Genomic DNA, 144,179 nt, shown 5'->3' with positions numbered 1-144,179 from the left:
CTTGGATGCCCAGAGGTGCTGCAGTGTTCAGCTACTGTGGCGTGCTTTAATTCAACTCTATCTCAACATGGTTCAGCTTAGTCACAAATAGTTAGAAATAAATGCATAACATACCTGAAGTGGAGTTTAATGATAGCACACAATCTTCTATTGTCATAAATTATAATGACGGCTGAAGCTTGAACAAATGTAATGACAACGACAACTTGCACTCTTTTGACATGTCCCAGTTTGGATCACAAAGGCTTAAGGAGAAAATGCTGTGAGTTAGGGATCAAATTCCAGAGAACGAAACCCAAGCAGCTGAAGCTATGGCCATCAATGGTGGATAAAGCAGTTGGTTGCACAAGAGGCCAGGGTCAGAAGAGCAGAAAGTTTGGGAAGCAAGGTGTATGGAGACGGCAAGGTCGTGGAGAAATTTAAACTTATGGATAAGAATTTAAAGTTTGAGACTGGTCAGCATTATGACCACAGCAGATGTTAATTGCTGAGCAACAAAATCCCAGAGGGAAACTTGGTTTTTTGGTATTCTGAAAATGAGAAGAAAACATACTGATCTCAGAAGCAAGAAGTCCAGTAACACTTTTGGGATTTTAAAAATTAAAAGTAAAAGTTTTATTAACAAAGAAAACTTAGGCACACAAGATTACAGATACACAGTTAGAATTAGCCTTACACAACATCCTCCCAAAAGACACCAACTTGGTAAGACTCACAAGTAAACACCTTCCAGGCAACACTCCCTTATAGATGTTTAACTATAAAAATCCAGTAATATTAACCAGGACAAACTGCTGTAGCTTTACTAAAGGCATAGCTCATGACCTCTTAAAGTCTCTTCCACTCTGTTGTGGAAATCCAAGACTTCAGAACAAGACTACTTTTCCAGCCCAAGACTTTTCTGGCTCAACTGCATGGCTGATTCAAACTGCATTTTCTCCCAGCCTAGAGCTGTTTCCATGAGATCTTCCTCACACAGACAACAGCCAACCCCTATGCTCTCCATAGTAACTCTAAAATACCTTCCCCCCCACCCCGCCGCCTTTCATCTCAGGTTCCATTGTTCTCACACCTCATTGAAACTCAAATCCTTCCAAATATAAAATCTTTCACATTTCTATTTTGTCTCTGCTTTTGGGTCAATAAAATGCAATTTACTCTCTTTTATTTACCCATGAAACTCTTGTAAGATGCAAAAATGCTTCTTGTCACCTCTAACTTCCATTTGATATTCAAACAAACTCCCAACTGATCTAAAAAAAAATGAAAATGTTACATCCAACCTCTTTACTTGTACCGCAACCCCTCTCCCCATAATATCTCATAACAAATGCACACCTAACACTTCTATCCTTTCATGTCTTAAACCTCCCAGGCAACCTGTCTCTATCCCCAGCTTAATCAAATTATTTACACACACACACACACACACACACACACCCTTCTTCACAGATTTTATGGACCCACCCACTGCTGCAATCTTCCGGTCCCGCCGCAAGTCAATGGACTTTTGGCTGGGGCACCACCTCACCCGCAATGTGTCCCACCCGTGACAGGGCCGGAAAATCCAGGCCCATGTTTCCCAAAAATATTTTGTTAAAATCCATTCTCATCGTCAGTGAGGCCAGAGATAACAGTTTGAGCAAGATGGGATATGGGGCAGAGTTCTGGATGAACTGAAATTTACAGAGGGTGGAGAATGGGAAGAAAGAATTAGAATAGTTGAATCTGGAGGTGACAAAGCTATAGGTGAGGGTTTCAGTAGTAGATGGAATAAAGTAAATGTAGAGGCAAGCAACGTTGCAAGGGTGGAAGTCAGCGATCTTTCTGATGGAGAAGATATGCGGTCAAAAGCTTAACCCACAAGTTGAATAAGATGAATTGTGAGCGGTCTGCTATAAACTGAGACAGTAGATAAGTAAGGGAATAGAGTCAGTGGTAACTGTATAGACTGTGACAAGACCAAAAGCAATAGATTTGGCCTTCCCAATGTTTAGTTGAAGGAAATAGCAGCTCTTCCATGATGAATGTCAGACAAGTAGCCTGACAACACTCAGACAATAAAAGTGTGAGTTTGAATCTGAGATAAAGAGAGGTAAAGGTATAGTGGGGACAAAGAAGAACAGAAAATCACAGAATCACAGAATGCAGAAGAGGCCCTTTGGCCCATCAAGTCTGCACTGACACGCGAGAAACACCTGACCTACCTACCAATCCTATTTACCAGCACTTGGCCCATAACCTTGAATGTTATGATGTGCCAAGTGCTCATCCAGGTACTTTTTAAAGGATGTGAGGCAACCCGCCTCCACCACCCTCCCAGGGAGCGCATTCCAGACCGTCACCACCTTCTGGGTAAAAAACGTTTTTCCTCACATCCCCCCTGAACCTCCTGCCCCTCACCTTGAACTTATGTCCCCTCGTGACTGACCCTTCAACTAAGGGGAACAGCTGCTCTCTATCCACCCTGTCCATGCCCCTCATAATCTTGTACACCTTGATTAGGTCGCCCCTCAGTCTTCTCTGCTCCAACGAAAACAACCCAAGTCTATCCAACCTCTCTTCATAACTTAAATGTTTCATCCCAGGCAACATCCTGGTGAATCTCCTCTGCACCCCCTCCAGTGCAATCACATCCTTCCTATAATGTGGCAACCAGAACTGCACACAGTACTCCAGCTGTAGCCTCACCAAGGTTCTATACAACTCCAACATGACCTCCCTACTTTTGTAATCTATGCCTTGATTGATAAAGGCAAGTGTCCCATATGCCTTTTTCACCACCCCACTAACATGCCCCTCCGCCTTCAGAGATCTATGGACACACACACCAAGGTCCCTTTGTTCCGCAGAACTTCCTAGTGTCATGCCATTCATTGAATACTTCCTTGTCAAATTACTCCTTCCAAAGTGTATCACCTCACACTTTTCAGGGTTAAATTCCATCTGCCACTTATCAGCCCATTTGACCATCCCGTCTATATCTTCCTGTAGCCCAAGACACTCAACCTCACTGTTAACCACCCGGCCAATCTTTATGTCATCCGCAAACTTATTAATCCTGCCCCCCACATAATCATCTATGTCGTTAATATACCAAGATATTCTATAAGTATATCAATGGGAAGAGGATAACCAGGGAAAGAGTAGGGCACATAAGGGACCAAGGGAGCAATCTATGGGTGGAGCCAGAGGACATCACTAGAGGGTTGAATGAATACTTCACATCATTCTTCACCCAAGGGAATGAGGCTGAAGGTATCGTACTCGGGGGGAAAGACTGCGAGGTTCTTGAGCAAATTGATATAGGGAGTGACAAGGTACTGGAGGTGTTGGCAGGCTTAAAAGTGGACAAATCTCCAGGTCCAGATGATTTGTGTCCCAGACTGCTGAGGGAGGCAAGGGAGGAGATCGCAGGGGCTCTGACCAAATCTTTAATTCCTCTCTGGCCACAGGGGAGGTGCCAGAGGACCGGAGAACAGCTAATGTGGTTCCGCTATTTAAGAAGGGTTGTAGAGATAAACCAGGGAACTATAGGCCAGTGAGTCTCACGTCAGTGGTAGGGAAACTATTGGAGAAAATTCTGAAGGAGAGAATCTATCCCCACTTGGAGAGGCAAGGTTTGATCAGGGATAGTCAGCATGGCTTTGTCAGAGGGAGTTCATGCCTAACAAATTTGATTGAATTTTTTGAGGAGGAGACCAGGTTTGTAGATGAGGGTAGTGCAGTTGATGTAGTTTATATGGATTTCAGCAAAGCCTTTGACAAGGTCCCACATGGGAGACTTATAAAGAAGGCAAAAGCACATGGGATACAGGGTAATTTGACAAAATGTACAGTAAATGGATAGAAAGAGAAAGAAGAGGTCTAAAAGTTAGAGAAATGGGAAGAAGGAAACAGAGAAAGGAGGAGAAAGAAGAAAAACCGGAGTGAGAGAACAAGGGCTTACTAATTGTAATGAATAAACTTCTGTTCATTTTGTCAATGTTCTGGTAAGTTATCAGCGCATTTTAAAGTTACTAGCTACAAAAAAAAACATAAGCCATTACTCCTCTTGAGATCTGAATTGTAAAATTCTATATGCTTCTTTCCACTTCAGCAGTGCTGCACTCTACTCAGAATAAGGCGCACTGAATGTTATACTTGTTCGAGACCCCACTAGAGACCAATCATTAGAATTTTAGGAACAAATGTATAACAACTAATGCCTTACCTGATGATATGTTTCTTGGGCGAATACTACTTTGACACCATACTTGCAATGATTAGAAGGTCTCGGTAGACCATAAACAATTATCCCTACACGAATGTTCCCCGTTTACCAGCACCTCAAGTTTCAGTTACACTTGTCCTATCATTGGCATTAGTAATTTGCCAGCTGCTACTTTATGTCTACATGTTAAGAAATTTCTGAGGCTTTTCCCCTTATTCCAAGCAGGACATGTACATTGCATAAGAGTCGACAATCATGGTACCATTAATCAATTTCCAACACTAAATATCACCAGAATATCTTAATGTTCCAGATAAACAAAAATTCAGTCCACTTGACATATCAATGGGCCAGATCTTCCGGGGAGTGGCAACCACAGTCGGATTGCCACTCCCCTCCTTTTTACTTACATTGGAATGGAACGTCACATTTCGCACCCTGCCTACCAATTCAGGACTAGTGAGAAATGTGCGATGCAGCGGGTTTCCAACAGTTTCCGATTAGATATAAATCATAGAAGCCAGCTCTGCTACTACCTTGGATTTCAACAAGACAGATCAACTATATACTCAGGTGCCTTGAGGTTAATCGGGGGTCGGGACGGTAGTCGGGGGATTGGGCGGGGTAGTCGGGAGGTCAGTACAGGGGGTTTTAGAAGGGGTTTTAATTCTTCTAGCTTTTTCTGAGTAACTATTCTGGTAAGACAGTCGGCACCATCCAAAGTCTCCAATTTATATCGGCGTGTCGGATGGTTCCCAGTGCAGAATAATTGTCCATCAGAAGTTTGAACTTTCCAGGCAGCTTCCATGTAGTCCTTGCACGGGGACCTCCAGGCTTGGTGATGGTGGGGGGTGGGGAGGCGGTTCAATCAGCGCATCTTCTCAGGTACCTCCGGGGTATAGGAAGTTCTGGGCCCATATGTTTCAACTGAAGGCAGATCAAATATAAAATCATGGGAGGCAGCTCTGCTACTACCTTGGATTTCAACAATACAAATCTAATGAATTTCTTCATATGCGATTTCTTTTTATAAATATTTCATGTGAATAATGATAGGACAGGGCCTCAAGCTTAATTCATCCTCAAATGAATTTTTATTGCAATCTTATGAAATTTTCTTCTCCTTTGCAAAAACAAAGGCTTGTTTTGTTATGTGAAGGTAAAGAGATTTCTTGCTTGTTCGATCGATCAAGTGGAGGTAATAATTCCTTTCAGTTGTTTATGGCCTATGAGAGTAAATCTGGCTTGCACTTTAAAATAGTGATTGGTGCCTTAATTAGTTATCTGAATTCTCCAATGCTGCTAATTCTTCCCCCAGAAGATTCAAGGTAATTAACTTTAGTGATTAGCTCTTCGGCTTTTATCAACTATTATTGCCTATTATTGCTATTATTTGCTAAGAAAGACATAGGGCAGAACTTTACGCCTCGTGGGTAGGCGTGTGCCTGACCCGATCGGGTGTAAAATAGCATGAGAAGACGTCAGACGAGCACTCAAGTCGGCAGGCCCGCACGGGTGTCAGAGCCACACCCTCCAAAGGCCCCTTAAGTCCATTAAAAACCCAATTGATCCCGATTATACATTGCCCGTGTGATTTCGCACTTGTCGCATGGGAAAAACAGGCAGGCGGGCAGGCACATTTTGCAAAACCTCATTCAAGGGTGAGGTAAAAAGTGTCAGCAGCATTGCCAGTGTGAGTGATGAGGAGTTTAGGAGATAGTTTGCTGCTGATTGCTTATTTGAACTTAACTGCTTCATCTCTGTTCTCAGCTTTGTTTTAGCATTTCCAGGCTTTGTTTCAGGACTCCTTGGTGTCTCCAAGGTCCGGGGAGGATTTTGACCATGTGGACCCTTCCAGGTATCAGACAGCCTACTATGACCCTGGTAATGGCAATTGTGCTCTCTGCTGGTGGCACCTCCTCTGAGGATGAAGAAAGCAGCAGAAGGGAGAGGAGGCCAGGTGTCCCAATGCAGTGATGGCAATTGTGGTCTCCGCTGGTGGCACCTCCTCCTCTGAGGAAGAGAGGGGCAGAAGGGAGAGGAGGCCAGGTGTCCCAATGCAGCTTCAGGGGAGCGACCTGCGGGAGGAGAGGCGCAAGCATAAGGGGCGCAAGGCCAGCAGGTAGTCCAAGGCGGAAAGGTCCACAGAAGACACCACTATCCTGCTGCCAGGGTGATGCAGCTACCTCAATATGTCCGAAATGCAATGCCGAAGGAGGCTCCGCCTCTCCAGCAAGACTGTGACCTCCATTTGTCAGATGATTGGGCCTGGGATCAGCTCCAACTGTGTGGGTGGACACCCCATTCCAGTGGCTCTGAAGGTCACGGTGGCCCTCAACTTCTATTCCTCCAGCTACTTCCAGGGGTCAGTGAGGAATCTTTGTGGAGTGTCCGAATTAGCTGTCCACGTTTGTGTCAAGCTGGTGACAGAAGCTCTGTTCAGGCGGGTAATGATATTTATTCATTTCTCTATGGACGAGGCCAGCCAGGCTGAGTGAACCATAGGGTTTGCAGCGACTGTTGTTCTCCCCCACATCCAGGGCGCTATAGACTGCACACATGTGGCCATCAAGCTGCCAGCTGGTCAGCCGGGTGCCTTTGTCAACAGGAAGGGCTTCCACTCAATGAATGTACAGATAATGTGTGATCACAGGACACATATTCTGCAAGCCTGTGCAAGTTACCCTGGCACCTCCCATGATGCTTATATCCTGAGACACTCCTGGGTGCTCCATCTGGGAGCACTATTCAATGCTCCAGCCTGACTGGATGGATGGCTGCTGGGTGACAAGGGCTATCCAATGAAAAGGTGGCTTATGACACCTCTCTACCACCCAAGAACAGAGGCAGAGCAGCGTTATAATAGGAGCCATGCCTCCACAAGGGCGGTGATAGAGAGGACCATAGGTCTTCCCAAGATGTGCTTCTGATGCCTGGATTGTTCAGGGGGAGCACTACAATACTCCAAAACGGGTGTCACTGATAGTGGTTGCATGCTGCATGCTCCACAATCTGGCACTGGCAAGGGTGAACCCATTGGAGAAAGAGAATCTTGACGCAGCTCCACAGGCCACAGAGGATGAATCCAGTGGTGAAGAGGAACCCGGTGAGGACAATGTTGAGGGCATAGGAGCAGACCTCTGTATCCTTCAGGGAGGCAGGAACACCAGGGACGCCTTGATCCAACGGTCCTTCAGCTAGGCTGCCAAAGATCTGCTTCCACCTCATGCCAGGGCTGCCGCCTCCATCCAGGATATCTGAAGTGACCCTTTCATTTAAACCCAAAGTCCACTCAGTGCCTGTACAATAAAGCTTAGAGCCACTCATGTCCAGCATCACATATTGGCATACCCCGCACCAAAAAATTAAAAAGGTGAAGCACATTCAGACCATTACAACAAAAAAAAATTTATGACATTTCAACAATCCAAATAAATTAACATAGCCTTCACTGGCGTTCAATTCCACACCAGTAAACAAAAACAAAACATTACAGAGCAGAAGATCACCCGTGACCAGTCCCTCATGCTCATGGTGCCTTAAACTTACGTTTACAAGTGCTACGTCTTGTTGGTGCTCCCACCCCTCACTGGCACAGGCATTGGAGACAGCCTGCTGACTCTGGTGTCTTGTTGGCCTTGATGACGTTGGTGATCATCCTCTGGCCAGTGGAGCCTGTGCTGGCCCCGCCTGGGAGGGAATGGCCGGTGCCACGACTGGCATCTCGCCAGTCATTGCAGCCTCATCAGATGCCACAGTCACTGGCAGAAGGATGGAGGAGCTGCTGCCGTCATCCAGAGCGCCCCGAGAGGAGCCTGCAGAGATGACAAGCTGCTCATGTGCCAATGTGAGGTCAATCTGGACCTCCCTGCTCGCCATTGATTGGCAGGCACCTAGCTGGGATACTGGGCGCCTCGTCCATCTCTCAAGCTGGCACTGATCAACTGAGGTCGATGCCTGTGTGAGGGCTTGCAGGTCCGAATGCAACCCCAGGAACCCCTAATTCTGTTCCTGGAGCTGCCTCTCCATGAGCGTCGCCACTCTCTCAATGGAGGAGGCAGTGCCCTTGGCCATGAGGGTCAACACAGTGCTGATACTCTGCATGGACTCCTCCATCACGGAGACCATGGTACGCATACCCTCATGGATCTCGCCAGATCCTCCTGCACATCTCGCTGGGCATCCAGCATCTGCCATGTAACGGACGACTTCAGAGGCTCATTATCTGCCTTCAACTCAGCATCGTCCTGGTCTCCAGCAATCCTCCAACTGCTAGCACCCTGGGCACACTCTGTCTCCGCCTGCTCCTCAAGTGAGTGTGAAGTGCCCTCACCGCTGTGCTCCGACATTCTAGCCGAACATCTAACACCCACCGAGGTGCTGGCATCTGCCCTGGTGCCTGGTTCAGAGACCAGATGTGACGCAGGTGCAGCTGAAGCCCGGTGGTCCTTTGGCATCAGTGGTGGCTCTTCAGGGTCCTGTGAATGAGTGCCTGCTGGCAAATCTAAGGGAGAGCAATGACACGTCATTAGTTTAAGTCATCACACTGTCACTGTGCATGCCAGGCACCCTGATAAGACAATGGAGATCTACATCATGGTGCCACCGTCTTTCAATGATCAATGGGGACTCCAGTTCTGAGGCTCCCATCAATGATGAGACTACACAAAAATGTTTGCACCATCCAAAACTCTCACCTCTGTGCCCTGTACTCTTACCTTCATCTGACACCCCAGCCTCTCTGCAGCCGGTTGACCGAGGTGCATGGCGCCTCTCCAGCTCCAAGGCCTCTCCAGTTGAGACCATAGCTTCAGTCTTCAGCATGCAGAAGATATGTTATTCCCTGCCAGCCTTCAAGCAGCTGCCTGTGCCATTTTTAAACTGCCCGCTGGGTTGCCATTGGACCTGGCGTCCAACAGGCCCCCACCCCCATCCGGCCCTTCCCGACCACTAGGACGTCGCGGTTCACACTGGGCGGACCTAATTGGCCAGCCAGCATGAAATCGTGGTCGGGGGCCGATCGTGGGTGGGGGTCCGTATCCCGACTGGTCCCAGGCCCGGCGATCGTGCATCCCTGCCAAGGGTAAAATTCAGGCCATAATGTTGCAGGTGTTTTCACACAGTTAGCTTGGACTTCGATCCAAAATGCCCTACTTCCAAATCAAGCAGTGCCAGTATATAGCGGATAATGGATGAAGAAGAAAAAGTACATTTTTCAAATTGATCTTTGAATGAAGGTATGCTCAACTTGCCGTTGTTACAATTCTAATCCCTTCCAGGCCATTTGGTTCTTCAGTTAATTACTGAAGTGTTTTGAATGTGATTCATTTGCCATTTTTATGGCTTCAGGAAGGGACACATCATAAAAGAATGTCTTTTTTTTTTACATAAGCAAAATACCGCAGATGCTAGAAATCTGAAATAAAACAAAAAGAAGTTCTGGAAACACTCAGCCGGTCAGGCAGCTGTGGAGATGTTTCGGGTGGGCATTGCATTATTTAGGGTATATCAACTGAGAGTCATTTATCCAGCATTGATAGAGAAATGGAATCTTATGGTTCTATCCCTGAATCTACTTTTAGATACCTTGTACAGCCAGAAGATAACTGACCGTGGTTAAATGTACTTCAGAAGTAAGAAAAGGTGGGTTGATTTTTTTAAATAAATAAACAGCTCAATGTTTTTCCTCACTTGGGGTCTGGAATATATCTTAAAGCAAGGTATGAGGATCCCCAAGTGATGCGTTAACCTTTTATTACACATACAAAAAATGATGTTGTTTTGCAGCTTTAATATTATTCAAAACCTAAAAACATTGCTGCATAGCATTAGTTTGAGCCTTTTGATTCCATCTCTGAATCTTCTGCTAGATGCTGTGTGCTGAAATTGTATTAGTAACAATGAAAACTCTTCACTGCCCACTTTAAAAAGTTTGTAAACGCTAGCAATGTTACAACGGTAATTTAATATAATGCAAAGATTATGGCCCAGAATTAGAGTTGACAATAATGATGAGGCTAACAATGCTCATTGTTATTACTGAGTACATTGGACAACAACTTCCGGTGTCTCCACATGCACATTTAAATACAAAATCAGAAATTGTTGTCAGAGAAATCTTGCTACTCCACAGGCTCTTCTGTAGCCATCCTTGCCAATAGATTGTGCACTGAAATCAAGTTAGCCACTAATAGTGCTAGTAAAAGTTAGGGATAGTATATTCAGGAGTAAGTAAACTGTAACAACATGATAATTATTGCCAAACAGCCTCGCTGGTCCTGAAAATAAATGTTTATATGTGTAGGGTCTCAATCCTTCAGAAGTTAATTGGTGTTGGAAAGTATTTTAAATTATTTATTTTACTTTTACTGCCTGCTTCTTTTATCTCTCCCTGTTACCCCATCTATATTTTCCAATCTTTATTTTTTTTTTCTGACTAACATGAATTACATTCAATTTTACTTCCTGGTATATACTTGAGAAGAGACAGCATCCTCCCCCAACAATATGCCATCAATGTGATCTGCATTCAAGAAGCACATCTCCAATTAGATGAAGCCAGGAGGTACCAGATAGATGATTTTGGCCTGATATGTCATATTGCACACCCTAAGCAGGGCCATGCCACATTTGTCAAAGATGGTGCCTTCCAGATAGCAAATGTCTACAAGCCACCTCGTACTAGCTGGCACCAACTGATCCTCCCAATCCTACCACACCCAGCTGTCTATGTTGGAGGCTTTAAAAGCCACCATATAGACACGGGCTACCAAGAAGTGAATGCAGATGGTGAAAAACTTGCAAACTGGACCTCACAGCATGACCTTGCTCTCAAGCATGATCCCAAACAGCCTAGAACTTTTCACTTTGCTAGATGGAAGTGTGACTACTCTCCCAATTTGTACTGGATCAGCTCAGAACACAGTAATCCACTTCCTGCACCATGCCAAATCCTGCCCAACTATGCACACAGCCAGCACCGACCATCTCTAATTCACATTGGACTTCAACTGCCAATCATCACCAGCTCAAAGAAGAAGTGGTGGAACTTATGAAAAGCCAACTGGGAGGAATACAGCAAGACATTGGACAAAGCGTTATAACAAGACCGTCCACAAATATTCCCACAGAGCCGGTATATAGCTGCTTCTGCATAGCCGTCTATAAAGCAGCCACCAGAACCATTCCAAGGGGATACCACCCTGTGTATATACATTGCCTGGAAGAGGAGTCTGCTTCCCTACTCCAACAATATGAGTTCTCCGGTGACCTAGATATTGCAGGCCACCTGACTGAATCACTGGATTGTGGTCTCTGGGCCATATGGAAAGAAGCAACAAAGAACTTGGACTTCACCCGCTCAAGTTTAAAATGTTAGAGAATCCTACGCCACCTTGGAGCAGCCCAGTGACCATTAACTCCAAGCCGCCCATCTGTAAATGCCAATCAGGTATCGAGCCATCTCCTTCACATGGGAAAGGCACCGTTTCAGGACAAGGCCTCTGTGCAGCCACCCAACATCTGTGGGGTTTCCAAGACCATCCAGGCTATAGCTGTGGTGCAATCCAAACAATGACCCACATTGTTGGAGAGTGTCCACTGACTAAACATGATGGTGGGCTTAAAGAACTCCATCTAACCACTGACAAGGCTTTGCTTGGCTCTGTGTCTATGCACACACTAAATAAATAAATACTTGTTGGTTTAGATTTTGTTTGTCTCAGTGAGGATTCTTTAAACTGATGGTTGAAGAGCCTTGCTGTTTGTTTCCCTGTTTACAGGTGCCACAGATCCACCATAGGGAGCTCTGTGCCGGATCAGGTACCAGGTGAGTGAAAGTCTCCACTCAAAAGCCCAGAAACTCTGTGGACTTTGTTCCTTTGCCGCTGACTTGGATTGTGCGTTCAATCAATTTTTAAAAAAATACTATTTTGTCACATGCTAGTTCATGTCCCTTTGAAATAAAGTATCCAGTCTGATCCGCATTCCTAATTTATACTGTAAGATTTAAGTATGTGATTTGAAGCATAGAGTGGTCAGGGTACAATCCTGGAAAACATTACATGAAAGAGCATGCGAAGGAGAACTGAATTGTAATTTTTTTTTTGAGAAACTCTTTTGCCAACACTGATTTTTGGCAATATTTCTTTGTCTTGGATTCTAAATGAGTTTGTCACTGTGTTGGCTATGAGCTCAGGAATGCCAGCTGTGAGATTGGATTTAGACTCTATCTTTGTTTTCCTAGGGTGAAAAATAGCAGTTCCTCAGGAAATGTACTGACTGAGCTTAACATCTCTAGACTTTGAATTCAACACTATGCCTTTGAGGTATCTGAGGACCATGGTCAATAGTTGAAACAAAAACAATGTTCTCCTACTGATGTCAACTTGAATTAACTGTGGTTGTCTCAGTAGCTTCGTTGATTCATGTTACATGAAGTGAAGGTAATCTAAAATTACGTAAACATTCTGACTTAAATCCAGTTAGAATACTTTGATTGGAAAAATCAATTAAAATTTTAATTGGAAAACACTCAGATATGTGACTGAAATATATCTGGACTCCATACATAAATTAGGTTCTTCTGGTCAATTTACCATTTGGGTGGTGAGCAGAATTGCTGTTGGGCTGTAATGCTTGGGTTCCTGCTTCACTTTAAATGTTTTATTTTTGTTTTTTGCCTGCATTAGCCATTAAAATTTAATATCCATCACCCCTCTAATTTCTGCAGAAAGACCCTAGGATCAATCCTGATTCTCTGATGAGTTAGCTCACCTCGATATTGGGAGTGTTACAAGTAATCTTAATGCTATCAGACAGGGAAAGGAAAATCAGTCAGGGCCCCCACTGATAATCTCTCTCTCCTGTGTTATGACCACAGCCGATGTTAATTGCTGTGCAAACCAAACCCCAGAAGGAAACTTGGTTTATGGGCCATACCCTTTTTTTGTATTCTGAAAATGAGAAGACGATGTCAGCAGTAGGAGTCCAGTAACACTTCTGAGATTTTAAAAATTAAAAGTTTTATTAATAAAAATAAAAGAAAACTTAAGCACACAAGATTACAGTTACACAATTAAGGTTAGTCTTATAAAACATTCTCCCAAAAACTATCTGCTTGGTCAAACACACAAGTAAACACCTTCCAGGCAATATTCCCTTAATGATGTTTACCATGAAATCCAGTAATATTACACAATGTAAACTGCTGTAGCTTCAATAAAGTTTTACCACATGACCTTTACCCTCTTCCACTCTGCGGTGGAATCCACTTCAGAATAAAACTGCTTGTTGCAGCCCAAGACTTTTCTGGCTTAATTGGATGAGTGATTCAAACTGCATCCTCTTCTAGCCCAAAGCTCCAACTATAGCTCAACAGCTCAAACAGCTCCAGCTATCTCCACCTATCTCCATAGCTCCAGCTCAACAGCCAATCTAAAATACCTTTTTTCGCCTTTCATCTCGGTTCCATTGTTCTCACACGTCTTTGAAACTCAAACCCTTCTAAATATAAGAGCTTTCATGTTTCCATCTTATCCTTACTTTCGGATCAATAAAATATAACATCCCCACTACTACTTACCCATGGAACTCCTACAAGATGCAGACTTGATTCTTTGCACCTCTGATTTTCCTTTGATATTTTAAAAAAACTCTCAACTTGTCTAAAAATGCAAATGTTAGATCTAACCTATTTTCTTGTACCTCAAACTTAACAGCTCTATATCCTTTATATGTTTCAAACACCACCAGACAATTTGACTCCTATCAATCTCTTGTTCAGCTTAATTAAATCACACACACACCCCCAGCCTTCTTTATAGAATAACATAATATTCCCCAAAAATATTTTAAATGTAACATCAATTCTCACACATGTTAGAATATGCATGCTTGTGTATATCAAATAAAGACACAATTGGGATCAAATGTTATAATTCCCACAGTTGACTGGACATGAATTTTCTAAGCTTTTTGTCTTTATAGACCACACAGTATGTATTGCTAAACCTTGGGAGGGGTGCCACATATAAATTTTAAATTCATGGTTTCATTAGGCTGGCTTTTCATCTGGGTCTAGAGGTACATTTTAGTGCGTGATTGGCCACACTTGGTATTTTTGCAAAGGAAATCCGATTTCCCTCCTCATTTCCAACCCAGCGTCATTTTCCACTGTCCTTTTTGTGCTCGAGAATGCCTTCTGTGCAAAGCACAAAACCACTCTGCTGAGGTCCGGTTCCCCATTTAAAATGGGGGGTGAAAATCAGATTTCCTGTGATGCGCCATTTTTGTCTGGTGGTGCGGAGTTTTGGAAACCCATTGAAAGCATGCCAGGTTTGACAGTTTGTGAAGAAAACGAACAGCCTGCTGAGGAGTCTGGAACATTCCGAAAGGTGAATGTAAAGTGTTTTCACACCTTCATTTTCACCAATGGGTACTGAATTGGAATGTAAATGTGTTTTTAATCCATTGATTCATGGTAGGGATCTGTCCCTTAAAGGCAAGTTGCCCCTTACATTCACTAACCTTGCGTATTTGTTCACATGCATTATAGTGATTGTCCAATGGAGAAAGTGGTATAATGCAGCAAAAATTGTTACAAAATGTCTTGTCAGTCCCTGCTGTCATCTTTTCTAATGTGATTTTTATGGCTCTGGCTACTTAAAAGAAATACCAGTTTTGACACTTAGAAACAAATCTAATCACCTGCTCCCTTACATTGATTGATAGGCACTCTGCTTTGAAATAGCAATGAGCATATTCTGTTTTTGCCTGCCTAGAGATTAGATTATTGTTTGCAGTATTTTGCTTTAACCACATACAGCCTTTTGGTAAACAACGCTAAAAAAACTGAACTGTTCTAAACATCACTGGTTCACTAATGTCCTTTAGGGAAGGAAATCTGTCGTCCTTGCCTGGTCTGGCCTACATGTGACTCCAGACCCACAACAATGTAGTTGACTCTTAAATGCCCTCTAAAATGGCCTAGCAAGCCACTCAGTAGTAACAAACCGCTACAAAGACACAAAAAAGGAATGAAACTGGACGGACCACCCGGCATCGAACCAGGCACCGGAAACGACAATGGCAATCGCAACCCTGTCGACCCTGCAAAGTCTTCCTTACTAACATCTGGGAGCTAGTGCCGAAATTGGGAGAGCTGTCTCACAAATTAGTCAAGCAACAGCCTGCTTAAGTCATTCTCATGGAATCATACCTTACAGATAATGTCCCAGACTCCACCATCGCCATCCCTGGGTATGTCCTGTCCCACCGGCAGGACAGGACCACAGAGGTGGCGGCACCGTGGTATACAGACGGGTATACAGGGAGTTGCCCTGGGAGTCTTCTGGACCCCATGAAGTCTCATGGCATCAGGTCAAACATGGGCAAGAAAACCTCCTGCTGATTACCACGTATCGCCCTCCCTCAGCTGATGAATCAGTGCACCTCAATGTTGAACACAACATGGAAGAAGCACTGAGGGTGGCAAGGGCACAGAATGTTCCCTGGGTGGGGGACTTCAATGTCCATCACCAAGAGTAGCTCAGTTGCACTACTACTGACCGAACTGACCCAGTCCTAAATGACACTGCTGTTAGACTGGCTCTGCAGCAAGTGGTGAGGGAACCAACAAGAGGGGAAAACATACTTGACCTCAGTCTCACCAATCTGACTGCCGCAGATGCATCTCTCCATGACAGTATCGGTAGGAATGACTATCACACAGTCATTGTGGAGACGAAGCCCCGCCTTCACATTGACGATACCATCCATCGTGTTGTGTGGCACTATCACTATGCTAAATGAGATAGATTTTGAACAGATCTAGCAACTCAAGACTGGGAACCCATGAGGCGCTGTGGGCCATCAGCAGCAGCAGAATTGCACTCGAACACAATCTGTAACCTCATGGCCCAGCATATCCCCCACTCCACCATTACCATCAAACCCTGCTTCAATGAAGAGTGCAGGAGGGCATGCCAGGAGCAGCACCAGGCATACCTAAAAATGAGGTGTCAACCTGGTAAAGCTATAAAACAGGACTACTTGCGTGCCAAACAGCATAAGCAGCAAGTGATAGACAGAGCTAAGCAATCCCACAACCAACAGATCAGATCGAAGTTCTGCAGTCCTGCCACATCCGGTCATGAATGGTGATGGACAATTAAACAACTCACTGGAGGATGCGGCTCCATAAATATCCCCATCCTCAATGATGGAGGAGCCCAGCACAGCATTATAAAAGATAAGGCTGAAGCATTCGCAACAATCTTCAGCCAGAAGTGCCAAGTGGATGATCCATCTCGGCTTCCTCCAGAGGCCCCCAGCATCACAGATGCCTGTCTTTAGCCAATTCGATTCACTCCACGTGATATCAAGAAATGGCTGAAGGCACTGGATACTGCAAAGGCTATGGGCCCTGACAACATTCCGGTAATAATACTGAAGACTTGTGTTCCAGAACTTGCTGCGCCCCTAGCCAAGCTGTTCCAGTACAGCTACAACACTGGCATCTACCCAGCTATGTAGAAAATTGCCCAGGTATGTCCTGTACACAAAAAGTAGGACAAATCCAAACCGGCCATTACCGCCCCATCAGTCTACTCTCCATCATCACTAAAGTAATGGAAGGGGGCATGAAAAGTGCTATCAAGCAGCACTTGCTTCGCAATAATCTGCTCACTGATGCCCAGTTTGGGTTCCGCCAGGGCCACTCAGCTCCTGACCTCATTACAGCCTTGATTCAAACATGGACAAAAGAGTTGAACTCCTGAGGTGTAGCAGGAGTGACTGCCCTTGACATCAAGGCAGAAGTTGACCAAGTGTGGCATCAAGGAGCCCTAGCAAAACTGGAGTCAATGGGAATCAATGGAAAAACTCTGCTGGTTGGAGTCACACCTAGCACAAAGGAAGATGGTTGTGGTTGTTGGAGGTTAGTCATCTCAGCTCCACGACATCACTGCAGGAGTTCCTTATGGTAGTGTCCAAGGCCCAACCATCTTCAGCTGCTTCATCAATGACCTTCCTTCCATCATAAGGCCAGAAGTAGGGATGTTCGCTGATGATTGTACAATGTTCAGCACCATTCACAACTCCTCAGATACTGAAGAAGTCCATGTCCAAATTCAGCAAGACCTGGACAATATCCAGGCTTGGGTTGACATGTGGCAAGTAACATTCGCGCCACACAAATGTCAGGCAATGACCATCTCCAACAAGAGAGAATCCAACCATCGACCCTTGATGTTCAATGGCATTACCATCGCTGAATCCCCTACTATCAACATCCTGGGGGTTACCATTGACCAGAAACTGAACTGGACTAGCCATATAAATAATGTGGCTACAAGAGCAGGTCAGAGGCTAGGAATCGTACATTAAATAACTCACCTCCTGACTCCCCAAAGCCTGTCCACCATCTACAAGGCACAAGTCAGGAGTGTGATGGAATACTCCCCACTTTTCTGGATGAGTGCAACTCCTACAACACTGAAGAAGCTGGACACCATCCAGGACAAAGCAGCCACTTGATTGGCACCACTTTCACAAACGTTCTCTTCCTCCATCACCGACGCACAGTAGCAGCAGTGTGTACTATCTACAAGATGCACTGCAGGAACCACACCAAGGCTCCTTAGACAGCACCTTCCAAACCCACAATCACTACCATCTAGGAGAATAAGGGCAGCAGAAAGATGGGAACACCACCACCTGGAAGTTCCCCTCCAAGTCACTCACCATCCTGACTTGGAAATATATCGCCGTTCCTTCACTGACACTGGGTCAAAATCCTGGAACTCCCTTCCTAACAGCACTGTGGGTGTACCTACACCCCATGGACTGCAGCGGTTCAAGAAGGCAGCTCAACACCACCTTCTCATGGGCACATAGGGGTGGGCAATAAATGCTGGCCAGCCAGCGAAGCCCACATCCCGTGAATATTAATACAAAACTCTAAGATTAGACGATGGAATTGAAAGTTTCTTTGAAAATCCTCAGATCTAAAATCAATTCTTTCGGTAGTCTTTGTAGAAGGTGTAAGCATTCTTTGTTTAGTTAATGTGAAATAACGTCTCCGTAAAATCAAAAGTGCCAATTCAAACAGAGCACATGAAAGGCTACGTAAGTTAAGATAGTCTGGCTATACTAGCCAGATACAGCAGATGTAAGTATGTCATTTAGATGTTCAAGTTTCTTTGAGATCAAGGGAGCTGAGATTTAAATTATCCGGTCCAGATTCTGCTATCAATATGGAAGTTAAATTGACCCAGGAGTAATGAATAGGACCTCTACGGAAGGAGGTTCATCAATCTGATATCTTAGAAGAATAACAGCACCGTCACAGTGAAAGATGAATCAATCAGTTCATTCCCACTTATTTATAAGGATGATGATTGTTGACAGCATACAACATTACTAACTACAAACACATAGCCAATCTTTTGAAGACATTAAAAGCTATCAAATGCTGTTGATTTGCAAACTATCTAACAAATCTAATCATCAAAAATTTACCAATTTATCTCATTCTCACACACTGATCTCAACTTGAATTATAATCAGCAATCAGTTACAGCTGAATTACTGTGCTATAACAGAACTGCCTTTATATCCTTCATTATTTATTTTGTCAATTAGGCCTAATTATTACCTGCTATCTTTATTTTTTTCCCAATCAATGTTCGAATGCTGTTAACTGTTATTAAGGTTAGTAAATAATTATTTCATGAATTTGTTGTCTGACTTCTTATAAGATAATAAAAATCAGGAGCAGGAGTAGGCCATTTGGCCCATCGAGCCTGCTCCACCATTCAAGAAGATCATGGCTGATCTGATTGTAGCCTGAACTCCTTTCCTGCCAAACCCCCTATAACCCTTGGCTCTCTTGTAGATCAAAAATCTATCTAACTCAGCTTTGAATTTAGTCAATGACCCAAAATCCACCCTCTCTGTGGAAGCGAATTCAAAACACTAAATACCCTCTAAGAGAAGAAATTCCTCCTCATCTCAGTCTTAAATCCCTTATTTTTAATCTGTGTCCCCTAGTTCTAGGTTCCCCCATGAGGGGAAACATCCTCTCAGCATGTACCCTCTCTAGCCTCCTTCAGGATTTTATACGCTTCAATAAGATCATCTCTCATTCTTCTAAACTTCAATGTGCAAAGTCCCAACCTACTCAACCTTCCTCATGAGACAATCTCTTCATACCAGGAATAAGCCTAGTGAACTTTCTTTGAACTGCTTCCAATGCAACTATATTCCTGCTTAGGTAAGGAAACCAAAACTGTACACAGTACTCTAAGTGTGAACTCACCAATACCATGTACACTTGTCACAGGACTTCCCTACTTATATACTCCGTTCCCCTTGCAATAGAGATCAACATTGCATTTGCCTTCCTAATGACTTGTACCTGCACACTAACCTTTTATGTTTCAAGTAAAAGGACACCCAGATCCCTTTGTACCACACCATTCTGCAGTTGCTCTCCATTTAAATAATTTTCTGCTTTTCTAATCTGCCCGCAAAAGTGAACAAGTTCACATTTTCCCACATTATATTCTGTCTGCCAAATATTTGTATACTCACTCAACCTATCTAAATCCTTTAGCAGACTCTTTATGTCCTCCTCACAACTTGCTTTCCTACCTATATATGTATCATCAGCAAATGTGGTTACAATACAATTGTTCCCTTCATCCAAGTCTTGAATATAGATCATAAATATAGTTGAGGCCTCAGCACTGATCCCTGTGGCACAGCACTCGTTACAGTTTGCCAATCTGAAAATGATCCATTTCCAGGCCATCAGGTCCAGTTCACTTGTCCAACTTTAGTTACAGTAGTTTTCCCATTACTTATTCTCTAGTGATAGTTTTAAGTTTCTCCCTCCCCTTTGCTCCTTGATTTCCTACTATTCTTAGAATACTTTCTGTGATTTCTGTTGTTAGGCCAGATCCAAAAGTCTCCAAAGTCTCTGCCATTTCCTTTGTTTTCATTATTAATTTCCCTGGTCTCACCCTCTAAAAGACCAACACTCACTCTAGCTACTCTTTCCATTTTATATACTTGTAGAAGCTTTTACATTTCTTGCTAGTTTTCTCTCATACTTAAATTTCTTCCTCAATTTTTTTTTATACTCTTTGCTGGTTTCCAAAACTTTCCCAAACTTCTGGCCTAGCATCTTCACACAGCATTGTACATCTTTCCTTTCAATGTGATACTATCCTTAACTTCCTTAGTTAGCAACAGACAGTCCGTCCTTCCTGTAGAGTCTTTCTTTCTCAATGGAAGACATATTTATTGAAATATCTCCTTAAATGTCTGCCACTGCTTATCTCCCATCTTACCTTTAACCCAATTTTGCATTCAACTTCAGCCAACTCCATACCCTTGTAATTGCCTTTCTTTAACTTTAAGACTCTAGACTCTTCTTTGATAACTGATTAAAATAAAGAATTATTTCATGTACTCAGTAGCTCGAGCATATCCAAGTGGGAAATCGGTAGTTGAAATGCTAATATAAACCAAACTGGCTGATGTAAGACATTCCAGTGTCATGATAATGAATGAAAAACATCAAATTACATCCGGAAATATTGCACTTTAAAAATAAGACCTGAGCTTTTAAAAATGCACACAAGCCACTGGCTGGAATGCTGCAGGGTGACTCCCTAAGAGGTAATGGAACCTCACGCTGTTGCCAGACAAGGTACTTCTAAAGACATCCAGGAACTAATTGCTCTCTCCAATAGAGATAATGGGACATAATGGGAGATGAATATCATCCAATCAAGAAATCCTGTAAGCAATGGCCAGACAGATTTGTGAACTCACTTCCCACTTGGAATATACAAAGAAGGGGTTAAAAGTGAGCTGAAAAGCTACCCCAGTGTCTGTCTGTTGGTGGGTGTTCTGAGAGAGCAAGCTGGAAGCTTGACTCAGAAGTAACAACCACGCACAGTACTCCTGCAAATTGCCATTTTGCAGGTATCCCAATCTCGCCCTCTCTACCAAATTCAACACTACCGGAACCTCAAAACCTACCAAGTGATAGGACCCATGGGAGAGAGGGAAATTCTGGGGGTCCTCCTCAGGACAGAAAGGGTGGTGCTGAAATGAAAAGTGAGGCCAAGAAACCTGTGTGTTTCAACTGCCGGAAGGTGGGGCACGCCCGGACCAACTGCTGGAGGCTACGGGAAAAACCAGTAGGTTTATCGGGGCACATACATCATACACCTCATGCAGAGAATGGGAGTCACTCAGAGATCATAGCTGACCAGGCTATGGCTCTAACTGTGGCTGCGAATCCCTGTAGGGGCACTCCTGAGGGTGCGGATGAGGTTAAACGAATCACTGAGGGTTACCGGGATTTTGTATCAAAAGGAGGGTGGCCACATTTCCCCCGGGTGAGACGAGTAAGCCTGTAGTAATACTGGTGTATACAGGGGCCAGCCAGACTCTGCTGCTGGGAAAAGGCATGACCTTCCCACCAGAGAATGTCGCAAGTGCCAAGGTACTAGTAAAGGGGGTTATACCAGGTGCATCTGGAGTGTGGCCTTGTATCAGGGCCAGTGACCGTGGGAGTCGACCCCAGTTTGCCTGTGGTCGGGATCAAGCTCCTCCTAGGCAATGACCTGGCGGGATCAAAGGTAATAGCATCTTCAGTGGTCTCAGAGAAACACATTGAGGTCAAGGAGACCAAACAACTGCAGGGGAATGTGCCTGGCATTTTCCCTGACTATGCGGTAATGCAGTCTATGGCCTGACAAGCTCCGTCAGTGGAGGCTGAAGTGGCAATGTAGACAGAAGACCCTCCAGTCTGGTTATCTGAAACCTTTTTCAGGTGTCTGGAAGACTCTAAGGAGGTGATAAATAAATCTTCCTTGGTAGCAGCCCAGCAAGCTCACCCACAGTTAAAAACATTAGCTCAGACTGTTCATAACGCAGCCGAGGCAGAAGCAATCCCTGAATGCTACTACATTAAAAATGAGGTGCTGATGGGGAAATGGAGACCTCCTCACAGACCTGCAAATGAGGAGTGGACAGGGAGCCACCAGGTGGTGGTGCTGCCGAGGTACCATGGGGAAATCTTGTGGCTAGCTCATGAAAATCCAATGGCTGGGCATGTCGGCATATGCAAAAACCAAGCCCGCATCAGCCAGCATTTCAACCGGCCGCATCTCCACAGGGAGGTAGTAAGGTTTTGCAGAACCTGCCACATGTGCCAGGTTGTGGGAAAGCCCCGACCTGCAACATGATGCGCACCTATGATTCCCATGCTGGCTTTTGGGGAGCCATTCAGCAAGGAGGAGGTGATGGTGTAGTGGTATTGTCGCTGGACCAGTAAACCAGAGACTCAGGGTAATGCTCTGGGGACCTAGGTTTGAATCCCACCATGGTAGATTAAAAATTCAATCAATAGCCAATTAAAAATCTAGACTAAAAAGTCTGATTGTTGATCTGGTTCATGAACGCCCTTTAAAAATCTGGCCTACATGTGGCTCCAGGCACACAGTCACAGCAATGACTCTTAAATGTCACTCAGTTGTTAACAAAACACCACAAAGTCACACACAAAAAAAAACGGGTGAAGTGACAATGGCAATTGCAGCCATAGCCCTGTTGACCCTGCAAAGTCCTCCTTACTAACATTTGGGGGCTAGTTGGGAGAGCTATCTCACAGACTAGTCAAGCAACATAGTTGGAATAAAACGTACAGATAATTACCCAGGCTCCACCATCCACCGGGTCTGCCCCCTGAGTGGGGGTAACGGCACAGTTGGTGTACAGTCGGCAGGCAGGGAGTTGCCCTGGGAGTCCTCAACACTGACTCTGGCCAAACATGGGCAAGGAAACCTCCTGCTGATTACCATGTACTGCCCTCCCTCAGCTGATGAATCAGTGCTCCTCTGTGTTGAACACCACTTGGAGGAAGCACTGAGGATGGCAAGGGTGCAGAATGTACCCTGTGGGGGACTTCAATGTCCATCACCAAGAGTGGCTTGGTAGCACCACTACTGGCCAAGTCCTAAATGGCACAACTGCTAGACTGGCTCTGTGGCAGGTGGTGAGGGAATCTACAAGAGAGAAAAACACACTCACCAACCTGCCTGCTGCAGATGCATCTGTCCATGACAGTATCAGTAGGAGTAACCATAACACGGTCATTGTGAAGATGAAATCCCAACTTCACATTGAGGATACCTTCCATTGTGTTGTGTGGCACTGCCACTATGCTAAATGGGATAGATTTTGAACAGATCTAGCAACTCAAGACTGGGCATCCATGAGACACCATGGGCTATCAGCAACAGCAGAATTGTACTGGAACACAGTCTGCAACCTCATGGCCGATCATATCCCCACTCTACTATTATCATCAAGCCAGGGGATCAACCTTAGTTCAATCAGGAAGGCATGCCAGGAGCAGAACCAGGCATACTTAAAAATGAGGTGTCAACCTGGTGAAGCTACAACACAGGACTACTTGTGTGCCAAACAGCAAGTGATAGACAGAGCTAAGCTCTGCAGTCCTGCCACATCCAGTCATGAATGCTGGTGGACAATTTAACAACTCACTGGAGGAAGAGGCTCCACAAATGTCCCTATCCTCAATGATGGAGGAGCCCAACACAGCAGTGCAAAAGATAAGGCTGAAGCATTCGCAACAATCTTCAGCCAGAAGTGCCGAATAGATGATCCATCTCGGCCTCCTCCGGAGGTCGCCAGCATCACAGATGCCAGTCTTCCGCCAATTCGATTCATTCCACGTAATATCAAGAAAGGGCTGAAGGCACTGGATACTGCAAAGGCTATGACCCTGACAATATTCCGACAATAGTAATGAAGACTTGTGCTCCAGAACTTGCCATGCCCCTAGCCAAGCTGTTTCAGTGCAACTACAACACTGGCATCTACACGGCTATGTGGAAAATTGCCTAGGTATGTCCTGAACACAAAAAGCAGGACAAATCCAACCCAGCCAATTACTGCCCCATCTGTTTACTCTCCATCATCATTAAAGTAATGGAAGGGGTCATCAACAGTGCTATCAAGCGTCACTTGCTTAGCAATAACCTGCTCACTGATGCCCAGTTTGGGTTCCGCCAGGGCCACTCAGCTCCTGAACTCATTGCAGCCTTGGTTCAAGCATGGACAAAAGAGCTGAACTCCTGAGGGTGAGGTGTGGGTGACTGCCCTTGACATCAAGGCAGCATTTGACCAAGTGTGGCATCAAGGAGCCCTAGCAAAACTGGAATCAGGGGAAAAACTCTCCACTGGTGGAGACATACATAGCACAAAGGTTGTGGTTGTTGGAGGTCAGTCATCTCAGCTCCAGGACATCACTGCAGGAGTTCCTTAGGGTAGTGTCCTCGGCTCAACCATCTTCAGCTGTTTCATCAATGACCTTCCTTCCATCATAAGGTCAGAAGTGGGGATGTTCGCTGATGATTGCACAATGTTCAGCACCATTCGCGACTCCTCAGATACTGAAGAAGTCCATGTCCATGTGCAGCAAGGCCTGGACAATATCCAGGCTTGGGCTGACAAGTGGCAAGTAATATTCGCGCCACATAAGTGTCGGGCAATGACCAACTTCAACAAGAAAGAATCCAACCATCGCCCCTTGATGTTCAATGGCATTACCATCACTGAATCCCCCGCTATCAACATCCTGGGGGTTACCATTGACCAGAATCTGAACTGGACTAGACATATAAATACTGTAGCTACAAGAGCAGGTCAGAGGCTAGGAATTGTGTGATGAGTAATTCACCTCCTGACTCCCCAAAGCCTGTCCACCATCTACAAGGCACAAGTCAGGAGTGTGATGGAAAACCCCCCACTTGTCTGGGTGAGTGCAGCTCCCACAACAGTGAAGAAGCTGGACACCGTCCATGACAAAGCAGTCCACTTGATTGGCACCACATCCACAAAGATTCACTCCCTCTTCCACCGATGCACAGTGGCAGCAATGTGTGCCATCTACAAGATGCACTGCAAGAATTCACCAAGGCTCCTTAGACGGCACCTTCCAAACCCACAACCACTACCATCTAGAAGGACAAGGGCAGCAGATAGATGGGAACACCACCACCTGGAGCTTCCCCTCCAAGTGACTCACCATCCTGACTTGGAAATATATCGCCATTCCTTCACTGTCGCTCGGTCAAAATCCTGGAACTCCCTTCCGAACAGCACAGTGGGTGTACCTATACCACAGACTATAGCAGTTCAAGAATGCAGCTCAACACCACCTTCTCAAGGGCAACTAAGGATGAGCAATTAATGCTGGCCTAGCTAGCGAAGTCCACATCCCGTGAATGGATTTAGGCTGTGTGGGGCCCCTACCAAAGCAAAAGTGGGCCACAGGTACATCCATACCATCATGGATATGGCTACCCGTTTCCCAGAGACAGTTCCCCTGAGAACCATACCTGCCAAAACAGTGGTGAGGGAATTGACCCAATTCTGTACCAGGTATGGTCTGCCGCCGAGATCCAGTCGGATCAGAGCCCAAATTTAATTACCAGATATTTCAGTCGTGCATGACCTGGGCGTGACCGAACTGAAGACTTCAGCGTATCACCCGCCAGAACGGTACCACCAAGCCCTAAAAACAATAATCAGGGCATGCTGCCACGAGTGCCCCCATGACTGGGATAAGAGACTAGGTTTCCTGCTGCTCGCTGCCAGGAACTCACCCACTGAGTCCACTGGGTTTACTCCGGTCGAATTAGTTTACGGATACCAAGTGCAAGGGCCTCTGAAACTAATCAAGAAGAGGTTTTTAGAGCAGAAGAAAGAGCTCTCCATGTTGGATTATGTAGCCGTATTCCAGGGGTGGCTCAGGAGAGCCTTCAAGGTGGCCTGAGAACACTTGAAAATCTCCCAAACAGGCCAACAGACATGCCAAGACCTGAACCTTTCAGCCAGGCGGCTACGTGTTGGTGCTCCTACCAATACGAGGTGAGCCCTTACAGACCCGGTTCAGTGGCCCTTACAGAGTAGCAAAGAAGCTCGGGAAGTGAACTATCTAATTGAGGCACCAGATTGGGGGGAAAAAAGCAAAGGCTGTGATATGTCAACAGATAAAGTGATGTCACAGTCAAGAAGGGGCCAAGCAAGTAACGGTCTGTCCCATTACCACCGATCTGGAGGAGGAGGGTAGCAGTGGGGATGAATTGGAGGGAGATGTGAGTGAGGCCCACATTGAACCCCCTACTACCCAGCTAACCAACACAGAAATACTAGCCAACTTAGATTCATAGTGCTTACATCTAGGTGCAGAACAGCGAGCAGACCTGACAAGGCTGCTCACTGCATTTAAAGGCTTGTGCAGAGACAATCCAGGCTGGACCACCCTGGCCCTACATGATGATGATGTGGGAGAGGCCCCTCCCATAAGGCAACATCCCTACCATCCAGGCCCAGAGAAGCTGGCCCCGGTCCGGGAGGAGATTGACTGCATGCTGGAGCACCAACTAATAGAGCCTAGCAACAGTAGCTGGTGCTCCCCAGTTGTGCTCGTCCCCAAGCCGGACGGCTCCACAAGATTCTGCATTGACTAACAAAAAGTTAATGCAGTGACCCGAGCTGACTCCTACCCGATACCCTTGCTGGATGATTGCATAGATAGGGTAGGTAAAGTAGCCGATCACGAAGATTGATTTACTCAAGGGATACTGGCAGGTTCCCTCTATGGCCTGCGAGAAGGAAGTCTTCGCCTTCGTAACTCCAGATGGTTATACCAGTGTTGGGTTACGTCCTTCGGACTCTGAAATGCCCCGGCTACCTTCCAAAGGTTGATGAACAGATAGTGGCGAGCTCGTCCAATCACAATGTATAGCTGGGCAACCTCCTAGTGTACAGTGACACCTGGGAACACCACGTGGAGCAACTGGAAGCCCTCTTCCAGAGAATACAGCCAGCTGACCTAGTGGTCAATCTCACCAAGAGCGAATTCGCTAAGGCTGCGACCTATCAGGACACGTAGTAGGTGAAGGACAGATACTGCCCAGGGCTGCCAAGTTACAAGTTGTAGCCCAGTTCCCCATTCCCGCCACAAAACAGGAAATCGTGAGGTTCTTGGGAATGTGTGGGTTCTACCGTAAGTTCATCCCAAACTTTAGCACAGTAGCCTCCCCACTGACAGACTTACTACAGAAAAAAGGGTAGTATGGACCGAGAAATGCCAGACAGCTTTTGAAAAGCTGAAGGCTATTTTTACAGGCAAGCCTGTGCTTGCTGCCCCAGACTTTAAATCGGGCATTTAAACTAGCCATTGATGCGAGTGACATTGGGGTAGGGGGATGAATCCGGAATAAAGAGACCAATTGGGTACTTCTCTAAAAAGCCCAACAAGCATCAGAAATGGTACTCCACAGTAGAGACGGAGACCCTCGGTTTATTACTGGCCCTCAGACACTTTGAGATATATGTCCAAAATAGGTACAGAGAGACCACAGTCTATACCGACCACAATCTGGTAACTTTTGTGGGAAAGTTTAAGGCCAAGAATCCCAGGTTATTCCACTGGATAAAAGCAAAATACTGCAGATGCTGGAAATCTGAAACAAAAACATAAATCGCTGGAAAAATTCAGCAGGTCTGACAGCATCTGTGGAGAGGAAGACAGAGTCAACGTTTCGAGTCCATATGACTCTTCATCAGAACTAAAGAGAAATAGAAATGTGGTGAAATATAAGCTGCTTAAGTGGGGTTTGACAGGTGAAGCAGGAAGCTGGAGGTGTCTCTTTTATCCTGTTCACCTTCATTGCTTTCCATTTCTCTCCTGGCATTTGACAAGGTGTTTACTAAAACTCGCTTTCACAGCCATATTTCCTTCCTCAGTGGCTGTCTCCGTCTCCAACTTACCCCACGTGGATTCCAACTCCAGCTTCACCTGTCCAACCCCCTTTAAACAGCTTATATTTCACCACATTTCTTTTTCTCTTTAGTTCTGATGAAGAGTCACGAAATGTTGACTCTGTCTTCCTCTCCAGAGATGCTGTCAGACCTGCAGAGTTTTTCCAGCGATTTTTGTTTTTGTTTCATTCCATTGGAGTTTGTTCCTCTAGCTGTGCCATTTAACAATCACCCACATGCTGGGAAATCAAATGTGATTACGGACACCCTGTCCAGACTGTAAAGGAGCCCAGTTAGAACCAGAAAAGAAAAATTGACCATTGCTAAAAAATGAATCTGTGTATAAAAGTGTTTTGTTTTTTTTAATATAAGTTTTTCCCTTTTTTGTAATGAAATGAGGATGAAGCTCATTTCTTTCCAGGGAGGAGGGGAAGTGTTTATAATAATGAAGGAAAAACACCGAATTTCATCCGGAAATCTTGCAATTCAAAAATAAGACCTGAGTTTTTAAAGATGCACACAAGCCACTAGCTGGAATGCTGCTGGGTGATTCCCTAAAAGGTAAAGGAACCCCACCCAGTTGCCAGACAAGGTACTTCTAAAGATATCCAGAAACTAATTGCTCCCTCCAGTAGAGAGGGTCATAATGGGAAACGAATATCATCCAATCAAGAAATCATATGAGCAATGGCCAGACAGATTTGTGAACTCACTTCCACTTGGAATATACAAAGGAGGGGTTAAAGGTGAGCTGAAGAGCTGCCCTGGGGTTTGGCTGTTGGTGGGTGTTCTGAGAGAGCAAGTGCTGGAAGCTTGACTCAGAAGTAACAACCACACACAGTATCCCTGCAAATTGCCATTTTGTAGGTGTCTCAATTGCTCCCTCTCTACCGAATTCAACACTATTGGAACCTCAAAACTGACTAATCATATACTGGAGTCAATTCTATTGGAATCTCAAATCGCAATGACCGCAATGGTCAATCACCTACTCCCTGTGGGTCTATATATATAAATTTGGAAGTGCCCCAGCCAGATGGTGACAAATTGAGGGATCTCGCCTGGATCAACAACTTTGGTGAACCTCACTCTGGGTGTGGGTCGTAACACTAGCGATCCAAATTTAGACAGCATTCATTCTTAGGCCACCTAGGTGGCAAACCACATATGGGTTTCTTGAATAGGAGTTCATGCAAAGGAGTTAAATATTCATCTAGTGCCCATGATGAATATTCCTGTCAGAGTATTGAAAATAGAAATTTGTATTAGATTTCTTCACCGAGAAATCAAGCTACGTTTAATAAGTCAACACGATTTTTTTTCATTTTCCTATAAACTTTTATCTGAATTTCTGGTTGATATAAAACAAGAATATTATATCTTAATTTAGAATCAGTGAATGTCAGAAGGATAGAAACAGAAAGTTCATTAACAATTTGAATTGAGCTAACACTAATTTGTACCATGGTTCTTAGCTAAAACAGGGTGTTCATTGCTAATCGTTTATTTTAAATAATCTTTACCCAGATAGCTTGCTATCTTTGAACTCAGAATGATTAATAAGATCACTACTAATTAGAACAAAGGCCTAGAAAAAGGACGGTGCCTGAATTAGTGCACAATCGCAGTACAGTGCATGCTGCACACATCTAATTAGGTCAGTGATAGGTCCACAGCAAATTGGTCCACTGGCCTCATTAGAAGAGAACCAGTGAGCTGCAGTCCTATTTGCAGAGGTAGCTCACAGAACTACCTCTGCCTTGGACCCTACCAAGGGCCTCAGAAGTATCTGGAGGAGAGGCAATTGAGAGGTGGGGGTGAGCAGCAGCTGTCAGTGACTGACAATTTTAATGTGGAGCTGGGAGGAGCACTCCTGCCCCTCATAAGGCAAGTAATAATCTTTTAACTACTTTTTGAGTAGCAGCCTACAGTGGTTCCTTTAACGACTGTTAGTTTGGCTGCAGAACAACAGAAGGAACTAGCCTGACATGCATAGTAGATGCTGTGGTCATTTGCAGTCCAATTTTCCACTCGGGCCTGAAAAGGACATGAGGCTCTCAATTTCTATATGCAATTGGCCTAATGTCAGTTTCAGGGATAGTCCTGGACCACTATGGATTGCCCTAATCAGTCGAGCACAGTTTCAGCATGGAATAAATGCATGCATTCCTTTGGCTATATTGGATTCATTTGAGCCTATTTAATGCTTGTAAAACAGTCATGGTGTGGCTCAATTTCCAGATCCAAGATCACAAACGTAGGGCTGAATCTTCTCTTGCTGGTGGTGAGCTTGGTAGCAGGAAGGGCATGTAATTAGGCAGGACGGTGGCGTACCTGAACCCAGCTGCCTTTCCACCTCCACCATAGTTAGGTTCTGGGCAGGAAAGCCCATGGCCGATCTTCCTGTCCCGCCACCAACTGGGGCCCTTAAATGGCCAATTAATGACCATGTAAGAATTTCATCCCGCCACCGCTGGTGTTAACCCAGCTGTAAGCGGGCCTGTCGCCATGTAGCATGCATGACAAGTGAAACTGTGCAAGCCACCTGTCACCTCAGCAGTGGAAGGGGTGGTGGCAGGGTGTGGGTCCCTCAATCAAAGGCACTCAATGGCTGACCGAAGGACTGAATATCGGAAGGTTAGGGGAGGCAAGTGCTGAGAGCTGCCCCTCTAGCCCACTCTCCCCGTGATCCCCATCCCACAAACACCCGCCTCCCCACCCCGCACACACATTACTTACCTGCAGCCTGGGTCCTCCGTGATCTTAGGACTCTGGGGTGTGGGGCGTGCTTCCAGCAGCAGCCATGGTGTCCTCAGTGGCGCTGCTGAGCAAAACAGGTACCGGCCTCTAGCTCTCTCTAGGCTGGTCTTCCGCCCCTGGGGCCTTCATTCCAAGGGAAGGCCTTGTGGTGGCCTTGGCACTGCCTGATTGGCTTGTGATTCAGTGGGCCTTCCCAGAAAGAAGCACTGCAGGTCTCTCGCTGGTGTTCCAGCTAGTAGGCAAGACCCTGATGCCTCAACAAGATTTCTCCCAATATTCTTTCTCTTATCTGTTAGAAAGAAAGAGTTTGCATTTATATAGAACCTTTCGTATCCTCGGGATGTCTCAAAGCACTTTACAACTGTAACTACACTGTAATGTCGAGAAACACAGCAGCCAATTTGCACACAGCAAGGTTGCACAAAGAGCAATGAGATAAATGACAAAACAATCTGTTTGGTTTTAGTGGTATTGTTTAATGAATAAATATTTGCCAGGTCACTGGGAAAACCCCTTTGCTCTTATAGAATCATAGAATGGTTACATCATAGAAGGAGGCCAAGGAGAACAGCCCCAGCTTCTCCAATCCATCCATGTAACTGAAGTCCCTCATCCCTGCGTCATCCTTGTAAATTGTTTGTGCATGCTTTCTAAAGCCTTCTTCAAATAATAATGTGCAATCTTTTCAGCTTGCCTGAGAGGGTAGAACATGCATCAGTTTAATGTTTGTTTCAAAAGACCCTGGTAATTTTGACCTGAGATCCATGACCAGCTTTGTGGGTAGGACTGATCCAGTGAATTAAACCTTAAACCAGTGTAAAAGATCATGGGAAACACAAATGTAAATGGTTTTAGGCGCAACTCACTTGAGTTTAAAATTTCCTGATCTTCTGCCTCGGTTCGGCCAATTCCATTGGGATTAGGTTGATATTTCTATTGAGATCTAGTGGAAATGTCATGTTAAATTCATATTGCCTGCTCTTTCAAGTGTTTGCCGTGTGAAGCCAACACTACACCCCCCAACCCCAACCCTGTCCTCTTCATTGGCTGCACACATCAGAAGGAGTCCTGCTATCGCAAGTACTTAAAGGCAGCCAGCACATCTTAAAGGGGAAGCACACTGTGACTGAAAGAAGTGGTAAGAGTTTTTCCAAAAGTCAGTCTGAATTGTGATACTTTGAGCAAAGGCTGAACATGTGAGAGAGCAAGCTTCAAAATTTTCAGACAATATGCTGGAAGTCTTGGTAGAAGACAAGGCAGGGCATCCTGGACCCAGAAAGGGCAAACATGTAATGGCGGAGATAATACCTGGAGTGTTGCTCCGTGAACATGCAGTGCAGGAAAAGGTTTATTGTTCTGATATGAGTTGTCTAAAGTAAGCAGGTTCATCTTCAAATGGCACATCCTACCAAATGCACATGTAGCCTCACTGCACCATCAACCACCTACCAACAATCTTGATTAATCAATACTCAAGCTTAAAATTCACATGTTTTACATCACCTTCATATGCTTAGCACTGTAGCAAGGTTTACACTCATAATTCACAGCTCGCACATACTGGCAGCTATCCAAACATGGCAAGCAAATCAACCAAACATATTGCAGGACAATCACTAACACACTTCATTTTTTCTTGCAGGAGAAAGTGGCACATAACAGTGAGCAGCAAAGAACTGAAGAGGACAGTGCACCTGCATCTTTTAATCACCATGGAGGAGACAGCGCTGGCGATTGTGGGAAGGGTCATCACTGAATCTATGGACAATAGATGGTACTGTAGGGATTGATAATAAGGGTCTCTGTATACTAATCCTCCTCCTCTCATTCCATCTCTCCCTCATCTTACAATCCTTTCAGACTCACAAGCTCTGAATGGTGTAAGCACACACTTCTTACTGTCTCCTCTCCCCTCACAACATCCCAACTCTTGTCCCTTTCATTTCCGATGCCCAAAATAATCTTCCCAGTCAGTGAAAGAAGACAGTGAAGATGAAGAGACACGATTACTTGATCTTACTCACACAGCTTGCAGATCAAAGACTAACATTGCCTGTGCTTTAGAGGCTAGGATAGAGAAGGGATCTTGGAATCATAGAATGGTTCAGCACAAAAGGAGGCCATTCAGTCCAGTTGTGTCTGTACTGGTCCTCTAAAGGAGCAATTCACCTATGCCACTCCCCTGCATTTTCCCCCATAGCTCTCAATTTTTTTCATTTTCAGATAATGATCCAATTCCCTTTTGAAAGTCTCAATTGACCCTGCCTTCACCACACTCCTAGACGGTGCATTCCAGATCCTAACCACTTGCTGTGTGAAAAGGTTATTCCTTATGTCGCCATTGCTTCTTTTGCCAATTACCTGAAATCTGTGCCCTCTGGTTCTCAATCCTTCCACCAATGGGAAGAGTTCTCCCTTTCTGCTCTGTCCAGACTCATTATAATTTTGAATACCTCTATCAAATCTCCTCTCAACCTTCTCTTCTCTAATCTAATTAACTGAAGTTTCTCACCCCTGGAACCATTCTTGTGAATCTTTTCTGAACTCTCTCTGATGCCTTCACATCCTTCGTAAAGTGTGGTGCCCAGAACTGGAGGAAATACTCCAGTTAACGGTGAACCAGTGTTTTATGCAAATTTATCATAACCTCCTTGCTCTTGTACTCCATGCCCCATTGATAAAACCCAGAATGTCGTATGTTTTATTAACTGCTCTCTCAACCCATCCTGGCATGTTTAATGATTTACGCACCTATATATCCAGGCCCTTCTGCTCCTACACCCCTTTAGTATTATACCCTTTATTTTATATTGTCATCTGTGTTCTTCCTACTAAAATGAATCACTTCACACTTTTCTGCATTGAATTTTATCTGCCATTTGTCTGCCCATTCCACCAGCTTGTCTAAGTCCATTTGAAGTCCTACACTATCCTTCTCACAGTTCACAATGCTTCTAAGTTTCATACGTTCCACAAATTTTGAAATTGCACCCTGTACACCAAGGTTTACGTCATTAATATGTATCAGAAAAAGCAAAGGTCCCAACACCAGCCCCCTATGAACTCTACTACAAACCTTCCTCTAATCCAAATAACTTCCATTAACCACTACTTTGTGTCCTGTCACTCAGCCAATTTTGTATCCATGTTACTACTTTTCCTTTCATTCCATGAGCCACACGCTTGCTCATAAGTCCATTGCGTGGCACTGTATCAAATGCCTTTTGGAAGTCCATGTACACCACATCAACAACTTTACCCTCATCAACCCTCTCTGTTCCCTCTTCAAAAAACTTAAGTTAGTTAAACATGATTTTCCCTTAATAAAGGCTGGCTGACCTTAGTTAACCTGCATTTTGCCAAGTGACTATTAATTTTGTTCCAAATTATTGTTTCCTTGATAAAGACAGACACAAAGTATTCAGTTAATACTTCAGCTATGCCCCCTGGCTCCATGCATAAATGCCTTTTTAGGTCCCTAATCAGCCCGGCTCCTCTTTTTACCACTCTTTTACTATTTATATGCCTATAGAAGACTTTGGGATTCCTTTTTATTTTAGCTGCTAGTCTCTTTTCATGCTCTCTCTTAGCTTCTCTTATTTACTTTTATACTTCCCCTCTGGACATTTTATATTCAGCCTCATTCTCATTTGTATTATCCACTGCACATCTGTCATAAACACACATTTTCTTCTTCATCTTAAACCCCATCTCTGTCATTATCCAGGGAGCTCCGGATTTGTTTTCCTACCTTTCCCCTCCATAGGGATATACCTTCACTATGCCCGAACTCTCTCTTCTTTGACAGCAGCCCATTGTTCAGTTACCATTTTTCCTGCCAACCTCTGATTCCAATTTATCTGGCCAAGATCCATTCTTACCCCATTTAAGTTAGCTTTCCTCCAGTTAATTATTCTTATTCTGGATTGTTCTTTGCCTTTTTCTGTAGCCAACCTAAGCCTCATACTACACTGATCACTGTCCCCTAATGTTCTCCTCCTGATATTTGATCCACTTGGCCCACCTCATTTCCAAGAATAAGGTCTAGCAGTGCCTCCTTTCACATTGGACTGGAAACATAATGCTGTAGAAAGATTCCCTTAACACACTCTAGGAACTCTTGCCCCTCTCACTCCCTTTACTCTACCACTATCCCAGTCTATATTCAGATAATATAATTATCGCTATTTAACTCCCAATTACTTTATAATTCTTCCAACTCTGTAATTTCCTTTCAAATCTGTACTTCATCTAGTTAAGCTATAAATGCAATAAGTACATCTCCGAAATACCAGTTTATACTTCTGTCGGCATTTAGAGGGATAAAATCTTAAAACTCAGCAAACATACACTTACCTGTTTACCTAATTAAAACCTTGAACATTCACCAGCTTCCGGAGGCTGAAACATAAGATATAAAAAACAGCACCTCCTTCCTCCTCTGCACTGAATTCCCAACTGCATCAAATTCCCAAGTTACTCCTTGTACCTCATGGCACCCAGGCCTATGCTCCCACACTCTGTGCGATAGCAAAATCTGACTGCTTTTATAGAGAGCTGGTGACTCACACCCACTTGTAACTGCTAAGTAAGCTTCCTGCTACAGTGATTAACCCCTATTCACTGCAACATATTGCTGAATATATGCTTAGAAATGGCAAATATCTGCATTTAATTTTGCACAACATGGGTCTTGCTTCTGTGTCAGTCACAAGGGGGCATAAGTTCAAGCTGAGGGGGCAGGAGGTTTAGGGGGGGAGGTGAGGAAAAACTTTTTTACCCAGAGGGTGGTGACGGTCTGGAATGCACTGCCTGGGAGGGTGGTGGAGGCGGGTTGCCTCACATCCTTTAAAAAGTACCTGGATGAGCACTTGGCACATCATAACATTCAAGGCTATGGGCCAAGTGCTGGTAAAAGGGGTTAGGTAGGTAGGTCAGGTGTTTCTCACGTGTCGGTGCAGACCCGAAGGGCCGAAGGGCTTCTTCTGCACCGTGATTCTGTGATTTGTAAAATGTGCCCGCATTTGCTAGTCACTTGATCATTGAACTGGCTCAATTCCAATACCACTACCACCACCTTCAGTTTCGGTATTTCTTCTTCAAAGCCATGCCGCTTTGTAATAGCGCCTCCTAATGGGATCGAGAAGACTCCGGCTTCAGTATTGAGAGGCTGGGGGAGGGGTAAATTATAAACCTATTTTACTCACCATGGGTATGGGGTTTAAAAATGATTGTGTATAATGCCTCGATGCGTTGATCGTATTGTATAATCAGATTACAGCAACTATCGCTGCCTTAACATGGCAATTGAAAAATTCCCAGCGTATGACTGAGTGGGTTTGAAAAGCTAGACGGGTAACAAGAATAGTACTTCAATGCCTTTTGGAAAAGATCAGAAAGCTTTTATGGAATGACTACAAGAGCATAAATCAATTTGGGGGCATCCTCTGCAATCGCTGCATTTGTATTCACACCACGTTTGGAATCCATTTACACAATGAATGGATGGCCAGACTAAATTCGATTTTTACCTGATGATAAAGTCTTCGGGATTTCAATTTCATTTTTCTCCTGTAAGCACTTTAGACACGTGCGCCTGGTAAGGATGACAAAATGCAGTCTTACCACGACTTTACAAAATATTCTTCGTTTTATTACAAGCCTTGCGTCGAGTCAGCGTGAAAAAGACGATGACTTGCTTGTTTATTTTCTAACAAGGAAACTCAACAGCGTGGCTATGCCTGCCGGCGACATCCGAGAAACGATTGAGCATTACACTCTTATTACTCAGGAGGCGAAACTTTGATCTTTGGTTTATTTCAGAAAATAGAAAAATCAAAAAATGAGCATTTCGCGACAATTTGGGCAACAAAATTTTAGCGCAGTTTTCATTTCAGATCGAATGTCAGGGAAGCATTTAGCTAAATATTTAAAAATTGAGTTGGTCATGATTCAAACATCCTGGGGTTATGACTGAATAGGTTGAACTTTTTTGGCAGTGTATGCAAATTTAGTCTGAAGCAGTCACAATCCACTTACCAAAGAAAAACTTGCATTGAAATAGTGCCTTTCAGGATCACCCGAGTGCTTTCAAACCAATCGAATAGTTTTGAAGTGCAATAATTTTTGTAATTTAAGAAACAATGCAGCCAATTTGTGCACAGCAAACTCCCACAAACAGCAATTGATAATGATCATGTAATCTGTTGTTATATTGATTGATGGATCAGTATTGACCTGGACACCAAAGATATCTTCCCTAACTTTCTCTGAAATAGTGCTGCAGGATCCTATACATCCACCTGAGGGGGCAGACAGGGCCTCAGTTTAAGATTGCATCTGAAAGATGGTAACTCCAACAGTGCAACACCCTCTCAGTACTGCACTGGAGTATCAACCATGACTTTTTTTGTGGTCATGCTTTGGAATGAAAAACCATCTGACTTAGGGGCAAGAGTGCTACCTACCAAATGAGCTGCAGCTGACCCTGTCACTGTGTGGTCACAGCACACAATGGTCCACAACGTGTGACAAATTGAAACTTAATTGTCAGACTTACGCAGAAGGATCACCACTGTCATCAGTATGAGAAGCTGTGAAAGTTACAGTTAAACAAAGGTTACATAGAATTACATAGAAATTGCAGCACAGGAACAGGTGCATCAGTCCAATTGGTCCATGCCAGTGGCTGAAATTTTCCCTGCCCACCAGCGTCAGGCATGTTCGGTGGCGTGAGCGGACAATATGATGCGAGTGGTTTCATGATGGCGTGAAACCAATTTGCAATCACCCGCTCATCCCAACAATGGTAGGTTCTCTGCCATCGGACATGTGGAACCTCATTGTAATACATCAGCATATTATTATTAGACCTGCCCACTGGAATCGCCCCCCGCCCGCCCGCCCGCCCCCCCCTCCCCCACCGCTGCATCGCCCGCCCATTACGGCGGGAAAGCACGCCGGTGTAGAACACATCTTGACAAGTGTGACGTGCAGAAGGGACTTACCGCCAGGACCTTGCTCACATTGTGGATAACCGAGGAGCAGAAGATGCTGGAGCCCAACAGCAACAGCACACTGGAGGAATGTCCACGGCATGCTGGGTGGATTCTCATGGACATGACTCTGCTGAGAAGCAACTCACGGAAGTTGGAAAGTCACCGTTGATGTACACAATGGATGATGGTCAAGGGACTGGGAAAGGAAGGGCTAGGATTGGCTGGGAGAGGAAGAGGTTTCAGAAGGGGTGAGGTTGGGAAGGGGGGAATGAAGGTGTCTGAATGGGGTAAAGTTGGGATGGGGGAATGAAGGTGAAAGGGTGGAGTGAGGTTGAGAGGAGGGAATGGAGGTGTCAGGATGGGGTTAGGTTGGAAGGGGAGAATAAAGGTGTTGGGGGGTGAGGGAGAAAATGGTGAGGAGGGGGTAATGGGAGAAGATGGCAACTGGGAAGGTAGGTGGGAGGTTCAAGGGAAGGAGTGTGGAGAGGGGGCGGTGTCCAGAGGGGGAGGTAAATGTGCGGAAAGGGAGAGTGTCCGGGGAGGAAAGGGTTTGGAGTTACATCTGAAAAGTAACAGGACCAACATCCTCGCAGGGAGGTTTGCCAATGCTGTTGGGGTGGATTTAAACTAAATTAGCAAGGGGATGGGATCCTGAAAAGTAGTTCAGAGGGGAGAGAAGCTGAGATGGAATTAGAAGTTAAAACGCTAGAAAGTGAGCCTGCAAGGCAGAAGAAATATAGGCTAGATAAGAAAGAAGTGAGTTTAGTAAGGCTAAATCGAATATATTTTAATACAAGGAGCCTGAGGAATAAGACAGATGAGCTGATGGCACAGATAGGCACACAGAGTATGATATCATAGCTATGACCAAAACTTGGCTAAAAGGTCAGGATTGGCAGCTCAATATTCCTGGTTATAGCGTATTCAGATGAGATAGAGAAGGGGATAGATGAGGAGGGGGGGTTGCAATATTGATCAAGAAATCAATTATAGCAGTGAGGTGGGATGATATCTTGGAAGGATCATCAAATGAAGCCATATGGGTAGGTAAAAAACACAAAGGGGACAAACACGTTGTTGAGTGTGTACTAGAGGCCCCCGAACAGTCATGGAGAGATAGAGGATCAAATATGTAATCAACTTTCAGAGAAGTGTAAGAATAATAAGGCAGTAATAGTAAGGGGTTTTAACTACCCAAATATCAACTGGGATAAATTTGGTGTGCAAGGTAGGGAGGGATCAAAATTCTTAAGTTGCATCAGGAGAACTTTTTGAGCCAGTATGTAGAAAGCCCAACGAGGGAGGGGGCAGTTCTGAACCTAATATTCAGAAATGAGCCTGGGCAGGTGGAAGGCATATCAGCTAGGGAGCATTTTGGAGACAGTGACCATAACTCAGTTAGATTTAGGATAGTTATGGAAAGGGATAAGGTTGGGCCAGGAATAAAAGTTCTAAACTGGGGAAAGGCTAATTTTACAAAATGATATGCGATTTAGCCCAAGTGGACTGAGAGCAGTTACTTGCAGATAAAACTGTGTCAGAGCAGTGGGAGGCATTTGAGGAGGAAATAGTGAAAGTACAGGGCAAATATGTTCCCGTAAAGACAAAGGGAATCTTTGCTGATTAGAAGTTCTACCCTTAAAAATTGATGTTTCTATTATGACTCACAGGTCTCTGAATATCACTCTGGAATATGGAGAATAACACATATAATAGAACACATGGGGGATAGTATGATATACATAGGATAACATGTAGACTGGATTATATTATCAACAGAATAATATATAGCTTGAAAAGCATTATGTGACGAATAGCACAAATGCTGGAGAGTATGGTGCCTTCTACATAAGGTCACATAATCTGGAATACAATAGGAATATATGTCGGATAACAGATAATTTGAAAAATGTTAACAAGGCAGTAGTAGAAAGGGTATAGTGGATGTTTACCAGGATGTTACTGGGAATGAGGGGCTTCAATTATGAGAAGAGGTTGGAAAGGTTAGGGCTGTTCTCCTTTGAACATAAAAGGCTAAGAGGTGACCTAATAGAAGTTTTCAAGATGATGAGAGATTTTGCTAAGAGTAGATAGAGAAAAACTATTCCCTCTGTTTGAATGGGTCAATAACCAGAGGTCATAGATTTACAATCATCGGGAAAACATCTAGAGGGGAGATTAGAAGAATCTTTTTCATTCAGTGAGTTAGAAACATGTGGAACATTCCACCTGATATAGTAGTGGAAGCTGCTTCCATTAATAACCTTGAAAGCGATTCAAATAGGTACTTCAGGATGAGGAACTTGCAGGGTTATGAGCAAAAGGCAGGAGCTGTTGGGCTAAGCACAACTGCTCTTTCAAACAGCCATCACAGACACAACATGCTGAATGGTTTAAGTTTCTGTAATATGATTTATGGTTGATGAGTTCCAAGAAGGTCATATATTATATTTATGTCAAAATACTTTGTTAAATATATCATGTTGAACTGTGTGATGAACAATTTAATTCTATTTTTCTCATGTCATTTTAGCCTCACAATGTGTTATAACCACAGAATGCACTTGTACTTGTTATGTAATATATACAAGTGCAGTTCACAGGGATATTAAATTTTTACAAAAGAAAAAAATAGCAGCTTGCAAGAAGTGATGGCAATAACAATTTAGCTTTTTATAATGCTCCTCACATTAAATACATTTCACATTGATTTACAGAGCAGGACACAAAACTGAACACCGAACAGGAAAGAGAGTGATGATTGGTTAAAATAAAGGTTTTCAGGATGCTTTCAAAAACAGAGGGATTGGTGAGGTGGAGATGCATGTAAAATAACTGCAGAGGGCAGGGGCATAATAACTGAAACAGAGACTGGTACTGTAGAGGGACAGCAAGGATTAAGCTGCCATGAGTGGGTGCATGCAAGGCTGTATGGCTAGAGGAGATCAATAGGTAGGGTGTGGAGGAATTTCAGGATAAGGATGAGAGTCTTTAATTAATATACAAGGGAATAGGGACCCAATAGGATTTGCAATGTGTAAGTATAATAGGAGGTGGAGGTTGGTGGGGGGAGACTTGGTGACAAGTAGGTGCTAATAAATGAAACAATTGGTAATGTAAATAATGTTCAGTCATTACTGCTGGTGGTGCTGAGAGGAGTCAGTTATGTGTTAACAGTGATACCAACTGAAAATAAGCAACCAATTTTTATGCGGGGAAGGGGAAAGTTTTACAGTGATGAATTTTATATTAAAGCGTTGGCACAAACTTATTTTTGAAAATTTCCATAATCATTACATGCATAGATACAGTACATAAATAGCTTACATTTTGCAACACCATCTTTGACTTCAGTAAGGTCTCCACATTTAGCATTCATAGTAGCATCATGGACACTCTGTTACTATAGTAACCGTTGAGGCTGTTCACGGCTATTCAATTATTGGAATCTGTAACCTCTATGAACCTATTCCTCTGCTCATGTCCTCAAGTCAGTGAACAAACAAAACATCCAATCTCTTTCTTTTTTAACAGCTGCATTGTTGGGATACTCCTTGAAAGAGCAGTCTTTATGAATAAGTGACAGACTCTTTTCATTTAATAATAAAGACAGACACAATTAAGTAAATCAGACTGAGGTGTATTGTTTCGTTACTCATCCATGACCTCATCACAAAAAAATAACTGCAGCTCTTTTCTCTCACCAATTAAAAGACAGGTTTTCCAAATAATCCTCATGACGATGATTATGCCTATCTAGTAATATCATAAAACGTTATTGACCACATGGCCCAGTATGCTATTTCACTGTTCCTCTATTCCTCTTCAGTTCTGATGAAGAATCATATGGACTCAAAACGTTAACTCTGTATTCCTTTCCACAGATGCTGTCAGACCTGCTGAGTTTTCCCAGCAATTTTTGTTTTTGTTTGTGCTATTTCACTGTAACGTGTTATGATCCCCGTAGAAACCGATAACTCTTAAAAAGAAAGGGGTCTCCGTGACGCCAACAGAAAGAAAACTGCTGGACAAGTGCTCACTTTTGAAAAAAAATTACTGCAAAAAGGACAACTAAACTCAACATAATTCAAACATTCATTAACAGGTGAAGGATGTTTCAAGAAAAGCAGTAAATTCCATTTCACAGTATCTTTACAGTGCAGAAGGAAGCCATTCAGCCTATCGAGTCTGCACTGGCTCTCTGAAAGAGTATGCCACCTAGTCCCACTCCCTTGCCTTACCCCCGTAATGTTGCATATTCTCTCTTTTGGTACCAATCCAATTCCCTTTTGAATACCTCAATCACACCTGCCTCCACCACCCTTTCAGGACGTTTGTTCCAGAATCCAACCACCTTCTGGATGAAAACATTTTTCCTCACATCACATTTACCCCTTTTGCCCATTATTTGGAATCTGTGCCCTCTAGGTCTTGATGTTCTCTTGAGTGGAAACAGTTTCTCACTATTTACCCTGTCCATACCCTTTAGGATCTTGAATACCTCTATCAAGTCTCCTCTCAGCCTTCTTTCCTCCAAGGAAAAGTGTCCCAACGTCTCAAATCTATCCTTAAAATTACAGTTATTTATCCCTGGAATCATTCCTGTGAATCTCCTCTGTACTTTCTCCAAAGCCTTCACATCCTTCCTCAAGCATGGCACCCAGAACTGGACTTTAACTGATCAATAGAACAAAGGTACTCCTCATGTAGTTACGAGCACTTACCTAACATGCCGCATACATATGGCACCATGTGAAATCTCACAGCCTTTTCAACTCAGCCTCCGCTCTGTAGGATCTCTTACTTCTCAACCAATTGTTTTGGCCATTGAGTCACATTCACCAGCAGTCATATTCCAGCTGAAATTCCTGGGTATGGTAACCATCAACAAAGCAAATGTCGACAAATCCTCTCTCACTTGGGTCTGAATCCTCAGAGACTCCCTCCTCCAAGCCCTTAAAAAGTCTGATAGACTCTGGCAACACTGGAACAGTAACAATGGATCTTATCAAATCCACAATCCATCTTCCTGTCTTCAGTTATCTGTTCTTTTCAACTATATGACACACATAGTACGCTGTCTCTGTTGTCTTCCCAGAGAACTGTTTCAACAACAGGATCTATTCAAAGACTGCCAAACAGAAAACTGTTGCACTCGAAGAGAACCTTGCTTGTTTTCTCTTTGCACAAATTCTCAGTGTGATCTGAATTGCCAAACAGAAAAACAGGCTGACCCAATCCCACTGCAATTAGTTTTCTATTTGCCCTTTGCCTTTTAGCTGCTCATCCCCATGGCAACCTGAGGTCACAGTGGCACTTCGTGGCACCTAGTGATGTTATAATCAGGAAACCAATTAACTGTCTTTCAGAATGCTCCCCAGTTCAACCTGGTCTTAAAGGGCACATCACACAAAAATAAACTACATGCTTTTCCCAAAGCACAGGTGGGATAGTGTGGTAATCTGGTGTGTAATATACCTTTCAGAAGAATGTTATAATGGAAGATCAAATGATCTTAGTATCCAATAGCAGAGTAGTTTGGGCTACCTCTGTAGTTTATAGTCAGTAGTTAGTAGTTGCAGGAGTGGAGAGATAGAGTTTGAAGTGTTAGCACATGTTTAGTTGCTGCTGAGTATCTTTGTAAATAAACAGAGTTTCTACCTATTAAATGTGTGCTACTCAACTCTATCATTAGTACCAAATCGGCCACAACAAGCGTGCATACAGGATCCAACAAACTGGTGATGAGGATTAAACAAATTAAATAGAAGCAAGCAAGAGAAATGAAATCACCACAATATCTCACACAGCAATTGTAAGTAGAAGCTCCGTTCAAATCGTCGAAGTAACTTCCTCACGGTATGCTGTAATTTGGAAAAATGGATCCTTTTGATCCAGCAACAGACGATTGGTACCACTACATTGAGCATCTCTCATTCTTTTTCCAAGCAAATGAGATTATGGGTGAAGAGAAAAGGTGGGTGATCCTCTAAAGTACATGTGGGAATAAGGATTATGGCTTGATTTGAAGTTTGACATCACCCAGTGCCCCAGACTCGAGGTGTTTTGATGAATTAGTGGACCTGGTAAAGAGCCATTACCAGCCAAGCCCTCAGTAACAATGCAAAGGTTCAAGTTTAATTCAAGAATTAGAGCCACAGGGGAGACAGTTGCAAGGCATGTGGCGAGCTTGAAGTAATTAATTGAGCATTGTGAGTTTGGTACATCCTTAAACGTATGCTTACAGATTGTTTGGTGTGCGGTGTGAATTAGGACATGATTCAGAAGTGATTGTTATCCGAAACAAATTTGGATTTTAAGAAGGCGCTAGAGGTAGCACTGGCCATGGAAAGTGCAGTTAGAGATTCAAAAGCCATACAGGGTGCACAAAATTCTCCATATTGGATGGGAAAATGCAAGACTCTACTGAGAGCCCCCACGTGCAGGAACATGAACAAAAAACGGCTTAACGGCAAAAACAAGAAGTAATATCAATAGCGGTGGAAACAAACAATATTTTAACGATTGGCACTTTAAAAAAAAGAATGTTTTTATTGTCATAAAAATGGACACATAATGAGACAGTGTAAGGAAAGAGTCAAGCAGACTTTTAAACAAAAAAAGTGAGATCTACAATGTAGAAGAGCTTGAAGCATCAGATTCATATATTTATTCATTGTATAACTTGAAGATTGGAAGAACAGAGCCAATCTATGTAACAGTGAAAGTGAATGGTAGACTTGTTCAAATGGAAGTGGACACAGGAGCTCCCACTACAGTAATTGGGGAGCATACCTTCAACAATGTGAGTAATGGCGAACATCAATTAAATTTGGAAGAAACAACTGCCCAATTAAAAACATACATGGCTGAAAACATCCAAGTCAAAGGCATAAGTAAAGTAACTGTTCATTAAAGGAGCCAATCAGTAAAGCTACCAGTGTTCATACTGAGAGGCAGAGGATCAAGCCTCCTAGGGCGTAACTGGCCAAGGGAAATCAAACTTATGGGGCCACTGAGATTCCAGAAGGAAGTTGGATGTGTTTCTGCTTTGAAAAAGGAGTATGTAACGACTCAACAACCTGAAGAACTGCTGGCTGTCTTGAGCCAAAACATGGAAAAACAGCAGAAGGAACTCGAAGAGACCACGCCCAAGGACAGAGTTCAAGATGAGATGAGCAACCTCCAAAAGGAAAAAGAAAACCTGCTGAAAGACCTTCACACACCACATGATTCCCTCAGGTCAAAGTTTGTACCACTGGAAAGGTACGAAGAGAAATGGAAAGAACCCAGCACCTCTCTGCCCAAAATGAAGGATGAGTTGGCAGAGAAGACACGGCAATGCTTAATTTTCCAGGAGACGGCAAACAAATACAAAAAAGAGATGGAAGAGTTGAAGAATCAGCTATGTGAAGCCAAAGAGGTTTTGGCGGCAAAATTTACAGAATTTCCTAAGAAGCAGACAGATGATGAAATTCTGAGAGTCTCAACCACTGAGTTCACTCAAGTCAAGCTTACATCTGAGACTAGTTTGGCCAATATTGAAACCGAAAAGAAGGACGAGATTAGAGTCAGTGCTAGAAACAAGAAGACACATAGAAAGAAGACACAGAAACACAAATAAGGCTTTAATCCTTGCAGCATACGAGTATATTTTCGTACATAGGCCTGGCAGTCAAATAGCAAATGCCGATGCACTTAGTCATTTGACTTTACAAGCAGAAGGTGTGGAAGTCCCAGTCCCACAAGAACTTATTTTGTTGTTACATTTCTTAGATTCATCACTGGTATGCGCTTGGCAGATCAGAGACTGGACAAGTAGGGACCCAGTTCTATCACAAGTACAAGAACAAGAGCCTGTATCTGACAAAATGAAACCATGCTTCAACAGAAGGCATAAAATGACCAGTCAGGATGGTATCATATGGTGGGAAGCACGAGTGATAGTACTTCCAAAGGGAAGAGAGCTATTGCTAATTGAATTACACAGTGTACATCCAGGAATATCCTGAATGAAGACCATAGCATGCAGCTACCTATGGTGGCCTGAGATGGATGGTAAAATAGAGAGTTTAATGAAGAATTGTGTGCAATGTCAACAACTGCAAAAGTTACCTTCAACAGCTCCATTACACCCTTGGTAATTGCCAGGAAGACCATGGATGCGGTTACACATTGACTATGTTGGACCTTTCATGGGAACAATGTTTCTGCTCATTGTAGGTGCCCACTCAAAATAGATGGACACATATGAGATGAAATCACTAATGTCTTCTGCTGCAATTGAGAAGTTACATCAAAGTTTTGCCATTAAAGGACTACCAGAAGTAGCCCTTTCTGATAACAGCGCGGCATTTACAAGTGCTAAGTTTCAGTGGTTTATCAGCCTCAACGGTATCACTCGTAAAAACGTCACCTTACCACCCTGCCTCAAATGGACTGACTGAAAGGGCAGCTCAAACATCCAAGGCTGGCATGAAGAAATTAACTGGAGATTCCTTAACAACTAAGCTAGCACGCTTTCTTTTCCATTATAGGATGACTCCTCACACAACAACAGATGTCACACTTGCAGAATTATTGTTGAAACGCTGTCTGAGGACGAGAATGAGATTAATAATGCTGAATTTAGGGGGGAAGGTGGAAAGGAGTCAGGGAAGTCAGAAAACTAGACACAACTGGCATAGTTGCGAGAGGAAATTTACGGTGGGAGAAACGGCATACGTGAAGAACTTTGGAGAAGGACCAAAGTGGTTACTGGGTAAAATAAGTGCAGTGACAGGACCTCCATCTCACCACGTGGAGGTGGAAGGCCACTCATAAGGAGACATGTGGATCATCTAAGGAAGAGAGAAATTATGCATCAAGAAATGATTCCATCTGCGTTCGCGACTGGGTCAACATTTCCTGTTGAGAACTCAACCCAGTACAGGCACATCTGTTGTTTCTTCAAGAGTGGTGGATACAGATCTGCAGGTGCCCACTGAAGCACCTGATGTTCAGGCAACTCTGGAAAAGGAGGTTCCTGACAAGGCATCTGAAATTGTAGAGCCGAGACGCTCTACATGCATAAGGAAACCCCCAGAAAGACTAAATTTGTAAATTACTTAATAGTGTAAATATTCTCCTATTTTGAGAAATATAAAATGTATTTCTGAGTAATGGGGAGGGATGTGGTAATCAGATGTGTAATATACCTTTAAGAAGAATGTGATAATGGAAGATCACATTATCTCAGTATCCAATAGCAGAGTAGCACAGGCTACCTCTGTAGTTAGTAGTCTGTAATCAGTAGTTAGAAGTTGCAGGGGTGTAGAGATAGAGTTTGAAGTGTAAGCCCATGTTTAGTTGCTGCTAAGTACCTTTGTAAATGAACACAGAGTTTCTACTTATGAAGTGTCTGCTACTCCACTCTATCATTTGTACCAAATCAGCCACCACTTACAACAAGAGTGCGAACAGGATCCAACAAACTGGTGACTGGAATCCAACAGATAGCAATAGTATACCCTCAGCCAACGCTTAAGAGCCTTTTACAAAGTTCTTTCCTTTTACATGCTACTCTGAAATGCTAATCTTTATTTTCTGTTCTACCAAAGAAAATCATGGGCGGAATTTAATGCCTCCCTGAAGATGGGTTTGCAGGTGGGAGCAGTGAATTGGGTGGGAGAGTGCCAGGTGGTGACCCTGCCACCTTCCCGCCACCCTGTCATGTTTGCCTGTGGGCTCCTGGTGGTGCGAGGGGGATCCCACATTGTCAGGCATTGTCAAGGGACCCGGCATTGGAAGGGGAGGCTGAAAACCACACCCCTGTCCTTGCTGCCAGCCCTCTTCTCCCCCTTTCCTGCAACTCCCAATCCACAACCCCCATCCTGCTCTTACTTACATTTGGCCTTGGGTCCTTCATTAATCCTGGACCTCTGGTGTGTGCATTGCCAGTAGCTGCCACTGCCACTTCCATTGCCGATGCCTTGAATGCTCACCAACAGCTTCCAAGTGGCTAGCAGGAGACAGCACTTCCACCCCAGTGCCTGATTGGCATTTAGCATGGCTGGCCTTCCTAAAGGAGGTGGCGCAGGGCTCTTGCCGATTCTCCAGCTGGCAGGTGAGGCCCCCGTTGCCTGCATTGAATACGGCACCACTTGCACTTTATAAAGTATATCCCCAGCTTTAAAAAATCCTATTAGGTCCTATTTTATCACACAGAGAACACCTTACCCTTCTGTACCAAGTGGTTAAAATTATATGTTTTGGCATATGGTTTGCCTTTCATAATTGTTTTTTTTTAATTTATCAGTTGCTTTGTTATCTTTGTAATATTATCTTCCTGTGTTAACTTCTGGGCCCCACAAAGACACTTTAGGCTTCCATTGTCCTGGGCTAACCTCCCCTCCCCACCCACAATACTGTCCCACCACCCACACCCCCCACAACCCCTGCCACCACTTACCTAACTGCCAGGGACCATTCTTGTGGGTCTCAGCATCAGATTTCAGCCACCCTGACTTAGGCACCTGCCTTCTGGCCAGTCAATACTTTCTGCTGGTTTTGGATGAGAGCTGACACTCATTACTGTGAAAATTCAGGCCTATAGTTTCTTATTAATAACAGATTTTAATGAAGGTTTCAATGGTAGCATAAAATGAAAAAAGTTAGAGCTCAAACATTCGTTACTTGGAGCTGGAAGGTGTGGTACAGCCTTGAAACAAAGCCAGACCCCTTTGCTCCATATAGGCTGCCTGTGAGCAGATACTCAGACAGTGGATCCTCTAAAATGCCACTCGACATCTTAGTTGATCCATAATTCCCCACCTTTCAATCCATCTGCTATGGACCATCGAAGTGTCCTCTTGGACAAAATCTTGAAATAAAAGCCACCACTATAAAGCATTCCATTGAAACCTTATCCAACAACCCTTCCAATAATACACACAAAACTAAACTATTCTGCCTGTCTTGTGGGTGTCTTTGCTCCCACTGCTGCAAGATTCCATCCTGCGAGTCACAGATTACCTAGAAAAGGGTGTTGACTTATAGGTTATTTTAAAGTAGCCTGTTAAGAAGCAAAATAAATTTGATGTATAAGCTAAATAGACAGGAAAAACATAGGATGCAAACAGACGGATGACGCGGAGTGAGTATTGACCTCAGCAGCTGGTGGCTGCAGCCTTCTGCTCTCTAACTGAAATGTTGGGAAGCTCTCCCTCAGTTCTCCTCTGCCTGAAGAACGATAAACAGCGCCTGTTTATATGCCTTATTTCTAGAAGCTGGTGGTTTACCCATATCAATAACTTGTTCAATAATATTTCACCAATTACCAAGGGACAGGTACCCAAAGTAAAAACATTCCCCTGTACATCAGTTTGCCTCGAGGTCATTCTTCAGCTTATCTCATGCTGGGTGCCATTTGTTAACTCCTCCCAGATACCTGTGTGGATAAAAGCATACAACTTATCAACTCAGAAGTGTCTACATGGAGGTCAGTGCCAGGAGACCTCGACATGAGACCCCTGAGAGCATCATTCTTCTTGGCTATTACCTTTGTTTAACTTTATCCCTGGGGCAAAGAGAAACAATTTTCTGCTTGTGATTCACAATTCTATACCTGCTGATTGTAGGACTCTTAAAACTACCATTTCTTACAAGCCCAGTAGCTGCAGATGGCTGGGAGAAGGCTGCTAACTTTCAGTGGTGGAGACTGCAGATGGCCTTGCAGGACACCTTTGAGCATCTCTGAGCTTCAAGCGCCAGGCTTTGGAAGGTACCATCTAGGAATGGGCAGCAGACATCTGAGCTGGCAGGCTGAGCGACGACAGCAAGAACACTCACAGAGCAGTAGTGGTAGTTAGAGTACAGCAGGTTTGTCCTCCAGGGAGCCACTGGCACTCCACTGGGGCAGCATGCTGTCAATCTCAGTGATTTGCTGAAGGGAAGACTACTGGATTGCTGTCAGAACCCTTTGAGCACTGAAATCCACAGCCATGATTACAGCATTCTGAGCCTGCATTCACATCAAGCTAGTCTTGTACAGCACTAAATGTGGATTTCATGGTCTCTAACTGAGCTTCAACTACAGCACTGAGACATTGGATGGCTTCCACCTGTGCTGCAATGAAGTCTGTTACATAAACCAGCAGAGGATGCAACATGGGTGGGTCTGCAAGAGCTGCCATGGGGTTGACCACCATTTCCATGATGGATTGTTTGAGCTCCATTCTCTGGGTGAAGCCCTGTGCCAAGTTGGAGCCATGCTTCTTGATGTGACACAAGTTCCTATGGAGGCTAGGCCAGCCAACGCACCAAGCACCCCTGTGTGCATGCCCATAAGCACTCTCCTGCATGCTGCCCCATTAAATCCCTCATCCGAGTCCCCTGCAGCAGAACTTGTCTATGACTTCACCCTCCAGGGAGCTGGCTCATGAACTTTACTTTCCCTGGGCTGGCAGCAGCCCACTTGTGCCAGGTGACCCAACTTATGCTTATTCCACCTCTTAAGGTACATGTAGTACCAGTATCTGAGCTGGTGGCTGTGATTGTCAGATCAAGTGAGAGTGCTTCTTCAGTTGAGGTCTGGTGTAGCTGCTGCCCTTCATCATTGAGCTGCAGTGACTGGGCAGGTGGCAGCTCTCAAGTATATGAAAGAAAAAATGCAGAAGGGTCAGGTTGGGGTGAGGGAAGCAGGATGGGGTGGAAAGTAAGAGATCCATAGTCACATCACCTGGAACTTGCAATTCATGTCAAAGAATAAAATGAGGGTGAGGTGGGACTTGAGGAGGTGCATAAGGCAGGAACAAACCATCATCCTGAATGTTCTTGCTGATGCTGGATGCAATGGCCCCAGTCACTGCCAGCCCTATTATATGAGGCAACATCTCCTCTGTAGGATTCAGGTGCTGCGGGTGTCCTTATCCCCTGATGGTTCTGCTCATTTCTATTGTGTGCCACCTTGACCTGCAGGAGAGAGAGAAGAGTGTCAATAAATGTGTTGCAATCTTTTTGGGCGATGTGTCTGCCTTAGCTGAATAGCTGAGGTATGTGTAAGCAGCAAGAGATAGGTTTGAGGCTGGCAACATTGACAAGTGTGTGAGAGTGAGGTGCAGTATCTGAATGTTAGGCATGAGTCCTGCTGGAGCCGTAGACAGGTGATATGTGAAGGTGCATTCATTGACCTTGGCCACCCGTTTGAGGTCATTGAGCTTCTTTCAGCACTGCAGCCAGGTAGTTGGGGCCTGACTCCAGAAAATGACCTCCCTGATCACCTCCTCCCATTTTCTCCATAGGGCATCCTCAAGGCACACTCTAATTCCCTGTGAAGACATGGCGCATCTCCTACTTTCCACCTCTGGACTAAGGCTTCCTGCAATGCATCAGGAAATCGGGGGCCCTCTGTCTTGCCTTTTGCTCTATTAACTGTGCTTTTCCTTCCACCTGAGTCTCTCACAGTCATTCTTCAGCAGCTTCAGTTTAATAAGTGTGCTTCTCCTTTGATGGATACAGGCTCATGCTACCCACGCACATAGAACTTCCTGGTAAGCATGCAGCCAGTTCACAGTGTGTTCTATGCTGGACTGCAAACTGAAATCATTTAGATGCGTGGACAGCATAAAGCTTTTGTGCTGCCTGCCTCGACACCATCAGATGTGGGATGATCACCAGTCGCGATCTCCATTCTTGAAAATGGACCTTAACGAATTTTTCCCCTCAAATCTAGGAACTTCACGTTCTGTATAGTTTGGAATGGTTAAGCCATCAGGGCACTTTTTCTAACATTAGCCCAAATATTTGCTTGTGTGGAAGTGAAGCAATGCGGTTTCAAGTCTGCATTATCTTCACCCCATACAGATAAGATGTACAAAAGTTAGGAATCCAACTGATGCTTTACTCCTGCATCGGTTTATCTAATTGTGGCTTAACTTCTCTGGAACTCTAATTTTTTCCATCTACTAATTTCTTTGGAGAAAACACAAAATCCTGGTGCAATCAAAACAATTAAAAATCATTCGTTATATTTTATTCTACAGCTGTCAAAACATTTATACAGGTTTATGTTTTCTCATTTGCTCGTGAAATAGTCCCACACTGGCAAAAGTTGTCAGACTGCAGTCCATTTGCTGCATGCTTGACAATGGATTTCAACAATCTACTTGCAGGCAATGATACTTAAAATGATCCTTTCTAGTATAAGCTGATTAAGAACCTCTTCCTGTTATGAAGACTGTATTCCTGCTCTGAGTATGTCTTACTGTGTGCTTTATAAAATAAAATAATTCAATGTTATTAGAGAGTGTGAGCTGTTCACTGGGGATATGGAGGTATCTCTTTGCACAACATGTTCTAAACACTACTTCGAATTCAGTGCTACTAATTTGACCCCCTGGAAGAATTTTGTTACTCATATTTTACATTTCTAATTCAGTATTTCAGTGTTACCATTCAATGCAAGGGAATTAATGCAAGCAACAAAATAAAGTGACAAAATGCCAGTTTGAATTCGAATGTGGTGATGTTGCAAATGTCAGCATTGCCACTGTGAAGAAGCAGCGAGGGATTAAATGCTTTATGGAGAAGAATCAGCACATATACCAGTTGTATGTTAATATGCATTAATACTGTACATTAATGTTAATGGAGGAGTTGCTAACTTTTGCCCTTGGTCCTAAATTTATTCCTGGGAGTAAAGGTCTCGTGCAAATCATTGCACAGAACTAGCTGTGGCCAAAAAAGAAGTGTATTTGTGTAAGAGTGGCATGATATTGACTTCTTTAATTAATAATCAATTTTATTTATAGGAGTCACAGCTGAGCTTAATTTGATACAATTGCTAGAGAATTTAGTCCTTTTGGCTTAGAAATTGGTGCATGTCGTGACCAATTCAGCAGTGGGATGACCTGTTAAATTATTCAGGGAAATTCTTTAGGCTTTCTGGGCAGTTGCCTTAAACAAGCATCAGCTCCCTTGCTTGTGGGCAACTCCTGTTACCCATATCTTAGCTCACATCAATTCCTGTTCAACCAACACCATGGGAAGAATAATCCATGCCCGCTAGCGTCGGGCATGCTCGGCGGCGTGAGAGGACAATATGGTGAGAAGGCCAAAAATCAGTTTCACAACATGATGAAACCAGTTTGTGATCGTCTGCTCAGCCCGTCAATAGAGGGCTGTGTTTCCTGCCATTGGATGTCGGGAATCTCATTGTAATACATCTGCATATCATTATAAGGCCAGCCCGCTGGAATTATCTTCCCCCTCTGTCCGCCCCCGCTGGATCACCTGCCAAGGCTGACGTGTTTCACAACAGCATCTATAAGGCGTGCATTTGGCAGACTGCACTTTGAGGGCAGCTCAGAGGTGAGTACACAGTAACATTGTGCACCCAGATTGCCTGTTGGGCTTCAAGGTTGAGGCACGTTGGAGGCATGGGGGCAAGGGCTGCCCTGCAGTTAAGGTGACTTGGGGGTGAGGGCAAGTGCTGCACTGTGGTTGAAGGTAATGCACAAGCATGTGCAGGGTAGGGGGAAGGAAATATCCAAGCATTAGGGAACCCTTGATTAAATTGACAATTCCTTTGCAGCTGAGACAGTTCAGGTACAGCCACATTGACATACTTGGAGTCAGGTCTCTAGCTTATCTGCCCACTCAAGCATTACAGAGGCATGAAATTGCCACCAAGTGCTCCAGAGCTTTTCACCCCTTGGGCAAACAAATGAGCATTTCAGTGGGCTGCAGATCAGTTGGACAACTGGCCACCTTGTACAATCTCTTTGCTAAAGCTGGCAGTGGAGCAATCACTGGTGGAGGCGCTCACAGCCCCCTGCAATTGTTATGGCATGGCAGATGATGTGTGCGAGGTGGACCAAATCCACGAGGAAAAGTTGGTCACGCTATCACAATGGTTTTGCAATTTGTATTTATTATGAGATGTGTGCACTGAATTCAGAAGTAATAAGTGCACCAAAATCTCAAGGTTTTTCAAAATTAAATTAAAATATTAATTAACAAAATAAAAGATGTCAAGCACACACATAAAACTACAATTACTAATATATTAACTCCTAAAACTCCTAATTAACCTGGTTCCCAGTTACACTCCCTTTAACGCAATGGTCCAAAATAGATTTTAGGTTTAAAACAGACTCAGCAAGTTAACACAATTCCCTGGACAGTGGAATTCCAAATGGCTTTTCTCCAGCTTCAGTTCTGTTAGACAAGTCATATGCGCAAATGTTCGAGGCTTTATTAAGGCTTTTCACAAACTCTTGTTAGATCTTACATGGCCTTCTCTTTTCCCATAGCCCTTCAGCCTCTTTTATATATGTTTCTCTCTTTTTAATATATAAATTCTATTGCTCCATATGCCTTTGAAACTATCTTCCTCATAACATAAAAACTTTAATGTTGCCAATATTGCTAGTAACCTTTGGGAAAAATAAAATGTTGCTTATCTGGCCAGTTGTAAACAGACTAAAATCCCTTTGAAATCCAAATATCTCTTCATCTATCTAAAAATTCAAATTCCCTTCACACCTTACATGCTAAGCCAGCACCCAAGTTTACTCATTAGCATGTCAAGCACCCAGCTTCTTTTGATGAGTTAAAGCTTGCAGTCTGCTTGACTCCAAATGTAATTAAATCACCCACAGAGAGACCCAACTATACTTACCCCCATAAAGCTACTTTACAATAAACCAGAAAAATGTTATGAAAATTATTATACTTTCATGACACCATGTCATCATCCCAGTTTGGACCAGTCTCCCCTGTGGTTGAAGCTAACAGTGCAGCTTTACAGTGTGGGTTATGAGAATGCCCGTGCCTGAGCTGAGAGTACAACATGCAGTTCAATGGACAAGGCTGCTGCCAATTGGTCAGGTGGAGTGGGGCAGAGGTGGTTGGGTTTTGGGCATCCATGCAGCGCACTAAACTCTAGCCATCCAAGTGGTGGCCAGCACTCTCCAGGATGCATTAAGGGGCCTTTAGACTTAATCAAGAAAGGTTCTTAGTACACCCAAGTTAATCCATGCGTCTCACTCTTTCATCCTCCAGGAGGAGTACACCAGGAACATGTGCCTGGTGAACGAGCTGTATGCTTCGTGGCGTACAGAGAGGGGAGACGATGGAGAAGAGAGCAATGGGGGCACCTGGCTGCACAGAGGGAGGAGCAGCATCGTCAGGAAGAAGGGGCGGTTGGGGCACCCGCACACGCTGCTGAAGAGCCACAGTGAGCCATCATTGGTCAGCACAAAGCTAGACCCAGGGTCTATAGACACCACCTTTCATTCCTGCAGATGACCAGGAGCCAGTGTCACCGAAGGCTGTGCATGTCTAGGAAACTGGTCAGTCACATCTGCCAGCTGCTGCAGGATTTGGCGCCACGGGTACATGGAGGGCATCCACTGCCAGTGGCTGTGAAAGTGACTGTGGTGCTCAATTTTTACGCCAGTGTTTCCTTTCACTGCTCCACAGGTGACCTCTGTGGGATATCACAAGTCTCCACCCAGAAATGCATATATGAGGTCATGGGTGCCATCTTCGCCTGGGACCAAGATGCAAGAGCGGTCTTGGGTTTCCCACAGGTGCAGTGTGTCACCGACTGCACTCACCTGGCGCTCAGATCTCCATCACAACAAGCAGTCAACTATGTCAACCGCAAGGGCTTCCATACGCTGAATGTTCAGCTGGTGTGCAACCACCACAAATGCATCCTGCAGGTCTGCACACGGTTTCCAGGGAGTGTGCACGACTCCTATATTCTCAGTCGGTCACCTGACATTTTGAGGGTCCACAGAGGCTGCATGGTTGGCTCCTCGTGGACAAGGGCTACCCACAGAGGACATCATTTATGCGGCGGCCTTAGACTGTAGCAGAGTGAAGGTATAATGAAGCTCATGCTGCAACTCACAACTTGGTGGAGCAAACCATCGGGATGCTGAAAATGAGGTTCTGGTGCCTAGACTGGTCTGGCGGAGCCCTGCAATACAGTCCACAGAGGGTGTCACGCATCATCGTGACCTGCTGCCCTTTTACAACCTGGCACTGCCACGTCAGGTTGTAAAGGGCGCTGCAATGGGGGAAGTAGCTGGCTGAGGAGGAGATGCAGGAGCTGCATGTCTCCTCCGATGAGGCAGATGTCTGTAGTGATGAGGGCAAGGAGGTCCTCGAAGGTGATGATGATGGCGATGAGGCCCTCACACTGGCCAGATGAGGCAGGTGCGCTCGGAAGTCCCTCATAACTGCTAGATTAGTGGAGGATGATGATGACATGCATTGAGGAGACACCATAGATCCTCACATAGCCTCTGAGAATCTCTGGCTCCTGTCTGGGCAAGAGTAGCTTGCTTGCGCACTGTGATCAGGGTCATATCATGGAAACGCAGCCATGAAACTTTAAAAGCATCTGGTCCTTTGTCCCCCTTCAGCACCTCAGCCCTTCAGGAGCATAGCATCAATGATCACAGAGGCTGAAGAAATGGGGGTCAGCCCCGCCTTAAAGGTGCTGAGAGCATACCGAGAGAATGAGAGAACTCTGTGGCGCCTGCGCACTACATTCTGGCAGCAATGACCTGCACCGTCAAGGTTCAGACATCATTAATAGGTCCAGGGAGTGTGAGGCTTTTGTCTGAAGGCTGCACAAAGCACAGGGAAGAGGCCCTGGGCTGAGACACCTGCCTTTATCTTGTGCAGAAAGGTTTCACATCTGAGTGACACGAACACTTCTCATCAGAATAAGGGGCCTTAGGCAGGGAGACCCTCTTGGGAGTTTATTTACAAAAGTGAACATTATTTTCAAGTGATTAACACCCAGGCCCAGGTTGTGCAACTAATTCTCTTCAACTGTCCTAGCCCTGGCGCTACGTCTTGGTGCTCCCCGGACATCCACAGCGGAGGTGGAGGCAGCCTGTTGACTGCTACACCCTGTCTATGATGACCTTGGCAGGCGTCCTCTGGAGGGCTGAGACCTGCAGGGCCCCAGCCTGCTGTCAGGGCCCTGTTGTATGGCCTTGGTCCTCCTTGAACCGTGGAGCTGGAGCTGCTGTGATCGCAGGAAGAGGGGATTAGGATGGGCTGCACCCCCCTGGAGGATGACCTTGGACTGTGCACCTGCTGATCCTCCTCCCTTTGGGTGCCCCAGGGCCCCTGCTGACTCCTTGAGGAGAAGGGGTAGCTGGAGTGAGATTGAGCTGCCCCGCACTCCTCTCGCGTACATACTATTGGAGGCCAAATATGCCATCAGCAATGGAGTTCAGCTCGCATAGCAGTGCAAGAGCAATGACCTGGACCAAGGTCTCCATGGCAACCAACATCCCACCAGTGTTGACCTCGGTGTGTTGGCATGCCGGCGCTATCACCTCAGCCTGAATGTGGACGAACTTCTCTATCGTGCCTTGCAATCTGAGGAGTGCAGCGGACATCCCTTCCTGATGTTCCCGAGCTTGCCTTTGCAGCTCCAGCAACTGTGACATGACCGAGTCCTGAGGCTCGTCATCTAACTCGGACTCAGCAAATTTCTGGCCTCCAGCAGTCCTCCGATTGCTTGACATCTGGGTAGTCCCTACCACCACATGCTGTGGATTGGGAAGTGCGATGTGCGCACCAGATTATGATCCCAAGGCCGCTCTAAAGCTGGATCCCACCGAAGTGTGTGTCTCTGTGGTGGTGAAGGGTGTGGGTGAGCGCTCTGATTGGACTTCAGGGAGGGTTTCAGTGGATTCATCTTCTGAGCTTCCCTCGGGGCTTGTTTGGAAGCCCGAGTCGTGGACTCACGGCAGTTTCCCAGGAATGACCGCGAGAGCAAGGAGAGGTAATTAGTGCTTGGCAGTGGCCTGTGAAACAGAACACATCACTTACAGCATGGTTGTCTGATGGATGTTGCACTGCTGGATCCTCACTTGATAGAGCACCGCCGACCTCACCGTCAGGAAGACCGGTCCAGATCCTCGCTGGTCAGCTGGTTGGCTCTATTTTCTAAGTTCGTGAGGACCTTGATTTCAGGCATTCCTACACCAGTCTGCAACCTCTCCTTCATATTGTGTGCCAGCTTGTCCTGCATGAATATAGATGGAGAGGGTGTCAGCAGGATGCCAACCAGGCCAGATGATAAGTATGCCTGGCATGTGTGGGTGGTGAGTGGTCCCATGGACAGGATGAAGACAACAAAGCTGTGTGTGTGAGAGAGTGAATGGTCATATCCCTTGAACTGGCAGTGAGTGAGGGCCCTGTGGACGTGTGATGAGCTTGTGAGTGTGTGAGTCGAGAGTGATGAGAAGAGTTACTTACCCTGACAGAATGGAGGAATTCATTTATCCTCTTGTGGCACTGGGTGGCTGTCCTGTTTTGCAGGGCATTGGCGCTGACCACTGCTGCTACCACCTCCCAAGCTGGATTAGTGATGTTGTTGCCCATCCTGCAGCCAGAGCTGGGTAGAGGACATCAAGGCGAGCCTCCACTGCATCGAACAGGCGCTCGAGGGATGCTTCATTGAACCTGGGGGCTGCAGTCATTTTCGGGGCCATGTCTTCTGTGCAGCATTCATGGACTTGAAGCACTGAGAAGTGTGCACATGGCTGCACTTTAAATATGGCGCCCAGCGTGATGAAAAGGCGGGGTGATGGTGTGACAGGCAAATGAGAGCCACCCACCATGGAAATGGCGTATTCCCCGGGAATACATAATTAATGCGGTGGGTTTGGGACGATACGGCATGAAAAGCCATCATTGCAGCCGGATGGTAAAATGTCGTTACTGCACTTAATGCAAATGTAGGACCATTCCACCCCACAGTGCTTGCAGACCTACACTGGCTCCCAGTCTGACAACAGCTCAATGTTAAATCCTCATCTTTGTTTTCAATTCCTTCATGGCCTCACCTTCACATCTCTGTCACCTACAAGCCTTTGAGATTTCTGTGCTCCTCCAATTCTGGCATCATGTGCACCCCTGATTTTAAGCTTTCCATGATTGGCTGCCATGCTTACAGATGCCTTGGCCCTAAGTTCTGGAATTCCCACCCTAAACCTCTCTGCCTCTCTAACTCTGTCTCCTCCTTTAAGATGGCCCTTAAAACCCACCTCCTTGATCAAGCTTTTGGCCATCTGTTCTGATATTGCATTCTGTGGCTTATGTATCAGTATTTTAATTTGCTCCTGTTAAGTACCTTATGGTGTTTTGCTATGCTAAGGACACTATAAAAATGCAAGTCATAGTTGTAGGAGTAGCGCCAGGCAGTTCCATTCAGATTTTCTGGGGACTTCTGTGGCCTAGCCAGCAGGAACAAAATAAATTTTTTTTCTCTTTTAACATGGAGCTGGAAGAGTAGGAGTGAATTGCATAACTAGGAAGCCTCTGAATCTCTACCTCATAATTGTAGTTGTTATAGTTTCAAGTTCTTAAAAATGGGCATCTTTGGGCATATCCTATCCTACTGACGGAAATAGGCTCACCAGTGATACACAGTCCAGTGGTTGTGACCCTAGGACATGAGATGATGAGATATACTCACCCTGCTGCTTGTGCATGATAATCGAAGCCCTTCCAACAAGGAAGTCAGCACCACAGGTTGATGCTACTGAAAATGACGCTCTCAGCTAACTCAGTTCAGGCATGACAGATAGTCAGCCCGGGGGTGCACCTGCTGGTGCTGAGGAGTAGCACCCTGACATCATTCTCCAGGGAGACATCTGGGGGCAGCTGTGCAAACCTTTTCAGAGATTCCCCTCCTTACAGCAGTGTAACATCGAAATGTGAAAACAGCTAATGCAATCTTCCTTTAAAGGGTGTATTTCTGCTTTGCATGGGCTTCAGAATGCCTGCTGGATATTGTGCAGAGAAAATGGTTGTGCCACTTGTTTCTAGACGTAATAGGGTGAAGAGTCCATTAGTCATATTAAAATGAGGCCAAGGAGTTAAGGTCACCCAAGTCTCTTGCTCGAAATAGCATGAGGACATCTCACTGATACCAGACACCCATCCCTCTGCCAGATTTCCCCTCCTGAGTTAACATCAGGACTTGTTACCTATCACTCCATGACACAGTGTTCTAGTTTTCTGCTTTCATGTCACAGTGCTTGTGTATCAACAAATCTCAAAGGATGGGTTAATTCTTGAATTTCTTAACATCTAAAGCATACATGAAGCCATTATGATCCAAATAATGTTGTCTGCTGAAAGCAAATCTGCGAGTTAGTTTAGCAACAAATTTCCATGAATCTTCAACACCAAAGATGCCAATTTTATGAATAAATATTATGAGTCAATTTTTAGAGCTTTGGGTAAATGTCAGTATATTCCTCTACCCAACCTGTACCATGCACTAAGTAGCAAATAGTTCAACCTAGACATGAACATTATTTTAACCAGTTAGCTGGCTGTTAAAATGTCTTACTAGCACAAATTATCACAGAATGAAGACTTTGTGGGTTTTCTGGTTCTGCTTTGAGTGTTCAAATGAGTGGGGCAAGGATGAGGGTCGGGGACTGTAGACTGATGAGTGCATATTAAGAAACCCCACCTCTTTGTGCAAGAGAAATAACACTATGGAGTCAATTGTAATTCCCACGAATTAGCAGGCGAGCAGTATGATGAGTCCATTTCTGTATTGAAATGTATTTACAGGCCCAGGTTTCAAGTCTGAATATTTTACCTTCTTTAACATGGCAAAGCCCTTGAGATCATTATCTGAATCCTCAACAGTGGGGCCTCTATTCAGTTACATCATGCTTTGCCTCCTGAACTTCATTTTCTGGCCAATCATTCTGCATCAATTGCTCACCTAGGTTATCCGTATAACCTCAAGGTAGTATTTCTGGGATGTTGAGCAAAAATGATCAGGCTCTTGACAGAATGGGCCACTTTTCCTGCAGGCAGTAACAGGCATTGAAAGTTCTGACATTGGTTCCCTCACTCGCCCTGCGAATTTTTTCCAACTTCTGAGAAAAGGAGACATATAATAAGCTCTGTGCAGTTTATTGTTTTCTTTCCTGTTTGGTCATATTAGGGTCTCCTCAAAAATTAGGAAATGTTTCTGATCTTTGACAATTAGCACGTTGTAAGCCATCAGTGAGTGCAGGCCCTCCCGTGTATCCATCCCTTACAGAATCAACTGGGTTAATTCCTAGGTTTTGTTTTGCTTTCTCTCCTGCAAACATATAACCAAATTGTCATACGGATTGACATTGGCCAACATCTTTGTAACTGAAGAAATGATAAGTGCTCTTCTTTTTCCAATGATTTCAACTCAAAACTTGGGCTTTCCATCCTAGAGGAGAGCCATCAAACAAGTGATCTTATACAGGTGTAAAATATGGTTAAGGGAATGAAAAAGATAAACCCAGATATTGTTTACTTTAAAGAGCAGGAGTAGAACATAGATATAGGCTTATAAAAGGTTAATTTAGGACTGAAGATGAGTAATTTTTCTTTGCAAGTAGAGTGATCAAGAAGAGTATTGGAGGTGATCACCCTGAAATCTTTTAAAAGGAAATGGATATTGAAATGGTGGGGGAGGTGGAATTTAGGATCAGTTTAGGTAGATGAACTGAGATGGGTTTAATGTTATGCATGTCTTTGAAAAACTGTGTACATTGTATACAATTGTGTCTCCCGGAATGAACTGATACACTTAGCTGGATCATCAGAACCATTAATGTTTCTTTGACTTTGCCTCATTTCACCCCCATCTCCAAATCTTTTTGTATCTGACAGTGATACAATTTATATACAAAAATGATGTGCAAGAAAAGACCAGCTGGTGTATCAATCCTTGGAAATAGGAACATAGGAACCAGGAGTAGGCTAATCAGCCTCCTCGAGCTTGTTTCAACATTCAATGAGATCTTGGCTGATCTGCAATATACTCCATATACCTCCCCTTGCCCCATATACCATAATATCTTTGGCTCACAAAAGTCTAGCAATCTTGGGTTTAAAATTAACAATTGCCATTTGCAGAAGAGAGTTCCAAACTTCTACCATCCTTTGCATAAAGAAATGTTCCATAATTTCATTCCTGAAAGGTTCGGCTCTAAGTGTTTGACTCTGCCCCTTAGACTTAAACCACCTCACTCCCACACCCCTCCCCCCACCAATGGAAACGGTCTCTACCTATGCTATCTGCTCCTTTTAATATCTTGAAAACTTCGAACAAGTCACCCCATAACTTTTTAAATTGCGAGTAATACATCCCTAGTTTGTGTAAACTCTCCTCCTAATTTAACCTATGGAGTCCAGATCATTGTGGTAAATCTACACTGCACTCCGTCCAAGGCCAACATATCCTTCCTAAAATGTGGTGTCCAGAACTGCTGACTGTACTCCAGGTGTGATCTATCCACGGCTTTGTATAGCTGAGCATGACTTCTACTCTTTTGTGTTCCAGTCCCCTAGATATAAAGGCCAGCATTTCATTAGCCTTCATGATTATTTAAATAATCCATGTACCTGGACTCCGAAGTCTCTTTGGATCACCACTGTTTTTAGCTTTTCAGCATTTAAAAATTACCCTCTTCTCTCAACTTTATGTCAAAAGTGAATGGCCTCACATTAGGGGAGGTGATAGCTTAGTAGTATTGTCACTGGACTAAAAATCCAGAGACCCAGGGTAATGCTCTGGGGACCTGGGTTTGAAACCTGCCATGGCAGATGGCGGAATTTGAATTCAATAACATGGTGAACATGAAACCATGTTGATCATAGGTTCATCTGGTTCACTAATAACCTTTAGGGAAGGAAATCTGCCTGGCCTACATGACTGCAGACCCATAGCAATGTGATGGCCTCTGAAATGGCCTAGCAAGCCACTCAGTTTTATCAAACTGCTACCAGGTCACAAAAACAGAGTGAAACTGGATGGACCACCCAGCATCAACCTAGGCACCAGAAACAACAATGACAAACTCAATCCTCAAAGTCCTCCTTCCTGGTGCCAAAATTGGGAGAGCTGTCTGACAAACCAGTCATCCTATCTTACAGAATCATATCTTACAGATAATATCCCAGATGTCACCATCCCTGGGTCTGTCCTGTCAGTGGGCCAGAGGTGGCGGCACAGCGGTATGCAGTCGGGAGGGAGTTGTCCTGGGAGTCCTCAATTCAACTCTGGACCCCATGAAGTCTCATAGCATCTGGTCAAACATGGGCAAGAAAACCTCCTGCTGATTAACACATATCATCCTCCCTCAGCTGATGAATCAGTTCTTCTCTATGTTGAACACCACTTGGAGGAAGCACTGAGGGTGGCAAGGGTGCATGTACTTTGGGTGGGGGATTTCAATGTCCATCACCAAGAGTGGCTCGGTAGCACCACCACTGACCGAGTCCTAAGTGACATAGCTGAGCTGGCTGAGTCCTAAATGACATAGCTGCTAGACTGGGTCAGCAGCAGGTGGTGAGGGAACCAACAAGAGGGAAAAACATACTTGACCTCATCCTCACCAACCTGCCTGCCGCAGATGCATCTGTCCATGACAGTATCAGAAGGAGTGACCACCACACAGTCATTGTGGAGACAAAGTCCCACCCTCACATTGATGATGCCCTCCATCGTGTTGTGTGGCACTACCATCATACTAAATTGGATAGATTTCAAACAGATTTAGCAACGCAAAGCTGGGCAAACATGAGGTGCTGTGGGTCATGAGAATTATAGTGGGGCAGCAGAATTGTACTTGAACACAATCTGTAACCTCATGGCCCGGTATATCCTCCACTCTATCATTACCATCAAGCCAGGGGATCAACCCTGGTTCTATGAATAGTGCAGGAGGGCATGCCAGGAGCAACACCAGGCATACCTAAAAATGAGGTGTCAACCTGTTGAAGCGATAACATAGAAACACTTAAACAGCATAAGCAGCATGGTAAGTGATCCCATAACCAATGGATCAGGTATAAGCTCTGCAGTTCTGCCACATCCAGTCGTAAATGGTGGTGGACAATTAAACAACTCATTGTTGGAGGTGGAGGCTCCACAAATATCCCCATCCTCAATGATGGAGGAGCCCAGCACATCAGTGCAAAAGATAAGGCTGAAGCATTTGCTACAACCTTCAGCCAGAAGTGCCAAGTGCATGATCCATCTCAGCCTCCTCCAGAGGTCCCCAGCAACACAGATGCCAGTCTTCAGTTAATTTGATTCACTGCATGTGATATCAAGAAACAGCTGAAGGCACTGGATACTGCAAAGGCTATGGGCCCTGACAATATTCTGGCAATAGTACTGAAGACTTATGCTCCAGAACTTGCTGCACCCCTAGCCAAGCTGATCCAGTACAGCCACAACACTAGCATCTACCCGGCTATGTGGAAAATTGCTCAGGTATGTCCTGTACGCAAAAAGCAGGACAAATCCAACCCAGCCAATTACCGCCCCATTAGTCTATGCTCGATCATCAGTGAAGTAATAGAAGAGGTTGTCAACAGTGCTATCAATCAAGCGACACTTGCTTAACAATAACCTGCTCACTTATGCCCAGTTTGGGTTCCACTAGGGCCACAGCTCCTGACCTCATTACAGCCTTGGTTCAAACATGGACAAAACAGCTGAACTCCCGAGGTGAGGTGAGAGTGACGGCCCTTGACATCAAGACTGCATTTGACCGTGTGGCATCAAGAAGCCTTAGCAACACTGGAGTCAATGGGAATCAGGCGGAAAACACACCACTGGTTGCAGTCATACCTTGTACAAAGGAAGATGGTTGTGGGCGTTGGAGGTCAGTTTTCTCAGCTCCAGGACATCACTGCAGGAGCTCCTCAGGGTAGTATCCTAGGCCTAACCATCTTCAGCTGCTTCATCAATGACCTTCCTTCCATCATAAGGTCAGAAGTGGGGATATTTGCTGATGATGATCTACAAGGCACAAGCCAGGAGTGTGATGGAATATTCCCCACTTGCCTTGATGAGTGCAGCTCCCACAACACTCAAGAAGCTTGACAGCGCCCAGGACAAAGCAGCCCACTTGATTGGCACCATATCCACCAACATTCACTCCCTCCATCATCACTGCACAGTAGCAGCAGTGTGTACCATCTACAAGATGCACTGCAGGAATTCACCAAGGGTTCTTTGACAGCACCGTCCAAACCCACAACCATTACCATCTAAACGGACTAGGGCAGCAGAAAGATGGGAACACCACCACCTGGAGGTTCCGCTCCAAGTCACCTACCATCCTGACTTGGAAATATATCGCTGTTCCTTCATTGTTGCTGGGTCAACACCCTGCATCTCCCTTCCTAACAGCACTGTGGGTGTACCTACACCACATGGACTGCAGCGGTTCAAGAAGGCAGCTCACCACCATCTTCTCAAGGGTAACTAGGGATGGGCAATAAAAGCTTATCCAGCCAGTGAAGCGCACATCCCATAAATGAATTTTTTAAAAGTTCCTACACTCCTATCCTACACTTTTGATGCCTGAAGCAACGTGGCTATCGATTTTCTACCCTCACCACCACCCCCACAGATATGTAATTTACTCAGTGAGGCAAAAGAACCCAGTATTTCTGATTCCCTCTACAACAGGTGAACTTACAATCAGAGGCATTCTTTATACCCGGGGGATGATGAAAATATTAAAATACTGGTGTTTATGAATATGGCACTAACCATACATGCATCACCCTCCTTCTGCTTAACACCACACTTGATCAGAAACCTTTAGGAGACTCACATCAATCTGGGGAGTAAAGCAGCTTATAATGTAAATATATATTGCCACTAACTTAAATGTCTTGCTGCTTGTGCTGTTTCCATAAATATCATAAGGTATCAGCACGTTGTGTTGAAGTGGTACTGATGTTTGGTCACAGTCGCCAATGCAAGACAAATCTCTTGGTTCAGCAGTTAAAGACAAGGAAACATCAAATATCGTTGTTTGTTTCATGATTCCAAAAGTCTCTCTTTCTCAGTGGGAGCAGCTGGGGGCGTGGGTTGGGGTGTGTGGTGGGGTGCAGATGCTTTTTGCTTTTGCTGTGCTGCTTGTTCCTCATCATCAATGGCAATATCGTGCAGGATGCAACATATTTTGGCCACTTTTCAGAGGTAAACCTGGGGTAGCTATCAGAGCGGTCCAGTCACCTGAACCAATATTTGAACATATTAAAGGCCTGCTTGATCAGCATTATAGTCTGTGCATAACACCTATTATGCCATGGCTTGATGCAAAGATTTGCAGAGCTGCCATAAGTCATGGAACACGTAAGTGACATCTCACAGCAGATTGAACATTCTGCTCTTTTGGGAAACCTTCATAACTTTGAGTTAATACAGATTGGATGAAACATGAGTACAATGAAAGCAGATATTAATGTGAATAATTTTAAATTTAGGAACACGTCCCATCAGTTTGTTAAAGTATTGAAAGCATTTTGCTTTGAAATTGCTGAACAATATTCCAATAGCAAGATAGGAACTGTTGATTATTCTATGAATCCTAGGGAAGCACACACATTAGTGGAAATCCTGCGGCCTTTGAAAGTGATGGAGCTGCTCTGTGCCAAAGTTGATATGTTGTTAGGGACAGTTCAATAGTACATCAGTCACCTGGTTAATGGCTCAGTGGACCAGATAGCAGCTAACTTGTGCTATCCCCTAATGGTGCTTGGAAGCTACCAGTGACATGGAAATTGAAAGCTATTGTTGAAGGGGGCAGTGCTAATTGAAGATTGTCCCTGCAGCTCATGGTTTAGAAGGTGACATAAGTCAGCAACCATTTCTATGGACAGCCACAGTTTTTGCACACGAGGTTGGTCTTTTAGACATAGATGGCCCTGGTGAATGTTGCCATGGATGGCAATGAATACTCTTTCAAAATTATTGCATCTGCTCTGCCCTCTGTCTCCTGTGAAAGACCAGCTCAGGCCAGGAAAATTGGAAAATAGTAAAGAACTTATTATGCTAATGTTGATAGTCATTAGAAAGCTTTAATTGACACTACTAAGCAGTTACTGTTAAAATAAGAATGATGGTGCTATTATGATCCTTTGCACATGGTGAAAAACTCATTATAGAACTACAACCACCAGCTGATATGGCTGGTATTGTTCTCTTGGTTCTCTGCTCATTCATATCAATCTCCATGGGTAAAAGGAGTGAAAACATTTCCATTTTTGTTTTTGTAATCTTAAACTCACTCTCGTTTTTCCATTGATGGAATTTGCCTCTCAAAGGGAAAAGGCGAATTGGTAATCTATGTATTCTATGTATTGATGAGGTTACATTTCTAAGGACTAACCGTCAAGAATATAAGAGATGGTTTTCTTGGCTCTCTGTCCAGGTCCTCTGGATGGCCAAGATACACCAAGTTTCACAAAACAGCAGGTTGCCCAAAGTGCATCCCTGTAAAGAAGTTTGTCCAACTCTCTAACATTCCTGGGGAAAATACAGGTAAATCTCCCCTATTAACTTGACTCACTATCCTAGTGAGTCTCTGTCAGTCCATTCACGATGTCCTATTCCGGATGTTTTAAAGTTTTATAAACAGAAAGGGAGAGAAAAGGCCTGTGGTCCTTCCTGACCACACCTTCCACAGACCATTTAGAGTCTACTCTGTCATAGACTATACTCCATTGATACTTGCTGGATTTTTTTTTTATTCCTTCAAAGAATGTAGGCGTTGCTGGCTAGGCTAGCATTTTTTTGCCCATTCCTAATTTGCCCTTGAGAAGGTGGTGGTGAGCTGCCTTCTTGAACCGTTGCAGTCCATCTGGTATCATGCTGTTAGGAAGGGAGTTGCAGGGTTTTGGCCCAGTGGCAGTGAAGGAATGGCAAAATAGTTCCAAGTCAGGATGGTGTGTAGCTTGGAGGGAAAGTTGCAGGTGGTGTTATTCCCACATATCTGCTACCTTGTCCTTCTAGGTGGTAGAGGTCATGGATTTCGAATGTGTTGTCGAAGGAGCCTTGGCGAGTTCCCATAGTGCATCTTGTAGATGCTACACACTGCTGCCACTGTGCATTGGTGGTGAAGGGAGTGAATGTTTGTGGATGGGGTGCCAATCAAGCAGGCTGCTTTGTCCTGGATGGTGTCGAGCTTCTTGAGTGTTGTTGGGGCTGCATTCATCCAGGCAAATGGAGAGTCTTCCATCACATTCCTGACTTGTGCCTTATAGATGGTCGGCAAGCTTTTGGAAGTCAGGTGATGAGTTACTCGCCACAGGATTCCTAAACTCTAACCTGCTCTTGTAGCCACACTACTTATATGGCTGGTCCAGTTCAGCTTCTGGTCAATGGTAAGCTCAGGATGTAGATAGTGGGGGATTCAGCGATGGTAATGCCACTGAATGTCAAGAGGAGATGGAATCCAACCATCTTGGCTTGATTCTCCCTTGTTGGAAATAGTCATTGCCTGCAACATGTGTGTCACGAGTGTTATTTGCTACTCATCAGCCCAAGCCTGAGTGTTGTCCAGGTCTTGCTGCGTGTGGGCATGGACTGCTTCAGTACTTGAGGGGGCACGATCAGTGAACATCCCCACTTCTGACCTTATAATGGAAGAAAGGTCATTGATGAAGCAGATGAAGATGGTTATGTCTTGGACACTACCCTGAGGAACTCCTGTAGTGATGTTCTGGAACTGAAATGATTAACCTCCAACAAATACTACCTTCTTCCTTTGTGCTAGGTATGACTCCAACCAGCAGAGAGTATTCCCTCTGACTCCCATTGGCTCCAGTTTTGCTCGGGCTCCATGGTGCCACACTTGGTCAAATGCTGCCTTGATGTCAGGGGCAGTCACTCTCACCTCACCTCGGGAGTTCAGCTCTTTTGTGCATGTTTGAACCAAGGCTGTAATGGTGTCAGGAGCTGAATGGCCCCGGTGGAACCCAAACTGAATGTCACTGAGCAGGTTATTGCTGAGTTAGTGCTGCTTGATTGTCAATGACCCCTTCTATCACTTTGCTGATGACGAGAGTAGACGGATGGGGTGGTAATTGGTTGGGTTGGATTTGTCTTGCTTTTTGTGGATACGACATACCTGGGAATTTTTCAATTTCCAGGTAGATACCAGGGTTATAGCTGTACTGGAACAGCTTGGCTCATGGCGCAGGTAGTTCTGGAGCACAACGTAAGTCTTTGTTTTAACTTGTGGTTACGTTCCTGAAAATTGTGACTTTAAGTGAAACAATTTTATGTGAATCATGGGGCAGAATTTTATGTTTGTCAGGCGGGCGGGCATGGCCCAAGCGGCAGCGGGCACGTAGCCAATCTCCGCCAGCTAAACAAGCCACGCCGCCATTTTGCGTGGTCGGGCTAATTAGGGCCCGCCCAGCGCATTTCAGACTCCTGTGTACAGCGGGAATTTCAAATGTGCAGCGGACGTGTTCAGACTGCCGGTTCCAATGCGGAACAGGCAGTCTGTATAAAGAAATTCCAGACAGCCTCCTTTAGGCTGTTCACCATGGCCAGCGACTGGGCTCCAGAGGACAGCAGGGCAGAGGAGGAGGGGGGCAGGCTGCAGAATAGGCCAGCGGGGGGCCAATGTGCTCCTCGGTTCTCCGATGCCTGCCTTGCTGTCCTCCTCGAAGAGGTGTCACATCGTCGGGAGGTGTTGTTTCCCGAGGATGGAAGGAGGTGGGCACCCCACATCACCAGGCAGGCGTGGCAGGAGGTGGTGGAGGTTGTAAGCTCTCAAGATGCTGTGCGGCGCACAGGAACCCAGTGCTGCAAGCGCTCCAATGATTTGTTGCGCTCTGGAAGGTTGAGTACCATGTCAGCCTTGGCCATTTGACCCAGCAGGTAGCCTTAGCCTTTGAGCCCACCCCCCCACATCTTAGTGTCATTACTGCATTGAGCATTTGGCGCATGCTGGGCGGGCAAACAGATAGTGACCATGCTTACATCAGCCTTAGTGGTTGAGGAGAAGATGGGTTCTCCGCGCAGCATGTGTTGGTTTTTGTCGCGTTTGAGTAGTCTGGGGGCAACCTGCAGGGGAGGCAGCTAGACAAATACTCAGAACTCCAGCACATGTCTTATTGATGGTGATGAGATGGTGGAAGGGGAGCCTCAAGGTGTCGTGGCCAAGAGCCATCTGCTGGCCTGGGCGCCGCACCTAGTTGCGCCTCCTTGCCATGGGCGCTAATACCCGTGTGTTATTCAAAGTGATGGACGCCGAATGTGTCCAAGGTGGCCGTTGGGGGAGGGGGTTGGGAACAGCCGTACTATCTTCTGGTGACTGATCACCAGTAGTGTGGACAGGAGCCGCTGGAAGCCTCAGATGGGCCACTGTGGTTGGGGTGCGGCGTGCGCGTGCAGAATACATGAGCGATCAGCCCCAATAAATGCTCTTCTCTGTTCTGCAGGCAAAAACTGAGAACAATAGCCGGGAGCGTTTGCGGACTGGTGGTGGGCACGCCGTGCTGCAGCATCTAACCACATTTGAGGAGCAGGCCATGAAGCTGGGGAGGAGGCAGGCGGCCAGGTCGGCAGGTGTTGGTGAGGCTGGGGTGCAGCGGCCAGGTATTTGAGGTCCACAGTCCCATCTACTCTGTCTCCCCCATCCAAAGCACTGATGATTGCTGCAATCGTTAATGCAGCAACACTGCTCATTCACAGACTGATACTGTCAGACATGTGGGTCATACACAAAGGTCCCTTGGCCCATTGAGGATGCGCGTCTCTAGCACCTTCCAAAGTCGCCTTATCCCATTTATGACCACTGTCCCCATGACCTAACATGCCATGGCATCGCTGCTGCACATCCAAAGACGTATTGCATCTTTGGAGGGTTTGTACCTCCATCACCCTTTCAGCCAGTGCGTCCCACATTACTCTGTCCAAAAGGTCCTCAGCACCTCATCTGTCAACCTCATGGCACTCAACTTAAATAAATGCCACCATGTTAGTCATCCCTGTGCCAAGGGGAAATGTTGCCTTCTGCCCACCCCATCTATGCCCCTCATAACGGTGTGAAGGCCAATAATGTGACCTGTCAATCTCCTGTGCTCCACGGCAAATGTCGCAAGTGTTTGCAATGTTTCCTCATAACTCCAACTCTCCAGGCCAGCATGCATCCAGGTCAGGAACCTCTGCACTCTCCCCACTCCAATGCTATCCCTCCCATGAAGCACAGGTCACAACTGAATGCAGAAGTGTAGATGTGGCCTCGACAGCATTTTCTGCACTTGCAACATGACCTCCCTTTTCCTACATTCTATTCCTCAGCTAATAAAGGCAAGTCTGGCTTTGAACTTGTTAAACGCTTTATATACCTGTTCTGATACCTTAACAGTTCTGCTTAGCAAGGTCCCTGTAATTGTCATGACTTCCCACAGTCCTACCATTACCCATGTATTCCCATACCTTGTTTGTCTTGCCCAAGTGCTTAACTGCACACTTATCCACATAACATTCCATGTGGCATTCCTTAGGCCATCTGACCAGCCTGTCTGTATGCGCGTGTAATGTTTGGGCCTCCTCTTGACTATTTACTACTCCACCAATGTTCGTCTCCTTAGGTTCTTGAAGGGTAAGCGACTTATGAGGTTTGGGGGGAAAGGGATGAAAGCTGTTGCTGACTGAACGCTAACTGATGCACAGTCCTTGTTGTTAATTTCAGCATCACCACCACATGGCCGCCACCAACACGTCCAGAGCCCCCTCTCCACATCTGAGGGCCAAGACTTGCAACTTGTGTCACATCATTTCAGCAAGCCAGGCACCAGCGCAGTGACTACACATCGATGGGGATTATAACGTTGGCTAGTGTCCCGGGGCACTGTGGAGAGGGCACTTCACAATTGCTGGAGGAGATGGCACGGACAGAGAGTGCTGATGGCGCCAGCAGCCGGAGGTCTGCAGGGGACCAGGCACATGCTGAGACTGGCACTGATGATGTGCCTCTGGAGATGTCCGCCATGCAGCAGCTGCAGGACAGTCGGCCAGGTGCACAGGAATATCTGGCAGGGTTGCATGAGGGTGTGCTTCACTTGGTCTCTGTGGTGGAGGAATCCAGGCATAATGTCAGTGATGGCACGAACCTCAGGGCAGAGCTTCAGGCTTCCTCCATTGAGAGATTGGCGAGTCTCATGGAGAGGGGCTTCCATCAGATTGTGAATCATCTGATTGGGTTACGCTCTGACCTGCAAGTCCTCACAGCGCTAATAGCCACAGGTGGTTATTGGCAATGTGGGAGATGTTCTGGGCACCAAGTGTCGCAGCTCGGTACCCATCCATCTGCGGTGAGCAGGGAAGTCCAATGTGACATCACGTCGGCGCAGCAGCTGCCTGTCGTCGCTGTGAGCTCCTCTCAGGGCGCTCTGGATGAGGGCAGCAGCTCCTCCACCCCTCTGTCAGTGACTGTTGCATCCACTGAGGCTGCGACAGCTGGGGAGGTGCCAGTGCTGGAACTGGCCACTCCCTCCCAGGCGGGGCCATCACAGGCTCCACGGGCCAGAGGACGGCCATCAAGGTCATCGAGACCAACAGGACAGCAGAGTCAGCAGGCTGTCTCACAAGCCACTCCAAGCGATGGGGCAGCACCCAGACATATCACCCATAAAAGAAAGCATAAGGCACGTTCAGCACTCCATGGGTTTGTCACTGGTGAATTTGTGTTGGCCCTAGATTAGGGAATGTTTCATTATCAGCGTCAGGACGATGTTTGTATTTTATTTTGGTGGCAATAAAGTCCACTTTTCTGACCATGGCTGAGGGTGTTTCCTTTGTGCTGCATTTGTATGTTTCACAGACATATCATGAGTGTTTGAGTGGACATTGATGTTTCTGTACTAAGCCCTTAGTTGCAGCTGGTAAGGTGGAAGATGTAGCACCTAAGTGCCACGTGTGGAAGCGCCAGGCAATGCTGGTCCTGCTGATCCATGTGTGTGGAGCGAGCTGAACGTTCGTTGGATTAAAGTGTCCCGGATGTCCCTGCCTCCTTGGTGTAATAGCGGGTCGCCGTGCTACCCCTCATCATCGCCCTGTGCTTCCTCATCCTCTGAGTCACTGCTGGATTCATCATGTGCAGCCTCATCCACAGCATCAAAGTCTTCATCGTCAACTGCATCCCCCCTTTCCAGCGCAAGATTATGCAGAGCGCAGCAAACTACCACTATCGCAGAGACGCGATCTGGGGGGTACTGGAGTGCGCCCCTTGAGTGCTCCAGGCAATGGAAGCACATCTTGAGAAGACCGATGGCCCTCTCCACCACAGCCCTTGTGGTGCCCTGGCTCCTATTGTACCGCTGCTCAGCTTCTGTCCTTGGATTGGGGAGAGGTGTCATGAGCCACCTTCTGAGGGGATAGCCCTTGTCACCCAGCAGCCAACCATCCAGCCGAGCCGGAGCACTGAAGAGCCCCGGCACCTGGGAGTGTCTGAGGATGTAGGCGTCGTGGGAGCTGCCTGGGTATCTTGCACAGACTTGCAGAATCAGCATCCTGTGATCACACACTATCTGCACGTTCATGGAGTGGAAGCCCTTCCTGTTGATGAAGGCATCGGGCTCACCTGCTGGCACCTTGATGGCTACATGTGTGCAGTCTATTGCACCCTGGACGCGGGGGAAGCCAACAATGGCCGCGAAGCCTCTGGCTCGGTGTGTCTGACTTGCCTGGTCGCAGCGGAAGTGGATGAAGGTCAATGCACATCTGAACAGAGCAACTGTAACCTGTTTGACACAAGTCTGGACAGCTGATTGGTAGACACCGCAAAGATCACCCACGAAGCCCTGGAAAGAGCCAGATGTATAGAAGTGGAAGGAAACTGTGACCTTCAGAGCCGCTGGCATGGGGTGTCCACCCACACAGTTAGGGGAGATCTCAGGGCCAATCATCTGACAAATATAGTTCACTGTCCCCCTTGACAGTCGGAGCCTCCTTCGGCACTGCACCTCAGTCATATTGAGGTAGCTGCTTCACCGCCTGTAAACCCTGGCAGCAGGATAGTGGCGTCTTCTGCGGCCCCTTCCACCTTGGACAACCTCTTGACCCTGCGCCCCTTGTGCCTGCGCCTGGCCTCCCAAAGGTGGCTCCCCTGGAGGCTGATTGTCCACTCCTGGCCTCCTCCTTATTCTAGCTCTCCCTTCCTCCTCACAGGAACTGCCTCCAGTGGAGATGTCAGAACCCATACCCCCAGGCTAAATGGAGGCCTCCGGAAAGCTGCAGGCCTGATAAAGATTACTGTCTGCAGAGTGCTGAGCTGAAGCTTCAAAGTACAGAGAAAGCTATTGGAAATCGATCTGAACTGGTAACAATCACACAGGCAAGTTTAAAACATTTTCTGCAATAAACACTTCGGATAAAATATGAACAACCCCTCTGAGCCCACATATCCCGCCCGTGGATGAGGTTTGTTAAAAAGTCACTTACCCGCCTGCCCGTTGTGCCCGTGCGCCAAGCCGCAGATCACACGGGCGCCTCAAAATCGGTGTCGATTGCTGAGTTAAGGGCCTTAACAAGGCCTTTAATTAATGGCGGGCGCACGTCGCGCTTCATCGCGCGCCCGCCCAGCTAAACATTGCGATGGCGCGCGCTGATGTCGGGACGCTCGCCCGATGTCAGCGCTCGACATTTTAAGCGCTGGCGTGCGGGCTCCACCACCCCCACGTCATACATCAAATTCTGCCCATGGGTTCCAATAGGAATCTAGGTTAAAGCTGGAGTTTGGTTCCGTTGGATATTTTTTCTCCCAGAAAAGAATATGTACAATTTGAAACATTGTACTGTACGTGTGCAGCAATGTGCATTCTTCAATGAAATAACTTGCAAAATAAGAAAAATCACTAAATATAAATTCAAATTAGAAAACACTCACCAGCCTCAAGATGTTTAACAAAAAATAAATCACTGCTAGGCTGATGGCATTTCTTGCTTCCTTTGCAAGAGCAGGCACATCACCAGCACATACTGGGCATTTTTGCTCATGTTTAAAAGTAATTTAAAAGTCTCACTCACAGCAGACACTCCTGAAACTCCAAAATTAACATCAAATTTAAATACAACTTTTTGCTTGAAAAAAACAACTCTGGCTTTGGATGTCTCTGGGTTTTCTTTAAAAAAATCAATGTTGCCTCGAATACAGTACAAACAGTGGCCTGAATTATATGTGCCCCCGGTGGGCATGTTTCCTGTGGGACTGGGGGTGCACACAAAATGGCTTTGATGCCCAGATGCCTATCTCACCACCTTCCTGCCCACCCCCGATCTCTTTCCCAAAATATGGAGGGGGGCGCCAAAATCAGCAGCCCGCCTGCCATATTAAAATGACCAATATGACCAATTCATAGTCAATTAGGCTTGTTATCATCTAAGTAACTCTGACAACACGTTGCCCATGCCATAACATGAGCGGCAAGTCCAATTTTTAACCTGAAATGGTTAAAGGGCAGGAAGGAAGGGAGGGGTCACCCTTTGCTGATCGCAGGACAGGCCCTGTTAGACTGAACACCCCCTCCCCTTTCTTCCTACCTACTCCCTCTCTTAAACCCACTGTCTACCCCCACTGCCCCTGTCCATAACCTCCCAAACCCTCCCAGCCTAACCTGGACTTAACTTCTCTGAGGATCCGAGGCCTTGGGCCCCTTACTTCAGCTGCTGCCCCGGCAGCTGCCACTGATGCCTTCCTGGAGCTGCCAGGACAAGTGGAGCTGCCAGTGAAACTGGTTTGCCTGCAGCTCCAGAGAGCGGGACTTCCATCCCAAAGAGGGGCGGAGCTTCCACTAATCCCTGGTTAATGAGCCCCGCAGCAATTTATGGCATCTGCCCACTCTCTTATTATTTAGCCCAGTGTCCTTAACTAATCAGCACACAGGAGCCGAAGTTACATGAAGGGAAATTGATGCGCGTTGTGCGTGACAACGAGCAGTGATGACGCATATGCCAATGAAGACGGACTGCAATGATGAGAGGCAGCAATAACGCTAGCATGGCATAAAACAACTCTAATGTGGAAGTCACAACTTAAATTGGGGAAACCGGACCTTAAACAAAAATTACTTTTAAACAAAACAACTTAAAGCAGGACAACTTAAAAAGAGGACTTACTGTACTATTGCTAGAATGTTGTCAGGGCCCATAGCCTTTGCATTATCCAGTGCCTTCAGCTGTTTCATGATATCACCTGGATAAGACTGACATCTTTGATCTCAAAAGGAGGCCGAGACGAATCATCTACTCACTATTTCTGCCTGAAGATTTTTGCAACTGCTTCAATCTTTTGCACTGATGTGCTGTGCTCCCCCAAATTTGAGGGTGGACATATCTGTGGAGCCTTCTCCTACAGTTACTTGTTTAACTGTCCACCACCATTAATGTCTTGATGTGGCAGGACTGCAGAGCTTAGATCTGATCCATTGGATGTGGGGTTACTCAGCTCTGTCTATTGCATGCTGCTTTCGCTGTTTGGCATGTAAGTAGCCCTGTGTTGCAGCTTCAACAGGGGACACCTCTTTTTTTTTAAGTTGAGCCTGTGTTGCTCTTGGCATGTCCTCCTGCACTCTTTATTGAATCAGGGTTGATCCCCCACTTTGATGGTCATGGTAGAGTGGGGGATACAATGGGCCATGAGATTACAGATTATGGTTGAATACAATTCTAATGCTACTGATGGCCCACAGCACCTCATGGTTGCTCAGTTTTGAATTGCTAAATCTGTTTGAAATGTATTCCATTTAGCATGGTGGTAATGCCATGCAACACGATGGTGAGTATCATCAATGTGAAGATGGGACTTCATCTCCACAATGACTTTGCAGTGGTCACTCCTATCAATACTGTCATGGAAGGATGCATCTGTGGTGAGGACAAGGTCAAGTAAATTTTGTTGATTGCCTCACCACCTGCCACGAATCCAGTCTAGCAGCTATGTCCTTTAGGACTCGGCCAGTTCTGTCAGTAATGGTGCTATTGAGCCACTCTTGATGATAGACATTGAAGTCCCCCACCCAGAATACATTCTGGGCCCTTACCACCCTCAATGCTTCCTCTAACTGGTGTTCAATGGGACTGATTCATGATTCAACTGATTCATCAGCTAAGGGGTAGGGATGGTGGTGGGTGGGTGTATTGGGGTAGGTGGTAAACTGCAGGAGGTTTCCTTGCCCATGTTTGACCTGATGCCATGAGACTTCAGGAGGTCCAGCGTCAATGTTAAGAACACTCAGGGCAACTCCCTTTCAACTGTATACCAGTGTGCCGCTACCTCTGGTAATTCTGTCCTGTCGGTGGGGCAGGATATGACCAGGCATGGTGATGGTGGTGTCTGGGACATTGTCTATAAGGTATGATTCCATGAGTATCACTATGTAAGGCTGTTGCTTGACCAGCCTGTGGGATAGCTCTCCCAATTTTAGTACAAGCCCCCAGATATTAGTAAGGAGGGCTTTGCAGGGTCGACAGGGCTCGGTTTGCCGTTTTTGCTTCCAGTGCTTAACTTGATGCTGGCTGTTCCATCCATTTCATTCCTTTTTGTGGACTTTGTAGTTTGTAGCGGTTTGATACAAATGAGTGGCTTGCTAGGCCATTTCAGAGGGCATTTAGTCAACTACATTGAATGTGGGTCTGCAGTCACATGTAGGCCAGATCAGGTTAGGACGGCAGATTTCCTTTCCTAAAGGAGATTAGTGAACCAGGTGGGTTTTTACAACATTTGACAGTGGTTTCATGGGCACTATTACCGAGACTAGCTTTTTAATTCCAGATTTATTTGGTGTATTTACTGTATTTAAATTCCACCAGCTGCCACTGTGGGATTCTAACCCATGTCTCCAGAGCAATAGCCTGGGCCTTTAGATTACTAGTCTGGTGACATTACCACTACGCCATCACCTCCCAACAAAATAATATATCAATCCTCATATATTCATTATTTTACCATTACTAACAGACTACATCATCCAACCCCAGTCATGCCCATGCCATGTGTCCCCTTAGCCTTATATGGTCCAGTGAAGCTAAGCTCAGCTACGCAGGTTTTTCCTTATAATTTAAAGTGCAGACTTGGAATTATCTTTGATGCTCTTAAACCTTTTTGGGTACAATATCTCAATTTATATTCCAAGCTCCCAATGTGCCCTTATCATTGATCTATAGAAGGTTAAAAATATAACTTACAATTTTTACCAAATGTCCTCATAACATGTGGAAGTGTAATACTGCAGAGGCTTCTATTTTTATTAACACGATATACAATAGGGATACCTCTATGTTTTTAGTGGTGTCTAATTGTAATGTCCTTTATCCATCGAACACTTGAACATATGGGCGGAATCATCCCAGATTTGCACTAAGTGCAGTAGTGGACGGAAAAAACGACGTTTTACCCACCGGCCGTGATGGCGGGCTTGCACGCCGTATCATCCCAAAATTATGCATTCCCGGGAGACACACCGTTTGATAGCAGGTGGGCTCTGATTCGCCTGCCACATCATCACTTCACCGTTTCATCATGCCAGGCTCCACATTTAAAGTACAACCGCGCTTAGTGCTTCCAGCCCAGGACTGCAGCAAAGGAGACATGGCCCCGAAAGGCAAGAAGACTGCAGCCCTCAAGCACCTTTTGGATGCCGTAGAGGCCCGCTGTATTGTCCTCTACCCCAGATCTGGCTGCAGGAGGGGCAGTTACATTACCACTCCAGCTTGGTAGGCGATGGCAGTGATGATCAGTGCCAATGTTGCACAGAAGAGGTTAGCCATCCAATGCAGATGGAGGATGAATGATCTCATCCGTGCAGCCAGGGTATGGCAACCATCTCATCACTCTAAACTCACACACTCAAGCCCATCGCACACTCACTGGCATCTCACTCAGCTCAAGGGACATCACCACCCATTCTCACACATATACCCTCACATGTCCATCTGGTCTCATCTCCTCTGGAGACTGCCTCCTCAGCCTTCACCATCTTGAGGCCACTTGCACAGATCAACATGTGCCACTGGACACACTCTGGGATACCTCCCTTCTCCAGTACAGCCCTTGCCCTGCAGCATCTTCCCTTGCCTGAGGCCACTTCTCCCCCTTCACCAAGCAAGCTCTAGACCTGCAGCCGGTGGAAAGCCACACCCATCTTACAGCAGGTCTGGTAGGTAGAGACCTGCTGTGAGCCCCCCTAAAATTGATGTGGTTCTGTCTGTGAAGCCTGGCGCTGATGACTGCGAGGGCTGACCGAAGCAAGGTAGGCAAACAAACTTTGGAGTCACGAGTGAAGTGCAGCCTGCCAGGTGCATGCCTTATATATGCCATTGTGAAACACGTTGGCATGTTTTCCTGCCCAGATCCAGCGGAGGGCAGGTGGGGGGGGGGAGTTGTGGGTGAAATGAGTCCAATGGGCTGGCCTTACACTGATATGCTGATGTATTACAATGGGGTTCCTGACGTCTGATGGCGGGGAACGCAACTTGCCATCGCTGGGCTAAGCAGACAATCATAAATTGGTTTCTCGACATCTTGAAACCGATTTTTGGCATTCTTGCCATATTGTCCACTCACGCCACCGAACACGCCTGACACCAGCGGGCACGGAAAATCCCGGCCATGGCTAGTTCAAAAACTGTCCATTAGTCTTGTGACTATTAATGCAAATGCCATCTAGCACAAACTGAAGTCCAATATTAGTTGGGTGGAGTTTAGAATATTTGATCTGTTTTTATGCCAGAAGTGGTTATCTGTAAACAATGACAGCCAGTGTGCTTCATATAGTTTATGGGCAATGATATTTGTACTACAGGAAAAACAATCTTTATACCATTACTACAAGTTTACTTTAGAAGTAATTATCAACTTAATTCTTATGAAATTCAATGGCCAATGTATATGTTATAGCAAATCCACCTAGAGTAAGTCAAGAGAGACGCTGCAGATACAATGACACATAAGTTGAACAATAATTTAAGTTTATTATCATCAACTAGTTCAGTAGCAACTATAAGAGACTGAAATATATTCAAGAACTTGTGATAAACTCTATAATCCAATAAAATATCTTATCTTTCTCATCAGACCCTAATACAATCTTTTCAGAAATTTAAAGTTGCAGTATTCTCCTTCAGACCAAACAAGGCGATTATAAAAATGCAATAAATCATCACGCATTCACTGGTATAACCTTGAAGTGTGCATGGGACACGTTTGATGGACTGATTGGTCTTTTCCTGTCCTTTTTTAGTGTGATTACATGTCTTGTCCCATTTTAGAATCTAGAAATTCTGGCAAAACATTACTTTTGGTACAAATTATGGACAAAAAGTTACAATAGTTGTAAGAGCAACATGTTAGCAAATTTCAAGTGAATTTTTGTAGTTAGAGAAAAAGATTTATTTAAAAACAAAGACATGTCATAGTAATTCTAAAGTGAAGCCTGAGCAGGTCAAAGAGGAATACCACAGCTTTAATGGGATTTATTGCATCTGGGTACATTATATCTCTCATCATTAGACAAATGTGTGAACATCATTTGACGCCTTAGCCTAGTAATTGCCATCAGTCCAACAGTAATTAGCAGCCTTCCAATAATAATAATAGTAATCAACAAGGAAGACAAAATGATTTCAGAAAATGGGGGGTTCTGTTCAATTGTTTTGTTAAAAAATCCAAGCTTTCAAAATAAATTTGAATTCACAAGATTTTCTCTGCCCCTTACCTATCATCCAAATTTATTATTATACATATCTGAAAAATGCTCAGCAACGAGTTACACAAATTGCAATTTAAAGCTCTCAAGCCAGCCAGTGTTTACTACATTAAATATAACTTATGATGGTCAGTTCCTAAATCTTCACCTCTCCCACCCTTTCACCAACAACCTTTTTCAAATTGAATTTAAAAGTTTGGGATTTTTTTGTAATTTGACAAAACCCCCTGGTAACTGACTCAGCAAAGCTCTTTATAAAAGCTCAGTTAGGATACTTCAATTTGGTAAAGTGTATTTTACTCTATACATTATTTATCAATTCACATTTACATCTACAAATTGAGAACCAAGAAGTGATACAAAGCGGTTATTGCATAGCAAAAAAGCTGACTAATTTCATTAGTTTATTCAAAACAATGTGCAAAAGACACATGAAGACATAAGGGAGTAACATTTAGATAAGCAGTGGGTGAAAACGACAGCATTCTTTTAAGATGAGACTTTCTACAAAAAAAAATTGTGAAATAGACAGCAAAAAACATCCGAAGCATTTACAAGGAAGATGACAGAGCCCCCCCCCAAAATAAAATAAAATTCTATACAGGTTTTATCTACACAGGTTATTTAAAGTTATATTTCCACAGATACTAGAAGCCCTTACATTTGAAGTATATTTTTCTTACAGCAATATTGCTAAAATACAAGGCAGTTATGAAGGTGAGGGATTTTGTCAGCTTGATTTTGTTAAGATAACACTGTTATACTTCTAAGTCCTCCTTCAACACTGCTTTTTTCAACTATGTAGGTATGGTGTTTGTAAATAAGTATTTAAATAATATATTCACAAACTGGACTTAAAGGGGACTCATATATTACCAAATTGCACCAGAATTATTAATTGTCAAAGAAAGAAATACCTTTATACCTATTGGTGCCTTTCAGTCAGACAGTGCTGCTATGTTTTAAGCTTTAGTATTAACTGTTCAGAGACTGCCTGAAAACTGATATTTTAAGCAGATCTCTTCATAATGTGATTGCAAATTTTGTTCCGTTAACAATAACAATTCAGATTGTATTCTATGGCCTTATCCTTCCTACTGAAAGTAGCACTAGAGTTACATCAAGGTGACCTCTGCATAAAATTCCTCTCCCAGGTCATTTTAAAGGTTAGTGCCAAAGCTCAGGAATACCAATAAGTATAAAAAGTTTCTTTGGATTATTTAGAAACATTTTTTCCTTATCTTCCTTAAATTGAATGGAAGAAATCAGAGTTATTTCACAGTTTGATTAAAAAAGTCCCTACAATGTGTGTGTACAGTACATGTTAATTATTATTTGTGCCATTTATTTTTCAATAGTTTTCATTATTTGGTGTTTTTTGAAGAAGAAATTCTAGAACTGCACAACACCACATTTTTTATTGGTTGAATGTGCTCTTGAAAATGTATCACTCCAGTGACATTAATTGGGAATTATTTACATTCTTCTGTTTGGATGTTAAAACAAAGGGTAAATTTGTGGACAAATTCAAACTTTTTTTTAATGTGCTGATGCCAAAGATCCTTTCAGCACAGGTTGGTGTATGGGGATCCAGTGTGGATGTTTTTAAAAACCCATATGTAACAAACACGTTCAAGGTTTGAACAGGATTTTGGCTATGGTATCCATTTTTTGAGCAAAGTGGTGATGGGTAGTGGGTGTGGATCAGCGAGCAGAAAGCAGTTTCAAGGAAAACAAAGCAAAATAAATCTTTCTGCAATTTTTTAAAAAGATGTTTTTGAATATTTATGTGTCAATAAATAATATTTTCCCTCAATTTTAATAGCAGTCAAGAAGAAAATTGTGATGTTGTGCAGCTTTTGTAATTAATATTAAAAATGTTAACTTATTAACTGATCAATGACAGTGTTCTACAGTAATTTCATTGAGAAATGAGCTACCCTCTCCACTGATCAAACACTACCTTAAATACATTCGTATGATTTCATGTGCATTGCAGTTTCCTCTTGGCATATGCACAAGAGAGGAAGGTTGTAATTTGTAGAAAACAGAAGTTAAATCTCAGTCACACTTTTTATTGGATAAAGAATAATATTATCTCATAAGGTTTCCAGGCCTGGTATATTTTGTTATTCAAGCAGTGATTCTAAAATTATTTATATTTTAGATTATATGATGAATATCTCAAGTTTTAACTTTAGTTTCCCCTGTTGATCAAATATGGATGGACTTTGCAACTCAAAAGATATTAGAATCTGATGTTTCTTGAATCTAATGGCCTTTAGAATATTGACCACATTCCGGTTTGTATTCATTTGTAATTGAATGAAAGTTGCAATGTTTCACCACCATGTGACCCACCCCCCAGCAGCATACAGGTAACTCTAGTGGGAGCTCTGTGCATATTGCTGCATGATAGGTTTAGCAGCATGGTTCCAAGTGGTGACTCCTGATATGAGTGTCAGGAGATTCACAGAAACACATATAATTCCCAAAATGTCTCATCATTGTCACTGGCAGAAAATATATGCATGGTGTGGTATCTTGTTATTGATATTGACAGCAGTACGGTTGGGGAGGTGGGGTGGGGGGGTGGGGGGGGAGCAGGTGTGCATGGAATACGGACAGGATAAGAATTGAAAACATAAGAAGGTATGAATGAAAAATGAGAATATAGTTTATCTAGAACATCCTTACAACCTGCTCAGAATATTTTCATTTCCCATCTGGCTTGGCCTATATTGCTGCATTTCCTGCTGAACAGGAATTTGTCTTTTATTTAATCTTTAATTGCTTCTGCAACAAGCTTCACCAAATGTTTTAAATCATTGGTATGTGTAGAGGATGGAAAGGATTTACACTTTAAAGTTGAGGATGAGGGAACCATAGTGCAATGTTGCCAATGGCAATGCAATGGGTTTTGAAAAGTCTTTTGTTTTATATTTAGAAAAGTCCCTTTTGTTGCTTTTTTTTTGTATATTTGTTTTGGCATCTAGTAGCTTTTCTGGAGTGCTCTGATGGGGATCTCTGTTGCTAATCATTGTCAAAAAGTCACTAGAAAATTGCACATATTTATCCATATGATGTCATTCAGTTTGCTTAGCAACAGAAATAATCCCAATGGGCAAAACTGCATGATCCCCTTCCCATAAAGGAACAATAACTACAAGCATAAAAGCAAAATACTGCAGATGCTAGAAATCTGAAATAAAAACAGAAAGCTCTGGAAATACACAGCAGGTCTGGTAGCATCTTTGGAGTGAGAAACAGAGTTAGTGTTTCGAGTGGCCCAGTCCTGAGAAAGAGTCACGTTTGAGTTGAAATTTTAACTCTGCTTCTCTCTCCACAGATGCTGCCAGACGTGCTAGGCATTTCCAGCACTTTCTGCTTTTATTCAATAATTACAAGTACATTGACACCCGCAAATCATAAATCAGTTCATTTAAACACAAATAAGGGGTTTTCTGTGCAAGCGAGCATTGTATAGCTTGGGCAGGAAGACCACTTGGAGTGCTGTGCTGTTACTGTTAACCTGTCTCATAGTTGTAAATAAGGAAGGGCAAAAAAATCAAGACATCAAAATAACATTATCACATTTAATAAGCTGCAGTCGACAAAATAAGTTCATTTTGTGAATTGAGTTTTTCAAAAGAATGCTTGCATGGCCCTTTAACCCTTTCCAGTGCAGACCTTTTGATAGAATCAGAATTCTGTGGTTTTCACTGGCAACTTTCCTTAGCTCAAAAAAGTGGAGTGAGCTAACTTTGTTGGTATCTCTGAAACTTAAAGTGACACGTTTATGTAAAACTGTTTAGTATCACATCTAGATATCACTTAACAAAAAGATATTTAGATATTTAGTATTTTCTAATCTGTTTTTATGCAAATTTAAATGTTCTTGTTTTTAAAGCTAGAAAATACTTAACTGATTTTACAGTTTTTGGAAGGGAGAAGGAGAGTGTTTAATAAATTAATTGGAAAAGTGCAATTTACTTATCCAGGCAAGAAATAATTCCATACTAGTTGACACCACACTCCTTATATTAAGGTCTTATCAATCAGCAACTAACTGTTTGAGTCACAAGCCCCACTGGCTATTTTAGTAGCTATTGCCATCCTAGAGTAAACATGTCAATGTTTGGTGCATCATAACTAATTGCATTTAAAACCATGTTTTGCTCATGTATTATTATGGATAGATTTTCCACATAATGTGAAAGAAAATATAGCAGAAACATATACAACCTTTGCATTATAAAGTTCAACATTTGAAATCTCTTCTTTCTTCTAAATACACCTGCAAAACAGCTTGAAAGTAAACAAAATAATCCACAAAGTCTGCAGCTAATGCCAATCATGGGCCTTACCCAACTCTGAACACAAAAGCTTCTCACTACTGCTGGTCAAGAGCCAGAAATTTTTAAGACTATTTCACAATTCACATGGACCCTGCTGTGAGAATAGTTTAAAATCAAATTTCTTCTGTTCATGGACATGCTATTAGAAGAAAGTCCCTATACAATGAGAATGGCAAATCTGTAATAATTCTGTAATATCAGCTGGGACACAGAACTAGACTGGTCTTATCGACAAGGTAATAATGCTTTATACAAGATAGTTTTCTTTCTGATGTTATCAGGAAAATATTGGGATTTTGTTTCAGAAAGGGCAAAAGAAAAATAATGTATGCAACAGATTGAATGAGGAGATATAATCTGTAAGAAATTTCAAGAAATTTCCCAATAAATAAAATTAGTTTGAAATCTAAGGAGCTCTTTCTTTATGTTTTCTAGTTATGTTCATCATCACCTTTGATAACTGTCTCTCTATTCAAATAAGTAGCCCAATAAACCAAGTTGAAAATGCCAAACATTAATGGAAATGCTATTCTGGCCAGTCTGTCAATTTTACTGACACTGTTGAACGTCTTCTTGGGTTCTGGAGGCTTTTGTTCTGGTTTGGGTTCTTTAGATTCTGCACCGGCACTCTTTGCAATGGTTGCCAGACCTGCATCCTTTGCAATGTTTGGTGCAAAGTTCGCTGATGTTGCTGTGTAGGTATTGTTTTTCTTCAATAGAGCCTCTCGTTCCTTTTCCTTTCTCTGTGAAACAAAATTCAAAACATTTTCCCAAAAAAATACTTTTGAAGAAAAAACATTTCATTGTCATTGTTAACAAAAGAACTACACTTACAAAAGGGCATTGGTGTAATATCTGTTTCAGCTAAGCTCAGTTTTTCCTATATATTGCACAGTTTCTCCTATATTTCTCCCAATTGTCCTTGGTCACACTCTTGTGGACAAGGGAACAGTAATGAACGTCTATTAAGTATATCGTAAATAATTAACTCAGGTATTAGGTGATTTGATTGATGTGTACAACAAGCATAGTCATTTTAGATACAGAAAATATGAGTCAAAACAATTTCAATATCAGCAGGTAAAAAGCATATTCTTGAGATTCTTGATTTACAGATTCACTATAAGAATTAAATATTTTTTAGGATTCAGAAAAGGCCATTTATCTGAGACAAGATCATGGTTGAATTTTCAAAGGGCCGTGGGGTCCTGGCCTGATGTAGAGATGTACTAGCAAGAGGTTTCTTTAGTTGAACAACAAACTTTATTTACAGAGCTGCTGGATTAGCTGTAGGCCTCTAGCAAGGTTACAATACACACTCTAGACGAGGAAAACTCTGCCCTTTATAAGCTTCCCTGTGCTCGGTGCTGATTGGCTGTTCTGGCCATGTGACCCTTACTCAGTAAGGCTGGCCTTAAAGCAACAATTCCCACATCTGGGGCTGAATCTTCTGGCTGGCATGCGGGTGGCGGAGTCCGCACGCCAGCCCTTAAAATGTCACGCGAGCGTCCCGACGTCAGCGCGCGGCATTGCGATGTTTCAGTCGGCGCACCCGCCATTAATTAAAGGCCTTGTTAAGGCCATTAACTCTTCAATCGACCAGGATTTTGAGGGGCCCGTGCGAATTTTGGCTCAGCACACGGGCCCAACGGGCAGGCAGGTAAGTGATTTTTTTACAAACCTCATCCAGTGGCGGGATGAGGTTTGATATCGGAATTATAAAATTGTAATAAAGTTTTTGTGTATTTCATTAACATGTCCCATCTTGTGTGACATTTTCACATGAGGGGGACATGTTAATGATTTTTAAAATGTTCGATTTTTAATGTTTCAGTGCCTTTCAGTGATCTCCCTGAGGCAGCACTTTGCCTCAGGGAGATGTGCGCTCTTTCGTGCGCATGCGCGAACGAGTGCACTCTGGCAATTGGGGAATCCCCCCCCTGCCCGCACAGGAAGCGCTATGGCGGCTCGCTGGGTGGGCCTTAATTGGCCCGCCCACGTAAAATGGCGGCAGGGCCCGTTTCAGTGGCGGCAATCGGCTGCCCGTCCGCCACCAAGTCGGTCGGACCCACCCGCCCATCAAGGGCAAATTTCTGCCCCTGGTGTGGGTGGAAATTCAGAATTCTGGTCCCAGTTGTTGTCACGGCATCCTGATGTCTCTTGGACAGTTTCGAATGTCAAAGGGGCCAGTGTGGGGGAGGGAATGGAAAATGTGGTTGCTGTCAATTTATGGTTCCTTAAGCTCATTAAGGAGCTTGTCCATTTGACGTTATAATTTTCAGTGCCTTTTTTGGGCAAGCTCGAACAGTCCAGTTAGTGCACAGCTGTCCGGTTCACTGCCAGGTCCAAGTAAGTTTCTGTGTAGTTGATATGGATTCAAATCTGTGGAGTCAACGAGCGCGATCATGAGTGCTGCTCCTAACCTTGTTCTTCATGCTCGCTTTCCACCATGTTCAACCTCCTGGCCATCTGATGAACTGTTTGCTCTAATTGGCAAGGCATCTGCAGTCTCCAACCACTGATTGGATGCCAAGCTCATCTCCTAGCCATTTGCATTCAAAAAGCAGTGTCGCAAGAGCAATGAAGCTGAAGCGCGGGGTCGGGACCCAGAATTCATCCTGGTGTCGGGCTATAGGCTTCAAAGTTTTTAAAAACTGCCACCACCAAAAAGCAACAAGGAGAAATAAAATGAACACTGGAAATTTGAAATTAAAACAGTGCATGCTGGAAATACACCACTAGCATCTGAAAAATAACAAGTTAACGGTTCAAGTTGTGGCCTCTTGCATTGAAATATAGGATTTACTAGATAAAGGACTATAGTTTATCTAATTTGCCTTCTTTCATCCTGTAGTTGCATGCTGCAAACTATATATCCCAACCATGGAGATAGAACAACAATAACTTATATTTATATAGCATCTTTAAAAAAATAAAATGTCCCAAGGTCCTTCACAGGAGCGTTATAAAGCAAAAATTGATGCTGAGGCACATAAGGCAATATTAGGGCAGATGGTCAAAAGCATAATCAGGTTTTAAGGAGCATCTAATTGGAAGAAAGAGTGGTAGCGAGTTGGACAGGATTAGGGATGGAATTCCAGAGTTTAGGACCTAGGCAGTTGAAAGAATGGCCACAAATGGTGCAGCATTGAAAATTGGGGATGATCCTAAGGCCAGGAATAGATGAATGCAAAAATCTCAGAGGTTTTTGTGCTAGAGGAGAATACAGAGATAGAGAGGGTCGAGGCCAATGAGGAATTTAAAAACAACGAGCATTCTGCTCAGTAACAGAGTACAAAGCAATCTAATTGATAGATTAAGGTGGGAATGAGTAATGTTATGGAATAATTATGGATAATTCTGAAGTGAACTTAGATGTAAAATGTTTGATGGTGCACTATATACATCACAGTGCAACCCACCAGAGGGACATTTAAAATGATTGTTGATAGGATCATTTTAATCAAGTGCTTCTAGGAAGGGGAAGTATATATGGATCATCTTCTCTAAGCCATCAAAACTGTGTGCCAGTACATTTTACAGTTTTCACAAGAGTGTATCATCATCAACACCAACAAGAACTACTTACATTCATAGCAAGCCTTGAAGGTAATAAAGTGTCTCAAGGCACATCACAGGAATGCTGTTCAACAAAATTTGATAGTGAGGATTTAAGGAGAATCCTATGATGAAAGATGTTTTCAAGGAGTGAGGGCCTTTTCTGGGTCCCAACCCCACATTCTGCAATGTACACGCTGGCATGATCTTCCATGAGTCGGCTCCCCAGTTGGGCACCTCCACTCCTGCCGTACAATTAAGGACAGCGGACAGGTTCCTGAGGTTGCAGCAAGTTATGAAAGTCAACTTACCTTAACATTGAGAGCAGAAGTCGGGAACGTCAACTCCCACAATAACTTGGAGCAACAGTGCGCAGACCGGAAGCGGGCTGCATGTGTGCAGTTTGCAATTTTTTACATTCTTTGGGCCCAGAGCGCCTGTGCACGAAGGAAAACAGCACAAGAACCCAGGTCAGGTGACCAGGAGCAGAGCCCCATGGAGGACTGGTGTTCCAGGCAGGGCACAGGGAGAGGGGAAAGGGTGAGGTCCCAAACAGGAGAGGGGCTAGGGAGATGGTCCCAAAAGAAGAGTACCAGAGAGAGGACAAGGGCAGGAAAAGTTCCCAGTTCAGTTAAAAAAATAGAAGCAGAGAAACAGACTCCAAACAGGAAAAGGTCTGCAGGGAGCAGACTTTAAGTGAAGAACGCAGCCAACGGTCGGTGACTCCGGGCTGTTGAGGTAAAGGTACCCCTTTGGAGCAGTAATATTCTGCTCAGTGTGGCCGATGAGTTGAAGTTGTGCTTATGAGTTGGTGCTTGGATGCATACTCGGGAATCCAGGGGAACAGAATCTCAGGAGAAAAGATTGAAACGCTGTGAGGTGGATCATTGTTAATGCCGTCCGAGTTGGAATGACTTTTAGAGAGAATTCCCAGATTAGATCTTCAAAGATGAAGAGTGGAATCCCTTGTGAGGGAGACAGAGTTTCCATTAAATTGGTTCACTCAATGGGCTGAATTTTCTGGTTGGCGGGTGTGGGGGGGGCGGGGTGGGGGGGGGCAGAACGGGAGTGGGCGGGCGGTGGCGTGAGTGCACTGTCCACCAGGTCCAATGGCGACCCGGCGGCCTGTTTACATGAAGCACTGGCGGCCTTTGCAAGGCTGCTCACAATGGCAAGTGGACGGGCTCACCATAGGGCTTCAGGTGAGCAGGCCAGTCCGGAGGGTAGGACAGTGGCACAGACCAGGCCAGAGAGGAGGGTGGGGGGGGCCAGTGTGCACCTCGTTTTTTAGATGATTGCCTTGCTGCCCTCGAGGAGGTGGCAGCATGGCAGGAGGTCCTCGTATCCCAGGACGGGAGGAGGAGACCCCCCCCCACATGATGAAACGTGCCTGGAAGGAGGTGGCAGAGGTGGTGAGCTCCTGCGACATGGTGCGGCGCACCTGGATCCAGTGTCGCAAGCGCTTCAATGACTTGCTGCGCTCTGGCAGGGTGAGTACCATGATGGCATTGGGCATTTAACCCAGCAGGTCGGCTTACCCCCCCCCCCCACCTCCCCCCCCACCCCAGCACAGTCTGTGTGTAGTGACCACATTGAATCATTGATGACATTTTTCCTTTGCTGGGCGGGCCAGCAGATAGTGCCCATGCTGAGGTCAGCCTGAGAGGGCGATAAGGAGATAATTTTTGCCCATGCAGCATGTGTTACACTGAGTCCCACATGACTGGTTTGGGGGCAACAAGGAGGAGCTGCCCCTAGGCACAGTGCTGGAACTCCAAGACATGTCTAAGTCAGGGTGATGACATGCTGGGAGGGGAGCTTCAAGGTGGCGTGTCAATGAACCATCTGCCGTGCTCTGTGCACCACATGCTTACGCCTCCTTGCTATGGAAGGATATACCGTGTGGTGCCTAATGTGATGTCAGCAGCATGTGTCCAATGGGAGGGTGGTGGGGTGGGGAGCAGGCCTAGCATCTTTGTGTGAGTGTTCGGCAGCAGCGGGGTGAGGGCGACTGGAGTCCTGATATGTCCCACTCTGGTTGGGGTGGGCCATGCGCGAAGAGAGTCCATGTGCAAATTTCACTCATCAATGCTCGTCTCTAATTTTCAGGAGAATGCTCATAACGTGGCAGAGCGTGGGAGGACTGGCGGCGGCCAGGCGCAGATCGCCATTCTAAGCCGTTTCGAGCAGGAGGCCCTGGATCTGGAGACGCGCCATGCACCCAGGTCAACCGGTGTCGGTGAGGCTGGGATGCCCCAGCCAGGTATTTATGCCCAACAGTGAGGTCAGCTTTGTTCTCCTAACAGGCATAGCACTGCTGAATGATTTAATTTTGCAACATGGCATGACCATTGGTTATGGAAGGATGAGTGCATAATGATCCAGGGGACAGGGATGCACATTGACATTGTCTCCACGTTAACTGATCCAGTGTCCTTGTTCTTCCTCTCAGCATCATTGGAGCAGGGCCGGGAGGAGGAGTAGCAGGGGCCCCCTCTCACACCTGAAAGGCCTGAAGTCTCACCAGCATCAGACCATTTCTGCGAGGCAGGCACCAGCGCAGATACTAGCACCTCAGTGGGAATTCAAACATCAGCTAGTGTCCCGGGGCACAGCGGTGAGGGCACTTCACAGTCGCTGGAGAAGCTGGCAAAGACAGAGAGTGCCCATGGCGCCAGCAATCGGAGGACTGCAGGGGACCAGGCACGTGCTCAGTCAGTGCCTGATGATGTGCCTCTGGAGTCATCCATGATGCAGCAGGTGCAGGAAATGCGACTGGGTGTGCGAGAGCACCTGGGGGAGATCCATGAGGCTACGCTTAGCTTGGTCTCTGTGGTGGCGGAGTCTACGCGGACGATCGCCAAAGCAATCAGCCACATGTCCGAGCACCATGCGTCCTCCATGGAGAGAGTGGCGACTCTCGTGGAGAGGCTCCTCTAGGAGATTCATCAGGGCTTCCTGGGGATGCACTCTGACCAGCAAGCCCTCACAACGGCGTTGACCTCAGCTGATCAGTGCCAGTGTGGGAGCTGGTCTGGGCATCAACTTTCCCAGCTCGGTGCCCATCCATCCATGGTGAGCAGGGAGATCTGAAGTGACCTTACATTGGCATAGCAGCTGCCTGTTGTCTCTGCGGGCTCCTCTCAGGGCACTCCAGATGAGGGTGGCAACTCCTCCATCCCTCTCCCAGTGACCGTATCATTCGGTGAGGCTGCGACGACTGAGGAGATGCCAGCTGTAGAACTGGCAGCCCCCTCCCAGGCAGGGCCAGCACTGGCTCCACAGGCCAGAGGACAACCACCAAGGTCATCGAGGCCAACAGGACAGCAGAATAAGCAGGCTGTCTCAGATGCCACTCTGAGCGATGGGCCAGCACCAAGACGTAGCACCTGGAAACAAAACCATAAGGCACCTTAGGCACACCACGGGTTTTTCACTGGTGCTTTTGTGTTGGCCCGAGGTGAGGTTCTTATGATTTGTTTTGATTTGTAACGTGCTGTCTTTTTTTTTTGGAATAAGTTGCTTTGCTTGACACATTAAATGTCACCACTGCTGAGTATGGTTTCTAAAACTGTAATGAGTGCTTTGTTGGACATTCAGCTTTATTAACAAGGCCATTAGTTACTATTCCTAACCTGGAAGATTTTGCATTTAGGTGTCGAGTATCGAGCTAACAGCCCAGGCTTGTCCTGGTGGACCATCTGTGGTGGGCTAGCTGAAGGTTTGTTGGATTAAAGCCTTCCTGGTGTCATTGTCTCCCTGGAATATGCCGGGTCAGCGTCTACCCCCTCAGCATCTCCCTGTGCATGCTCATCCTCGGAATCACTACTGGAGTCATCGTGTGCAGCCGCTGCCACAGCATCTACATCTTCTTTGTCCACAACCTCCCCCCTTTCCAGCGCAAGATTGTGCAGAGTGCAGCATGCAACCACTATCACTGAGACACGATCTGGGGGCTACTGGAGTGCGCCCCCAGAGCAGTCCAGGCATCGGAAGCGCGTCTTGAGAAGACCGATGGCTCTCTCCACCACAGCACTTTTGGAGGCATGGCTCCTATTGTACCGCTGCTCAGCTTCTGTTCTTGGATGGTGGAGAGGTGTCATGAGCCACCTTCACAGGGGATAGCCCTTGTCACCCACCAACCAATCATCCAGCCAAGCCAGAGCACTGAAGAGCTCCGGCACCTGGGAGTGTCTGAGGATGTAGGCATCGTGGGAGTTTCCTGGGTATCTTTCACAGATTTGCAGAATCTGCATCCTGTGATCACACACTATCTGCACGTTCATGGAGTGGAAGCCCTTCCTGTTGACGAAGGCACCAGGCTCACCTGCTGGCGCCTTGATGGCCACATGTGTACAGTCTATTGCACCCTGGACACGGGGGAAGCCAGCAATGGCCGCAAAGCCTCTGTCTCGCTGTGTCTAGCTTGCCTGGTCGCAGCGGAAGCAGATGAAGGTCAATGCCCCTCTGAACAGACCGTCTGTAACTTGCAGCTGATTGGGAGACACCGCAAAGATCACCCACCAAGCCCTGGAAGGAGCCAGTGGCATAGAAGTTGAGGGCAGCTGTGACCTTTAGAGCCACTGGCATGGGTGTCCGCCCACACAGTTCATGGAGATCTCAGGTCCAATTACCTGTCAGATATAGCTGACTGTCTCCCTTGAGAGATGGAGCCTCCTTCGGCACTGCACCTCAGTCATATTGAGGTAGCTGCTTCGCCGCCTGGATACCCCGGCAGCAGTATAATGGCGTCTTCTGCAGCCCCTTCCGCCATAGACTACCTCTTGGCCCTGCACCCCTTGTGTCTGTGCCTGTCCTCCCAAAGGTGGCTCCCCTGGAGGCTGAATGTGCACTCCTGACCTCCTCCTCCTTCTAGTCCTCCCTTCCTCCTCAGAGCAGCTGCCTCCAGTGGACAGTTCAGCTCCCATTCCCAGGCTACGGGAAGGCTTCCTGAAACCTGCAGGTCCAGAAAAGATTCCTCACTGCAGAGTGCTGACCTGAAGGTTAAGAGTCCAGAAAAAGCAGCTGCTATGCGTTTTGAAGTGCTGCAGATCACACAGGCAAGCTTCAAAAACTTTTAAAAATAAATACTTGACCATGCACACTCACGACCCCAGTGAGCCCTCTCATCCCGCCCGTGGATGAGGTTAACAGAAATATGTCCTACCTGCCTACCCATTGCGCCCATGCTCCGACCCGAAGTTTGCAAAGGGTGCCGAAAAATTAGCGTCGATTGGTGAGTCAAGGGCCTTAAGTGGCCCGTTAATTAATGGCGGGCGCATGTCAGACATCATCGCATGTCCATCCAGCGAAATATCGCAATGGTGCGTGGTGATGTCAGGACGCTTGCCCAACGTCATTTTACACGCGGATGTGTGGGGCCCGCCCCCGCATGCCAACGGAAAAATTCTGCCCAGTGTTACAGACATCTGGATGGGGTTGCAAAATCATGGATTCTATCTTGTTTGCATCTACCATTTATTGTGACGTGTGGTGTGTTCGGCCACAGTTTGCTTGTTAATTCACATGTATCTCATAATAACCCTGAAAGTTAGAGTATAAGATACATATTGTAAATTGTTTTATCTTTCTGACCTTGTATAGTAAAGTTTATTTTTATTTGTTCAAAACCCTTGGAATCTTGTGGTTTTATTCACTGAGCAAGTGTCTTGAATCTCAAATTTTGTCTACTTTAAGCAGAATGTTAATGGTCCCTAATCAGATCTTCCCAACAACTTGGGGATCTGGCGAACGGTCATAACAAGGTCCAATCAGAGGGCCTAGATCTTTGGAAGGCTGACAGCCCCACCAGAAGGAGGTGCAACTTGGAAAGACTTCTATAACCTCTATCGCCTCGAAGGACAAGGCAGTATGGAAATGTCACCACCTCCATGTTCTCCTCCAAGTCACAGACCAGCATGACTTGGAATAATATCACTGTTTCTTCATCATTGCCAGTCAAAATCCTGGAACTCCTTCCCATAGCAGCACAGTGGAGCATCTTCGCCACCTGGACCACAGTGGTTCAAGAAGTTGGCTCAACATCACCTTCTCAATCACAATTAGAGATGTGCAGTAAACGTTGGCCCTGCCAATAACGTCACATCCCATGAATTAATAAAGAAAAAGTTAAAAAATGGAAAGGAAAATAAGGATGGTTGTATAAATGGTGGCTGATCCACAGGCAAAGTGAAAATTACCCTACTAAATGAGTAGGATGTCAGGTGTGCTGTTCGTAATATTACAAACAATTTTCTTTGTTTACGGAAATCTCAGGGTTTTTAGCAGATATCTTAGGATCAAGCTATTTAAAAGATAATATAAGTGTGAAGCAATAATGTCAAAATAGTTAGGAAATTGATCACATAATTGTTTACTTTGGATTTGGTTCAGTAAATGCAATAATATGCCAAATGGCTGCTTGAGAGAACCATTTTGTTACAAACTGCCTGACAAGTGCATAGTATCTACTGAGTTAAAAACATCAATCATGCTCTTCTAACTAACATTATTTCCTCTTTTAGTATGGTCAAATGGCAGCGTATAGATAATATGCAAAATTAAAAAGTGTACAAACAAGATTTTTAAATGTTTTCTAGAGGAGAAATTTGCTAGTGGGGTCGCTAAAGGGGAATTGACGAAAGTCTGCAGCAAGTTTTAGCAAGTACCCATCTCACCCATTTTTCCTTCTGTTGTTTTCATCCCAAATCGCAATGGAAAGGGCAAATGTAACATTCTCTGAAGACCACGTCTTGCTACTCTGTGACCAACTGCTAGGAATCAGACAAAAACAGACCAAATTGATTCAGCCTGGATTTCTCCCTCTCCCCATTACTTCTCTTTATGAGGCTTCCTCAGATGATCTAGCTGCGATCAATAAATTGTTCCATGTGGTAATTTCAAGAATGTATCTGTTTTTACCACTCTATGGGCAGGGTTTTCTGCACCCGCCTGCTGCTGCGATTTTCCGGTCCCACCGCAATTCAATGGACTTCTGGTTGGGGCACCGTCTCGCCCGCGACGGGGTTAGAAAATCCCAGCCTATGACTCAGTACATTATTGCAGCACTTATTTTCTACAGGTGATCATGTGATCATACAATCATACAAACACGGAGCAGCAGTAGGCCATTCAGCCCCTCGAGCCTGCCCTGCCATTTAATAAGATCATGGCTGATCTGATAGTAACCTGGACTCTGCATCCCACCTACCCCCTGATAACCTATTACCCCCTCACTTACCAAGAACCTCTGCCCTAAAAATATTCAAAGACTCTGCTTCCACCACCTTTTCAGAAAGAGAGTTCCAAAGGCTCACGACCCTCTGAGTGAAAAACTTTCTCCTTGTCTCTGTTTTAAATGAACGACCCCTTATTTTTAAACTGTGACCCCTAGTTCTAGATTCTCTCACAAGAGGAAACATCCTCTCCCCATCCACCCTGTCAAGACCCCTCAGGATCTTATACATTTCAATCAAGCTACCTCTTACTCTTCTAAACTTCCAATTATGTTATAAGAATACAAGAAATAGGAGCAGGAGTAGGCCATGTGACCTGTTGCGCCTGCTCCACAATTCAATTCAATCATGGCTGATCCTGGGCTTCAACTCCATTTTCCTGCCCACTCTCCATATCCCTTAGTTCGCTGAGACAAAAATTCTGTCTATCCCAGCCTTAAATGTATTCAATGATGGAACATCCGCAACCTTCGCGTGGAGAATTCCAAAGATTGGATGCGGGCATCGCTGGCTAGCCCAGCATTTATTGCTCATCTCTAGTTGCCCTTGAGAAGGTGGTGGTGAGCTGCCTTCTTGAACCGCTGCCGTCCATGTGGTGTAGGTACACCCATAGTGCTGTTAGCAAGGGAGTTCCAAGGTTTTGATAGTGAAGGAACAGCGACATATTTCCAAGTCAGGATGATGAGGGGAACTTGCCTCTGACCTGCTCTTGTAGCCACAGTATTTATATGGCTAGTCCAGTTCAGTTTCTGGTCATTGGTAACCCCCAGGATGTTGATAGTGGGGGATTCAGTGATGGTAATGCCATTGAATATCAAGGGGTGATGGTTGGATTCTCTCTTGTCGGAGATGGTCATTACCTGACACTTGTGTGGCTCGAATGTTACTTGCCATTGTCAGCCCAAGCCTGGATATCGTCCAGGTCTTGCTGCATTTGGACATGGACTGCTTCAGTATCCGAGGCATCGCTAATGGTGCTGAACTTTGTGCAAGCATCAGTGAACATCCCCACTTCTGACCTTATAATGGAAGGAAGGTCATTGATGAAGCAGCTGAAGATGGTTGGGCCTAGGACATTACCCTGAGGAATTCCTGCAGTGATGTCCTGGAACTGAGATGACTGACCTCCAGCAACAACAATCATCTTCCTTTGTGCTAGGTATGACCCCACAACCCTTTGATTGAAGTAATTTCTCCCCATCTTAGCCCAAAATGATTGGGTCCTTATTGTGAGACTGTGCAACCATGTTTTAGATTCCCCAACCAGCGGAAACAATCTCTCAGCATCTACCCTATCAAATCCCTTCAGAATCTTGTAGGTTTCAATGAGATCACCTCTCATTTTTCTGAGCCCCAGAGGATATAAACCCAATCTACTCAGCCTCTCATCATAGAACAACCCACTTATCCCAGGGACCAATTTAGTGAACCTTTACTGTACCGCCTCCAATGTGAGTATATCCTTTCTTAAATGTGGAGACCAAAACGGCATTCCCGATGTGGTCTCACTAAAACCCTGTACAATTGCAGCAACAGTTCTTTATTCTTCCACTCCAATCCCCTTGCACTATAGGCCAACATGCCATTTGCCTCCCTAATTGCTTGCTGCACCTGTTTGTTAACTTTCTGCATTCATTGTGCCACCACATCCAAGTCTCTTTGAACATCAACACTTACAAGTTTCACACCTTCTAAAAAATATTTTGCTTTTCTATTCTTACGACCAAAGTGAGTAACTTCACACTTCCCTATATTATACTCCGTCTGCCATCTTGTTGCCCACTCACCTAACTTGTCTATATCTATTTGCAGCCTCCCTTTCTCCTCCACACTGCTTACCTTCCCACCTAAACAAAAATACCTGGAAAAACTCAGCAGGTCTGGCAGCGTCTGCGGAGAGGAGCACAGTTAACGTTTCAACGTTTCAGAACTGTTGAAGGGTCATTCGGACTTGAAACGTTAACTGTGCTCCTCTCCACAGACGCTGCCAGACCTGCTGAGTTCTTCCAGGTTTTTTTGTTTTTGTTTTGGATTTCCAGTATCCACAGTTTTTTGCTTTTACCTTCCCACCTAGCTTGGTATCATCAGCAAACTTGGATATATTACTCTCTGCCTCTTCATCTAAGTCATTAATATAAATTGTGAATAGCTGATACCCCAGCACTGACCCTTTTGGCACTCCACTATTCACTGCCTGCCAACTTGAAAAAGCTCACTTTCTGCTTTCTATCCCTTAACCAATCCTCTAGCCATGCTAAAATATTACCCTTAACCCCATGAGCCCTTATCTTGCCTATTAACCTTTTTTGTGGCACCTTATTAAATACCTTTTGACATTTAATACATCTGCCGGTGTCCCTTTATCTACCCTACTAGTTGTATCCTCAGAAAACTCCAATAGATTTGTCAAACAGAATTTTCCTTCAGTAAAACCATGTTAATTTGTTCCAATTTGCTTTTCTAAGTGCATTGTTAAGACTTACTTAACAATAGATCCCAGCATTTTCCCAACAATTGATGTCAGGCTAACTGGCCTATGCCTCACTGTTTTTTCTCTCCCTCCTTTCTTGAAAAGTGGTGTAACATTTCCAAACTTCCAATCTAATGGGACCATTCCAAATCTAAGGAATTTTGGAAAATCAGAGCCACAACATCCACTATCTCTAAAGCTCACACTTTTAGAACCCCAGGGTGTAGGCCATCAAGTCCCAGGGATTTGACGGATTGTAGTCCCTTAAGTTTCACCAAAACTTTTTCTCTGCTGATATTAATCTCCTTAATTTCCTCACTCTTTTTAGCACCTAGGTTATTGTCTATTTCTGGTATGAGACTTATGTCTTCTACTATGAAGACAGACACAAAATGTTTTTTTCAATGCCTCTGCCATTTCCTTATTCCCCATGATAATTTCTCCTGTTTCTGCTTCTCAGGGGCCAGCGTTTACTTTAGCTATTCTCTTCCTCTTTATATTCTTATTAAAGCTCTTGCAATCTATTTTTATATTTCTGGCTAGTGTGCGCTCATATTCTATATTTTTCCCTTTTTATCAACTTTTTGGTGGCCCTTTTCTGGTTTCTAAAACACTCCCAATCCTCAGACTTGCTATTTTTTTTTGCAACATTGTAAGCCTCTTCTTTTCATCTAACAATGTTCTTAATTTTCTGCGTGAGACACGGATGGATCTTTCTCGCTGAGTTTTTGTTCCTCCATGGAATGTATTGTTGTTGAACATTTTGAATAGTTTATTTAAATGTTTCCCACTGTTCATTTATCTCCATACCTTTTAGTCTATTTACCTGATTAACATTAACCAGTTCTCCCCTCACACCTATGTAATTGGTTTTGTTTAAGTTTTAGATTATTGTTTGCGATTGGAGTCTGTCACTTTCAAACTTAACATGGAATTCAATGGTATTATGATCACTGTTTCCCAGTGGATCTTTCACCATAACATTGATAATTAACCGTGCTTCATTACACAACACTAGATCGAATATAGCTTTATCCCTAGTCAGTTCCACAATGTATTGCTCCAAGAAACTCTCATGAAATGTCATGAAAATATTCTACAAACTCATCTTCTAGACCATTCTTGCAATTTTATTGTCCAAATCTATTTGAAGATTAAAGTCGCTCATAATTATTATGTTTTCTTTGTTATTAGCTCCAAAAATGTATTGTTTAATGCTGTCCAACAGTATAACTACTGTTAGTAGGCCTATAAACTACTCCCAACAGAGATTTTCCAACTCTTGCTGTTCCTAATTTCCACCCACACTGATTCTACTTCATGATCTTCTGAGGCCAGATCTTTTCTCACCAATGTCCTTATGTCATTTTTTAAGATCAGGGCTGCTTCTTCTCCTCTGCCATTCTGTCTGTCCTTCTGAAATACTGTGTGCCCTGGAATATTTATTTCCCATCCTTGATCATCTTGTAACTATGTCTCAGTAATGATGATGAAATTGAAATCATTTACCTCTATATGTGCCGTTAGTTCATCTGTCTTATTGTAGATGCTTTATGCATTCAGATAAAGAACCTTTAATTTCTATTTTTTTACTTTTATTCCCTGCAACGTCCTTATTTACCGATGCACAAACAGGCCTTTCCTGTCCCACTCTGCTTGTCTTTACCCACATTGCTATGTTGCTCTGATAGCTCAACTTTTCTCTTTGGATTCCAGATCTCCCTGCACCCAAACCCTCCCCTCCCACCACTACACACACGTTCTGTTATTTTGAAGCCCTGTCCAGAGCCCTAGTTATAGGGTTGCCCAAGGCACTGGTCCAAGCCCAGTTCAAATCCCAACGGAATAGCTCACTCTTTCCTGAGTATTGATGCCAGTGCCTCATAAATTCAAAACCCCTTTTTCCCACACCACTCTTTGAGCTATGCGTTTAATTCTGTAATCTGCTTGACGCTAGTGCGTGGCTCAAGTAACAATCCAGAGATGATTACCTTTGATGTTCTGCATTTTAATTTGGTCCCTAACTCCTCAAATTCCCTTAGCAGAACATAATTCCTTGTTCTACCTATGTCATTGGTTCCTGTGTGAACCACAACAATTGGGTCCTCCTCCTCCCACTTCCACTCCAGGTTTCTCTCCAGCTGCGAGAAGATGTCCTTAATTTTAATTAGTTAATTTCAAACAAAGAACACAAAATCCCTTTTATCTCAGTTATCTCAGTCATGCTAAAGAAAGACGTTTCATTATTTCAATGATATAAGCACAAAAACATAAAGAAAGACCATTGAACCATTCAACTTGCTCTAGCATTCAAACCTGACCCTCTAGCAAATGTTCTACTACACAAACAAATTTCCCCCCCACAGTCTTTAGCCATAACACATTTTATAAAGGAGGATCTCGACAGTTTTGTTTATACTAATTTAACAAAACTACAGGTATACATTTTACCTTTTCAGGAACTAAGCTTTTTCCATCCCAAGCCCAACTCCTCTTTGTGAAGTAGTTCACTGTGGCAAATTCAATAAGTGCAGAAAACACGAAAGCGTAACAAACGGCAATGAACCAATCCATAGCGGTTGCATATGCAACTTTGGGGAGTGAGTTCCTGGCGCTGATACTTAGAGTTGTCATTGTCAATACAGTTGTGACCCCTGAATAAGACAAAATAAGAAACATTTAACTGGAATAATTTAATGTAATATGTGTAAATTTGCTTCATGTAACACTCAGTGAAAAAAACCCCCTAATCTATGAATAATGTGATACAATAGCACTGCGGATTGACTCTTGTAATATAGCAACAGGCTCATATTTTTGATGATTTAGCACTCAATGTTGCTGCCAATTTTTGTATAAATGATCATTACTTTTGTAACATGTTTAGGAATGTATTTTCAAGCAGTCATAAGTCTAGTGATATATAGATAAGTTGAATAACACTTCATTATATGCTACGAATTTATATTGTACCATGAGAGTTAAATCCTTCTCAGTGATAATTTTAGCACAAAATTGACATGCCTCTCCCAATATGTTTCATCAACATGAGAAATTTCACTATTTATTTCCAATACATGCAGCAATATAGCACTATTTTAGAAACATCTTGATATTAAATTTATGTGTATATTAGAAAATGGTCACTGCAATGATGCAGAGGTTATCCAACTAAATTTGTATCGAAGTATATTATCTCTTGAGGACCCCAGATGAACAACAGGATATTTATTTTTAGCAAGGACCCATCTCACCCATTTTTCCTTCTGTTGTTTTCATCCCAATTCACAATGGAAAGGGCAAACATAACATTCTCTGAAGGCCATGCCATGCTGCTCTGTAACCAACTGCTAGGAATCAGACAAAAACAGACCAAATTCATTCAGCCTGGATTTTTCCCTCTCTCCATCACTCCTGTTTACCAGGCTTCCGCAGGTGATCTAGCTAGGATCAATAAACTGTTATATATGCTAATTTCAAGAATATATCTGTTTTTACCACTCAAAGTTTCAGTGCATTATTGCAGCACTCATTTTCAACATTGTCTTCCAATTGTGTTCATTCTAATTTTAAACAGAGAACACAAAATCCCTTTTAATCTCAGTCATGCTAAAGTAAGAAGATTCATTATTTGTGACATAAGCACAAAAATATGAGGAAAAGCCATCGAACTATTCAACATGCTTCAGCATTCAAGCTTTATTCCTATGCCTAACCTGACCCTTCAGCATATTTTTCTCATTCTAAATCTGTATAATTCTACTTTCAGCTAAAATAGGAATTGCTCCAATTCCCAATTGAATGCTTCAGCTGATACCATGGGCTGAATTTTGTGTGCTCCCAGTGGGAGTGTTTCCCGTGGGGGTGGGGTTGGGGGTGGGGGGCCCATCCTACCCCCGAGCTCACCCCCATAACACGGGGAGCGGGAGGGCGCTGAAATTGGCAGCCCGCCCACCATATTAAGGGTCAATTAGGCTTGTTAATATGAAACAAAAACAAAAAAATGCTGGAAAAACTCAGCAGATCTGACAGCATCTGTGGAGCGAAAGACAGAGTTAACATTTCAAGTCCGTATGACCCTTCTTCAGAGCTTGTTAATATGTTTGGCGTGGGCAATAGGGCAGGAGCAGGAAGCCCAATTTTTAACCTCAAATGGTTAAAGGGTGAGAAAGAGAGGTGGGGTCGCTCTTCAGGGGTTGCCCTTTACTCATCGTAGGGTGGCCTCCCTTAGACTGAACCCCTCCTTCCTTCCTACCTGCTCCCTCTCTTAAACACACCCTCTCCCCCACCACTGCCCCTCTCTTTAATGTTCCCAAACCCACCTGGCCCAAGACCTCGAACTTATCTCCATCCAGGATACTAGGCCTTGGGAGTCATTTCTTCAGCGGCAATCCCAGGAGCTGCCACTGACACTCTCCTCGTGCTGCTGGGACTGATGGAGCTGCCAGCCAATCTGATTGGCTGGCAGCTCCAGAAGGTGAGACTTCTGCTCCAATGAGGGGCAGAAGACCCACTCGGCCCTTGTTAATGAGCCCCACAGTGCTTTATTGCTGCGGGGCTGCTCAGCATGCTGTCGATTGGCTTCACGCAGATGTGATTCAATCCCATATTTACTCCACTAAACTGTAATGAAGAAATTTCTTTAATTTAAATTCACAATTCTTTAGTTTAGAATACTATTGATGCTCTAACTATAAGCCTACAAAGTTCTCTCAATTCCTCAACTGTTCTTTTAGCTTGGAAAATTGTTCATGACACTCAATTTGTAAGAAAGCTGACAGAGGGAAACCAGGGAATTACAGACCAATTAGCCTAACATCTATTGTTTGGAAATTATTAGAATAGGTAATTAAAGGCAAGGTGACTGAACACCTCGATAACTTTTGTTTGATCAGAGAGAACCAACATGAATTTGTAAAAGGTAGGTCGTACCTGATGAAGCTGATTGAATTCTTGAAGAGCTGACTAAAGTACTGGACAGGGAAATGACTATGGAGGTTATTTCCAGAAGAGAAGTTCATAGAGTTGAAGGCAAATTATTGTTCTAGTTAGAAAATTGACTGAGCAACAGGAGAGTGGAGATAATGGGCAGGTACTCTAATAGGGAGAATGTAACTAGTGGTGTCCCACAATGCTCTGTGTTGGTACCTCAACTATTGACCATTGTTGTAGGGTGGCCGAGTTGTACTATTAATGATCTTCTTGGGTGGAAACATGTACTCAGCAGCAACTACACGTGTGCTTTCAACTCTAACTCTATCTATACACTGACTGCTGAGGTAGCCCCTGCTACTCTCCTTTTGGTTACTACAGATCATGTGATCTTGCCTAACAAGTATTATTCTTAAAGGTACATTACACACTAAATAAAACCATAATTACTACAACCATATTTATTAGTAATTTAGATGGTGGAATAGAATTTCAATGTAGGCAAACAAGAGGTCTTCCACTTTGGATCTAAAAAAGGATCGAACAGGGTACTTTCTAAATGACAAAAAACTAGAAATAGAGGAGGTATCCAAAGAGACTTGGGGGTTCAGGTACATAAATCAGTAAAATGTCACAAACAGGAACAGAAAATAATCAAAAAGGCTAATGGAGTGTTGGTCTTTATATCTAGAGAACTAGAATACAAAGAAGTAGAAGTCATGCTTCAGCTTTACAAAATTCTGGTTAGACCACACCTAGAGTACTGTTGGGGAGATGGTGATGTAGTGGTAATATCACTGGACTTGCAACCCAGAGGTCCAGACTGGGCACATGGGTTCAAATCCCACCATTGCAGCTGGCGAAATTTCAATTCAATTAAAAATGAATATAAAGCTAATGTGAACATGACAATTATCACTGATTGTTGCAAAAACCCATCTGATTCGCTAATGTCCTTTAGGGAAGAACATCTGTCATCCTTACTCCATCTGGCCTACATGTGACTCCAGACCCACAGCAATGTGGTTGACTCTTAACTGCCCTCTGAAATGGCCTGGCAAGCCACTCAGTTCAAGGACAATTAGGGATAGGCAACAAATGCTGGCTTGGCCAGTGATACCCATATTCTGTTAAAGAATAAAGGAAAGAAAGGGTTCTGGGCCTTGGAGAGAATGCAGTGTGGATTTTCCAGAATGATGCCTGGACACCAAAGAGTAAATTACAAGAACAGATAACACAATCTAGGGTTGTATTCCCTGGGATTTAGAAGTTTAAGGGGTGATTTGATTGAAATTCTCGATTTATGGAGGGTACCATATAGGATAGGTAGAGAGAAACTATTTCCTCTGATTGGGAAACCTAGAGGGTATAGTCTGAAAATTAGAGCCAGAGATTTCAGAAGTGAAATTATGAAACACTCCTATACCCAAAGGATGGTAGAAATTTGGAACTCTCTTCTGCAAATGGCAATTGATGCTCGATCAATTGTTAATATTAAATTTGTGATTGATACATGTTTGTTTACATAAGGTATTAAACGATATGGGGCAAGGATAGATATATTGAGTTAGGTTGGAATCAGCTATGATCTCATAGAATGGTCAAACAGGCTCGAGGGAGTAACCGATGTATTCCTGTTCCTATGTACCTATGTTCCTTCATAATTAGTTCTGCGTAAAATACCAAATTCTGTATATTATTGGCACAAAATGCTGTACAGATAATAGTTTCCAATAATATTGTCACACTTGAAAATCCACTCCATAATCAAGATACTGTTTTACATTTGAAAGGATTAGAATAATCCAGTTTTCAAAATGCGGTACTTTATAAATGGTTTCACTTAACCTTACTTGATGATATATTTCTCAGCATCTCTAGGTCAACAGTCCATTTAGCTTACTTGGACATGAAGTGCAACAATATGTAAAACCTCTTGCAGTATTTTGTTTTAAAACTTAGCTCATCAATATGTAAAAGTTGAATGAGATGGTACGGCGGGATTTTCTGCACCCACCCGCCACCGCAATCTTCCAGTCCCGCCGCAAGTCAATGGACTTCTGGCTGGAGCGCTGCCTCACCCGCGATGGGGCTGGGAAGTCCCGGCCGTGGTCTTAAAGTGAAGGCAACCTTTTCAGCGTTCAAGTATTTTATCCATTTATTAGAGATGCAAATTAGACAGTGATGTTGATGCTCATTAAGGCAATAATCATTATTCTAAGGTAGGGCATATTTTTCCAACCTTTATTCATAAGGAGACATTTCCAGTTTTTCATGAATGGTGGGAAGCCTTGTTCACTGGCGGCTCATATTAGGAAATTGTGGGTACACAGTCCTTAATTTTCTGTCCATCCATTTTGATAGGCAGCAAATCACAGGCAGCACCTGCACAATCTTCAAATCTGCACAACCACTAGGCCCAGCTCCTGACAGCGGTGTGAACTCAGGAAATCAACCCTCTAGTGTTGGCACTGGGCAAACCAATGGCAGACCAATCAAGGATTAAGTGCAAATAAAGCTTCCACAATATTGGCTAATAATATGCCTTAACACCAACCTCAGAAAAGCATCTGTACTCTACCAATGTGACATTCCTAATTCTTCTACAACCATTTCTAAATCTCCTTAAATATCGACAGCTAACTTCCAAACATGTTACACCATATTTATGCATTGAGTTGAGGTCACCAAAGCTCAAAGCATTTACAGCAAGTAGGGAAGCTACTGCAATAAATTTGCGCTGGATTTTTGCTAAAGGCTTGGACAAGTACTCAGTTTGAGCATGTCTCAACCTGGTTCTTACTTAATTTAGTCCGTAGCACAAAAATACTAACAACTGATTAATAATTCACACTAAGTGTCACTCTCACTAAGAGAGGCCACAAGAATGTTGACGTGAAACCAATGCTGGCTGTGCGGAGGCAGTTTATTCTGCACCAAAGCTGTGTGGGATTGCTTGAAGCTGACATTGCATGGGAAGTGGCATTTTTCACCATGGACAGCAGAATATTTCAAAAAATGGAGAACTTAACCAAAAAAAAATATTTGAGTAGACTGACATTGGCATAACTTAAGAGAATTCTGTGCAACATTCAAAGTTGTTTGCAGGCAACTTTTCCAAACAACTCACCAAAGACAGTTCTTGCAGGGACAGACTCCCTGTTTAACCAGAATGACACTTGTGAGAGAATAACTGTCATGATGCATGGTAAGTACGTTTGAATTACAAAGTAACCAATTTTTCTCTTCAAATGAAAATGAGCGGTCATGACCACGTATTCACCTGGAAATATAAAATGCAGAATTAGAACCAGATAGCGTATAAACTATCACTCCTCTGCAACTCAGAAGTATCAAGTGTAGGCTATTCCTTCACATAACTGTCAATATAGTAGGCAGAAAATGTGCCATTTAAATAAAATATATTCAAAATAGTAATATAATTATGACTGATAACAATGTAAATTTTCAGTCTTATTTCCATAAATAAAATGTCAATCCAAGGGATCGCCAGTGTAAGAAATATAAATGTGACATTGGTGCTGTAGAAGCTGTTTTCTTGGCCTATCAATTTTACGGTATTTACTCTATATTTAGTCCATTACATACCAAAGTTAGGAATGCATAATGCTACCACCGGATGAAAAAAATATTAAAAGTTCCATTCCGTAGCATTGATATTTATCTTCTGAAAACAGCATAAATATTCCCTGCCACAAACATACACAAAAAATGTTGCACAAAGGAATTAAATATTTTCCAACAAAAATAAAATAAACACTGAATGTAGGAAAGATTTCTGAAATACTGTACTACAAGTTACATTGGGCATAATATATTCCAAATGGTACATCTTAGTGTCAGATCTGGCTCAGTGGTAAAGCTCTCAATTCTGAACCGGAAGGTCGTGAGTTGACTGTCTGCTCTGGATATTTGAGTACAAAATTGTGGCTGACACTTGGCACAGTTTGCTGCCATCTTCCAGATGAGATTTTAACCGAGCGCCTAGCTGCCCTCTCGGGTGAATGCTAAAAATCCCATGGCACTACTTTTAAGAGGTGCAAGGGAGTTCTTGCCATGTTCTGACTAATATTTATCCCTCAATCAACACCATTAAATAGATTGTCTGGCAATTATCACAATGTTGTCTGTGGAGCCTTGCTGAGAGAAAATTGGACAGTGTGATTCCTACCTTCAAAAGTACTTAGTTGGTTGTAAAGCACTTTGGAATGTCCTGATGTCATAACAGACACTATATAGAAGCTAGTTTTTCTTTTCTTTCAAATCTCTTCCTCTAAAAATGTCATAAAACATTTCTGAAAACTGTTTTTTGCTAATTGAAAAGGACATTAAGGCCTGCATGTTCACACAGACAGAAAGGCTCTCTATCTGTGTGAAAATGCTGGCAGAGGCCTGAATCTGAAAACCCCGTCCCTGGACCTGGCCATCAATGTTTTCATAGGGAGGTGGTTGGGGCAGGTTCTAAATGGTTCACAGAGGCAGCTGCCCATACAAATCAGCATCTGACGCCACTCATGTGTGATTTTGGTGATGTAGGTGTCTGAAACCTGAAATGTGCAGATTAGACCAGGTAGGAGCAGCTCTGAACCTTATGGGTTCATTTGGATAGCCATGGTAAGGTACCCCTTTGGATATAGACCCAGGATACCTTTTGGAAAGGTAAGGTACCTTTTGGGAGAGGTAGGACACCCTTTGGGTCGGTCAGGTTGCCCTTTGGGATTGTTAAATGTAGACATGATTGCATGTAAAAAGTACATAAACTCATCAGAATGTCCAAGCTGTCAAAGAACTGTCAAAACTGTCAAAGAACTGTCATAACACATTGGGACTGTCAATGCTCATTGGGACTCTTGAGCTGCCAAGGGATTTAATTCTGCCAGGCTTTGAATTTTTTAAAAAGTGTGGAATTTAAAAAAAAAGCGCTTGACATTTCACTCTGCTAACATTTCACTCTGTCTGTTGACATAAGCCTGAAGATTATTATTGTCGGATTTGTGCTGCATGACTGATTTTACAACCTAACATTATCACAGTGGGATGCCTGTTAAGTGATCAGTTCGATTGATGGTTCCAAGTGGTTATAGATTATAAATGTTGGTTCTCATAAGAGATTAGTTAAAGGAATTTCTATGTATTGAATGACTTTTTTATGAAGGAGAGTTTTTTTTAAATTGTGACATCATCAACAGACACAACATTTTATGTCAGCATGGCTCCTGAGTTTTGCCCATTGTGGATACTAGGTGAGCTGGCATGAAGGGAGTAAGGATAGCATGGGTTGGCATGAGTTGGCACTAAGTTGGCATAGGGCTATAAAAGACTATGGGGATGAGTGGGTGGGCATAGAAGGTATGTGGAACCATGGGGGTGGGTATAGGGGCATAGCGTAGCATGAGTTGGCATGGATGGGGCATGGGGATTGTTTGGGCAGAGAAGGAGTGGAGAGGAGCGAGGGCTGTAGGGCTGTTTTTTGTTTTCATTTGCTAATAAATTCAACAAAATGCCTCAGCACAGAGGCAGGCTTCCAAATTCTAATCCAGCCCGCCCCAGGGATTGAAAATTTGACCTTTTTGGCCTCTTTTCCCCTGGTCGGGTTGGCGGAGCTGGGAAATATCCTGTCTCTGCGCTCCTGACCCAAAAATCCGGACCTAGGAGGTAATGCAACAACAAAATGGGATCACTAATTTCTATCAGAAAGGCACATGTAGACTTTTGAAATTGAAAAATTATGCAGTGTAGCTAGATTAGACTATAATGTTAGATTTTGTTTCACCTTTACACTGTTCTGGCATCTTTATGCTAACCTAATAATTAGAGTATTGTCAACCAAAGAAAGCAGTATGTAAGTGAGTCCTAACATTAAGATGTACTCACATTATTTGTGTGTCTAAAAATGTCACATATATCAGAGATGATTGATTTCAAGCTGTTAAATAGTGTGATGATTTTAAGCAATAACAGAGTTCACATTTAACACATCTGTCATTTTGTCTTCTCTTTATCTCAGTCAGTCACCCAGCTCAGACTATCCTCAAGTGCTTAGATCTGTAGCCAATGTGATCATTGTCAAATGCAACATTTTGGATTTTTAAAAATTGAGTTTATATGTATAAAGTGCAGGGTATGCTGGAGAATAAAATGCTTTGAATTTTGTGTTAGACTGTTGAGTAAGGTGGAATTTGGAGCTCCTTTATTGCCAAAGGCGCTATTGCCCAAGCACCATTTTCAGCCAAGGCTTGTCAAAGCTGATGTTGCTGAGTGAGTAGCATATTGTTTGATTTTGGTCCCATTTCACTTGAAATTGAACAAGTGGAGTTGGCTGATGCTGTTTGAAATTCGGGGATTGTTTCGCTATTCATTTTAATAAAATCTGGAAATTATTATCACTCCTGTCGGTTGGTGGAATTTTGATTTTTGAAGCTTGTTAAAATCCATGTCCTCAAACATAAAGTGTTTAATAAATGCTCATAAATTGTTAAATAAATGCTTTGTACACATGTAAAATTTATGCCCAAACACATAACAGATTGTTCTAATCATCTTCTAATTCAAGGTGTGGCTTATGCCACAAGAAGACTATAAACAGAGGAAGAGTGGAAAGTATACGATAACTTGGGTTGGGATGAATTATTTTAAATTGTTACCAGAGGTTGTGAGATCCATAAACAAAATGTATCAGACATTAAGTACACTAGATTGTGAATGCCAAATTACAGAGAGGGTTTTGCATTTACTCAAGCATGGTCATAAACCATGCATGTTATATAAGAGGTCACAGTATATTGTTATTGTAAGGGTTTTGTTACTGAACGAGCGTATGTTGTTACAGAACCTGTTTTAAAAAAGGAAACATCAAGGTCTATTCTCTGAATGGCTATCATTTTCCAAAGAGCACAATGAGTGAAGATGCTGTTCATTTTTCTCTCTGCCAATGCAATAGAAACAGTAAAAAAAACTGACACCAAATAAAACAAAGGCTATTTTCATTATACATATATATACCTGTACTGGATTTAATGATTACTTTTCCCACGCTTTGTCCCATTAAGTCATACTGATTCAATCGAGAACCATCTTCAGCAACAACAACTGATTGGGATGCTCCGTGTGTCCATGTGTACACGACCTCTGATGTTGTGTATGCATCTGTTTGGAAACAGAAGGTGAAATGGGTTAATTGTTGAGTATATCATTGTATTTTGAACATAGTTGCAAAATGTGCACAATGGACAATTGCAGTAACACACTTCACTACCCATTCACACCATCTGTCACAATTCAATAGGTTCTTATTTCCCCATACCACTCTTTACCAGACAGCTAAGGAGCAGCCAAACACTAGTGAGAGATTTCTCAAATGGATGAAGGCAAAGAATATACTGATAGAACAACAGTAGCAGTAGTGCATATTGTGTCAATTTGCACTGACGCTAAAGTCATGGTATAAATCTGGAATTAGGACCCAAGTTGACTCTGGAGCAAAGCACAATGACACTCCTTAGGAAAGAGTACCCGACTTTCACTCAGTTAGCTCCAGTACTGAATCTGGATTCAGACACATGTTAGCATGAAGCAAAACTGATTCACATTGACACGACTGTTGTTGCGTAAATGTACCATAAGATAAGGTGAATGCATCACTCTATGCCATCTAGAAGTTAATTACACAGCAGCAAAATCAAAAGCCTAACAATAGCTTTCTTTCCCATGCTTCAAGTTGAAAGATGATAATTGACATGTTTGTAAAAGTGTTCAGGTAAAAAACACTAATGAAGAAAGTGACCTTTTGAAGTAAAAATGGTTCATTACTGAAACCATACATTTCTATTTTCAGTGATCAGTGCCACAATCTCACTGTACTAAAAATGCAGCACGAGTTTGGAAATGGTAGACTGAGAAACCGACCTATTAATGGTTATCATGCAGTATGCTTCCTGATTTTTAAATTAATTAACTGCTCATTATTGGTTTAGTTCAATAACTCCTCCAAACCAGAACTCTGATAAAGTCATCAACTCTTAACCATGAAGATTTACAGTTGCTGTCAAATATTGCAGTGCTTTGAAGCACTCCACTCATTGCAATATGAGTCAGGACTTGTCTCTCGTTGGCCGGGCTCAGCGAGGGCGGGCGGGAAGGGCTGGGAAGCTGACTGTCATCCACGATCGGGGCTGGACCACGATTTCACGCTGATGGGCCAATTAAGGCCCGATCAGCGTGAACGTAAGCTGCGGCGCCCAGCGCTGCCTGTGTGTGGAGGAGGGGAGGAGGGCAAGCGCAAACTTTGCGCATGCACGCGGGTGCACGCTGGAAAAGCTCCCCGAGGCACAGAGCTGCCTCAGGAAGATGAACACTTTTGAAAATAAAAAAATAAGGAATTTTAAGGTGTTAAAAAAACATGTCCCCACATGTGTCTCTGAGCAAAGGCGCGTTCTTAATGAAATGTTAAAATTTATATTTTATTTTTAATTGCTGTTGGAAACCTTATCCCACCCGCTGTTATCCTGTGGACATTCTTTCAGGCATGGGTCTTCCCTTCCATGCCTTATAAATTTTGTAATGAGAAAACAATTTTGGAACAAACTAATGTTAAACGTTACTGCAATTTTAATTGTTACTTGTTTATTTAATAAGTTTGTAAATTTGTTACAGAAACTACTTACTGAGTTCAGTGTAGATATATAATTTTTACAGTCTTATATTTTGATGAATATATTAACTTTAACTACAAATTTGTGGATGAGTTTAAAATTCATTTTGGTCAGCAATTCAAAATGGACATTACCAAATTAACAGTCCTTTTTACATTCTGCCTGATTTTCTTTTTCCCGAGATTGCATTTTGAAATAGTAGAAATATATTTGTATAGTTTTATATGATTCCCTGATTAAACTGATTTTTTTCAAAAAATCACTTTTCTGAGCTGTCTTTTTCTCCATGACTGCTATTTCTTTCAAGTGTCATCTATGTCTCAGTTGGTAGCATTCTCATCGCTGAGTCATAAGGTTTCAAGTTCAAGTTCCACTCCAGGCTTGAGCACAAAAATCAAGGCCAACACTCCAGCATGAGGGACAGTTGCACTGTTTGATGTTCTTTCTTTCAGATCAGATGTTAATCTGAGGCCCTATCTGCCCGCTTGGTAGATATGAAAGATCCCATGGCACTATTTCGAAGAAGAGTGGGGTAGTTACCTCAATGTTCTGGCCAAAATGTATCCCTCAGTCAACATCACTAAAGCAGACTATCTGGTCATTATCACATAGCTGCTTGTGGATGTTTGCTGTGTGCAAATTAAGTGTTCTGTTTCCCATATTACAACTGTGGCAGCACTGCCAAAAAAATATTGGGCATAAAGTGCTTTGGGACATCCAATGATGGTGAAAAGGTCTATAAAAATGCAAGTCTTTCTTTTATTTACATTTCAAATGCAAAAATGAGACCAGGACATGCTGCTTGTTTTTTGTTTCTTGCTGCACTTTTCAGGGGTACCATGGAGATGCCAATTATCTTCCATATGACTTCTGTATGGTTAAGGATGTAGAACCCAGCAGAGAGTGTTAGCAGGATATTTAATCACAGGGACAATCACAACCAAGCCTGTTTTTTTTTCCCTCACTTGACATCAGTTTGTGCAGCATGGGTTGATTGACTCATTAGCAGTGGAGGCAGTAATCTCCTTTCTCTAAACACAGGACACTGAGGCTGATTGTAGAACACTATCCCATAATATCAATAAACTCAACATGGACCAGGGATCAAACCTAAATTGTTTTTTTTTAAGTTTAAAATTAAATTCATGGGCAGAATTTTTCGCTGAGTGGGTGGGCGTGTGCCCGAACCGCTCAAGCGTAAAATGACATGCGATGATGTCGGGAGATCGTCCCGACATCACCACGCACTTGCGCAATATTTCGGTCAGCAGGCACGCGCGGGATTTGGCAGCGCGCCCGCCAACAATTAAAAGGTCTATTAAGGCCATTAAAGATTTAATTAAATGTTATTTTCGGATGTTATTGAATGGACGTGGTATTCTCATTAGAACCATCAAACACAGGCTTCTCATTAGAAACATCAAACTTTATTTATAAGCTCCAGCAGCAGTTACATCCTTCCATCAAGCTCCACAATTAGAAGAAGAACTCCCATGCTTAGAGCTGATTCATGTTCACCATCACATACTATACTACACGATAAGTCTTAAAGGTACAGTCACTACATTCCTTAAAGCTACAATTACTACATTCTTCCCCCTTTACATTTTTTTGTACAGTTTGTGTTTACAAGAGCATCTACTTTCATGACATTACAAATATATAGACAGGTCATGGAATTGTAAGTTCAGTCTCTCAGGTAGTTTCCTGATCCAGGTGGATCAATGTAGCTCCATGGCTTTTGAATCTCTTACAGGGTCCACATTATCTGGAACCACAGCAGCACCAGTTCCTCTTCAAGCACAGGCAGTTCAGTGTTGTCTACTCTGACAGAGACATCTGGTATGCCTATCCTTGGTTGAACAATTTCAACAGGGACCACGGGTTCTAAAATGGTTATGGATGGAACATCATTTTTTGGGGGTATCTCCCTTCTTCTCAAACGATCCATGTATTTGCAAGTGATCCGGCCCTCTGCTTCTACGTGGTGCAACAAGGGTCCAGTCAGAGAAACTATTACACCAGGTAACCAACTCGATCCAACACTGAAGTTTTGTACGTACACTGCTTCACCAACAGTAAATTCTCACTCACAACTATGTAAATCATGAGCCGCTTTTTGATTCCCTTGACATTTCTCCACCTTCCCCTCCAAATTGGGAAATACCAGGCTTAATCTCATTCGAAGGCGTCGCTTCATAAGTAACCCTGAAGTTGTTGAACCTGTAGTAGTGTGGGGGGTTGTTTTATGGTGAAACAGGAAACTGAAAATGTGAAAGTTTAGTCTCCAATGATCCCCCTGATAATTTTCTCAGCCCGGCTTTAAAAGTCTGTACTGCTCTCTCGGCTAATCCATTAGACGACGAATGACATGATGCCGTCTTTACGTGTTTGATACCGTTTGCGCTCACAAATCTTTGAAATCCAGCTAGTAAATGAAATACCATTGTCTGAAACGATTACTTCTGGAAATCCATGTATAGAAAAGCTTTGGTGTAGCTTTACTATAGTCGCACCTGACGTCGGCCAGGATTTTCCCCTCGGCGATTTGGGGGCGGGGTCCGCTTGCCGAGGGGAAAATGATGTGGGATGACATCGGGAGGAACCCCCGACGTCATCCCGGGCCATTTAAATCTTAAGGAAGGCGGGCGGACAGCGAAAACAGCTGTCTGCCAGCCGACCTGTCAATGGCCAATTAAGGCCATTGACAGGCTCAGTAAGATAGTTAAATGCCCTGCCCGGCCAATCTTAAGGCTGGCGGGCAGGCCAGGAGCCCCAGCGGCCTGTAGATTATTAATGAAACTTCATCCACTGGCGGGATGAAGTTTCATTACCGTTTTGTAAAAATTTAATAAATTTTATGAGTTTGTTATCAACATGTCCCATCTCGTGTGACATTGTCACATGAGGGGGACATGTTAATAATTTTAAAATGTCTCTATTTTTTGACTTTACTTACCTTTCACTAAACTCCCTGAGACAAGAAATTGCCTCAGGGAGCAGTGTGCTCTTTCGAGCGCATGCGTGAAAGAGTGCACTTTGAGAGTTGTGGATTCCCTCACATAGCGCTTCCTGTCAGGCAAGCCGCTGGGCAGGCCTTAATTGGCCCGCCCACTCAAAATGGCGGCGGGCCCCGTTTCAGTGGTCCGTTTCGGCCACCCGCCCACCGCTGAGCCAGTGGGGCTTGCCCGCCAGTCAAGGGCTAAATTCTGCCCGTTGGTGACCTAACCTCGTAAACGTCTAGCCATTGGAATGTGCGTCAATTATTAATAGGAACATAGTGCCTAGAAAAGGACCAGTGTAATCTATGTACAGTCTCACCCAGGGCCCACCAGGGTGTAGTGGGGTCATAACAGGTAACTTCTGTAGTTGTTGGCTTTGTATACAGTGTTTAACCACCTTCTCTATCACTGTCCATGCCCGGCCACCAAATGTAACTTTGCGCAATAACCTTCATTTGTGAGATTCCCGGATGTGCGCAGTGCAACTCTGCTAAGAGCGGTTCCCTTCCTTGTGAAGGAACAACTACCCACACACCCCATGACAAGATACCATCTTGACTGCTCAATTCATTTCTATGAGCGAAGAATGGCTTCAATTCATCAGGGACTTGTTCCTGGGGCCATCCTTTCAACACTTGGACTCTCACTCTAGGCAGGTCTGGATCACGATTTGTCCAGTTTCTTACCTGTCTTGAGCAGACTGGCGAGGAATCCAGTAAATTCGTTGCTAATACTATCTCTTGGGGAATTGGGGCATGTTCATTGCTCTCCTGCAAAGGAAGGCGACTTAGGGCATCAGCATTCACTATATGCACCCCTGGCCTGTGCACTAAAGTGTATTCAAATGTGTATAAAATTAGAGACAATCTTTGAATTCGTGCAGAAGCTATGGGAGCTTCACTGAACAGACCCAAGGGTGGTTTGTGGTCAGACACTGTCATAAAGTGTTGGCGATGTCCGTGTTGATGGTATTTTTAAACTCCGAAAATAATCGATAATTCTTATTTCTTGATTTACGAATGCCCTTTTTTGGCTGTGGAAAGAGTCCTGGACATGTAGCTTATCGGCCTTTCTGAACCGTCATCCAACTTGTGCAATAGTACTACTTCCACGCCACAGGGGGACGCGTCGCAAGTTAGTACCAGTTCCTTTGTTGGGTGGTGATGTACTAAGAAGTTTGCAGAGTGCAACAGTTGTTTAACTTTCGTGAAGGCCTCTTCTCAGGGTGACTTCCAAACCCAACGCTGATTTTTCTTCAATAATGAGTATAGAGGGGCCAGGACCGTTGGATAAGTTGGGTAGGAATCGACCAAAATAATTAACCATACCTAAGAATGACTTGAGTTCAGAAACATTTTTAAGTGAAGGTGCCTCCTTAATAACTTTAACTTTTTCTTCTACCAGGTGTACCCCTTGGGAATCCACCCGGTGGCCCAAATAAACGACTTTGCTTGCCTGAAAAGTACATTTTTCTTTTTTTAAGCGCACCCCTGCTCCTAAAAATCGTTTCAAGACTTCCTCCATATTAACCAAGTGTTCAGCTTCTGTGAACCTTGTTAATAGGATGATGTCCAGGTAGACCATAACTTGAGGCAGTCCCCTGGAAAATCGCACAGACCAAAAAAAAGCTGAAGGGCAGGCGTGTGTATTGATATAACCCTTTGTGGGTGCTTCTGGTCACAAACTCTCTGTAGGTATCATCCAGTTCCAGCTGCTGATATGCGTGACTCATATCGAGCTTTGTATATGTTGTTCTTCCTGCTAATTGAGCATAGAGATCCTCAATCTTGGGGATAAGGTACTTGTCCAGCTTGGAACATTGTTGACTACTACCTTATAGTCCCCACAGATCCAGATGGTCTGATCCGGTTTTAAGACAGGGACTATAGGTGCTGCCCACTCTGAGAACTGAACCGGTTGTATGACCCTCAGCATCTCTAAACGGTTCAACTTGGCATCAAATTTCTCACTCAGAGCATGTGGGACCGGCCTTGCTTTAAAGAAATGAGAAATTGCTTCCCAGTCAACGTCGATCTTAGTCTGTAGGCCTTTGATTCACCTCAGTTTGTCTCGAAAAACCTTGTCATATTTATTTAGTAGCTCTGGCAGTCCTCCTACTCTAGCTGGAAAATTTCAGTCCAATTTAGTTTAATTTCTTTAAACAATCCCAACCTAGAAGGCCTGGTCCTTTGCCTTCTACTACCATCACTGGGAATTGTGCTATTTGGTGCTTATAATAAACAGGTACAGTGGTAATACCCTTCACTTGGATAGCTTCGCCAATGTAAGTTTTCAATTTGGCTGAAGTCTGCTCTAAATTCAATTGTTGAGTACCCTTGTTTAAATGTTTGAAGATGTGCTCTCCCAGTATCTCCCTTGAGTGTTTTAAAATCCAAACAATGGAGTTTGTGTTTCCAGCATGAAGTTCCTCTATGGCAAATTTACTTACATCAATAATTTTCTGTTTTTAAATGAGTACAAATTGAGAACGTTACTGTAGTAATTGTAGCTTTAAGAAATGTAGTGACTGTAACTTTAAGAGTTATTGTATTGTATCACGTGACAGTGTGAACAAACCAGCTGTAAGCGCGGGGAACCTTAGAGTGGGAGTTCTTCTTCTAGTTGCAGAGCTCGATGGAAGCATGTAACTGCTGCTGAAGCCTGTAAATAAAGTTCGCCGTTTCTAATGAGACACCTGTCTGGAAAACCAAGTCCATAACAAATTGAAGCACTAGTGTCCGCTTCCATCATTAAAGGGTTTCAATTTACTTGCAGAGTAGCAGTGAATGGCTCTGTCTTCCCTACTTTTACATTAAATAGAGGGTAAATATCAGAATTGGCAGTTTCTGGTTCTTTCACACTATCTTCAAATGCAGCAACATCAGGTACCTCTTCAGGCACAGGCAGTTCAATGTTATCTACACTGACAGAGACATCTGGTATGTCTATCCTTGACTGAACAATTTCAACAGTGACCACAGGTTCTACAATGGTTACAGGCAAAACATGATTTTGTTGGGGAATCTCCCTTCTTCTCAAGCGATCCATGTGTTTGCAGGTGATCCGGCCCTCCACTTCTACGTGGTACAAGGGTCCAGTCACAGAAACTATTACACCAGGTAACCAACTCAATCCACCACTGAAGTTTTGTACGTATACTGCTTCACCAACAGCAAATTCTTGCTCATAACAATGCAAATCATGAGTCGCTCTTTGATTCCCTTGACTTTTCTCCATATATGTCGCAATGGTCTCCCCCGGGGTTCTAACACTCAAATTAAACCTGAACCTCTGCATGGTGACTGAGGGTTTGAGATGAAAGTGTCCCTTAATGAGGTCTATCAATTCATGGAAGATATTCGAATCGGGGGTATTCAGGGCCATCAAACTTCAGATTAAAGTATAGGTTTTATTCCCACAAACGCTTAGGAAAATTGCTCTTTTCTTTTCCTCCCCCGTTATTTTGTTTGCCTAGAAATAGTACCCAAGGCGCTCTACATATGGACACAATCCTCTATGGATGGTTCGAAGGGGTCAATCCTGCCAAAATTTGTACTATCTGATCAGTATATTTTCCTTTTCTTCAGTTAAACAAGATACTCACAGCTGTTGGGCAAGGGACAATGCTGGACCCAATTTATCCTCATTGCCAATCTGTTATGGACTTAGTTTTCCAGACAGGTGTCCCATTTGAAACATCGAACTTTATTTACAGGCTTCTGCAGCAGTTACATGCTTCCATCAAGCTACACCGCTAGAACAAGAACTCCCACTCTAAGGTTCTCTACGCTTAGATCTGATTCGTTCGCACTGTCATGTGATACTATACAACACAATAAGTCTTAAAGCTATAGTCACTACATTCCTTAAAGCTACAATTACTATAGTAACATTCTCAATTTGTACCCATTCAGAAACAGAAAATAATTGATGTAAGTAAATTTGCCATAGAGGAACTTCATGCTGGAAACACAAACTCCATAGTTTGTATTTTAAAACACTCAAGGGAGATTAAATAACAAAATCTAAAGATTCAAGAAGGACGATTGTTGGTTTCTGACTGGTATAATGTGTAAATCAACCACAGAGCCAACTTGTTGCATGAACTGGGTCTAACCAAGTTTTGCAACATAAGGCAAGAATATGAAATTGTAGAATCCTGGTGCACAGGACTCTACCTAGATATATCAAAAGGTCTAACAGCATGAAGGAATGCCCTTCTGCAGTGTACTCTTGATCCATGTGTGTTGAAGAACATAACAACTGTAGCTAATATTTTCCCTATTCTTGCTAATAATCCTCCCACCTATCAACAGAAGAATGTAAGATATAAATTCCAGACAGTAAGATATAAATTGCCTTCTCAGACTTTGCTAAGCCTCCTCTCACCAGGCACTCATTGCCCTCCTCATTACCTTTGTCCTATTCATCTGGGATGGAATTAAATTTTTGGTCTAATTCTGAAGAACTGGCTGTGAAAGAATGAGTTGTGGAGACATGAAGATATGTATTGATCCATTAATTTTAGACTATGTATGGACCGCACGTTGGTATTTCAATAAGATAGTGAACCAAAATAATTACTTTATTAACTTCAATCGCAGTGAACAGTTGTGGACGAAGGAATCAAACAAAATTTAAAGAAATATTACTGCTGAGCATGTATGTGATTACTTTCTGAAAATTACATTGACAATATTATTTCTTACTGATAAGTAATTTTTAAAAATATGCAATACTTATCAGAATTAGAAGATTGTGAAGACATGTTGGATTAGATTGAAGCATATAGTTGCCATTTTTAGGATTATGTGGCTGCTGCCCCTCTGGAAAATGTTTTGTTCTGTGCTATCTTGACATTTGTATACATGTCTTAATTTATTAATATATTTCCTATTGTCCTTTCCATTATGCAAGACTTTAGACTTTCTCGCCGATAAAGACTCGGAACCTTCAATGGCCCTCTGTTGTGGGTACAGCAGGTTTTAGTGCCACAACTAATATGTTTGAATTTGATCTATTATTTTTTCTGATACAAGGGGCCAGATTAGTGCCATCAAGGTGGGAAGCTCAAGGCAGGACATCTTGGGACTCAGCAGGCCCACATCCATGGAAATGATGCCTGCACACACAATTGGCACTCTGATGACTGGGGGTGGGGCATGTAAGAGAGCCAGGTCCAATGCATCCAAGATAGCTGATTAGGAGGACGGTGTTGGTTCTCCGAGACTTCGTATAAAAGGCTGTTAGGCCCTCTAACCTTCACCCCTCACACTTTCACCCAGCCCTCATGCCACCCCATAACCTCCATGCTACCTCCATATCTATTCACCCAGTATCCACTCTGGACAGATCTCAGGAGCCATGTGCTGATGAGAAAAAAATCAAACTTCTAACAATCTAACTCTCAGTCATGCAGCTTTGATAATGAAATAAAACTCAAACTGACTCAAAGATTTTTAATCCCCTTAAGTATAAAAACAAGCAAACTTCTATTCACTAAGCACATTAAAGGCAGATAATTATTTAATAGCCTCTAAAAACAGTCAATCAAAATGTGAATTCAGCCCCCAAACCCCACCCCCCCCCCACTGCTCCCTCCCCTGCCCCGCTGAGATAAATGGATTTGGAGCTTTTGAAACTCATCCAAGCATTCATAATGGGTTTAGCAGTAATACCAGCCCATGGGAAATGTCTATTGAAACTGCAGGATCAGATGGCTATTTTTTTCTATGCTACACCACATGGCCTGTCAATCATTGCACTCCAGCAATGTGTGTTCATGTTTTTACTCTAATTGACAGCAGCAGCTTGTTTTGCAATGTTTAAATGGCTGAGGGTTTAAATAACTTCATTTCATAACACTCAAAAAGACATTATCGACACTTCACAAGAATTTACGCATTCTCCATAAATTTTTGACTCCCTTCTTGTTTGTCCTTCAAGGAAAAGCTGACCATGTTCATCAGCTGTGGTGTTTGATAGGGTTCTGGTTGGTAGGAAGGTTACTGCTGAGGCCAATCTGTGCTCAGAAGGTTCTGCTGCAAATAGGACAGAATACCACTGATAACTGTGTTTTGGACAAGGCTTGGAATTTCCTCTGCTTCCCAACTGAAGCCTTCAAATTGTCTTTGTAGTGCTTTCTCTGATTGCCATGAGAATGCACCCCTGACTCAAGCTCTCCATAGAAGATTCACTTCGGTAAGCGAGTATCAGGCATTCTGACTATATGAACAGCCCAACTCAGATGTGACTGTCTCAGTATGGTCTGGATGTTTGGCATGCCAGCTTGTGTGAGCACCTCAGTGCCTGGTGTTTTGTCCTACAATCTAATCTTCAAAGGCTTCTGAAGGCAGCTCAAGTGAAAGTGGTTGAGCTTCTTGGCATGACGCTGGTACACAGTCCAAGTGTCGCATGCAAGTGCAGAGCAGACTGGACTGTTGCTTTGCATGTAGGAGATAGTGAGATTGTCACCTATATTCCCTAGCATTTGTGACTCCCAGACTGTGGGGTTAGGTCCTTGGAGCAACAAAATAGGATCTGTTTGAACACAGCGCTGATTAAAAATGGCCCAGCTGAGTTTGGGTTTCCTGCCTGTGGGGTTTCCATTTACAACCTGCTCCCTTCCACCTGCCAGAAAACTTGAGACCTTCTGGAAATGGGGGTAGGACTTCCACATGCCATTTTTAAAGACATCCAGAGTCAGTCAAACTCCATGAAAATCTGGCCCAAAATGTCCGAACACATGATTCACTTCAATTATCACGTTCTGCTCTTTGCTACCAACAGAAAATCAATTTTATCAAATCGCACTGGCTTGATGGCTGACTTTTGCTCGATTGAGTGAGAAAACAATTCATTAAGATTTGGAGCAGAACCTTGTGCCTTGCCCCATGGTGAGTTTGGTGGCAGGGGTGTATGTAATCGGGAAGAAGGGTGGCGAGTGGGCACCCCACCACCTTCCTACCTCCCCAATTAAGCCGGTGGTAGGAAGACCCATGTTCAACCATCCTACCCCATCACCAATTGAATGTCCACTTTAAGGGCCTCATCCCATTGCTGTTGGTATTAACCCAGCAGTAGCTGGGGGACTCACAATGTAACTATGTAAGGTGAATGGGGAGCCCTCGTTCAAAGGCACTCAGTGCCTGATCAAGAAACCCAGCATCGGGAAATGGGGGCTTGCTGAGAGCACCCCCGTGCCCTTGCTGCCAACCCTCATCCCCCCCTCTTCCCCATCACCCACACCCCACAACCCCTTCCTGGGTCCCTCCTCAATCTGAGACCTCAGGTGGATGTAGTACTGACAGCAGCCACTGACTCTCCAGTGGCACTGTTGAGTACAAAAAAGCTGCCGGCCTCTGATTGGCCAGCAGCTCTCAGCGGGCAGAACCTCCGCCCTCGGAGTCCTTCATCCTGGGGGAAGGCTCACCACTGGCCTGTTAAATGCCTGATTGGCACAAGATGCAGCAGGCTCTCCAGCCAGCAGCAAAGACTCACTCCCATTCCCTGTCACTTCCATTAGAGTGCCCCACCCCCACCTCAGACATTCTAGTTTACAAGTTAATAATATGCAATGAATTAGTGATTACAGGTCAATAATAAATACTTGTATTCACTGCTTGGAAACTGCCTAAAAAATTTTAAGCATTACATTCCAAATAGCTGCCCCATAAAAATAATTGAATTAAGTATAAAACCATGCAATGTTAATATTAATTATATCTTATTGGTACCTTTCTTTAAAAGGAGTCATGATAATGAGATTGATTCCACTAGAAAGTGATTTGACAGTGACCCTGTCTCCTTTAAAAAGGCCACTGATGAGAGGACTTTCTTGAACATTGGCCCTAATAGTGAACACATATTAATTAAAAGCAATGGTGATATTTCTTCATTAAAGCAACCAGTGTTGGACTTAGGTTTTGAATGTGCCACACCTTCAACTCCAAAGTCTATTTTGCTAAGAAACTACACTATAAAACCCACAGCAAGCAAGAAAAATTGTTAAATGTTTCTCGACTTACAACTGCCAAATTTTAGGGGACATGCATGGGCATCCATTGGGAAATCTTCTAAATGCATAGGACACTCAGCACGAACAGTCAATCTGCAAATAAACAAACATACATTGTAAATACCTGGTCAGAACTTTGAAATGAAAGAAAAGAGTTTAATGTGAATCAACAAATATAAGGATCAGTGAAATGACAAAATATATTCTGAAAAGAAAACTACAGCGTAATAATATTCATACTACAGAGGAAAAAATAGACCAGGGATAAAACTTAGTAGGCGAGATTCTTGTGCATGTAGTGTCACTTCAAATGCCACTGACCCCTCTCAGCTCAGCCTGTGGCATTGCTTGCACTCAAAAATTCAATACAAGTCTATGTAGCACTGTTCAAAGTGACACTACATGAACAAATGTGGAGTAGCTGTATTCAGTTATAATACTTCATGAATTAAAGCATTTGCATTTCATATTTCCTGTAAGTTTTCAATCAAACTGTATTTAGTTAAGTATATTTGTGATTCTATTGCTCCAAAGTGTCATCTGAAGCAGTTTAGTCATATTGTTTTACCACTGTGATATCATATCAATGGAAACATAACGGGACCATAATTTGCTGAGTAGGGTATCTAACTGTGTCTATCTTTGGTTTTGAATTGCCCTTGCACGTTTAGGCCTTTATATTTTTTGCATGTAAAGTTGCTGAAAGTTCAAGTTGTTAATGGTGCAGCAGGGGATCTAAGTGACCAGGGCAACTAGTGGGATATCTCCTCAACCAATTACATTTAATGATTGTGAACTTAACAACGCAAAGATTGAGAAGAAAGTTTAAATTAGAATGGGACAATTCAATCGCTAATCAGGTACACAAAGAGAATAGGGTGGGAAGGAAAGATTATATTAAGCGAGGGAGAAAAGGAGACCGAAAGGAAAGAGTAAGAAAATTTAAATTAAAAAAAATACATTTTTAAAATTTCCAACAACAATTAAAATTTGAAGGAATAAGAACCAATACTTGTTATAGATTATCTGCAGTGTCAGAGCGGTTAATTGGTAATAATTAATACTTTACATGCTATTACAACAGTACTTAGTCTGAAATGGATGATACTTAACTTATTATGGTTAGTTTAGTTCATATCTATTGTGCACATGATTCAATGCAGTTCAACGGTGAACCAGACAGTAAAGCACTATTTTTGTGATGTACTCAGACAATAATTTTTGGGTACCATGTACCTGCCTCTTGCCTAAAATTGTACCATTTGCACATAAATAATGATGGTGCCAAAACCCCCACTATTATTTTGACATCAAATTATGGTCTGCTATTTTTACTGATACATCTCAATATGAACTACATAATTTGGTTTACATGAATATAAATTGTTGTGTACATTAGAAATGTAAAAAATCTTATGCATTATTACTATAAATACAAAGCTAATTTATATTCCATAGATTAAAACAAATAGGATCGTGTACCTTTCATGTATTGATTTCTATGTAACCATCTTGTATACACATCTAAATTCTTCCTACTGAGGATAATTTTTGAATGTAGAAATGAATATAAAATAACTCTATGCTGCGTTTTGAATGTGAATTATTCCTGATTGGTGTGTTTAGGCTGCATTACAGTATTATCCTTTATATATTGTGTTTTTTTTATAAAGAATGAAATATATAACTATAAAAAAATCAATAATATGAATACATAAAGGATTGGTAGCCATCATTGAAGACCAACATTCATACATTTTGAGCTTGGCATGTAAACAGCCATTAGCAAATGTACAATGCATTATGAATCATCATTGAGACATACCATAAAGATCAAATAATAACCCTAAATATGTATCTATTAAGGAAAGGATATAATTATAATAAATAGTTGACAGCTTATATCAGGGAATGCAGTTCAGTCAGCTGTGCCTCACTGAATGGTGAAGTGACAAGATTATTTTATTCTTTCAAGGGGTGTGGGTGTTGCTGACAAGACCAATATATGTTGCCCATCCCTAATTGCCCCTTGAACTGAGTGGCTTGCTAGGCCATTGCAGAGGGCAGTTAAGAGTCAACAACATTGATGTGGATCTGGAGTCACATATAGGCCAGATAAGATAAAGACAGCAAATTTCCTTCCCTAAAGGGCATTACTGAACAATTGGTGATAGTTTCAATTCCAGATTTATTAATTGAATTTAAATTCCACCAGCCACCATGGTGGGATTTGAACCTGTGTCACCAGAGCATCAACCTGTCCTCTGGATTACTAGCCCAGTGACATTACTACTACACCACCATCTCCACTTGATTTGGTTATCATGCAATATGTTTTATACACTGTCTGATCGGTAAAAGCTGGCTGAGATTGTTTAAAAAAATGAGTTTGGTCTTCTTTTAAAATGCATAGATCAGTGTCTTATAGCTCTATTAGCATTATATCTATTTCAGCTGTCTTACACTTCCTTTGCAACTACTGCCAATTTAAGGGTGGATCAGGTAATTTCCAATTGAGCAAGTTGCATTTTCCAGCTGAAAATATAAGATCTGTATCAGTCTCTGCATGTCTCTACCAGACATGGAGTCAGAATGCAGACACCAAGAGCACACAGCATGGTCTTGTTTAAAATGTGGATAGCCAGAATCCTCCTTATACCTGTTTAGCAGCCTGTTACAGAATTTACAGATCTTAGGTGGCCTCAAAACACATGCAGGCGTATCTTGTGCTAGTTAATACTGGGTATGTAGGGATAAAATATGGTTGTATATTTTATTTCAAATGTTAAGTGTAAAGTTAAAACTTATTATTGCATTTTCTTTCAGTTAGTCACAGGTTTTTATTCAAATTCTTTCAAGGGATTTGAGCACCCCAGGCATGGCCAGCATTTGTTTCCCACCCCTAATTATCCTTGAGATGCTGGTGATGAGCCCCCTCCTTGAACTGCTGCAGTCCATCTGGTGTAGGTTTTCCCAGGAAAGGAGTTTCAGGTTTTTGACCCAGTGACAGAGAATTAAAGGCAATATAGTTCCAAGTCAGGATAGCGTGTGACTTGGAAGGGAGCTTGCAGGTGAGGTGTTCCCATAAACCTAACAGGCTTGTTCTTCTAGGCAGTGGGTTTGGAAGGTATTGTCACAGGAGCCTTGGTGAGTTGCTACAGTGCATCTTGTATGCACACTGATATCACGATGGATCAGTGGTAAAGGGAATGAATCTTCAAGGTGGTGGCTAGGGTGCCAATCAAGCGGCTGCTTTGTCCTGGATGGTGCCGAGCTTCTTGGGCATTGTTGGAATTGCACACATCCAGGCAAGTGGAGAACATTCCACCATACTCCTGACTTGTTTCTTGTAGATGGTGGAAAGGCTTTGGGAAGTCAGGAGGTGAGTTATTCATAGACATTGGATTTTGTCTGTGTTTTTTTTTCCAGGCATTTTTGTTTAAGTTTCTCTGAAGGTCTTTCTAGGAATATGCTGCGCTTTAAGTGGTCATTCATTCTAATGGTATAATAAATGCTGTTGCGGGACTGAAGGAAAGAATAATGTACAAATTGCAAAACATCTCAAGATACTTCACAAGATGCTGAGAAAACACTGAACAGAAACTAGGAATGATCGCCTAAAACATGGTTGCAAAGATAGCTTTTGTGGAGGCTTTGTTTAGGTGGGGTAAAATATAGTGAGAGAGGATTTTGGGAGAGAATTCCATTGCTCAAGGGCATAATCATTTAAGGCCCTGCCTCCACTAGTGAGCAGAGCTGGAGATTGCACAATTAGGAGAGTTTCACAATAGCAGAGGGTGCAAGGTGGGGTGCAGAGCTTGAAAAGGGCTGTGGTGGAAAGTGGGATTAAATCACAAGATTAATATAGGAGGGGACGTGAATTTTGAATTCAATATATTGGGCAAGACAATGGAGATAAGATGGATAGGATGCAAATGATGAAAAGTTGGATGTGTTGGGTCACAGTTTCTATGTGACACCTTTGCCAGTTTAAGCGTTAATGACAGGTATTTTGATTTAGAGATTGACTTGTTTATTCAGATTTCTGTTGACTCTGGATGTGGGATCATACTGGAACTGAACACTTCTCATTCCTTTTACTTCAATTTTTCTAAGATTAGGACATCTTTGTAGTTTCATTTTCAGGTTTTATTATAAAATTGCACAGGAAACATCTTTTGATAACCAGTTTCTCCATCTATTAATTTTGTATCACCGATATAAGAAATTAAATTCTTGGCAGCAATTACAAAAGTAAACAAGTCGATTAGTCTTCTCCCAAAACCTAATTCATTGAATTACTCTTTAACATGTTTGTGGCAGTGTTCCAGAACATTATATTAGAATTTTACCTGGTAGAAATCTCTGTGCTGACCCTAGCAGACTTTTCTGGGCCAGAAGATGAGGGTTCCCTCATTACCTTTGGAATTGTGTGGGGCCATATCAGGGTCAGAAGGATGTTCTGCAATAACCACTAGAATGATAAGTTTCTAGTCCCAGGGAAAAAAAAGATTGGAGTTATCCCTGTGGCTCCCTCTGGCAGAAGGCTGTCTAATAATTAACTGTCAGAAAAAAATGGGGTCTTCTCCTCAGACATTCAGTCTTTGTCCCAGGCTGGCTCCCACATCTGCCACTCAACATCCTGGCACTCTGACTTTCACCAGGCATGCTGGGAACCTGGGAACTCCTAAATTAGAGCATGCCTCACCCAAAGCTTTTGACTCATATATTAGTAACTTTGTTTAGGACAGGTGGAGGCTCTTCCCCTTAACAGTCAAATGGAAATTCTGGGGAGATGTATTCGGGTCCCAACTTAATTTGCTGCCCCTCTGCAGTAAATGTGCCATGTGAATATTTTGCCTCCTTGTTTTCATCACTGGAATCAGAAAATGCTTGCTGTTACTTCACTTTTTCCCACTTCAGCATTTCTTAAGTTTCTATATCAATGTATTTGTAAGTAGAATGTGTTAGTTGCAAATTATTTATAAAGTTAACTTTGTAAATTATCTAAAACAAAATATGCCTCTGACAGCTGAATTAAGAATCCTTTGGACACTCCGCACCAAGAACATTTGGAGCCCTTCACCCCTTCCCCCTACCCTGTACAATCTCCTCCCCAGCCTATTAAAATAAAAAGGTGTAGTGAAACTCATGAACAAATATTTACATAGTGCTTAAGTAATAAAGTAAATCATATCATAATATGATATGCTTAAATTAAAATTCTTAAATTTACCAGGAACTCTCATTACTCCAGATAATCTGCCCCTGCCTTCAACTAAGGATGTATTAGTAATAACTATCCATTAGAGAGGGGTTCGAGCAATACAGATTCCATCAGAAGCTACTTTACAGGAAATTTTAATGCCAGATTTGAGGCTATGTAAATGATTATCTTAACAATGACTACTTTGTTTGCCTATATAGTCCAGTTTATATTTATGATTATATTGAATTCTAAAGGCAAGTGAATTGTTTGCCTAGCCATAATGCACTAACAATATTCAAAAACCTTACAAAAGATTTACTGACTATGTTATTTCCTGGTAATTGGCTATGGATTATCAAGTACAAATTTGCATTGACTACATTATAATTACTAATCCGTCAGTATATACATCAACCACCCAGGATGCAGAGCCCATCAATATCTACTAAGGCATAGACCACCATCACCACTAAATGAGACTTAAACCACTCCCCAAATTATATCATAAATATAGCAGATACATGGTAGTAATTTTGAAATTGTGTTCTCATCTTTGTATTCAAGTCACTAGCTAAAAACCATACAGACAGCACACCCAAATTTATATGGGTAGTCCATTCCCAATTTGCCAATATCCCTCTTGACTAGACATTAGGTAGCATGAAAGGGCAAAATTGTGAAGACTTTGCATCAATTTTCCTTTCTTCTGCAGAGAACTGTCTGCTCTCTGTTCAATGACTTTGCAGCACAGCTCAAATTGGGAGCTCAGTGGAGCAGGAACTAAGACTGCAACCCATCAGTCTTTGAAGCTGTCCCTCAATGCCTATTATTGTATGAAATTCATATTTATAAACTTCTTTCCTAAATACTATCGCCATGTAGAATTCCAATTTGTATCCTGCGTACACCTATTTAGTAGAATTAAAATGAAAAAACCCTTTCTGATTTTGTTTTACTGTACAAAATTCTAATAGTCCACACCACTACCTATCCTTGTTGCCGAGTGTCAAGAAAACAGAACTCTTCCCATTCTTCGTAAGGGAATCATTTAAATGGATCAGCCTAAGAGTGGACAGTTGGATAATATTGCGCTTCCATAAAGCACCATAACATTCCACTCCAGTGACAATATGAGTAGCTGAAGGTAGCATTTTATATCCACAATTTCACTGGGATGGAGAGAAAGAAATGTCACTTACATAACATCTGATTACATTTTTCAGAAACATCCAAAAAAGCTTCACATAAAAGGAATTACACTGTTTCATGACCATTTTGGCAGTCATTTTGTGCACAGCAATGTCTTACAGATGGCAATGACCTGTTAATCTAGTTTTGGGGATGTTAATTGATGGAGGAATGTTGATGAAGATTGAAAGACAGCCATGCCCTTGGATAGTGTTGTGGGATCCGAATGAGTACATGTTAACCATTGGCACAGGTAGGTGATGGCTTAGTTTAATACTTAATCTGAAGGGCACTATCCTGGTAATATAAGAAAGGATTAAAATGTCTGTTACCAAATTGACTAAACAGCAGCAAAGTGCAATAACAATGGGCAACTGAAAGAGGTTAACAAATGATAACATAAAGGATTGAGGACAATTCAGCAGAATTAATTTCCTTAGATTGAAGTGTTTTTTCTGCATGTTAAATTAGTGCTTTTGAATAGTCAACACTGGATAGCCACAAGAAATATGGTTCATTTAAGGACTTGCCACAGGTAGTCATTATTCTTCAACAATGGTAGGGAAGAAACTATTGCGAGAAAAACTTCTACTGCTGCAAAACTAGAGGTGAACACTGTTCTCTAAAATCTGGGATATGACAAGTGGCTAGTTTTAATGTAGATAATGATAATGAATTACTTTAATTATCTATAAATAACTTAGATTAAACCATAATTAGTATCTGTATACTAATTTTTATGATCTTCTCAGGACACTCTAAAGTCATTGTGCCACCTTATCTATGACAGTACCAGAGGGCTAGTGAAAGAGACTACCAAACGCACTGTGCTCAATTTCATACAAATGGCTATTTCTTTAATCACATATGTCTCAAAGAATGACCCAGTAATGTTTTTGAGAGGTTAATGTCAGAAGGATTTCTTCTCTCACCTCATTGTGTACAAGAGCGTTCCATCTTCAGTTATCCTCAGCAATTTATTGGGCATGGTCATGTTATGCGCCACTGATTTTTTTCCATTGTGGAAAAAGGTGTCTGGGGTCCAGATTCTGCTAGCCATCAAGTTATTTAAACGGAGAATGGTCATGGGCCCTTTGAATTTCAATCTTTCGTCCTCCCAGGTCTGGCGGAAAAATACGTCTATTGTGTATTCCTGTAGAAATGGACAGATTCCAAATCTTTACATTCATGCAATTGCTATTCACTACTTGAATAGTACAGGAGAAAAATAATAAACGCAAGTTAAACCTGAAAATTGAAACACAGCTTCATCACTTACAAATAATTCAATGCCAGTTACATGAATTTCCATAATGACCATGAGGAGGCTGCATAATAACATTTGCTTCTGAGTTTTGAGAACATCTGTTTCTCCTCTATTTCACTGCTTCTCACTGAATCTTCTGACATCATATGAATCATTAAATAATGTTTTAAGTATTAATATTGGAAACATTAGCTTCATGGATTCCATTGACAATATATGTGTGATTACTGCATATATATATATATACATATATGAAAAGACATAAATTAAATTGAGATTGCACCCTAAAATTTGAAACATTACATCAGTTTGTGTTTCTTCATAATGTCTGTAGTCTTTATATGACAGGAGAATTTGATAAATGTTGTGTTTCCTAATAGATATCACCATAGCAAGGTCAGTGCTGGAAAACCATTTTTATTCAAAGGCTCCACACTGAACTGTTTAATAAAAGGAGGGAGGAATAAAATGTCACCATTAATTAGTGTTTTGATGATTGACTGCGGTGGGTTTTATTACAAATCAAGAAAAATTGACACCTACCATATCTGTATCTGAGACAGGCCCAAAACTCGTTACGTAGATGTCAGTCTTGACTTGTGTTATACGCTCTGACGAAGGACCAAAATAGCGTAGTTATTGTCTATCAACATTTCTGTCTGCTTCAAGCTACCAGCAAGACTATCCTGGACAGAAAGTTATTTACCTTACAAAGGCTATTTTGGATGAGTCATGGAAAGTTTTAAATATTACTGTGATTTTTAAACAAAATTAAGCAATGATTGTCATCGATCATTTCACATTCTCATGAAGTCATTAAGCATGTTAATAATTGTTATCAAAACTGAAATTAGGGTGGGGTACATTGACTGAAGAGCAATCCTGTGTAGGCAACGTAAAAATGTTCTAACTATTTACAGAGTCAGATATATCAAGGCGGGGGACAGCGGGGGTGGGGGTGGGGTGGTGCAGAGGGGGCTGTTCTCTTGAAAAGAGAAGGCTGAGGAATGACCCTAACAGAAGACATTGTACAGCAGAGAATATGTTCCCACTTGTGGTAACTAAGGATTATGAATATAAAATAGTGACTAATAAAGAATTCAGAAGAAGCTTCTTTACCCAGAATGTGGTTAGAATGTGGAACTTGCTATCACAGGGAATGGCTGAAGCAAATAGCATAGAGGCATTTAAGGGGAAGGTAGATCAGTACATGAGGGGTAAAAGAGCAAGCTATTAAGGTTGAAGTAGAGTGGGAGGAGGTTGGTACGGGGCATTAAAAACCTACATAGACCGCTGACACAAAATGACCTGTTTTTGTGCTGTATATTTTATGTAATTCCACATCACAGACATTGAAATTATACAGGTCAATGGCACAATACATGCAATTATACACATGTATTGAACATGAAATGTGCATTTAAAATTAAACATTCACACCTGTATCTAAACCCAATTATACCAAAATGCTAATTGATAATTTAAACAATCAATTCTCATTTATTTTCTTGGTTGTTTTGAAAAGATTCAGGGTAATTTAATTGCCATCTTTCAGCTATTTTAAACAATGCATAATTCATATGTTCCTCAGGTTGGAAGGCTAATGATTGAGGAACAAAGTACGATGTTAAAGTAACAATGGATATGTGAAAATCACGCTTAAACGTGTTTCTCAGTGCCTCCTTGTCTGATTTTTAATTAACTATTTCAAGGCGGGCTCGGGATTTACCACTTGATACCATGTAATGTTTCATACATCTTAATATCGCTTCTGTCACCATTTTTCTCCAGTCCTTCCTCATAACTTAAGTTTCTGGCACTCAGGATCCGTCTGTGGATAAAAGCAAAATACTGCGGATGTAGGAAATCTGAAATAAATATAGAAAATGCTGGTAAAACGCAGCAGGTCTGGCAGTGTCGGTGGAAAGAGAAAGAGAGTTAACGTTTCGAATCCGTACGACTTCTTCGGAGCTCGAAACGTTAACTCTGTTTCTCTCTTCACAAGTGCTGCCAGACCTGCTGAGTTTTGCCAGCATTTTCTGTTTTTATTTGGCCTTGTGGATGTTCCTGCAGCATCCCCCATGTGTCTCATTCACCAAGGTGGAGCACAGTCCTCAAGATGAGGTCAGACAGAAGCACTGTACGGTTTTAGCACTGCAAACTCTGTCATCTAAGCTTTTGATTTATGAATCTATTGCATGGTTCTATTTGCTTGTTTATTGCTACTCCGCGATCTTTGGACATGTTAAGAACGGAGTTTATCTCTACCGTTAAATCTTTTACTTCACCGATTATCCAGTTCTGCGCCACTCATTTCCTCCCCATATAGATCACACCTTACACTTCCTACGTCGAACTTCATTTGCTGCAGTTTTCTGTAATTTCAAATGTTACCACACTCCTGAAAGAGTGAAAAACAATGGCATAGCAATTCCTGCCCATATAATAATACTCGCGCTATTATTCCTGATGACTTCAACATTAGATAACTAGAACTTGTGCGATTGGACTTGTTATTTGCGATGTTATTTGCAACATTGACTTGTTTCATCTTAAGGCCAACCTGTGCTGTCTCCACATACTGCACATGTCAAAGTTCCAGTGCATAGCTGTCCCAATTACTGCACCGTATGTTACCCAAACCCCTTTACAGACCTCCCAAGCCTGGTCTCAGACGGTTGTCATATCCGTCCAGAAGACTGTCAAGGATTCTAGTGAAGATTGTGATGTTGTTCTTGGCTTCATCAGACATTCCAAAGCTAAGAGGGGGAAAAAAATACAAGAACCAGATACATGGAATTAAATACTCAGGGGTCCTCCATTTCTTTCCTAAAATCTACCATATTGGAATATACCATGCAACTAGAAACCCGCGCAGGCCACGCACGTCAGCATCAGTCACCAGTTACCACATGATTGGATATCGAGAAAAAATCTGTCATATAGTTCAATCACGTTTTGGAGTCCTGGTCATGTAGTTGTTACATTGCTTTACAAGGGACTTAAAATAATCTAAGCTTTAACAGAAGACGTAACGGCACCTATTCACTTTAGAGACGAAGACATTTGGAGATTACGCAGAAAACTAGATGAGATTGAGAAGTAATCCCGATTTTTCTAATTAGGGAGCGACCAGCGGTAATGTTTGTATTTATTGTGTAACTGTAACCATTAAGAAATTGAAACCACTACCCAGCTTTGGCCTTTTCAAAGTCAGGATCTCCAAACAACTGTGCCGACACTTCGAAAGTACTTCATTGGCTGGGGAGCGCTCTGGGATGTCGTGGGGTCTCGAAAGGTGCTATATAAATGCACGTCATTTTTTTTCTCTTTCAACAAATCAAGATGGGACTGGGACATGTAGGGAGTGGCAGGTTTTCTGGAATTAATCCCGGTTTACTACTTGGTGTCCTTGCAGGTTGTTTTGTTTTAAAATCACTTATTAAGATACTGAATGTAATTGAAAAAGCGGGAAAACGGTTGGAACCATCTGACATTTTAAAGCTAACAATGCGTTATACCTATTTGTAAAACAAGCCATACACACCCAATTCACTTGACTTGCAGTTCCAAACATCAATAAAATTACCTTGTTCTAATTTAGATCATATTTTCATTATCCTTAGTAGTGTTATGTTAGAAACTGTCATGTAAATAATTTAACACAAAAGCAAATTACTGCTGATGCTAGAAATCTGAAATATAAAAAAAACAGAACATGCTGGAAATACTCAGCAGGTCCGGCCACACCTGTAGAGAGAGAAACTGAGTTAAGGTTTCAGGTCTGTGACCTTACACCAGATTTATGTATCTATTTTTGCACCCCACTGAGATATATTTTTGAGCTTTTGGAGGCTAGACTGTTTAAAATCGCAACTAGCAATTTCTCAGAGAAAACAAAACTAAACTGAAACAAACAAGATATTTGCTTCAGTGTCCCAGCCTATGGCATTAACGACAGTTGGATTCCTAATAAAAATATGTTTTCTCTTTAGATAAATGGTTGCTCCTCATATCTAATATGGAAAGAAATAACTTGTGTTTATATGCTGCCTTACACGATCTCAAGACTTCCTAAAGTGCCTTACAGCCAATAAAGTACTTCTGAAGTTCAGTGGCTATTTTTTTTAATATAGGAAATTCATTGGACCAATTTTGGCACAGCAAGGTTCCACAAATAGGAATTAAACATATAACCAAATCATTTGTGTTAGGTGTTGCTTTATGGATAAATGTTGACCAGGACATGGGAATAATTGCCCTGCTCTTCTTCAAATAGTGGGATCCATCTGAGAGGGCACAGTGGTTAAAATATCATCATAAAGACAACTGGCAACGCAGCCCTCAGTTCGTACTACATAGAAGTACCAGGCTAATTTGTGTGATCTAATCTTACCTGTGACGTTTCCTAAATTTAAGAAGCATTCACAAACTCTTGGGAATATCAATAGGTGGTACTTTGTAAATTATTTGTAGTAATTGCAGAAAATAATACAGATAATAGCCGGAAAATGTTAAATCAACACTTAATGGAGATCAAATATGTTTGCGTTTTGATTTGATTGATAGGAAATGTAGAGTATTAATAGGACATGCAAAATGAGCATCTTCAAGACAATATCGATTGGCATATTTAAAATGGAGATAAGCTACAACAAGCGCATATTATATCTTGTTAATAAGGTACAGTATACATTATTTATTGAACTGTATGTTTGGAAAGAATAAATACAGCTTAGGAGTTGCTTTAAGTCACGTGCTATGTCTATCATAATTCGAAGCGCTGAGCGGGGGAATAATCGCCATATCAGTATATTAAAATGTGAATCCAAATATCTGGTATAGGTTAGTATTAAGTGTGTCTATTATATATTATGCATTAACCTGTCAATGTTCAGAAACAATGATAGAAGTGTAGATGTGACAAATCAATTGACCTTTCAAAGGGGGAAGGGTTCGTATGTCTTATTTGCAAGTCGCATGACATGTTTTAGATTACGTTTCAGTCTTATGAGATGCACATGGACAAACTATACAACAAAAACAGACATACTGAAGCTCGAAGCAACGGCCCAATGATCGAAGTCGTTCAGTGCAGAGGCTGCCATTCTGCAGCTTCGGGACTATATCACTGGCGAGGGTGCAAGCTCTATTTTGTGTCTTGAGTGATACTTCACTTTTATTGAAGTGTGGAAGGAGATCTAATCTGATCTGGAATTTAGGTTGTAATGAATTTTTTACACTCTAGAAAGGCCTTCTTTTGTGGAATACTGTACACCAACTCCATCTACAGGCCATGGGAATACTGGCAACGGAATAAAGCCCCAATATAAATTATAGTCTAATGTCCCACCCAGCTACAAAACACAGAATTGTTCATTCCTTTCAGAGAGGCTAAAGTTTAGCACACCGACATCAGAGCGACAGCTGTGTTTGTTGGGGTTGAGGTGAGGCGGGGGGGTGGGGGGTGGGTTTGGGGATTGAGGGGGGTTGCAGAGTGGGGGGGAGAGTTGGTGACAATCATCATGCCAAAACAGCTGCCAGTCAACATAACAAGATAACAAGTGTGGATTGCTTAACTCCTTTAGAAAGTTTGGTACAGGAAATCCTATACTGATTCATGCACGAATGGCTATAAACATGCTCTCAACCACGTTCAGTTAAGCAATTCCTAAATGGCAGGGTGTATTTCAGCAACATTTCAAGATGCTTATTGGAAGTTCCCAGACATTGTGGATCCCTTCTTCAGGTGGAAAAAATGGTTGACTGGTTTAAAGAGAGGGAAATACTAGCTAGAGACAACAGTAATTTCCTATCTTCTACCTCTGTGGAATAATTATACACCACACTGACTAATAAACACCAGTGCTTGGCATCTATTTGTTCTTTAATAAATTAATGATATCGTATTGCATCACATGGATGCGAAATGATATTACCCGGTCATTTTCTGGAGCCCACCTTTTCTACAATATTACTCAGGGAGTTTATCGAGATAATCTCATTTCTTTGTGCTGCTCACCTCCCCACCCAACCAAAACCCCCGTAACTCGGATTTAACTCATTATTGAATGTGGCGCCGCTAGCCCGAAATGACGAACGAAAGGACTGCCATCATGAACCGCTCGAAATAGAAACAGATAATCATTCCAACTGATTGACGCTCGGTAAGTTTACCCGGCATAGAGCAACTAGAGAGGCTGCTCACCTTGGACGAAACGCTGCGTTTAGGAGGAGAAGGCAGAATGTCACTGATACGCAGCTATTGAGAGCAGCAACTCGCTCCATAGCAGGTCCACTCAGCAAACACTCTAATAAATAAATTATATATCAATAAAGATGTATACATCCATGAACGAATACACACAAACATATAAAGTTACAGTTCTGCGTCCACAGGTAACACCCCACCCCAAATGAAAGGGGATATATGGCTAGAGAACATTCACTTCCCGTTTCAAATAAAGTAGTCAGAAGCCCCTTTTAAAATATGTATCGTCGAGGTTTTCACAAGACTGCCGAGAGTGCTATAGGCGGGGAGAATGGCGCAAACCTGTGTAGGTTCGCCTAGAACTATTGAAAATAAATAAATATTTATACATTGGCATCATTTTAGTGGGAGGAGGACAAGCGCACTCCAGTCGGCCGAATAAAAACACCCAGTTAACCTTGTTGCATTCGGCAGTCTTAATGTACTTTTTACGGCCGATTGATACAGCCACAATAACACAATTGTCTTACTCGGATTCAGACATGTGCATGTTAACACACTAAACACCTGACTGAGGTGAGCTGCCACATCGTTAAAATATTAAAATAAGCAATCAAAGGGACGCACTCTCCACAGCAAATTCTAAAACCTTTTTACATCGCTACCAAATCCTTAATGCACGTTATGGATTGATCTCAATGCAAACAGATTAATGTCTATTAGATATGTGGCCAAGCAGCGCATAAATATTACTTTGGAACAGCATCTGTATATACAATATATAGAAATGCATTAAAACCTTTTGAACAGCGTATCTGAATGGATTCGATGCGTTAGCAGCTGAATATACGAGTTTTCTAACCATAAAGTAGATGCGGCATCTGCCTCTCTACAATCAACGCTATTCAAAGCACAACTGTATCTTGCAGAGAGGAATACATAGAGAATGGAGCAGAATCCACTGTATGTACAATGCAGCGCCTAAATATTCAAACAAAACCCGAAGAGCTCTCTTGTAGGGTATACAGGATTACAGCAGGCAGCGCTGAATGGGTTAAATAGCTACAGAGGTAGAATGCAATATACGTTTTCTGACAATAACAACGGTTTCTGGAAAGTTGAAAGTGTAAATTACTAATATGATTACAAAACACACACACAAAAAAACCCACAAATCATCGAATACAGCGTCGCAACAATGGGGATTAAGCATCCTTGCAAACGGTAAATCAATGTGGTTTCTTCCAGCATCGCGACCGGCGCTTCTCACCTTAGGAGACTGGGGTGGTGGGTAAACTTCTCCACCGAGTTCCAGATCTGCTGAGTTCAAATGCAAGATGCACAGGTCTGGCAGCTTGATGGCTTTTCTTTCTCTGCTCTCTATTTTTTTTTAAGGGGGGACCAACGTCTGAATGAGAAGCAGCAGACACACGGTGCGATCTCTCCTGCCTGTGATTAGCATCCCCCTGCGGGAGCCCTCACAGTCTCGCTGCCTTCTTGTACGCACAGGAGAAGCGGCGAATTATTTCATTTACACTGAATCTACAGGATGGGCGAACTGCAGGTTCCAGGAAGCTTTACTCTACCGAGCCTATACTAATGTTCCCGTCTGTAAACCGGATGTGAAATAAGCCGTGACTTCAAATCAGGCAGATTTTTTCTGTTTTTGAGTGAGGGAGGGAGGTGGTCCACTTACTGAACGTAAACACGTTCAGAACCAATCCGCCGCCAAACGTACATATTCTCTCTACGCCGCACAATTTAACTTGAAGTCTTTCATGTTAATCTATTGCTGGTTGGTGAATATCAGACCCTCTTAATGTATAGTAAACCGAGGCATTAATTGATTGATCCATATTGGAAATTGGAAATTAAGTCTCACGCTCTCTCTCACACACACACAAACACCTCTAAATCGACAAATTCATGTCCGTGTTGGATTCAGACAGTATGAGTAACATTTGGCACATTTAAAGAAATTGTCGTGTGTTCTTGGTGGGATAACTGAACCCGAGTTATTGCTTGAAACACATTTAGTGCAGCTGATTTGAAATCATACCATGTCACTTCAGATAAATACAACTACATATCACAAGGAGTAATGGACAGCTGCTATTCTCTAATGTTTAAAAATGGTAATTTGGGACTGCTCACAGCTCGGCCTTGTCCCAGATAATAATCCTGTCAGGATTATGATGAAAACTGTCTAGTTGATCTACTGACCGTTTCACAGAATGAAGGGAAATCAGCCAAGTCCAGCTCACCGTCTGATACGCATGCGCTCTGTTTCAGCCAGGCTACAGTGACATGCATCTGGTCCTAAAGCCCGACTGTTTCCTTCCACTCAGAGTTCACATGATACTTCAAACCCGGGTGAGTGAATCTCACGGTGGTAATGAGGGTGAGGTACTCAGAGGGTGCTAAAGCTACCAAGAGCTTTAGGTTGTCACAATCCCTCGAGTTATTCAGTTTAATAAAATACATCAGCAAAGTTGCGAAAGAAACTAGCACAGTAATTGTTCCAGGCAGGAGAACCGCCAGTCTATCTAGCCCAACTACTCACACTATTCCCTTAGTGCATTTCTAAACACACTGAACCCCATTTGTTGACAAAATGCTGCCTGGTTCTTTCTTGAAACTCATTCCTTCTCGTGTCACGCCGGTGCAGTTAATCTGTAGTAGCTAAGCACAGGTACAATAAATTCAAGAAATTGTTCAAGAAAAATTAGAATGTTACCTTGAAATTGGTGAATTGGAAGGTCCGCGTAAGGTATTTGCCAAGCAGGGTACTGGAGATGCACAGAAGTTAAAACCCATTTAAACCAAGTGAAGGGCTTTGACGTAATAGTTCACTTCTTGAACTACTTTCCAACTGGGATATGTTTGCCACATCACTGTAGCTTGCAGTTTTAGTTCAATCCAATTGGGACTGAGTAATTCTTCCGTCGCGTGATAAAATTCGACTCGACTTGATTATTAGATTAAATGTTTCAATACAAAATAAAGTTTTGTAAGAATGAATTTTCCAAAACTAACTTTCAGTTTTTTTTTATTAGTCCGTTCACGGGATGTGGGCTTCGCTAGCTGGGCCAGAATTTATTGCCCATCCCTAATTGCCCTTGAGGTGGTGGTGAGCTGCCTTCTTGAATCGCTGCAATCCATGTGGTGTAGGTACAACCACAGTGCTGTTAGTAAGGAAGTTCCAGGATTTTGACCTAGTGACAGTGAAGGAACAGTGATATATTTCCAAGTCAGGATGGTGTGTGCTTGGTGGGGAACTTCCAGGTGGCGGTGTTCCAATGCATCTGCTGCCCTTGTCCTTTAGGTGGTAGAGTTCTCGGGTTTGGAAGGTGCTGTGCAAGGAGTCTTGGTGAGTTGCTGCAGTGCATCTTGTAGATGGTACACAGTGCTGCTAGTGCGTCGGTGCTGGAGGGAGTGGATGCTGAAGTTGGTGGATGGGGTGTCAGTCAACTGGGCTGCTTTGGCCTGGATGGTGTCCAGCTTCTTGAGTGTTGTTAGAGCTGCACTCAACCAGGCAAGTGGAAGTATGGGATGCTTCCCCAAATAGACAGGACCAGAAAAGAGGATTGATTCTGTTTTTGGTTACCGGCAGATCATCATCTTTCCTGGTCTCTAAATAGTTGATTGAATGAGATCAATTTCCTTGTAATGTTGACCAAATCCGCCAGCCCAGCAAAGCGCCATCCCTAGATATACACTGACAAGGCTAGGTATTTAAAACACCCTCCAACTCATTGACTAACTCGCCATACTAGTGACCAGCCTTAGTACCAGCTACACGAGTCATCAATTTCTGATGATCTATATCCCAATAAATAACTTAAAACGTGTTAATGACAATATCTCTAATTGAATTTACGTCATTGATCATGCTTTTTTTTCAGTGGTATGAACGTAAATACATTCAGCTCTTATTAAAGTTATATACCTGAGCTAACCTGAACCTGGGGGCAATGGGGATAAAGCCTTTTCAACCATCCATAGAAAAGTTGAGGGCCTCCATCTGCCGCTCAGGCAAATGCACGTTGCAATCGGTATTGTGTGTGAAGATGTGAAGGAAGAGGGGGAGATAGGCAACAGCCAAAAACTGTGGTCAGTTTCTGTGTCTGTGCTTTATCAAACGCTGTGGAAATCTCGGGTTTTGTCGCTTTTAGCAACTTCCACAGATGATTAAGCCAAGGGAGACTTCCAATCTCTGGTGATCTCCTTCTATTAATCATGACATTAAGTTATCCCCACGATAACGATTTGTAATCGCTGCTGCAGAGCCACCGAGGCGGCAGTTACAACTCTTCTGGGATGGGAGACTAGCGAGATTTACAATGTTCGATCTGGAAGCAAAGCCAGAAAAAGCAGCGTTTAATGTAAATAACATTGACCTTTTTCAAGGTCGCCGGAGGTGAAATCAACATCATCACAGTTCTTGTGTGGTACTGGAGGGAATGCTGTATTTGTGCAAAATGCCATCAATTGTTTCTATATGCCTGGTTGATTCCATTTTACCAAGCACGATCAAGTCGCTAAGTGGTTGTAAAGCTCGGCAACTTTACCTCCCAAGGGTGCAAATGCACTCATCTCAGTTTACACCGCACCAGCACAGTATTCTTTCATTACTATAAAAGCAGATGTACTGTTTCTGCTTTGTGAGAGGGGATAATAAATTTTGGAAAAGATCTTTCCTCCCACAAGCGGTTCCAAGTACGACGATTTGTGTTTACACTGTGTACATTATACACCGCACCAAATAAACCAAGACATAGGTCAACAAGTGCTCAAATGTTTTGCTGACGTTTAATTATTCGGCTTAAACTGTAGAATTAGAGTCAAACGTTTCTGAGAATGTTGTCAAATTTTCAAATTAGACTAAGGCGAGCATTAAGACCAAGGGGGAATCATTAATGTTGCAGCATTCGAAACTCGCTGTTCTCGAGATTCTTCCTGTTACAGATGCTGCCTCTACCTTTTCTATCTGGTGTGAGAGCAGTGATGAGCCCATGTACAATGAATCAGATCAACCACGTACCAGCCTCACTACCAGCTACACGAGTTAAATCTCCATCCTATTCCAGGCAGACTAAAGGCTGTCAATCATTTTACCAATGTTAGTCCAAGGAGACTTTGAAGTCTTCGAAACAAGCTAATTGCAAAGGTGGCAGATTTGAAGGATTTCCTAGAGTCTTTTAATCACCAGGGAATGCAAATTGACTGAAGTATTGCAGAATCACAGCCCAGCAGGCACAAACCGAAAGAGAAAGCAGTCTGACCGTGCCGCGGTCGATTTGGAGGGATACCGCGAGCATGCATCAAATTTACTGAAATGCAGTAGAATTAAAACATTGCGTCCATCCGCTCCATTATTTCAAAAAGCTGCCCGAATATGTAACTGAGCACTCGTATTTATATTGATGCAAATATAATGAAGTGCCCAGAAACTGCATACAGTTCTGATCACTGTAACGTGACCGTTCCCATGAGACACATACAGGACAAACATTAAGGCAAAGATAGAGAATGAATTGTCGACCCAAAGAGAAATGTAATTACATAAAAGTTCGACAATGTTCTAATTTTTGGAAGATCAGGTAGGCTTCAAAATCCCGAATTACAATTTTATTTGTTCTATTGCAATTTTATTCACGGTGAATGAGGTTTCTAGCTCTTAGGATCTTTTCACGTTATTGTATTGCACCTGCTGGTCTTAGAATTTCATTTACACTTTGGTCCTAGGTCTTGGTATGTTTTAAACTCCCGAAATCTTTCCCCACGACTGGAAACATTTATTTCAAGTTGCTCACAGTTGATTTTTGAGATCCTAAAACTCATGATAAAGAAATAGCATTTCATTAGAGGCAAGTAAGGAACACAGGGAAATAAAGTGAATGAAGGGAGAGAAATAAAGAGGGGCAAAGCTCTAATTTACTGAATTCTAATGTCTGTTTTTCACCCATTGTAGGGATGGTCAGAACTGGAAACTCGGTTCTGCATTTGCCAGTTGTAGATGCACCAACTTTGTTGAGAAAAAAATACTTTTTCAAGAGGATTGACACCGCATGGAGTACAACTCCAATGCATCGAAGAGCTAGCCACAGAAAATACTTTTGACTACGTTCGGACCTCAAACATTTTTTTTTAGTGATTTAAATCAATTTAGGGAATGTGCTTCCTAAAAGTTTAAATTTTAATCTCTGGGAGAGGAGCTTTGCACAGGATTGTAAGTACAACATATGCAAAGCACTCTGCTGTGTAGGGAAAATGTAGCTGAAGCCAGGCAGTGTAAAAATGGCTTATAAAGGGGATATGGCTGGAACTGATACTACAGCAACTGGTTCCAGACCAGTGACTAGTATAAATGCACTGTCATAAAGTTCACAGATTTTTTCCTTTAACTGTTTCTGAACTTTTCTGCTAGTGTTTTACCATGTTGGATGTAACTTATAATATTCTCAAGAAATTGTTGCCATTATCACTGGCATAAATTCCCAGCTGCTCTAGTCCACAGAATAGAATAAATTGGTATCCCTTTATGTGGCACTGCAACTGCTGTCATAACAACCTCACCCTTATACTCACCATTTTCTCCAAATACTACCCTATAATGCAATCTCCCTTTCCTTTCCAAGGTTATTGAATACATCAACATTATTCAGCTCCAAGCTCATCTATTCACAGTTCTCTGTTGGAATCTGTTTACTTTGTTTCCCAATCTGTCCATATTATTGACTATTTTAGTCAAAAGCACTACTGGCATTTTCTGTAATTGCAACCAACCCTCTTTGCCCCTTGAATCTCTCTGCTACATTTGATGCAGCAGAGCACTCCTGTGCTTGACCTCCTTGTGGCCGCCTCATTCAGGCTGCTGCATATCCTTAATTGTTTCATTGTAACTAACAAACATCCAGCCATGGTGCCTCTTCCAAACTCCACCGTGTCACTTCTAGAGTATCCTAAGGTTCCAATGTTGGCCCTTGCCTCAGAGAATATTCATAAGCATGGGGTAAGCTTGGACATGTATGTTGATTGCATCTCCAACATCACCCTCAATTCCACAACCATTGCTCTATTGTCAGACTGATTATCAAGTCATTGACAAGCCAGAACTTTGTCCAATGAACGCCACTTATTCAGCTCCTGACAAAAGTATAGTAGCCTTGTCCTTAATTTTATTCATGCCCCTAGTGTTTCCTCATGTTGAGCAGGATGGTGAATAACCAAAGATTTGTTCAGTCCTAAGATAATTCTCAAACATATTTTATATTTTATGAGAACCACTTACCTCCACATCTGTAAGTGTCTCCTCTACTCCTACTGTGTCCGCGCCATTGTTGAAATCCTTACCCCAATGTTTATAGAATCAGAAAATGTATGACACATAAGGAGGCCATTCCATCTTTCGTGTCTGCGCCAACTGAAAAAGAGCTGTCCAGCTTAATCTCAACTTTCCAGCTCTCAGTCCATAGCCCCAGAAGTTACAACACTACAAGTTTATATTCAAGTAGTCAACTCCAGGCTCAACTTCTGCAATTATCTCTTTTTTAAAATTCATTCTTTGGATAACATTTATTGCCCATCTCCAGTTGCCCCTGAAGTGGTGGTGAGCATTCTTCTTGAAGTGCTGCAGCCTGTATCATGAAGGTAC

At 43.3% G+C, this 144,179-nt stretch overlaps 1 protein-coding gene across 1 annotated transcript; it reads right to left on the bottom strand.

The window, feature by feature from the left end:
- Window positions 1-81,789: 81,789 nt before the first annotated feature.
- LOC144685955 (gamma-aminobutyric acid receptor subunit alpha-1-like) lies at window positions 81,790-138,027 on the bottom strand. The gene is made up of 10 exons (XM_078551018.1): window positions 137,793-138,027; window positions 136,520-136,622; window positions 132,967-133,070; window positions 130,855-130,922; window positions 129,977-130,197; window positions 122,658-122,740; window positions 109,980-110,123; window positions 106,087-106,239; window positions 100,476-100,678; window positions 81,790-85,504 (listed from the first exon to the last, which is right to left on the bottom strand). The coding sequence occupies exons 2-10, from the start codon at window positions 136,597-136,599 to the stop codon at window positions 85,193-85,195; spliced, it is 1,368 nt and encodes a 455-aa protein (XP_078407144.1). The 5' UTR covers window positions 136,600-136,622; window positions 137,793-138,027; the 3' UTR covers window positions 81,790-85,192.
- Between the last annotated feature and the right edge of the window lie 6,152 nt (window positions 138,028-144,179).

This window comes from Cetorhinus maximus, chromosome 10, assembly GCF_964194155.1.
Source record: "Cetorhinus maximus chromosome 10, sCetMax3.hap1.1, whole genome shotgun sequence".
Classification (NCBI taxonomy): Eukaryota; Metazoa; Chordata; class Chondrichthyes; order Lamniformes; family Cetorhinidae; genus Cetorhinus; species Cetorhinus maximus.
This window is presented reverse-complemented; position numbering and strand designations above follow the sequence as displayed.

What these genes read in the sequence shown, in the direction of transcription:
- LOC144685955 (XM_078551018.1), bottom strand. Translation starts at nt 136,599, where the DNA reads ATGGAGCGAGTTGCTGCTCTCAATAGCTGCGTATCAGTGACATTCTGC. An exon ending in AACGCAGCGTTTCGTCCAAG is followed by an intron (nt 133,071 to 136,519) that starts GTGAGCAGCCTC and finishes TCCCCCTCTTAG; the next exon opens with CTTTGGAATGTCTGATGAAG. An exon ending in AAAGCTTAGTTCCTGAAAAG is followed by an intron (nt 85,505 to 100,475) that starts GTAAAATGTATA and finishes TTTGTTTCACAG; the next exon opens with AGAAAGGAAAAGGAACGAGA.